This window comes from Phacochoerus africanus, chromosome 2, assembly GCF_016906955.1.
Source record: "Phacochoerus africanus isolate WHEZ1 chromosome 2, ROS_Pafr_v1, whole genome shotgun sequence".
NCBI classification, from domain to species: Eukaryota; Metazoa; Chordata; class Mammalia; order Artiodactyla; family Suidae; genus Phacochoerus; species Phacochoerus africanus.
In genome coordinates, this window is record NC_062545.1 from 15,826,418 (window position 1) to 15,970,596 (window position 144,179).

At 46.4% G+C, this 144,179-nt stretch overlaps 1 protein-coding gene across 1 annotated transcript; it reads right to left on the reverse strand.

Moving 5' to 3' along the window:
- Positions 1 to 29,304: 29,304 nt before the first annotated feature.
- Positions 29,305 to 111,499, reverse strand: PPP1R14C (protein phosphatase 1 regulatory inhibitor subunit 14C). The gene is made up of 4 exons (XM_047769943.1): positions 111,067 to 111,499; positions 52,155 to 52,238; positions 50,472 to 50,504; positions 29,305 to 30,896 (listed from the first exon to the last, which is right to left on the reverse strand). The coding sequence occupies exons 1-4, from the start codon at positions 111,370 to 111,372 to the stop codon at positions 30,822 to 30,824; spliced, it is 498 nt and encodes a 165-aa protein (XP_047625899.1). The 5' UTR covers positions 111,373 to 111,499; the 3' UTR covers positions 29,305 to 30,821.
- Positions 111,500 to 144,179: the final 32,680 nt, after the last annotated feature.

The window sequence follows — 144,179 nt, forward strand, 5'->3', positions numbered from 1 at the left end:
TCCTTCCTTGCCAGCTGCCAGCTTTGGCAGGCCTGCTGACACCCAGGCAGGCCATTTTATTCATCACGGCACAAAACCAGGGTTTGGCCCCTGTCTTCCTAAAAATCACGAGATACAAAGACTGGGAAGAAGAGGGGGTGGTTTTAGTTCCCCCTTGACAACGCTGGCCCTTTCCTGGAGGCTAAATGAAGCTTTTTGCCCCCACCTATTGTGAACCTGTCTTCCTTATGATGGAGTACTTGTGGCTTTATTCTCTGGGGAGCACCGACACAGTGTCTAAAGAACAGCTGGATATATATATAAGAGGGCAGTCTCGGCCTCTGGGGGATCTGGCCATCAGGATTCAAGGTTTCTTTGTGGAAGGAATGTATGTATGATAGAAACCCTTCCATTTCATAGAAAACTTAGGATGTAACACAAGTGTCTGCTTGGCATGGCGGTTCCCGAGTCTTTCTTCTGGGAAGTCATTCTTTCCTTAATATCCAAAAAAAGCTTTCAGTGTTGTCGCTTTCTCTCTCTCCCTGCTCCCCTCCCCTCCCCCTCTCTTTCTCGACCTCCCCCCTTCCTTTTCCAGCGAATGCTCCACTCTCACGTAGCATCACTCCACCCTACAGGGTTCCCCTTCCTGCATTTCCCAAAGCCCCACCAACCCAAGATGAGTGTGTAGAAGACGGTAGAGTGAAGCTTGGATCATAGAGGGAGAATCGCAACACAATGCAGGGGATGGAAAGTTGAGCATCTGACGCCACAGTCCAGACCTCCCCAGCCACCCCCACCAGAGAGACTATCTCAGGAATCCTTGGATGTCTACTCAGCTTCAAGGTCCTACCCGTTACCTCCTCTCTCCCAGCCTATGAGACCCTAACCCAGAAATCCTGCTGCTGACGACACAGAAAATGTTGATTCTTTATGTTGCCTCTTGCACCCAGGCAAGAAATGGATTTCCTTCTTGACTGAAAATAGTCCAATGAATTCTTTTTACCTAATCTACACATGAGAAGTATTTTTACTCCTGCTGATATGCATCATTAGAAAAGTCTCCTCAAGAAAACAATTATGGGGTTCCTGTTGTGGCTCAGTGGTTAACAAATCCGACTAGGAACCCTGGCCTCACTCAGTGGGTTAAGGATCTGACGTTGCTGTGAGCTGTGGTGTAGGCCGAAGACGTGGCTCGGATCCCTCATTGCTGTGGCCCTGGAGTAGGCCGGGGGCTACAGCTCTGATTAGACCCCTTGCCTGGGAACCTCCATAAGCCACAGGTGCGGCCCTAGAAAAGACAAGACAAGACAAGACAAGAAAGGAAACAATTATGAAATCGCTTGCAAGCTTTGCTGTCCTAAAGATAAATGTCATCTCTTCTCTAGAATGAAGATTGGTAGCAACCATTGTCCTTGTGTTTGTTTTTACTGACTTTTTATTTCCAATTAAAAAGTTGTCCTAATACTAATGAGATAACTAAAAACCCTCAAGAAAGTAAGTCGCTTCACTTCTCTCATGAAGTAGTGGTTCCCTCATCTGAAAAACGAGTGACTGTGGCCTGGATGATCCCTAAGATTTCTTCTGGCCAACGCGGTGCTGTGTCTTCTCTTCCCCGTAGACTTAGAGGCTGGGCTGGAAGGGCAGGGAGTAAACGCAGTGGGTTCTAACACACCTATTAGTGGTACGTTGGAACGACTCTAAAAGAATCAACTGGAGAATTTGTGAACTACAATATACACAGTTCCAAGGCCCACTCCCGAAGATTCTGACTTAGGACATTGGGTATGAGATTCAGTCCAGCACCTATATTTTAAAAAAGAAAGCCCACACCTCCCCAAGTGATGTTGATGAATAAGAAAGGTTCGAAGTCACGGGATTCTTGTGACAATCCGAAGTCATAACCAAAATGAACGCAATCAGCTGGAATATCAAAGAGGAAGATAATATTCAGTTATTTCAACAGATTTAGTCGATGTCTAGGGCACAAGACAACACAAAGTGGCTTTTTCCAAATATGACATCAAAAACCAAGAAGCACTTCAAAGGGCATGTTGATTAAGCATTTATTATAATGGAAGTTTCAGCAAGTCTGAAGGACAAAACCACAGTACCCCCAAATATATAGCTGAGACTAGCAACCAGGAGTTGGCAAGGTCTCTTTAATGTAGACATGATCTGGTGGCCTAAACTAAGCCATTTTAGAGTAATTAGGGACATCTTTGCAAGTAAAGTATTCCTTCTGGTTTAAAAATAATCCAACCTGGAGTTCCCGTCGTAGCGCAATGGTTAACGAATCCGACTAGGAACCATGAGGTTGCGGGTTCGATCCCTGCCCTTGCTCAGTGGGTTAAGGATCTGGCGTTGCCGTGAGCTGTGGTGTAGGTTGCAGATGCGGCTCGGATCCCGTGTTGCTGTGGCTCTGGCGTAGCCCGGCGGCTACAGCTCTGATTCGACCCCGAGCCTGGGAACCTCCATATGCTGTGGGAGTGGCCCAAGAAATGGCAAAAAGACAAAAAATAAAAAATAATAGTAATATCCAACCAATACTTTCCCATTAAAAAAGCAATCCATATTTCGTCTTTCTTTGTAGTATTAGAAGAAAAATCTCTTTAATGAAACTCTGAAGTTTGAAGCATAAAACATGTTGTATAAACTATGAAGTCAGTTAAAGTCTTTACCTTTATGTTAGAACAACTAGTCATAGTTTCTTCAGATCTCAGTTCTCCTGAAAATAATGGAAATTTTCTCATTAATGTGGAAAAGGGACCATTTAAAAAAACAAAGAATTGGAGTTCCCGTTGTGGCTCAGCAGGTTATGAACCTGACCAGTCTCTGTGAGGACACAAGTTCGTTCCCTGGCCTCTTTCAGTGGGTTAAGGATCCAGTGTTGCTGTGAGCTCTGGTGTAGGTTGCAGATGCTGCTTGGATCTGGCATTGCTGTGGCTGTGGCATAGGCGGGCAGCTGCAGCTCCAATCTGACCCCTAGCCTGGGAACTTCCATGTGCCGCAAGTATGGCCCTAAAAAGAAAAACAACAACAACAGCAAAAGCAAACTAAACACTGCTTTTGAAAAGACAGGTATATTTTAGTTTCAAAATATATTTTTCTAGCTTGTGTATTTGCCGTCATTGCTATGTTGTAAATTATACCAAAATTGGGTGACTTAAAAAGATACACATCTGTAATTTGAGAGTTTCTGTGAATCACAAATCCGGAAATAGCTTAACTGGGTGGTTCTGGCTTGAAGTTACTTATGAGGTTGCAGTCAAGACCAGGGCTGCAGTCATCTGAAGGCTTGACTGGGGCTGAAAGATCTTCTTTCGAGTTGGCTCTCTCACATGCCTGACAGGTTAGCGCTGGCTGCTGGCAAAAGGTCCTAAGCCCTTGCACTGACCTCTCGGTGGGACTGCTTGAGTATCCTCACCACATGGCAGCTGACTTCTTCCAAAACAAGTGATCTGAAAGAGAACAGACAGAAGCAGCAGAGTCTTTATGGCCCAGCATTGGAAGTCACACTCTGTCATTTCCATAATATCTTCTTGGTGGCACAAATCAGCCTTATTCTGTGGGAGAGGGGACACATGAGGACATGGATATAAGGAGCAAGGACCATGGTGGGCAGGGGAGGCGTTGTGGAGACTGGCTGCCACACTGCTTGAAATGAACCCCAGACCTCAATAAACACACATTTCATTCACTCTGAACTACCACTGACTGCAAGATACATCTTTATTTGATGTAATAATACGAAAAAAAAATTTTTAAAAGGACCAACATTGAGAAATATTGCTCATCCCATAAAGCTGGTCCATCAAAGCTACACCTTCAGTTTCAGGGTAAATGAGAGTCAATCCACTCTGAAAAAAGGAACAGCAGAAAATCTGCAAGTCTTCACTGGCACTGAGTGAAGGTGGGGGAAAAATATTCCCTGGAGAATTTGAACCCAAGCAGGTGGGACCCCCCCCCCCCAAATGAGGCAGATCTACTTATTTTTTCTTTATTTTCTTAAATTTTTTAAGGGCCACACCCATGGAATATTGGAATTCCCAGGCTAGGGTTTGAATCGGAGCTGTAGCCTCCAGCCTACGCCACAGTCACAGCAGTGCCAGGTCTGAGCCACATCTGCGACCTACACAACAGCTCACGGCAATGCCATATCCTTAACTCGCTCAGCGAGGCCAGGGATCAAACCACTCTTCATGGATACGAGTCGGGTTCATTACCACTGAGCCAGGAGGGGAACTCTGAGGTAGATTTAAATAGAACCTAGGATCCCCTCTTAAGAAACTTGATTTTAATCCAAGTTGAACGCAAGTGAAGAGACGTCTGAATTCTAGAGGATATAAAAAAATGGGGGAATGTGCATCTTAAAATCAAGAAAACACAGTACGCCGTCTCAGCGAAAATTTGGGTAAAATGTACACAAACGGTTTAGAGTTAGCATTCTTTAGGACAAAATGACAAAAATGGAGTCTTATTTTGGAAAAAAGAACAGAACCTTGGTCCATCTGCTGAGTTCTGCTGGCCAATCCTGTGTCCTTTCTCACAGCATTTTCTTAGACTCAGCTAATTACAGTAGCAGAAAATGAAGAAAGGCAGCAAGCTGATGAAGGGAATCAATGTAGAATCAGTAGAAAGAGAATGAATTTTGGATGAGACCCACTTGGGGCAGGTCTTTATGGCTGTGTGATCTTGAACAAGTTGCTGCCCCTCTCTGAGTCTCCAGTCATTTGTTCTTCAGGTAAGGCCCAATCAATGATTTACTTTACAGAGTTTTAAGAATTAAATGTCTTGGAGTTCCCATTGTGGCTCAGTGGTTAACGAATCCGACTAGGAACCATGAGGTTGTGGGTTCGATCCCTGGCCTTGCTCAGTGGGTTAAGGATATGGCGTTGCCATGAGTGGTGGTGTAGGTCGCAGACGCGGCTCGGATCTGGCATTGCTGTGGCTGTGGCAAAGGCTGGCAGCTACAGCTCCAATTCGACCCCTAGCCTGGGAAACTCCATATGCCACAGGTGCAGCCCTAAAAAAGACCAAAAAAAATTTTTTTAATTAAAAATAAAAAAAAAGAATTAAATATCTCATGCGTGAAACAGCCAGCATGCCTTGTCAGTTTCTAGGACTACACTCCTTTACTGAGATTTTTTTTCCAAACTTCAACCAAGAAGAAGCCTCTTGGTTGAGGTTTAGAAAGGGGAAGACCACCTTCCTCCTGGCTTCTTCGGTAACAACTGGGAATACTGATGGAGGCAATAACTGAGCATGGGTCCTGGATGGGAGTGTTATTCCAGCTGCACCAGCTAGGCAGCCCCGCATCCTTCCCAAGGAGCTGCAAAGAGAATGGAACTGGTCCTCGGCAAGGCCTCCTTCAAACCATCATCGAGAGGAGCCCCACGAAGTCTCCATCCTGGGGATGACGGGCCACCCTCTCGGGTAGGAGAATTGGAGGGAATGGTGCTTCCTTCTGCAAACGCTGTCAAAAACAAAGTATCGAAGAGAAAAACAGAAGGGCCTAGCCCTTCATCCAGATGTGGCTGGTGGGTCAGCCACTTGGGAACTGCAGACCCTGGGAGCCAACGCTGCTGCCCAGGACTGCAGAGGAAGCTGAATCCCTAAGACTTGAAGGATTTAATTGATTGGCTCCAACTAACCGTGGGCCCCTGGCTGTGACCCCCAATCAGGTCACTCAGGCAGCCTCCATGGAGAGTCAAGGAAACACTGCAAGAGGCCAGATATGTTTCCAGAGAGGCTCCGGAAAGCAGTTGGCACGTGGAGGCTGGGGCTTGGCTGTCTGAACTCAAAGCCTGGGTTTGCCACTTTTTACCTGTGGGACCTCAGCAGGTCGCTTAACATCTCTGAGCCTCAGTTGTGTGATCTGTAAGCTGTGGACGGCCATAGAATCTACCGCAATAGGCCCAAGAGGGTGAACTTAGGTACTGCAGCAAAGTGGTGGGAACAGTAGTCCCTGGAACGCAGTAAGTACTTGACGAGTGTAAGCTGTTATTATTACTTTCCTAGAAGCAGGACGGCAGGGAAAGAGGTGCCCTCCCAACCCAGCAGTCAGCATGGAAGAAAGAGGATGCTGGGGGCCCAGGAAGCAGTCCCTGCTCCGACAGGGAAGTGAAACAGAGTGTGGCATGTCAGGGTTGTGGCCGAAGCCCAGGGCACATGCAGGAAGTGGGTTGGGTCAGATCAGACTGGAGCAGAGAGATGGGCTCAGCCTTGATGCCAGATTGCCAGGATTCTGAACTTCTCTGGGAAGAGACAGGAAATATTAAAGCTGTGGTACACAAACAACCCCATCCAAAAATGGGCAGAAGATCTAAACAGCCAATTCTCCAAAGACATACAGATGGCCGAGAAACACATGAAAAGATGTTCAGCGTCACTCATTATTACAGAAATGCCAATCAAAACCACGATGAGGTACCACCTTACACCAGCCAGAATGGCCATCATCCAAAAGTCTACAAACAATAAGTGCTGGAGAGGGTGTGGAGAAAAAGGAACCCTGGTACAATGTTGGTGGGATTGTAATTGGTGCAACCACTGTGGAAAGCAGTATGGAGATGCCTCAGAAAACTAAAAATAGAACTACCTTTTAATCCAGCAATCCCATTCCTGGGCATCTACCCAGAGAAAACCATGACTCGAAAATGCACATGTACTCCGATATTCATTGCAGCACTATTTGCAATAGCCAAGACATGGAAACAACCTAAATGTCCATTGACAGAGGTGTGGATCAAGAAGATGTGGTACATATACACAATGGAATATTACTCAGCCATCAAAAAGAATGATATACCAGCATTTTTAGCAACATGGATGGACCTAGAAATTATCATGCTAAGTGAAGTCAGCCATACAATGAGACACCAACATCAAATGCTTTCACTGACATGTGGAACTTGAAAAAAGGACAGACTGAACTTTTTGCAGAACAGATGCTGACTCACAGACATTGAAAAACTTACGGTCTCCAGAGGAGACAGTTTGGGGGTTGGGGGGGATGTGCTTGGGTTGTGGGATGGAAATCCTGTAAAATCATATTGTTATGATCATTATACAACTACAGATGTGATAAATTCATTTGAGTAATAAAAAAAATGAAAAAAAAAAAAAGCTGTGGTACACAGGCTTTTTCTGTAAAAGAGCCAGATGGTAAACAGTTTCGGCTTCGTGGACCAAGAGGCAAAATCAAGGATAGTTTGCATCTCTGTTATGTAACTATAAACAAAGGCATACGTCCTTGACTGTGCTTGGCTTTATTAGATTTGGTTTGGTTGGTTTTGGTTTTGTTTTACAAGTTGACAGTTTGTGGCCATCCTGCCTGGAGCAAGTCTACCGGCACCATTTTTCCAACGGCATTTACTCACTTCGTGTCTCTGTCACATTTTGGTAATTGTTATGATACTTCAAACTTTTCATGATTTTATTCATTATGGTGATCTTCGATGTTACTATGGTAACTGAGCATTTTTTAAGCAAGAAAACATTTTTATTTTTTGTTTTATCTTGTTTTATTCTTTTTAAAATTCTAGTTCATTTACAATGTTGTGCCCATTTCTGCTGTACAGCAAAGTGACTCCGTTATATGTATACATCTCAGGAGACTAGATATAGTTGCCCATACTATAGAGTAGGATCTTGTTGTTTAATAAAGTATGTGTGTGTGTGTGTGTGTGTGTATTTGTCTTTTTGCCTTTTCTAGGGCTGCTTCTGTGGCATATGGAGGTTCCCAGGTTAGGGAGTTCCCTGGTGGTTCAGCTGGTTAAGGAGTTGTCCCAGCCATGACTCGGGTTTGATCCCTGGGCCAGGAATGTCTGCATGCTGCTGGCCTGGCCGTAAAAATTAAATAAATAAAGGTGGAAAAACTATTCTTAGCACTAAGGGCAGACAAAGACAGTGGGCTGAATTCAGCTTTGGGGCCATAGTTTGCCCACTCCTGTTTTAAAGGTTGGTTCTCAATAAATACTTAATCCTATCAAGTCATGAGCAAACTACAGACCTAAGGCCTCTTCTCCCCATTTTCTGGGGTTGAAGGTGACAACTTCTCTGCATCAGAGGCTCAGGGAAGCAGTCTGATTTACCCTGGTGTAGTTTGCAGCAGCTCGCCCCTCCCTTTGCTGGGACTTGCCATCTCAGCTGGCAGGAGGCAGAAACTCAGGCTATCACTCTAAACTGATGGAATTTCAGGCTCCTGCCACCATTAAGAAAGAGATTCTTTATGCTCCTGACTGTTGCTAGAACTTAATGAGCTCAGCTCAGTTGCTGTAATTCACTTCAATAGCACCTCCGGGCCTCTCGAGGTGTTAAACTAGATGGAAACAAAGCTCGAAGCTCCCGCCTCACAGAAAAGGGCTTGGGATGCGCTGGAGGAACGTGACATGTAAGCAATGGAGGATATGGTCCAGTCTAGCAGGGATACATCCCCAGTTAAAACAGCCTTTGACTCTGTAATCAAGTGATTTGCATGTTGAAACAAGAGATTTGAAAGGAGCAGCAATAACCAGAGGTGCTGCCATTCACACGCTGGTGCTGAATGAGGAACAGGAGTAACAAAGAAAAGGACAAAGGAAACCAGAGCGCAAGCTTCTTAATCCATACGGAGACCCTGAGACCGAGCAACTGGCCCATGTGCAGCTCATTTTACAGAGAAGGAAATGAGGCCACCAAAGGCCAGTGGCTTGTGCAAGGTCACCCAGCCAGGTAGCGGCAGAGTGAAGGCTGGATCTCCGTGTCCCAGGCCGGGAAGTGCACGAAAGACACAGACTTTTGTCAGCAAACTGGCTGAAACCACGGGATGTAAGTCCTTTTACCCCGACACCCTCTTCCTCCATTTAAGGAAGTGGGCATTAGGTTGGGGGCCCAGGACTGTCGTGCATATATTTTTGTCCTGAAATAAAAGAACCCTTTCCACTCTCAACAGTGTCTGGCTGAACAGTAAATTATATGGTCACCCCAGTATGTGGCTGGACAGATGGCCAGCATCTGACGGGCCTCAGAGACTCATCAGAGGGCAGGTGTTCCTTGACTCAGCTTTAGGTCAGGTCCCTTGGGATGGGGCAGGTCCCCTTGGGATGGCCAGAAGCTGGTGTTCATAGCGCACTGATCTTCTTCACCCAGCTCTTAGCTTAGGCATCAATTCGAGTTTTGTCCTGCACAGTCTGCAGCCGTTTTCTTCTTCCACACAAGCCCGACCCGTTGGGGAGTAGGCAGGGGGGACCCCACCTGTCAGCACATCCGCACCTGCCCCTCAGAACAGCCTTGCCCCCCCTCCCCCTCATGGAGTGCAGCCACTGGGAATCTTGAGAAAACCCTTCAGCCGGAAGGGATGGCTTTGAGGTCCGGCGCCCTCTGGGGAACAGAAAGATTAGAAATGTTTCCTTGGTGCCAAAAAAAACGAGTACCTAAGTCTGGACAGAAAGGAGTGAGAGGTAAACCGCAACGGAGCCGAAGAAACAGTGTGATGAGCCATCCTGACGTTGGATTGAGGAAGGAAGGGGAGGGTGGGAGGGGGACACTGTTTTGAGCAAGTTTGCAAAAGGTGACCTGAGGACCCCCTGGGGGATGATAGAAGGCAGACTCCTGACTTTCAACTGGGAGCCTGAGCATGAGGTCTGAGGCGTAGCTACAAAGAGGATTCCATGCTGGAGAGAAGCTAGTTTAGCAACTGGTTTCAGTAAATAGACTCTGACCGTCCTCTCTTCGCACCTTTTATGCTGCCTTGTGATGGCTTAATGGGCCTTTTCCCCAGATCTGAAGGTGAGATCCCCGAAGACAGATGTTGATGAGAGAAAGAATCAATCCATCAAAGAGGGATACGAATCAATCACCTGAGTGCTGGTCTCCAGAATTTCCAGCTGCTTAGGGGTGGACGCCCTCTCCCCTCTCCTCCTCGGATAATGCGGTGTGACTGGGCTCAGTAATTCAGAATATTCCCCTTGGGTTGTGCAAGTGGGTTACAGGTCTGATCCCTCAGAGGCCAGCTGGTCTGTGGGCTCCCGTAGGCCATCACATCTCTTTTTCTATGCATCTTGGGGAGTGGAAAAGATTGGGAAGTACGGTAATTATTCCACCACAAACGTATTTATTAGGCTTCTAGTGATTCTGCGCTCCAATCGAATGTGTGTGGGTACGCGGGGGTAGGTGGCGTGGATTGCCTACCACCAACAAATTTCCCCACAGCAGTAAGGTGTTAGAAGATCCAGCTCAGTCCTGACACAATCTATCTGGAGATGGCATCAGATCTCACAGGTGAAGAGCTCAGTCCTATAAGGATGCCCTCCCCCCACAACCCCCCTTGCCAATCGCAAGCTCAGATTGTCACTTGTGCTTCTGACTGACCAGCTATAGACTGAAGGTTCCCATGCTCTGCGTCTTTGGGTTGGATTCATTTGCTAAAGGGGCTCACGGTAGGGCAGCTTGTTAAGGACATGGCATTGTCACTGTAGCAGTTTGGGTGGTTGCTCTGGCTTTGGTTCCTTGGCCTGAGGAACTTCCAAATGCCATAGGTGCAGCCATAAAAAAATAAAATAAAAATAAAAATTTACTACTTCGGATTTCCTGTTGTGGCTCAGTGGGTTAAAAACCCAACATAACATCTGTGAGGTTGTGGGTTTGATCCCTGGCCTCACTTAGTGGGTTATGGATCCAGTGTTGCCACAAACTGTGGTGTAGGTCGTAGATGTGGTTCGGATCTGGCGTTGCCGTGGCTGTGGCATAGGCTGGCAGCTGCAGCTCCGATTAGACCCCTAGCCTGGGAACTTCCATATGCCGTGGGTGCAGGCCTAAAAAGGAAAAAACAGTAGTTCACAGAACTACTTAGTAGTTTACTTAGTAGGTGACTGGTTTCTTATAAAAAGATATAGCTCAAGAGCAGCCAGATGGAAAAGGCGCACAGGGCCTGGTACCGGGAAGGGATGCAGAGCTTCCCGCCCTCCCCAGAGCACCACTCTCCCCAAACCCCTACGTGCTCACCCACCCGGAAGCTCTCTGAACCTGTCCTTTAGGCCTTCTGTGGCGGCTGCATTATACAGACACGATCACTGGCCATTGTGGATTAATTCCACCTCCAGCCTCCTCCCCTCCCCCCAGATCAAGGGGTGGGACTGAAAGTTCCAAACTTCTTAAGACCCAGCTGGTTTCCCTGGCAACCAGCCCCCATCCTCACGTGACCTAGGAGCATTCCAAAAGTCATTCATTAACATAACAAAAGACACCTTGCCCTTTCTCACCACTTTTAGGAAACTCCAAGGGCTTTAGCAGCTCTGTGCCAGGAACTGGGAGGAAGACCGAATACACTTCTTAAGGTTATACATCTCGACATCTGACTTTGGATCAGAGGTGCTCTCAGCTCGCTCGCTGTTGAGCGGGATGGGGAAGCAACATCGTCAGATCTGCGTCCGACAGTCAGTAGGGGCCTGGTTTATCATCAGGCACAGATGGAAGACTGTTGCTGCGCTGGGCATCCCTTCAGAAAAGGCTGAAGCTCGCCGCGCTAATCGGATCCGAAAACCTCCCTTCCAGGCCTTCTGCTCTCCCCTGGCTGGCTTTCCTTTCCCAGTTAACTTCTCCCAGTCCTGGCTCTTGTCTTGGATGCTTCTGAAGGGTCAGCAATAAAAAGGAAAAGCTGTGGGCAGAACGCGGGTGGAGGGAAGGAGAAAGAAGGAAAGTGCTGAGGTGAGGGTTTGGCTACACCGGGTCCTTTCGCTGCAGGTCATTCTCTTGGAAAGATCGGGAAGGCCGTTCATTCCAGATGTTTCACGTCCTGGGAACCCCTACGGCTTGAGGAGAGAGGATAGATGTGGTGTTTCCCCTGGTAAGAGAAGCACCTTAAGACTGATTTTGCCGTTATTCTTTTTATTACCATTACTATTATTTGTCTTTTTAGGGCCGCATCCATGGCATATGGAGGGTCCCAGGCTAGGGGTCCAATTGAAGCTGTAGCTGCCGGCCTCCACCACAGCCACAGCCACACCAGATCCAAGCCTCGTCTTCGACCTACACCACAGCACACAGCAATACCGGACCCTTAACCCACTGAGCGAGGTCAGGGATCGAACCTACTTCCTCATGGATCCTAGTCAAGTATGTTGATCCACGACCAACTGCTGAGCCACGACGGGAACTCCTGATTTTGCCCTTTTAAGCTTACCCAAGTGCAACTCCAGAAAGTGTGAGAGGTTACATTTCACCTCAAACCCAGACCCCAACTTCAGCTGCTGCGAGGGTTGGTTGCCCCACCAAGAACCAGCCCAACTGGCCTTCTGCTCTCGGCCAACACTCATTCCCAGGCCGGGCCTGCCGGGAGCCCTCTGAGGAATACACACCGGTGGCCACGCCGCAGACACAGTGTTTTCCAGAGAGAGAGGGCTACAGTGAGGCTGGACGGACTCGCCCCGGCTGTCGTGTTTCAAGGAGGACAGAGAAGGAAAGCCATCTGCTAATGTTTTGTGTGCTTAAGCAGCAGAGTCAGAACATATGTCAAGGGAGCTGCGGAGATGCTGCCCATTTGGTGAGGCCTTTGTCTAACACTTCTTCTAGAACAAAAGCCCTGATTAATTCAAGGCGCCCCCTCACAGCCTCGCCCCCAGACATCTGGCAGCCCCCTGACCATCCTACCAAGCAGTTTCCTTGCTGTCGTCCAAGAGAGGGGATGGGCCGTCCTTCACATCGTCCACACAGTGAGGGCCAAAGCTTATCTATCACTGCGGCCCTGAGAAAATGCGCTCGGACCAAACCAGGGTTTTTTTTGTTTTGTTTTGTTTTTGTTTTTTTTTGGCTTTTTGTCTTTGTTGTTGTTGTTGTTGTTGCTATTTCTTGGGCCGCTCCCGCGGCACATGGAGGTTCCCAGGCTAGGGGTCGAATCGGAGCTGGAGCCACCGGCCTACGCCAGAGCCACAGCAACGCGGGATCCGAGCCGCGTCTGCAACCTACACCACAGCTCACGGCAACGCCGGATCGTTAACCCACTGAGCAAGGGCAGGGACCGAACCCGCAACCTCATGGTTCCTAGTCGGATTCGTTAACCACTGCGCCACGACGGGAACTCCGGTTTTTTTTTAAGTTCACTACAAAAAAAAGGATTTTCTGGCAGAGTGGTGAACATTGCACTGGGAAGTGGTGATGTCTCCACGCCTGTGTCTCCACGGGAGGTGAGGGCCCCAGGTCCCTGAGAAAGACTACGCTCAAATGGACCAGGAGGCTGTACACTCACTTGTCCTCTTGGATTGCTTTTATTTGTGTATTTAGTTATTTCTTTCATTTTATATTTGAGGGCCACACCTTCAGCTTTTGGAGGTTCCCAGCCTAGGGGTCCATCCAGAGCTGGAGCTGCCGGCCTACACTACAGCCACAGCAATGTGGGATCCGAGCTGCATCTGGGACCTACACCACAGCTCACGGCAACGCCAGATCCTTAACCCACTGAGCGAGGCCAGGAATCCATCCCACATCCTCATGGATACTAGTTGGGTTCATAGTCTGCTGAGCCACAGCGGGAACTCCCTGGATTGCTTTTAAAATCCTGTGACTTTGAGAAACAAGACAGAGAAAGTGCCAAAATGTGTGGTATAATTATAGATTAATTTTCCCTTTTTTCCTATTGGATGTATTTTCTAATGTCCCAGGACAAGCATTGATTACCTTTATAATCAGAAAAAAAGGAGAGACACTGTCTAGGCACTGGGACTACTATCGGCTCTACTATGAATTAACTTAGTGGCTGGTGCTTCCTGAGGGGTGGGGGAGGGTGGACACGGTGGCGTCCTTTCCATGAATCGTGCCGTTGGAATCCAGTGTCACGTCTTCCATGTGGGCAGAGCTACTCTCCCTCAGGACCATGCCTAATCCCCCCAGCCCTGGGGCCTTGCCCCAGCCCAGATGAGCCAATCATTTTCTCCAATCTATAGTTAGATTGAGTACAAACTGGGGGCAGGGAAGAGGGTGAGTGTTTGGACTTTTCCAGGTAACTATATTAAATCGTGTATGCTTGGAATAGGAAGCAGATGAGAATTTCCTATTCAGGTTTATTTATTTATTCTAATCTTCTTCTAAGGGCTTTCGTGTATTGCAGTCACTTTCAAAGACTCAAAGTGGAATTTTCCAAACCCTTTGCAACTAGTGTTTCCTATGTGATTGCTATTTGTCACTCAAATGCACTCACACAGTCTGGAATTAGGAACCGAGTTAAGTGGGCAGGAGGCAGAGTTCAAAGGCACAGCTGGTTTTGCAGTCAACAGGTTTGATGGTAGGTTTTGATGCCAGGATCACAGCTGGGACCGTGTGTGCCTGGGACCAGCATTACTTCCTAATCCTGGGGTATGGCTGAGCGGTGCAACTCTGGAGCTTGGCAGGCAGTAGCATAGTGTGCCAATTGCCCAGATTCCTGAAGTTCTTTTGGTGGTTCTATGCTGCAGTCCTGTTCTCCTGAGAGTCATTCCTGGGGGCCCAGCCTAAAATCCCAAGCCTTTAGCCCTTCCAACAATTTTGTAAGCAGCTAATGCTCTGTATTAAATCCCTTTCTTACAGACTCACAGATATAGAGAGTAAACTTGTGGTTACCAAAGGGGAAGGATGGGTAACTTGTGAGTTTGGGATTAACAGATACACATGACTATATATAAAGTAGATAACCAACAAGGAACTGCTTTATGGCCCTGGGAACTATATTCAATATCTTAAAATAACCTACAATGGAAAAGAATCTGAAAAAGAATATGTACACATATTGTAGCTGAACCATTGTGCTGGGCGTCTGAAATGGACACACTCTTGTAAATCAACTATACTTCAATTTTACAAAAGTTAATTGGTTAAAAAAAAATCCCTTTCTTTTTAAAGTAACTGCAGTGGACTCTGTCATCTGCAACTGAACCCCGACTTTCAGCAAAGATGTGCAGAATGCCCCTGATGCCAGGCCCTGTGCTACGTGACGAGGGTACAGACGTTAAGTCATCTGTATTGAGCACCTCCTGTGTGCCACAGATCACTCTAATATTCTTTCCCTTCAAAACCTTATTGATGATAGTTACATTTGGATAAACATAAAAATAATTACAAACGGTGCATTATCATACAACCAGTCGGCGTGATACCAGGGGATCTAAATAGAGTTTATGGAGGAGCAGAGAAGTCAGAGACCAAGAGTTGGATGAGCTTTCAAAAGTGAGAATCCATGCCCCGTAAATGTCACACAGCTATTAACCGTTCCTAGGCTACTTCTAAAGCCCACATCCTTTTCCGGCTGGCTGCCCGCCCGCTGGGGTTCCGCATCTTTCACTCCAGCCAGACTGGTCTTCTCATGATTTCCTACTTCATCATCTTCGCTCATTTTAACCTTCACGCCTTGAGGGTTCTCTTTGCCCATCCAAACCTGCCTCCTCTTTCATCTCTACTTTCTCTGAATGTCTACAGCACTTGGGGGCCACACTCACTGTTTCGTGCTCAGTCTTCCTCAAGTGGGATTTGTACAGTTTGCACTTGTCACCCATCAGTCTGTCCTGCTCCGCCAGCACTTGGAATCCAGGGACTATGCGCTAAGCCCACGGCGGTCATTGGATAAGGTGCTGAGTACATCTGATTTGTGAAGAGCCTCTGCTGTGTGATCCACCTGTTTATCCACACAGACCTTACTGTCCTGAAATGAGATGAGCACAAAGAGGAATTCAAGGAAGAGGAGGTGGCGAGATGGGGGATTTACTCAGTTTAAGAGTAAAGAGAGGACAAGAAAGGCAGGAAAAAGGGAGCATAATAAAAAACAAATCATATGAAAAAGGGAAGGGAGAAAAATACTCTGCCCTCGGGTTAGACGATAATTTTCTGTCTTCATTTGACGGTACCAGTCTGACTTCCCAAGTGCCTGTTCAGATGGTATGAATCACGTTGGATTCTTCGAACTTGCAAGAGTGTGACAACCACAGGCCAAGTTCCCAATAATGACCTCAAGTCTGTCATTCACAGTCCCCATCTGCTGAGGCGGTACAAACCACTGGCATTTCCTAAGCGTTTGTTTTATTTCCATCATCCCTGTACCAAAAACAAAGTGCTAACCATACTTTTCTGTCCACCGGACTGCTGGGAAAACCACTTTGCCTCTCTTCCTCTAGTGACTCCACAAACTAGATCACTTCTCTTGGGAGCAAAATTACATTTGGGTAAACCAAAACATGAGTACCGGAGGGAGTGGGATGGACTGGGAGCTTGGGGTTAGTAGATGCAAACTATTGAATTTGGAGTGGATAAGCCATGAGGTCCTACTATATAGCACAGGGAACAATATCCGGTCTCTTGGGATAGAACCTGATGGAAGACAGTCTGAGAAAAATAATGTATATACATGTATGGCTGAGTCACTTTGCTGTACAGCAGAAACTGGCACATTGTACATCAACTATATTTTAATTAAAAAAAAATAATTACAAGGGAGTAACCGTCGTGGCGCAGTGGTTAACAAATCCGACTAGGAACCGTGAGGTTGCGGGTTTGATCCCTGGACTTGCTCAGGGGGTTAAGGCTCCGGCGTTGCTGTGAGCTGTGGTGTAGGTTGCAGACGTGGCTCAGATCTGATGTTGCTGTGGCTCCAGCGTAGGCTGGTGGCTACAGCTCCGATTATACCCCTAGCCTGGGAACCTCCATATGCTGCAGGTGCGGCCCTAGAAAAGGCAGAAAGTCGAAATAATAAGAATAAGAATAAGAATAATTACAACCAGCTAGTGCTCTTGCAAGAGTTAACCTGGGAGCAAGCCAGGGTTTGGGAGTATTTAATTAATCTCCTTGCCCTCCACATCTCCCCATATAAAGCAGTACATCTGACCAATGAAAAAGTCTTGTCAGCTGAGTGATTATACGGTGAGCAGGAATAAACAGCTCTTGGAGGCACACGGATATACACGGCTTTTAAATGGGTCCCAGGTTTTTTGGTTTTTGGGGTTTTTTTTAATGTGGAACTTAACAGCCATTTAAATGTTAATCTCATGCAAAACATCTTTGCAGAAACACTTAGAATAATGCTTGACCTAGTCAGGGAAGCCAACAATAAAATTCACCATCACAGGGTGCCTCGGGGGTGCAGAGCTAGCGCCCCAACTCTGCTTCCATGATCCCCTCAAGACTCTATTCCGCATCCTTCCTCTCTGTTCACACAGCCCTTATTCCACCCCTCTCACAATTCCTGTGGGCTTGCTGGTCTCCCTCTAGACTGTAAACTTGATGAATCTAACAGGGCTAAGACCTGGCTCTCAGGTCAGACCAACTAGGCTAGCTTCCTGACCCCCCTATTTTACCTGTATACCTGGGCTAGTTTCCTAACCACCTTGAGCCTCAGTTTTCTTATCTGTAAAATGGGATAGTATCAGTGCCTCCCAGCCTCACCGGAACATTGTCAGGATTCAATGAAATAATCCATGGGACATGCTAAGTGCTGGCACATGGCAGATCCTCAAAAAAATGGCAGCTCTTACTATCATTCTCTGTTGAACTCCAGCCCCCAGCACATGACAGGATCCTGTTTAGACCTGAACGGGGCCCCCTGACTCCCATTCCTGTCCTGCCAGCAATTGCGTCTGGGACCACGAGCACCTCAGGGCCTTGTTCTTGCAGAGGTTGCTAGCGGCGCACAGGTGCCCCCCAGACATACAGTCTGATCCTATTGGAAGGAAGCTAATATTTATGGGCTATTTGCAGGTGCCAGGCACTGAATTGAGCCCTTCACATGCATTAACTCATTTAATTTGCACAGCAACCTTACAGAGTAGACACAATTATCACCCCCATTTTTAAAATGAGAAGAGGTTTAGTTACTTGCTTAAGGCAGCACAGCCAGGAGGTGGGAAGGCTATGATTCAATACTTGGCACTCAAGCTCCAGAGCACTCCTCTTATGGCCAGAAAGACTTCAAAGCCACCAGTTTTATAGGAGATGGTTAATGCCATGATCAGCATCTCAGCGATAATAAGAACGGTTCACATACGTCCCTTGAGCCCACATTCAATGGCCTTTCAGGGCAAGGCATCATTCTGGGCACCAAGAAGCAAAGCTGTGCCTGATGCAGACCCTGCCTGCAGAGAAGGGATGGAGCATCCACAGAAGACAGGCCAGTGTGTAAATCTTTGGTTCCAATCTCACCCCTCTGTGCTAACTCTTGGTTCTGCCCACCACAACATTGACGCTTATACTGGAAGGGTTTCTATGATATGGTTAGTTTCGTGCATCAACCCGGCTAGACTATAGTACCCAGTTATTCCATCAAACGGTAATCAAGGAGTTGCCGGGAAGGTATTCTGTAGATCTGGTTAATTTCTATAACCAGTTGACAGTAAATAAAGAAATTAAGCTCAGAAATGGGGCTGGACATCATTCAATCAATTCAAGATGTTAAGAGCAAAAACTGAAGTTTCCCAGAAAAGAGACATTCTGCCTCAAAATTGCATCATGAAACCTCACCCGATTTCCAGCCTGCCAGTCTGCCCAACAGATTCTGAACTTGCCAGCCCCTACAATCACATAAGACAATCCTTGAGATAATAGTACTAAGATAATATTGATACTTACTATTATATGTCTGCATTTTTAAAAGATAAATTTTATACAAACATATGTATATACACACATGCATTTTCATGTATATATGCATATATGTACATGTATGTGTCTGTTCTATCAGTTCTGTTTCTCTGCAGATCCCCAAGGAAATAAGAGTCACGGTAAAAATCACACGATGAAGAGTTGAGGATTTGGGAGTTCCTGCTCAGTGGGTTAAGAACCCAGAATGGTGTCCATGAGGATTGGGGTCCAATCCCTGGCCTCCCCCCAGTGGGTCAAGGACCCAGCTTTGCTGCAAGCTGTGGCCTAGGTCAAGATACAGCTCAGATCTGGCATGGCTGTGACCCCTAGCCTGGAAACTTCCATATGCTGCAGGTGAAGCCCTAAAAAGAAAACAAAAAAAATTTTTTTTGTTTTTTTTTGTCTTTTTGCCATTTCTTGGGCCGCTCCTGCGGCATGTGGAGGTTCCCAGGCTAGGGGTCGAATCAGAGCTGTAGCCGCCGGCCTACGCCAGAGCCACAGCAACGCGGGATCCGAGCCGCGTCTGCGACCTACACCACAGCTCACGGCAACGCTGGATCCCTAACCCACTGAGCAAGGGCAGGGATCGAACCTACAACCTCATGGTTCCTAGTCGGATTCGTTAACCACTGTGCCACGACGGGAACTCCCCAAAAAATTTTTTTAAAAAGAGTTGAGGATTTGGGTTTGAGTCCCAGATCTACCACATACTAGCTCTGGAACCCTCAGAAATGTCCAGAAGACCTAAAATTATCTTCAGAAATTTTCTTCAATCTTTAAATTCCTCAGTTATAAAGGGACAATAAAAATTTCTGGAATAATAATATCTGCCTCCCCTACCTTGTAGAGTTGCTGTATCAAATGACACAGATGAAATCACTTTTTAAACATGCTAAACCACTATGCCACACCAGGGAAAACAATTTTTCAACAAAATGCTGCAAATTTCAAGGGCATGTTTCTTAAAGGTGATAGGTGATTTTTCTTTTTCTTTCTGACTTTGCACAATTGCTCTCAAAGCGGGACAATAAAAAGACAGTCCTGGGACTCAGAGGGAATGAATAAAGACACAGGCGCCGGAGGTCACCATGAGTCACTTCCAGAAGGTGATCAATAGTTGCGGCTCAGGCGTCCTTGCCCCTGCCAGGGGCAGGGGTGGGGAGGGCAGAGGCAGGCCGGCAGGACCTGGGAGCGCACAGTTGGCATGGAGACAGAAAAAAAAGTATTTTCCATCAGCCCTGCAATCTCCTCAGGAGACCAGGAAAAGCAGAGGGCATTCTGGCTGCTCCCAGCCTAGCCGTGAGATGAACCTGCCCTCTGAAACTTTGTGATCTTGGCTCTGGGGTCCCTGAACTCCTGTGATCTGAGAAGTAGGAAGGAAACCTCCAGATTCACCACAGGGCCCAAAATAGGCCTTCAGAACTGTGCAGCCATTGGCTGCATTAGGGACAGTGTCCCCTGGCCTGGAAGGGGTGCCACCCGGCTGGTGCCTCCCTGTGGGTTAGGAGACGTGAGAATGGAGAGGGACGGGGGCGCGGAGCTGCAGGGAACCAGGCCGGGGTGTGTCTGCCAGGGATACGCCCTGCACACCTGCAGAAGGGTGTGGGCAAACCAGCCCGCTGCCAAATTGCCCAGCAGCACCCATGTCACTGTGTCTGAGAGGCCCTGCAGTTCCCTCCCGGTATACACCACACAGAGGCCAAGTCACTGGTTTGGGTGAGTTCCTCCGGGAGCCTCCTGGTGACTGCCTCTGCCCGGGGCGGTCCAGAGAGCTCAGCTGTCACCATCTCAGGTGTGCGGGGAGCAGCCGCCACACTCCACTTCTCTTTTCTCATCTTTGGTCCAATGACACCAAAAGCCAAATGATACCACACCTGTAGGGCCGCAGGGCCACTTTGTATTTCCCCGGTCTTCCAGGGTTTATCCAGGCCAACACATTAATTCTGAGAACAAAATGCTTTCTTCTCAAATCCAGGAGACCGCCTCCTATTCCTCTGATATTCTAGTTCTAACTTAAAAATGCCAAGTGAGACCGGGGTGAGCCTGTTCAAAGCCCTGCGGTCTGTGGTCTGGAATTTTCCCATTTTCTGAAACTCCTTACCATACATTTTTCATTATAAATATTGATTTCATACTCATCCCCTCAAGACCTGTCGTATTTTTCTTTTGTATTTTCAAGACTGCTCCATGTTAATGTTTTCTTTGTCTTCCAGAATTCCTTCCATTCCCCACATGTTTCGTTCCCCTAGATAATCATAAAAATTAAAAGCCTTCATCTGCTCGCACCATTAATACGCCAAGTCATCCAGGACACTTATGGCCATGTGGCCAATGAAGAATTGCCTGCCCTCTCTGGTCCCCAAGGGGCATCTGTTCGGGGGCTTTAGCTCTTAGAGACATTCCCACACTGTACCACCTGCTGGGGCGACACACCAAAAGTCTCCCAAAGTGGAATAAGCCTCATTCTGTAAGAGTTTGATAGAGGAAGAGTGACTCTGGCACTCTGCTTTTCAAATCTAATTGCTAAATAGCTGAGCTCAAGCAGGAAGCTTCCATAGTAATGATGAAACATGCAAGCAGCATATCGGAAGGAAGAGAGGAAGATAGGGAGGGAGGAAGTCATAGACTACCAGAAATAAAGGGGAGATGACAGATTTTGTGGTTTTCCAAAATCACCTGAGAGCATTTGACAGTCTCTGATAGATTTAGAGACACACGTAGCTCATACCAGCCATGCTCAGAGCAGAGCAGCACACTAGTCTAGTTGGCCAAACCTGTCAGTGCCTGTGTCCAGCCCTCAAATTAAGAATGGTAGAGGAGTTCCCATCACGGTGCAGTGGAAACGAATCTGACTAGGAACCAAGAGGTTGCAGGTTCAATCCCTGGTCTTGCTCAATGGGCTAAGCATCCAGCGTTGCCATGAGCTGTGGTGTAGGTCGCAGATGTGGCTTGGATCTGGCATTGCTGTGACTCTGTTGTAGGCCGGCAGTTGTAGCTCCGATTCGACCCCTAGCCTGGGAACCTCCATATCCTGTGAGTGTGGCCCTAAAAAGAAAGAGACCAAAAAGAAAAAAGAAAAGAAAAAGAATGGTTGATAAATTAACGAATTAAGAAAAAGCAACCAGGTGCTACTGTGTAGCACGGGGAACTATACTTCATATCTTGTAATAAACCATAATGGAAAAGAATATGAAAAAGAGTGTACATATATATGCATAACTGAATCACTTTGCTGTACAGCAGAAATCGATACAACATTGTAAATCAACTACACTTTAATAAAATAAATTTTTTTTAAAAACGGTGTTTATAGTCTTATAGGGTTATGAAGAAGGTGGGTTAGAGGGGGGCCTTTGGGGGAGAGAATTGACAGATCCTGTCGAAAGCGTTGTGGCCACAAAGCTGAAAGTATTTACGAGGGGGCCCTTGAAGGTTTCCCAAACTTGCCTGGTCATTTTGACTCACCTGTGGAGACTGTCACGAGCACAGATCCCCTCTTACCACGAGTCCGTCATCAACATTGCTTGTAATCAAAGTCAGGGTTGGCTTAAAACATCCACGGGGGAGAGAATGGACAAATCCTTTAGAATAAAGGAAATGGCCAGATTATTAACACAGGAAATTCTCACAAGTAAAAACCAGGTGACGGACAGGTACATAGAATATGATGCTCTTTACATGAAGGTTTTTTTTTTTTTTGTCATTTTTGTCTTTTTGGGGCCCCACCTGCGGCATATGGAGGTTCCCAGGCTAGGGGTCGAATCGGAGCTGCAGCTGCTGGCCTACACCACAGCCACCGCCAACGAGGGATCTGAGCCACGTCTACGACCCACGGCAACGTCACACTGAAGGTATTCTGAGCGGCAAGGATACATACCACATTCAGCTTCAGAGTTACCACTACGGAGAGAGAGCAATGGGTCAGCCAGGGGAATAAAGAGGGCTTCCATTTTATCTGTTTCACTTCTGAAGCTTAATGACTAGGAGAGAAATAGATGATAGATACGGATATTTATAGGGATATAAATATTTCAATATTTGTTTCTTAGATTTTTTTGTACACTAGAAATATTTCATTGTAATGATTTTCTTTTTTAAATTACTGCTCAGTGAGTTATAGCTCTTGATAGATATTTCAGGAAGCCGATGTCTCTATGGGTCAATATGCGGATCACATGAAAGCAAATCCACATTTTCTGGTCCCTCTGTAGATTAAATTATTGAGCGATGACGATTTAAAATATTACCTGGTTTTTTCTAATCATTATAGGGCATTATGTCAGTGAGGTCGATGCTAGATAAAGGAGGCGCCTCCATTTCTTTTGCGAGAAGTCCTTTTTTGGCACTTTGGCTTTTCTGGCCTAAGGAGGGCACATTGCTTCCCTAAGCTTCGTTCTGGAAGCGCAAGGAATGCTGGCCACCATCTTTATCAAATACCTGCCCGGGTGGAGCCTGGTTTGGGGAGGAGGCCAAGAGTGAGGGCCAGCAGGGTTGCGACTGGCAGGGGGGTAGTGGTTGAAGAGTTAAAGCTGGTGGTGGCTTCAGCCCAGCTCACAACAAAGACACACTGGGACAGAAAAGGGATGCAGCCTAAGGCAGCCGGGGAAGCAATCGCACAGACGATGCTTCCAGAGAGAATGAAACAGATTGGACCTGTCGGAGACCTGAAAATAAAACCTCAGGGCCAGGAGGAAGGATTCTGCTAATTGGAGTGTATAATTCAAAGTATAATTCAAGAGGTGAACACAGCACAAAGCCCTAGAGGGACTGACTGCAGGTTTAATTAAAGATGATTTTCCATAACCTTGTCCTTGATTTAAAAAACATTGGCCCTGAGAAATGCTGGGAAAAAAAAAAACATGTGCCTTGTTACATGGATTTCTCCTTCTTTGAACCTTAGCTATGGAGGGTCATTTGCCCACCTAGAATTTTGGCCCGGCGGGATGGCTATTAGATTGAGGATACTTGCTCAATGCCCACCTCCCCCTCCAGCCAAATATAACATACCAGCGGCCTCATAGCTTGGCCTCAGGGCCACAATTTACAACCAAAGAGGGAGACCCGAGGCAGCAGCAACGTTATTTTAAAAACCTGAAATACAGTGCGGTGCAAGATCCATCCACCTTGCTAAGGGGCCGGTCTCTTCTGACAAAGGCGTGTAATTTAAAAGCTCCTGGAGGAGTTCCCGTCGTGGCTCAGTGGTTAACGAATCCAACTAGGAACCATGAGGTTGCGGGTTCGATCCCTGCCCTTGCTCAGTGAGTTAAGGATCCGGTGGTGTAAGTTGCAGATGAGGCTCGGATCCCAAGTGGCCATGGCTCTGGTGTAGGCTGGTGGCTACAGTTCCAATTAGACCCCTAGCCAGGGAGCCTCCATATGCCACAGGTGTGGCCCTAGAAATGGCAAAAAGACAAAAAAAACCCCAAAAAAACCTCCTGTGCAGCCTTGAATGGAAAACCAGAGCAACGTCCAGACTCAGCCAATCCCATATAAAACATTCTTCCCCAAGTCGCCACAGACACGTTCCCAATGACCAGTAAATAACCCCCAAGCTCTTTTCACTACAACTCTGCCCACACAAAAATAATGACCTCCTTAGTGATGACATTAGTATCCAAGGGAATTGACTGGACTGATGATCACTTATGCTTTGAAAACCCCTTTACTTCTGCTTGATTTTCCCTGGACAATCGTCATGGAATGAACATTACGTTTGATGTGTTTGTTGTTGGCAATAAATGGGGAACCGCAGCGCTTACCCAGTTTCTGCCTTCAGGCTCCTAAGCGCCTTAGAAATATTGCTTTGCCTGGTTCCTCCTGAGGAGGGGGAGTCATTCTGCATCTCAGGTGGGGGAGGGGGAGGGCACTAAACCAGGACAACGTCTGTCCCGAACATTAAATGGGCCCCCCTGCGTGCAGAGTGGCTGTAAAAAGAATCTTCTGTGTTTCCTCCACATAAAGATCATACATTACGAGGCAGTACTTTGGATTAAGTGAGATTCATGATAACACATGAGCAAAAAGTGCCGTTAAGGACTTTCTTCTTCCTCCTAGAAGTTATAAAACATTGTATTTAAATTTCAGTTCCCAGGGAGCATCCGTTGTGGCACAGTGGAAACAAATCCGACGAGGAACCATGAGGTTGCGGGTTTGATCCCTGGCCTCTCTCAGTGGGTTAAGGATCTGGCGTTGCCGTGAGCCGTGGTGTAGGTCGCAGACGCGGCTCGGATCCTGAGTTGCTGTGGCTGTGGTGTAGGCCGGTGGCTATATCTCCGATTAGACCCCTAGCCTGAAGAACCTCCATATGCTGCAGGTGTGGCCCTAAAAAGATAAAAGACAAATAAATAAATAATAAATAAATTTAAATTCCCAGCCCTAATATAACACAATAGCCTTCCTTCTTTGCACACCTATGAAACAACAGAAGAATGTACAAAAAAGTGGTTTGTCAGGGACAAAGCATCCTTTCCACCTTTCCTAACTGCTTTTCTCCCCAGGGACAGGATGACAGAGTGTGCATTTGTCTTCCACCCCTTGCTCTGCATCGTACACCAGTGTTCACTTTTTTGTCTTTTTAGGGCCGTGCCTGCAGCATACGGAGGTTCCCAGGCTAGGGGGCGAATCCGAGCCACAGCTGCCGGCCTACCCGCAGCCACAGCAACGCCAGCTCCGAGCTGCATCTGTGACCTTTACCGCAGCTTGCAGAATGCCAGATCCTTAGCCCCCTGAGCTAGGCCAGGGATCGAACCTGTGTCCTCATGGAGGCTAGTCAGATTCGTTAACCTCTGAGCCACAACAGGAACACCCCTGAACTCACGTTTGTTTTCATGTGTTTGCTTGTTGATGACCTCAATGAGATGCTAGAAGGAATGGGAGGAGGAGGGGGAGGAAAGGAATTTCCCCAGATGTTCCGTCAGCCCTGGGTGAGCACAGATTAGGCAAAGGGCACTGGCATTTGAAGCAGACCTGTGAAGAGGAGCCAGCTGGAGGTGAATCGGAACCAAAGGCTTGTGATCATCAGAACCTGTGGGTGGAACTCATCACGAAAGGCAGAAGAGGAAAGGGACGTGGACCCCACCTCCTGAAGTGTAAGCGTGGGGGTGGGGAGTGCAGGTTGCTGCTGGCTCCGGAGCAGCATCTTGGGGAGAAGCTATTATTCATGGAAGGAATTCAGCAGAGCAGAACCTCTGAGTATGAGGTAGGAAGGCAGGGAGGTCTGAGGCCCAGGAGAGGAGGCTGGGCTCACTCTCAGCTCTTCTGGGACCCCCAGCACCCCTGGCTTCCTGCAGGGCCCTGGTCCTTCTGCTGTGCCAGGCATGGATGTTTCTCAAGCCTGAGGATAGCATGGACTCCTCCCCAAATGTTCCAGCCTCCTACTCTCCTCTCTCCGCTCTGCCTCTTCTTTCTAGCACCCTCTCGAGCTCTCTCTCTGGCACATCTCTCTCTGCTGCTCTGCCTGTGGCTCTGTAACAATCTGATCTCTCTCTCCTACAAAGTTTCACAGATTTTGAGGCCCCTTTAAGGCCCCATGAGCTGTAGCCCTAAGACCTCTTAGCTTAAAGATATAGGCAGAGAGTTTTCAGCTCTAAAATGTGCCTGGATTTGAAACAGAAAATAAAATTCAGGGAAATAAAACTAATTTTTTTTTTTTAGGTATATGGAAGTTCCTAAGCTAGGGGCTGAATCAGTGCTGCAGCTGGAGCCTACACCACAGCCACAGCAACGCTGGATCTGAGGTGCATCTGCAACCTAAACCGCAGCTCATGGCAACACTGTATCCTTAAACCATTGAGTGAGGCCAGGAATGGAATCTGCATCCTCATGGATACTAGTTGGGTTCATTTCCGCTGAGCCATGACGGGAACTCCAACTATGCTCTTTTATACATATATAGACGGGTGGTTGGCTTTGTGGTCTGGGAGCACCAGGTAGTCATCCCCTGAGCTCGCTTTTCTATTTTTTGGTTCAGTGACCACTGACTGCACAGTGACACTGCACATAAATTATGGTCACGAAACCGCTTTTGGAGTTTAATTTGGAAATGCCAAGATGACAGATGATAATATGCTACTCATATTATTTAGGCACATATTTTATTTTTTAATTTTTTAAATTTTTTTTTTGTCTTGTCTAGGGCTGCACCTGCGGCACATGGAGGTTCCCAGGCTAGGGATCTAATCAGGGCTGTAGGCACCGGCCTACACCACAGCCACAGCAACACCAGATCTGAGCCACATCTGCGACCTATACCACAGCTCATGGCAATGCTGGATCCCCAACCCACTGAGCAAGGCCAGCGATCGAACCCGAAACCCCATGGTTCCTAGTTGGATTTGTTAACCAGTGAGCCACAACGGGAACTCCTAGGCACATATTTTAAAGAGAAAAGAGGCAAGGCGAGAACTGTCATTTGCTTGTCTTCTCTACCTCAATCTAGAGTGTTGTTTTCTGTAAATTAGGTATGTCTCTCTTCAATGGCCTATTTCCCCCGGTTTTCTCCAGGCAGCATCTCCCTGTTGCTGTTAACAAGAAGGAAGAGAGAAAGTGCCTTTGGTGAAGGTAAATTCTGTCCACAGAACAACCATTTCCAGGCATGAAATCTCTTTAACAAAAATTTCTGACCCTGTATAGTTGAAAATGATGAATCACGGTTCCCTCTACAGCACCAGGATGCAGGTTCAATCTCCAGCCCGGCACAGTGGGTTAAAATATCCAGTGTTGTAGCAGCTACAGTATAGGTATAGTATGTGGCTTAGATCTTATCCTTGGCCTGGGAACTCCACATGCCATGGGGTGGCCAAAAAAGAAGAAAATAATAATAAAATAAAATAGAATAGAAAATGAAGAATCAGGTTAGGATCTAAACATTAAAAAGTATCTACTAGTTACAAGAATGCTGCATGTCCTACTTAGACTAGGAAGACTGACCATTGCCAAGACCTGGGCAGTGAATGAGATTTGACCCTACTCCCACGCTGATAAGTTAGCCTGCCACAGTGCCATGGATGCAACAAAGACTGGACCCTCTGGGGTCTGAGAGAGAGGACACCTTATCACTCACAGCAAGAACAGTAGCCAGAGTAGCAGCATTTTTTTTGGTGGTGACTTTGCAAGTCCCAATTCCCACAGGGGGTTGCAAAGAAGGCTGGGTGACAACTGCACATGCAGAGGGCTGCACCACAGGAGAGAGAACCCTGAACTTAGGGAACCTGCATCTTTTATAATGGTCAGTAAACACGCCTGCTTTCAGCTCTAGAGGGAGAAACAATCTATCCTCCAATGCTTTTTGCTGTGCAGACAATGTACTTAAAAACAATTGTCCAGAACTAAGGCAGTATCTGCCCACAGACAGGAGATCTATGTAAAATTGTCTCCCGCCAATGGTAACACTTAATTTAGACTTATATAACCATGATCAAGTTGACATAACACTAACACTAAAAGGGCATTTTTTTTTAACTCCTGTATGATTGACAGGCATTCCTACCTCTAGAATCCAGCAGAACAAGGTGAACCAAAATGAGCAAGGTCATTTCATATGCCCTATTCGAAGAGCCGGAAGCTGAAGGAAATACGTACCAGAGACAAATCTGGCCTTATTTATCCAATGGGTCCAATAAAATCTCTAGAAAAAAACAGATTTCCAGGACTAGTTTGTACTTGTTCTCATATTGGTGATCTATTGAGATGCCTGTCTAGTGTGCTGTGGTGGGAACACCCACGTAGCTGAGAGAAGCAGAGAACAATCCCTTCTTATACAAACAATCCATCCCAGGCAAGTGACACCACAGTGGCATCAGAACACTGAAGAAGTGAAGCTTTGCCAGCTCTCGTGTCTGAATGGGGCTGGAAGGGAACTGCATGAAATCTGAATTGTTCTGACTCTCAGAAGTCTGTGGGAAGCCACCGGATTTTTCACAGGCAAATTGTATCACACATACATTACCTCCCAAATCCCAAAGGGAATGGCACTGGCTCTTAGTAATCACTCTCTAGGATCATGTGGGTTGAAATAAAGGAAGGAAGAAGACAGCATTGCGGAAAGTCACTGGTATTCCCGTCTGTGACCATTTAGGAATTGGCTCTCCCAGAGTTCCAATCTGCAAATACATGGAGTTCTTTTTTGGGGGGGTGGGGGGTACTGCACCCCATGGCATACAGAAGTTCCCAGGCTAGAGTTTGAATCAGAGCTGCAGCTACCGGCCTGTGCCACTGCCACAGCAACGCAGGATCCGAGCCACGTCTGTGACCTACACTACACACAGCTCACGGCAACACCAGATCCTTAACCCACTGAGTGAGTCCAGGGATCGAACCTGCGTCCTCATGACTGGGGCTGGTCAAGCCCAACAGAAGTCTTGTAGAGTCTGCATTTTTCTTTACTTCTAGGGTATGTGACGTTCTAACAATAATTGGAATATCTGACTAATCTGAAATCTTGAGGATTTAGAGCAGATGGGCAAAAGGGAGTCTTAGTGAAATGAAAGGGGCATAGCCTGGGAGCGTGTTGGAATGAAGGCGGGCAGGGCCAAGGGCAGGGTCACTTTCTGTTTCCTTCTCAGCCAGAAATGTGTCCCAGCTCCTCCGCTTTCTCCACCTAATCTGAAGCCACATCGCGTAAGGGCCAGGATCAAATGACAAAAAAACCCTTAAATTTAAAGAGTTCTAGATAGGTGCTTGGGACTTTTGTCTGCAGAGCAGCTGACAAAGTAAAATCATCCCGTTGACACTGTTTCGCAAGGCAACCGTGTTAGCAGATGTTGTAAGCAGCTCCATTTATTTGAGTAAATAGCTTGTAAATAAATCATTGGTAAACATTACAAAATTAAATACATTTTCAAAAGCTTGCCAGTATACATAAAATTCACAAACATAGTTCTTTTTAAAAATAAAATTATGTTCAGAGCACCCTTGATATAAAATGCCTGGGCCCCATCCTCTGACAGGGCCGCCTAGGGACACCTTACAGTATGTGGGGCTTTCTGTAGGGAGGCGGTGGGGGCCTCCTGGAGGGTAGCAAGAGGTTCTATCTGACCTTTGACCCCACCCACATCCATCTGAATTTTGATCCTTCTCCAAGGAGCTGGCGGAGAACTGAGAGGGGGCAGGGCAGGCGCCCCAAGCTCAGCTCTGAGCGAGGGGCTCCGGGTGCAGGAATAGGGCCAGGAGCCAGAGTCCTCCCCCAAGGCCACTGAGAGAAGCCGGAAAGGAAATCTCCATCGTGCTTCCAAACCAGCAAATGCTCCTGTATCATCTTTCTTAAGAGGAGGCGAGGCTTTCTCACTTCTCCACCCGCTCATCACTCAGCTCATACCCTCTCTGGTCTGATGCGGCCCAGGCCCCCAAGCGACCAGATCTCCTTCTAAGGAGGAAGACGCATGATCTGCTCCCTTCCTTAGGACTGGCTTTCAGAGAGAGAGAACAATACACAGTATTTGGTTGAAAGCAGAATGAAGTGCTGTACGGGGCTTCCTTGTTCCACTGCAAACCACCACTCAGACGGCACGGATGTTTCTCTAGAAATCCAAAGAGTCATTCCAATACAGGGTTCCGAAAACTTGAAAATACCACAAAGGAGGCAAAAAGCACAGGACCTGGCGAAGCATCCCCATTAACGAAAGAATACAAAGTCCATAAATTAAGCCCTATGACCAACTCCACAGCTCTGTAGTGTAGCTCATTCAAATAACGGATGCAGTGAAGCCTTTTCGCTTTGGCGCATAAGGTGAACGCTGAAGGTCACGGCAGTCACGTGCACACCCAGCGGCCTCTTGAACACGCACGTGCTGTGACCTCCAGGGAAGGACGACCACGAGTTTATTCCATCAATGTGAAATAAAATTCACCTCTACATTTTAATTTAGTTGCGTGTAGATATATACAATATGAGAAATTCGACATCGAGTCAAATGTACAACTTAGGAGAAAACGTGTTACCAAACTAGCTGTAAGAAAACCATCATCCCTGTAGAGTTAGGTGCTAAACATCTGATTTCTCCAAGAAGATGCTGCCTGGTCCAGCCCATCCTTGCGTGTCAGGCTGGTTTGATCATCCCTGGTTGGGCTGAAACCAGAGTCTTGATGTCTTTGCTATTAAAATATTATACTAACAAAACCCTTAGAAACAACAAAGGAACACTCCTGAATAAATGTCTAATAGATACCACCCCCCTTCCCCCCCAAAAGTTGCTCGTAAGGACAACTATTCTTTAATAAATGTCTTCATGAAGTCCAAATCCCTTTCTGGGTCTCGGAGAAAGTCCACCGTGCTGGAATTACACAGTCTTCTTCTGCGGGGGGCTCAGCTTCCTCATGCCTCTTATTCGAGACAGCAGCTCCTTGATAAATTCCTAAATGAGATCAGAAGAAGTTATTATGAGATGAGGGTCACACTGTGAAAAGGTGGGTTTAACATCTTGAAGTCACTGAGGTCCACTGCAGATAACTCCAGTTGAGGAGCTTGGCTGGATGTCTTAACGCCAACTGGTAAAATACAAGATATTTTAGACAAAGGAAGATGCTTAAACTTCATACGGCTCTGCCTTCTCATCACTATACTCTCTTTAGAGAGAAAACCAAGCCGCCTTCACTCATGAACATTATCTACTTGGTCCCTGAAGGCCCGTGCAGTTGAGATCAGTTTTTCTCAGCCTTTACTAAACCTTTAATACGGCATACAGACCACTTGGGGAGCAAGTAGATTTTGAATGAACAGGTCTGGTTGGGGCTGGAGATGGTGCATTTCCGACTGGCTAGACCAGTGGTTCTCAGATTTGAGTTAGCATCAGAATCATGGGGATGGGGGGCTTATTAAATAAACCATAGGAGTTCCCATTGTGGTTCAGTGGGTTAAGAACCTGACATAGAGTCTGTGAGAATGTGGGTTCAATCCCTGACCTCGCTCAGTGGGTTAAGACTCCGGGATTCCTGCAAGCTGTGGATCCCGCATTGCTGTGGCTGTGGTGTAGGCTGGTAGCCATAGCTCTTATTTGACCCCTAGCCTGGGAACCTCCATCTGCCGCAGGTGCGGCCCTGAAAATAAAATAAAATAAATAATAAATAGATCACAGAGCACTAGGCCCACTCTCACGTTTCTAACTCAGTGGGTCTGGGGTGCAGCCTGAGAATGTGCATTTCTAACAAGCTCCCAGGTGATACCTAGGCTCTGGTCCCAGAATCCTACTGAAACCCACAGGTCTAGATCACAGTGGAGTCTCCGGACTTTTCTGACTACAAATGGTAGTTTGAAAGGAAAAACAAAACACATTTTACACTTATAATACAGTACATGCAAAAACACGTCCGATGCTGTACAGCAGAAATTGGCACAACATTGTAAATCAACTATATTTTCATTTAAAAAAAAAAAAAAAACCTGAAATGAAAACTTAACCTCAAGTTAGGAGCTCCCACCGTGGTGCAGCAGAAATGAATCTGACTAGGAGACATGAGGTTGCGGTTCGAACCCTGGCCTCACTCAGTGGGTTAAGGATCTGGAGTTGCCATGAACTGTTGTGTAGGTCGCAGACGTGGCTCAGATCTGGTGTTGCTGTGGCTGTGGTGTAGGCCGGCAGCTACAGCTCCAGTTAGACTCCTAGCCTGGGAGCCTCCATATGCTATGGGTGTGACTCTAAAAAGAAAAAGAAAAAGAAAAAAAAAAAAAAAGAATCTCAAGTTATGTTTGCTATCCCCCTTTTTAAAATCTCATAAAACTTTATGGGACAAATCAGAGATCCTGTTTTGTTTTCCAGGTGGGGAAACTCATTTTTTCATAATAAATTATAAGTATAAAGGTTAATATTTGAGGGAATAACTGAATTGTCCTTAAAAAAAAAAAGGAATACTTACTCTATGCCATGCACCCTATGTTTTCTACTCTTTATTTATTTATTTTGTTATTTTATGGCTGCACCTGTAGCATTCAGAAGTTCTCAGGCCAGGGGGTGAATCAGAGCTGCAGGTCTACACCACAGCCTCAGCAACATCGGATCCGAGCCATATCCACGACCTACACCACTGCTTGTGGCAATGCTGGATCCTTAATTCACTGAGTGAGGCCAGAGATCAAACCCACATCCTCACAGAGACAATGCTGGATCCTTAACCCACTGAGCCACAACAGGAACTCCATCTATTCTCTTAATTTCACTTAAAAGGTCATGCTGGGGGGTGACCCACTAAAATGATTTCATGACTATTCCTGGGTGAGAATCCAAAGCTTTGAAGCACAGTTTAGAACAGTTCCCACTTGGGGGGATGCCCTGAGGGTTTGGGATGAACCTTTGGTTGCGATGACTGTTGTATGCCTATAAATGTAATAAAAGTCATTAATACAAAAAATAAAAATACAAGCAGAATAGTTCCCACTTTAAACCCCCTTAGCAATCCTCCATTGTTACCTCACATATGAAAGCTCCTGGCTACCAAATAAGGCACATTTATTAGATCACAGTTTCTCCTCCTTTTTTATATTTGGTAAAGCAAAGCTGACAGCGAGTCAGACGTTTGGACCAGCTAGGGACAGCCAGAGAATGGCAGAACTGAACACAGCACGGACACCCCAGAGCAAAAACACTAAGGCCCCTTCTTCTCCATTGCAACTTTCTGAAAAACAGCTCTTAGGCCATGTCCCCTACCAGTCACCACCCTGGTCATAGCTCCCAGACTAAATGATCCCTGTGGCACTCTCCAGCTCCAAAGCACAGCAAGCTTAAATCGTGACTATTTCATTAGCTGCCACCATTTCTTTTTTAATGACCTTTTTGCTATTATAAAAATAAGGTGCCTTTTCTAGAAAACCTAGAAAATACACAACGGCAACAATTACTCCTCAGAATGAACCGCTATTAACATATTTTCTTCTTTGGAAATTATTTTCCCTAATTAAGATCATGCTGTATAAATATATCCCTTTTTTCCCTCTTGGTATTAGGTCAAAACTTCTTCCCGCAACATTAAATAGTCTTAAAAATTAATCATGGAGTTCCCATCATGGTGCAGTGGTTAATGAATCCAACTAGGAACCATGAGGTTGTGGGTTCGATCCCTGGCCTTGCTCAGTGGGTTAAGGATCCGGCGTTGCCATGAGCTGTGGTGCAGGTCACATACGTGGCTCGAATCCCGTGTTGCTGTGGCTCTGGCACAGGCCAGCGGCTACAGCTCCGATTCGACCCCTAGCCTGGGAACCTCCATACGTCGAGGGAAGCAGCCCTAGAAAAGGCAAAAAGACCAAAAAAAAAAAAAAAAGAATCGTAATGGTTATACAAGCCTTCAGTGTAAGGATGTTCTACAATCTGCTTACATTTCCCCATCACTGGATATTGGGTTGATTTCTGGCTTTTCAAAGTTATAAACAAAGCCAAAATTAACATCCTGGCACATAAATCTTTATCTGCAACTTGGATTATTCCCTTTGGAGAGCTATCCAGTAGTAGGTCAAAGGATGTATAAACATTTGAATCATCATCATTTTCTGAACTTGAACAGAATACATGTGACGTAAAACGATGCCCTATTTTAGTTTTCTGAACACTATTTTATCTAACTTAAGAATCTTCTAGGAAGTTCCCATTGTGGCTCAGCGGATTAAGTACCTGACATAGTGTCTGTGAGAATGCAGGTTCGATCCCTGGCCTCACTCAGTGGGTTAAGGACATAGCATTGCCACAAGCTGCAGTATAGGTTGAAGATGCAGCTTGGATCCAGTGTTGCCGTGGTTGTGGTGTGGGCTCCAGCTGCAGCTCTGATTCCACCCCTGGCCTGGGAACTTCCAGCTGCTGCAGGTGCAGCCCTAGAAAAATAATCATAAAATAAAATAAAATAGCAAGACCCATAGTTCCCACAGTGACACAATGGGATTGGCTATGTCTCTGGAGCACTAGGACTCAGGTTCAACACCCCGGCACAGTGGGTTAAGGATATGGCATTGCCACAGCTGCGGAGTAGTTCACAACTGCAGTGTAGATCTGATCCCTGGCCAGGGGAACTCCATATGCTGTGGGATGGTCAAAAAAAGGAAAAAAAAAGGCTACATTTTTCAGCTTCCTTAATATTAGTTGTGGGACACATGGCACTGTTCTAAACAATGGAATGTATACAACGTCTGCATCACTTACGTAAAAAGAAATTGTGTGTCTGTCCCTATCCTCTTTTCTTTTTCCTGTGGCTCAAAAAAAAAAAAAAAAAAAAAAAAACCAGAAAGACCAATATTTATTCTCCAGAGAGAAATTTAACAACACCACTTCCACAGAAAGGACTGTGTTGATTACAGATGATTCAAGGATCTCTAACCAAAGGTACTGACTGATGGCCCTTGACCTATATTACTCAAAAATACTTTGTGTAAGTAATAACATCTTTTCTTTACTTCCCAAATAGATCACTCAGACTTGGGTTGAGGACACGGATTTCATCAGAGAAGGGCTGTCTCTTTGAGGAAATGACATCTAATTCAAGACCCGAATGAAGAAAGAGAGGTTAGCCCAAAGAAGATCTGGTCGTCTGAGTCATGGCACATGTGCAGAGTCATTGCAGAGAAAAAAGCAAGGGAATGAGTATTCTTGATGCAGAAAGGCCAAGGTGAACGTGATGGGTGCCATGCTGGACGTGCGAGGACCAGTTCACTGGGGCCTTGGAGGCCACGGTAAGGCCATGAGGGAGTATACTCAGTGCAATGGAAAATCATGGAGCCTTTAAGTAGGGAAACAACCTCATCTGATTTAGGTTTTAAAAGATCCCTTTGGCTACTGTGTGGAGAATGAGTTATATGCAGACAACGGTGAAAGAAAGATCAGTCTGGAGCTGTTATTGTGCTCCAGGGGCTGGTGGCTTAAAGTCGATGGAAACTGAAATAGGAATAAATGGGTAGATTTGAGAGCTATTTCAGAGGCAGAGCCAACAGACCCTGCTGTTGGACTGAAAGTGGGAGCAGGGTGCAGTGGGGAGCAGGAACAGGAAAAAAAAAATGAAGGTGACCAATCCTTGGCAGAACCCTAGAAGAAAAGTGGTGCTGTTTACTGAGGAGGGGGTAACTGGAGGAGAAAAACGACACAAGTTTACAGACCTGAGTTGCCTACTAGATATCTGGGGATAAATGTCAAGAAGTCAGATAAATATAACCTCAGGTCTCAGCTCACAGCTGAAGACGTAAATATGGGCCTCACCAGCATCCGGATCAGTGGTTTTCAATTAAAAACAAAAACAAACCAAAACCCCCATGAAATTCCCGCTAAGGCACACAGGGTTAGGAATCCAACTGTAGGGCTCGGGTGACTTAGGAAGCATGAATTCCATCCCTGTGCGTTCAGGAATCACATGGGGTTGGGTTAAAGGATCCTGCACTGCCACGGCTGTGGCATAGGTCGAAGCTGCAGCTTGGATTCAATCCCTGGCCCAGGGACTTCCATATGCCACAAATGTGGCCATAAAATGAAATGAAATAAAGAAAAGAAAAGAAAAGGAAATTACAAAGCAACAACAAAAAAACCCTAAAAATTTCCATGTGATCTCTACATGGTTATAACAACCTCGTACCCAGAGATGCAAGACCAACACAAAACTTTCACGAGAAAACATAACTCACTCCATGTAAGCTATTTTCTATTCTATTTTGAAAAAAAATACGTAAGTCAAGACCACCTAATAGTTACCACCCATAATGTGCAAAAATAATGATCCAGATCCAGGTTATTGAACACAGTAATCCCTAACAACATGTGGCTCTTTAGATAAAAATTAATTAAATTAAATAAAATTTAACATTTATTTCCTTGGTTACACTCGTCACATTTCAGATACGCCACAGCCATCACTAGCTAGCAGCTACCACATTGGACAATGCAGATAGAGGATACTTCCATCATCTCAGAGAATTCTATTGAGCAGAACAAGGTGGTGATACTTTGAACCACAAAACTAGATGAGAAAACCTTGAAGAAACATGGAAATGGAGAGGAAGAAAAGGCCAAAGAGCAAGGCCAGAAGCCTCTAACACGTGAGATCTGGCAGAAGGGCTGGAGCCAGCAAAGGAGACTGAGAAAGAGGAACCACTGAGGTAGAGGAAAACTCAAGAAAGGATGCCGTGTTTTGTTTCGCTGTTGTCGGAGTTTTCATTTTTCATTTCTTTTTGTTGAGGTATAGTTGATTTACAACGTTGTGAAGAAAATGTGCTGTTAAGAAGCCAAAAGAGGGGGTTCCCATTGTGGTGCAGCGGGTTATGAAACTGACTGGCATCCATGAGGATGCGGGTTCCATCCCTGGCCTTGTTCGGTGGGGTAAGGATCCAGGGTTGCTGTGAGCTGTGGTGTAGGTCACAGATGGGGCTCGGATCCTGCATGGCTGTGGCCGTGGTGTAGGCCGGCAGCTGCTCTGATGTGACCCCTGGCCAGGGAACTTCCATATACAGCAGAAGAAGGCATTGCTGATGAGAGGAGAGGTTAGGCAAGTCAAAAGCTGCTGTACTGGACAAGAAAAGGGCCACCGCTTCCTGGGGGAGAGAGATTTTAGTAGAATGACTGGGATGGAAGTGCCCAACACTAAATGAGTCCCAGGGACTTTTTTGTAAACGGAGTTATTAAAATATAATCGATATGCCACAAATTATACATATTTAAAGTACATAGCTACCATGAGCAGACCAGCTGATGATGAACTTCCAACACCTCCAGAAGTTTCTTCACTCCCCTTGGCCATCCTTTCCTCCTCTCCCTATTCCTCTTGTCCCAGGAAAACACTGATCTGTTTTTTGTCATTACAGATTAGTTCTCATGTTTCTAGAGTCTTATATAAATAGAATTATAACACTATATACTTTTTAGTCTGGTTTCTTTAGCTCAGCATAATTATTTTGAGATTCAGTGATACTGTTGCATGTATTAATAGTTCGCTCCTTTTTCACTGCTGAGTAGCAGGCCACTTTATAGACATAGCACAATTTGTTTTCCCATTTACCTGTTCGTGGAAATTTAGGTTATTTCCAGTTTGGGGCTATCATGGGCAAAATTGCCAAAAACATTATATCCCAGTCTTTGCATGGAATGTGCTTCCCTTTATCTGTGGTAAATACCTAGGAGTTGGAATGGCTGAGTCATTGATCTATTTCTTTGTCTGTCTTTATACCAACACCACGGTCTTGATAAATATTGATTTTTATAAGAAGACCTAAAATCAAGTAATGTTAGCTCAATTGATTGTTTTCAAAACTCTTCCAGGTCCTTTAAATTCCCTTAATAATTTTAGAATTATTTAGCTTGTAAATGTCTATCAGTAAAAGCCTGCTGGGTTTCCACGGAGATTGAATTAAATCTGTAGATCAGTTTCTAGAGAACTGACATTTAACGACAATGAATCTTCTCACCACAACGGTAAAAATGGTATGTCTCCACACCCATTTAAGTCTTGTTTAAGCAACATTTTGTGGTTTTCAGGGTACAAATATGACACATCTTTTGTCAAATGTATTCCTAAGTATTTAATATTGTTGATGTTATTGGAAGTGGTTAGCATTTATTTCAATTTCTGATTGTTGCTCCTGTATAGAAATGCAAGAGTTTTAAATATTAATCTGGTATCCTGCAAGCTCACTGAACTCTCTTATCAGTTCTAGTCACTTTTTTGTACACTCTATTGGGCTTTGCACATAGAAGATCATGTTGTCTGTGAATAAAGACAGCACTGAGTGTGCCTCCACAGAAGAGTGGGTTACAGTCTATTGATACACAAGAGCGTGACTGCTCAGGGATGCAAAACAAATGAATCACCTGGAGCCTCCTGCGTCAGCATGGACAAATCTCAGAAATCGCAGGTTGGGCCCAAAAGCAGGCTAACGAAGAAAACATGCAAAGTATTATTTATATGGTTATAAAGCCTGCAGGATAATCCATACACACTTGTCACTCCTATGTGGTTGCAAGAGTCCATTTCCTCTCTGTTTTCCCAGCTCGGTGCTTAATATACAGGAGGTGCTCAGCAAAGGTTTGCCAAGTAATGAAATATGTGCATAAAGCAATTAATTCATAAAACTGTGGCATTAAAGTGAAGGAGCAAAGAGAGGGGAGACTAGATCTTTGTATATCAATGGCGGGGGCGCGGGGGGGGGGGGTTGTAACAAGTAGCCTCAGCTACTGTGGAGGATGGTTCTAGAGGTTCTCTCAGCACTGGAACATTACCTGCCCCAGGGTAGTTAGGGAAGCATTTGGGGAAGAGTGGGGTCTAGGATGCTTGGCAGGGGGTGGGGAGTTGGGCAGGTGGGATTAATTGAGTTTTTTTGTCTTTTGTCTTTTTAGGGCCACACCTGCAGCATATGGAGGTTCCCAGGCTAGGAGTCCAATTAGAGCTGCAGCTGCCGGCCTACACCACAGCTCACAGCAATGCCAGATCCTTAAGCCACTGAGTGAGGCCAGGGATCAAACCCGAGTCCTCACAGACCCCAGTTGAGTTCATTACTGCTGAGCCACAGTTGGAACTCCTGAGGCATCTTCAATTGAGATGTAATTGACATACAAGACACAAACACAGAAGAGCGAGATCAAGGAAGCAATAGAAAGATTTCCGGTGACCCTGGAAATGTGACTTCATATGACATGCAGCCACCCGATTTACGAGAGACTCCTAAGAAGAAAGAAGCCGAAGCAGGTTTCTGAGGAGACCTGGCAGCAGCATGGAGACAGAAGGTCTCTCCTTGCTCTGGAGTTTTGGCCATGTGTGCTGTCACAGAGCATGGCCTTGCAGTGGCCATGCTTTCTCTGAACCCTGGTCCCCGATCCCTCCTGGTCCCCGTAGCTTTCAGCTGCCACCCTCCTCCTGCCTGCTCGGGCCTGTGCCAGGGACGGCAGATGGAGGCACATTGTAATTATCACCCTAACCAGGCGTCTGGGACCCTTCCCGAGTCGCCCAAAGTGATTCATCTGTTACACTCAGTGATGAGAACGTGCTGCTTCAGTGAAGGTGGGTCCATTGGAAAGGGAGAGGAGCAGGCAGCACGGTGTCACTGCAAACGGCTGCTTTGTACGTGATCCAGCTGCACTCGCACTCGTGCCGTCCTTTCAAGCATTTCGAGTCATCAGAGAAGAAAAACAAGATAAATGGATATTTTGCGGTGGCGCTTTGATTAAAAGTATTTCCTGACCAAAGAGCTTACCCAAGAAATGCTTAAAACCGTGGCTCAGTGAATGGTGTCGCCAACCACCGTGATTGTGTGGATCACGCTAGTTCCCGTAAAGGGCACCCAGCAGAACTCTGGATGCTCTATGCTTGTCCAAAAATACTACCCACCCCTACACAGAGTCCAGGCGGGGGTGAGGAGAAACAGCAGGGCCCAGGTCTGGAGACTGGGATGGGGGTTGGGGTGCCAGCCACTTTCCCGCGTGCTGCCTCCTCTTCATCACCGCAATCAATGCACCAGTCATTTCCTACAAATGCACTTTCACAGGGGTCATCTGCTCCTGGGCCTGGGCCTTACTGCCAAATGTTGGCGAATCAAGTCACCTCTCACGCATCTCATGCTGCTACCTGACACTTCCAAAGAGCCTGACGTTCAACCAATAACATGGGAATCAGGCGAGTCGTGATCAGGTGAGAAAGAACGAAGAATTTCTTATTTAAAAAACTGAGCTATAATGGACACACTCTTCGTTTCTGGTGTACAACATAACACTCGAGCCATGTATACACTGTAAAATAATCCTGGCAGTTACGTCTAGTTAACATCTATCGCCACACATCATTTTTTTTCTCGTGATGAAAACTTTCAAGTTCTACCTTCTTAGCAATGTTCAAACCTCCAACCTTCAAATGCAATATTGTGAACCACAGTCACCAGGCTCCAGGAGAAGAATTTCTAGATCCCGCGAAGTTTAGATACACGAGAACAATGGAAGGGGAAGCAGTTCGTACGTTTTTTTCAAACGTGCTGGTAACCCCTCGAAACTAATCCCGATGGCAAAATGCCCTCAGCCCAAGAACCAGCTAAGCATTTAGAAACCACCCAGTAAGGCAGGTCACACAGGAGGCGACAGGGACAGACAGTGAGTCAACCCTGACAAACACAGCTTCGGGGGCGACCCCGTCCCTGTGTGATGCCAGGATTTGCTCCCCGCAGTTGCTGTCATTCAGCACCACATGCGCCCTCATCACTCATCACTGAAATACCTCCCTTCTCCCTCCTCTGGAGTCGGGGAGTGTTTAGAGAGGTTGGTTTGCTGACAGAGCGCACACACACCAGAACTGATCCTACTTTTCATTGTCTGAAAAGAGGCTTATGACTCTGGTTTGGGCAAAGGTTTGTGCCCGCTGTGCTTATAATGACTTCTGCCAACATAAATTCCTGAAGGTCTCAACGGCATCCTGCTTCCCTTTCCCTTAAGTGAAAACCACTGACACGATGTATCCATTTATTTTCTTGACTATCTGCCATTAAAGATTCATTTGTTCGGCTGGTGAGAGCAGTCCCATTTATCTGTTTTAGAGATCCAGACCACTGCTCTTAGATTAATTTATTTTGTACCCAAACTCTAGCATTCGTTTATATGCAGCAGAACAGTTCACTTGCCCCAGACAGATTCAACCTTACCGGCATTTAATTCTTCCTTCCCTTACTGATGGGTCTCTCACAATATATACACGGGCAATTCAGACAACATAAAGTCCACACAAGTAATCCAACCACAGTAAATAATCAGTGGAGTAAATTCGGCAAATTGTAATCTCTCACTTTCTCATCAGTAAGGGATCGCAAGTAATTTCCTCAGTGGTCCCATTATCTCTGAAGGACCGTATTATTTGCTACAAGTACCTGAATCTTGTCCAAATGAAAGAACTTCATCTCGAAATTGAGACTTGTTTTGTTGTTGTGGCAATTCCCTTTGGTAAAGACATAGAAAACCAAAAGCCATGTGTCAAATTGCCTCTAACTCATATTGTTTCTTCTGTCTAGATACGTCTAAACCTAAGAAGACAATATAGAGTTGTTTTTAGTACAGGGTTGATCAGCTTTTAAAAACAACATCATTCTTTCTGAGTTTAATGGAAAAACAAAAGGCCATACAATCACAGTCAATCATTGGCAAATGCCAATCATTTAAAGGTCTACTGCCCTCTAAGGCCGGTACCTCCTCCACTGAGTCTTTGATAAAAATAACCATCATCAATTAGTGGGAGGAACAGCATCCAAAGGGAAGATCCTGTGGCTCTTCCTATAATGCCACCTCCTTCTTTCCTAATGTTTTATCATGATTATTTTTATCATCATCATTATCATCCTTCTCATGGGGATCCTGCTTCTAAGAGTGTAGTAAAGAATTTAAACTTGCCCAAAAGGAGCTCTGGTCTTTGCCTTTGAATCCTGAGAGGCAAGCTCTAAGCCCTTGGACGGCCTCCCTGATAAAAGTGTCCCTGTTTACCCGGGGGCCTTAGACCATGCAAGAGAATCTAACACTGTGATTTATGGGGGGGGGGGGGTGCTTTGAGTCAGGTGCTATCAGCTCCATACTCTGAGGGGCTGGAGACCGAGGTTAGCCACTGAGCAGTCAACTATGCCTATGCGACCAAGTCCCAGTAAAAACTCTGGACATGCAGCCTCAGGTAAGCTTCCCTGATTGGCTACTCTGTACATACGGTCACATATCACCGCTGAGAGAATCAATGTTGTCCATGCCTCCACTGGGAGAGGAGAGCCTGAGGCTCTGCATTTGGAACTTTCTCTGCCCCATGTATCTGTCCCCTGGGCTGATTTTAATCTGCAGCCTTAACAGTGAGTATGACAATTTTCAGTGAGTTCTGTGGGTCCTTCCAGCAAATTCTCAAACGCGACTATGGTTTGGGGGACCCCAGAACCTGCACTTGATGTCCGAAGTGCAAATGGTATTGTGGACTATTCCCTGCCTATGCAAAGAGTCCTGAATAAGCCAGGAAATAAATGCAGAGCTTTGCTCCATGACGGAATGTCTTTGGCAAGCTCACCTAACACTTCTGGGTTGATTTTTCTCAATGAAGACAAACTTAATCAGATTTATAAATACTCCAAGGTAGAGCTTATGCTCACCTGGTACGAATTCAGAGAAAGGCAGTGAGACGTAGACAGAGCACAGGAGGTCAGCTCTAACCTAATTCCAAATGCCAGGTCCAGCACATTCTGGCTCTTTTTCCCAGGCAGAGGCGACCTGGAGCATCCAGAGCCCCTAACAAAAGAGCATGAGCAACTAACACACTGGGACCAAAATCCTTTTGGCTCCTAGGTAAAGTTTCCCGTGTTTCTGGTTAATAAATCCCAACTCTTTAATACTTACCCCGCCTAACTGCACCAAAACAAGGCTCTCATAGCCAATGTCCAACCACTAGAATGTGGTTCTCATTTTTCTGGTCTTTTTTTTGGGGGGGAAGTTCCCAATTCTCTTACTTTTCAGAAGCGGCATTTTGAAAAGTGACAGCTTTCAAAGAGAGGATTTCAGCTCATTAATCTGGCAGAAATTCAAGTACTATGGCTCGTCTCAACCCCACACTGCAGTCTTTTTTGAGGAAACCCCAGGAGAAGCCAGATGAAAAGATTTCCCTGCATGCAGGCTTTCAGACCCATTAAACAAGTGAAATGGCTGCCTCCCTGGCTTTCTCTAGCAAATACAGATCCCTGAAAATCACTCTCCGTTAGCAATTTGGTTCCTACCTTAGAGAACCATGGGCTAGGCTGACACCCTGGCATTTCCGAGGTTTTATTCCCATTTTAATATTCTTTGAGCACTGAAATTCTCACCATAGTTGGCTGTGGCCTAAGAGATTGTTTTTAAAATGAACACACTTTCATTTTACTGCCCTCTCTGAGACCCTAGATTAGTTACAGGCATATAGATGTTCAATAGACATCATTTGTTGAGCAAATGAATAAAGAGAACATAGCGAAATGCCAAGTCGTGCCTCTGCTAGTCACGCACTAAGCTTCTTTCAGTTTATATTTTCTCTCTGCTGCAATCAGCTGAGCAATCAGGGGCTGGGAGTACTTCCATGTACACATAAACTGAACAACAATTTAAGTGGCAGGTTAAGATGCTAACTAGGTAGAGAGCTGAGGTGTGTAGGATGAATTGACAATGGCTACCACCAAAGCCTATCAGACAAGTAAGACGCAATCACTGTAACACCAAAGCCAAGGAGAATCTGCCTTCCTATCTCAAACACAGGACAAACAACTGAGCAGCCCTGCCTCTCTGAAAACACTGGTCAATTCCTCCTGGCAAACAATAATTAGATGTCTCTCTTCTGCATCAACACCTGTCATTCCACGACCCAGCTGACTACGGGGACCCAGAAATGCCATTCACCACCTACTCACAGACTTAGTCATTCTGCATGAACCTCTGATGTGTATCAATTTACAGGCTTCGCGTGCTAAGATGATAGGTAATACCTCAACCTTTATTTCACAAAAACAAAATCAATCCCAGGAAGAAAAATCTGACATTTATCAGAGAGCAACAGCACAGCCACCTTAACTATAAAAAGAGGTTTCTGAAAGTCCATAGATTGGTCTGGCAATCCCCGTAACAAATGGTAAGAGAGATGCCCTCAAGCCTATACTGAATGCCTTTTCTGTTTATTATCGTGGTACAATGGAAAGGCTCCTATGTGATCTTAAGATTTGAAAGCCATGCGAAGGGAGAGTGAGAAGCACAAGAAGAACCTCCCTAGCCTGGCTCACTGGCCTCGACATCCCCCTCCCTGGTTTCTATGATGTCCACTAAGATCCTTTGACTCCAGAACAAAATCCCTCCTTTTCTTACATCGTAAACATCCTTTCTCTACCTTTAAATCAGCTGTATTTCAACATCAACTACATTAAAATTGGCATTTACTCAAGAGGAAAAAATTCAAACAGTATTCTTACTAGTCAACCACTAATGCATGATTGTGTGGTGACTACAATCATACTGTTGTGTTTTCTTTCTTTCTTCTTCTTTTTTTTTTGTTTTGTCTTTTTAGGGCTGCACCTGCAGCATATGGATGTTCCCAGGCTAGGGGTCCAATCGGAGCTGCAGCTGCCAGCCTACACCACAGTCGCAGCAAGACCAGATCTGAGCTGTGAAATGAGCAGATTCTTTACAGTCTCCTCTTCAAACTGAGTTACACAAGAATATCATTATCACTATTAGAGAAATGCAAAGCAAATCTACAAGAGGCATCACCTCACATCAGTTAGAATGGCCATCATCAAAATGTTTACTAACGATAAATGCTGGAGCGGGTGTGGAGAAAAGAGAACCCCCCTACACTGTTAGTGGAAACGTAAATTGGTGCAGCCACTATTGAGGACGATGTGGACATTCCTTAAAAAAACTAAATGTAGAACTACCGTATGATCCAGCAATCCCACTCCTGGGCATATATCCGGAGAAAAACATAATTCAAAGAGATACAGGCATCCCAATGTTCACTGCAGCACTATTTACAATAGCCAAGACATGGAAGTAACCTAACTGTCCGCCAGCAGAGAATTAGAGAAAGAAGGTGTGGTACACATATACAATGGAATATTACTCGGTCGTAAAAAAAGCATGAAATAATGCCATTTGCAGCCACGTGGATGGACCTAGATAGTATCATACTAAGTGAAGTCAGAAAGAGAAAGACAAATATCATATGATATTACTTATATGTGGAATCTAATAAAAATGATACAAATGAACTTATTTATAAAATAAAAACAAACTCACAGATTTCAAATCAAACTTAGGGTTGCCAAAGAGGAAACAGTGGAGGGAGGGATAAATTCAGAGGTTTGAATTAACATATGCATACTAGCATATATAAAACAGATAACAAGGACCTACTGCATAGCATAGTGAAATCTATTCAATATTCTGTTAGAGCCTGTATGGGTAGAGAATCTGAAAAAGAATGGACACATGTATATGTATAACTGACTCACTTTTGCTATACAGCTGAAACTAACGTGACATCATAAGTCAACTATACTCCAGTACAATTTTTTAAAATTTAAATTTTTTTTTCAAAACCAAGAATACTACTATCAGTTAATTTGGGCATTTTGCATATTTAACATGTATTTAATATGGAGAAGTACTGCCTTATATAGGATGGGATTCAACTAGCATGTATCAAGCTTTATGTTTTATGCTTTCCTACTACTCTCACTTATTAACTACGTCACCTCAGGCAACTTACAGAGCCTTTTCTTTTTTCTCTCTCTCTTTTTTTTTTTTTTTTTTTGCTTTTTAGGGCTGTACCTGTGGCATATGGAGGTTCCCAGGCTAGGGGTCGAATCAGAGCTACAGCTGCCAGCCTACACCACAGCCGCAGCAATGTGGGATCCAAGCCACGTCTGCGACCTACACCACAGCTCACAGCAACGTCAGATCCTTAACCCTCTGAGCGAGGCCAGGGATCGAACCCGCAACCGCATGGCTCCTAGTCGGATTCGTTTCTGCTGCACCACGACGGGAACTCCCAGAGCCTTTTCAATGTCTCAAACTCTTTAACTGATGATCCTAGGGCCAACCTCATGGCTCATGGCTCTGTCTGGAAGATGAAATGAGTTAACACATGTCGTTAGATCAGTGCCTGGCATGTGCTTAGTAACAATATAGCTCTTGTTGTCGTAACTATGACTAAAATTATCATCGTGGCAGACAGCCCTACTAAAACCCAGCCAGGTGGTTGTTATCACCTCCATTTTATAAAGTAGGAAACGGACGCTCAGAGAGGTTGAGAAAATTGCTTCAAGTCAACACACGTTTCATGCTGGCGCTGGTAAAAGACTCTGGATTCTAAGTCCAGCCTTCTTTCCACCCAAAACCCCCGCCTCTGCAAAGAGACTATAAATAGATGTGTCTGATTCAGCAAAGACGGCTTCCTCATATTTCTAACTTCAAAGTGGCGTAATAATTGTATGTCAAATTCTTTTGATCAAAAAATAGCACCTCCAGAGATGGCTACTTGAAAAGGAACATCATTAATTGTCAGGCATTTAGCTGAGATAAGACAAAGTCTTTTAATGCCCTAAATGTCCTGCCGAGTCAAGCAGCTTTAGGAAGAGTGGCAGGATGGAAAGAAAGAGCAGGAGATCCGACGTCAGAAACTCAGGGATGAGTCCCGGGCTCTCTGCTCACTGCTGCGGGGTCTTAGGCAAGTTACCCAAATTCTCTTCCTCAAGTGATGCTTGTGAGGATTAAATAAGAGAACGCTTGTTACCACAATGTGAACTCCAGAGCTCTGGGGAAACATAAGCTATTATTTTTATCATCACAATCCAGGTGCCAGTAAAATCTGTTTCTTCTGCACATAAGCTCAAAGGCAAAACTACCCAAAATTTCTGAAACGATCCTTTAACTGATCGATGAGCTTGACTGAAGTTCCTCAGCCATGTACACTATTTCCATTCCTAGAAATCATAAGCTCAACAAGGAACCCAAGAATCTCACTTGTCAATTCCAGCACCTTTTCTTTCTTTCTTCCTTTGGAACTCTGAGTGACATTCAAATAGCACATCCTTTCACCTCATAAGCATCCTTAGAGAGACCAGAGGGGAAACACTATTGTTCCGGAGAACCAGACCCTCTGTTTCATCTAACCGTTGTTCATGGTGCAAATACTTTGCTCCCTAGACACTGCAAAACCTGGCGACAGGGAGAAGGGCACTTCTGCATATCCACCCTTTCCCACCTAAATACCAACACGTAGAACTTCTCCACCCAGAAGGACTGAAGAAAAAGGGAATGATAAGGGGAGCACATGGCACATCTCCACTCACCAATCTGGATCCACTCTCAGCAAAAATTCCCCACCCCCACATCCCATGTCAATTCATTGGCAAAACCCATCACTTTTCTTGACTACAATCCTACTGTGCTTGTCTAACCCTTCAAAACAATTTGATACTCTTCAAATATCTAATTGTTTTAACTCATATTAATTTCTCAACTAATTCTAAATAAAGGAGTTCTGGTCCCCAAAGAGCTAAATGGTGAGGTTTCTTGCCTGCTTCTCATCCTCATTTCCAAAAAGCCTGAAGTCGAATTATTAACCCTCAGATAGGAGTTTACAGGGTTAAACTCAAAAGAAAAAAAAAAAAAAACCCTCTCCAGAAAAGACATGTCCAAATGGTGACAGTTTAAGACGTACCTCTGCTCTATACACACACACAACCAACAACACAAAAACTCTGAATTGCAACCTGGTCCCTTCATGGTGAGACCCACCAATGGACAAGCTGTGCTCACACATACAGATTCCAATCAGTTTACTGGGTCCTGACATTCAAAAATGGGTACACTGACCTGAATCAGTTAAGACAGAGAAAAACAGACAGAAGAAAAGGCAATTCAGAGAAAACAGAGATAAATGTAGAAAGCAGAATAATCTTGAAAACAAACACAAAGAAAATAAAACACGTGATTGATATTTTCAAAGAGAAAAAGGGAATAAATGCATTCATAACATAAAAACATACTAAACAAAACAGTGAACAGTCATCAAGAAAGGGCTCTTGAATATTAAAAATATGGTAACTGAAATTTTAAAATATCAGTAAAAAAGGCTAAAAGATAAAGTCAAGGAAATCTTTCAGAAACTAGAACAAAAGATCAAGGAGATGGAAAAACAAAAGAGAAAAGATAAGACATCAGAGGCTCCATCCAGAAGATGTAACATCTAAATAACAGAGCCAAAAATATAGAATACTGAGGGGGTAAATTAATAAAGATAATAAATAATAAAAGACAAGTCTTGAAGAACTGAAAGGCATAAATCTTCAGACTAAAAGAGCTTACAAAGTACCTGGCATATGAATAGAAAGATACACATTCTAGAGCATATCATTTAAAATTTCAAAATATGGAGATAATCCTAAAAGTTAACTGAAGGGAAAAGAATATGTTACTTAAAAAGTCTGAGACTGGAAATGGCATCAGACTTCTTAACAATGGAAGTAATATAACAATAGAACAATGCCTTTAAAATTGAGGTTTAATAATGAATTTTACCTAGAATTCTACGTCATTCAAACTATTGATCAAGATACATTTTCATGGAGTTCTCACCAAGGCACAATGGAAATGAATCCGACTAGGAACCATGAGGTTGCAGGTTCAATCCATGGCCTCGCTCAGTGGGTTAAGGATCCGGCATGGTCATGAGCAGTGATGTAGGCCAGCAGCTACAGCTCCAATTTGACCCCTAGCCTGGGAACCTCCATATGCTTCAGGTGCAGCCCTAAAAAGACACACACACAAAAAGATACATCTTCATATATTCAAGGTTCATACATTTCAGAAAATTGCACCTTTTATGCATCCTTTCACAAAAAGCCACTGGATGATGTACTCCAACTAAAATGGGAAAGACTGGGATTTAAGAAACAAAGCATCTAACATAGCACAGCACTGAACTGAATTTTCAGGACAACAGCTACTCAAAGAGTAAGTTCTATAGATTGTTGCTAAGGGGGTCCAGGAAGAAAGACTGACAAAAAAAGAAAAAAAAAAAAGAAGAAGAAAGCCTGACAATGGGGGGATAGCAATGATTATTTAAGCACACAGAAAATATATTTCAAGTTTGGTAAAGATATTAGAGAGTTCAACAAAAAATATCAACAGGCACTAGACAAAATAAATGGCAAGGTAGTTATCAACTCCAGGAAAAGCAAATGGCTATACAAGAAAGAAGCCATGGTCATACTTCACTGTTGGACTTAGCAGTGAAAAGGTTTTCTATTCATCTTGACTACGGATTTAACAAAAAAAATTGTTATATAACTTTATTGAGGGGATGAAGGGCAATGAATTGTGTGGAGCATGAGAGATCCACCACATTCCCTCCTAAGTCAGTAAGTGAAAAAAAGTAGTAAATGCACATTTAAGAAACAAGAGTAAATAGCAGAAAAACGGCTAAAGTTGTGGTATAAAAATATATAAATATAGCCTATAGATATAAAATATATACCTACAGGGAGGGGACTAGGAGTGGGAAAAACACTGTTACGTTTTCTTCACAAACCTAATGGTATTTTTGGCTTTGAAAATTATGAATATGTTGATTCAAAGTATATATTTTAATAACTAAAATTATAATTAAAAATCTCTATGGATATAGCATGTAATCAATATCAAGGAAAACTGGAAATTATAAAAATAAAGCTCAAATAAGTAACTGGCATCAAACCAAATGACCCTAAAATTCCCCACTTATTAAAATTTTACACTCGTAAAAACATGCTTTCCTCTCACTCTGTAATAACACTACTTCTAAGAAGTCCTACCACCATTGCTTTGATGTTGGAAATAGACTACAAAACATCTGATGCATCTTTTAATTTCTCTGATTTATTGCAGGAACAAATTGAAAGTATTTGACCAATATTTTCATAACTAGTCAAATCCTTAATTTCTAAACTGTTATTCCTTTGGTCAATAGAGTAGACATTAGATGCGTTGACCTACTGACCTACTCGAACTGACATCCATTGCTTTTTACATCAACACTTAGACACTCGACAAATATCCAAAAAAGCATAAACTTTATCTTTCCAATAAAGGCCACTGCTCAATAATGACAGAATCAGCTTTAAGCTTTTAAAAAATATATACCTATACACTAATAGAATGTATTCTCCAGTTATAAATCTGAAACTTTTGCTGAAATACTTCCAAACCCTCCCACAATTTCCTTTGAAGTTTGGCTTTCACATAAAAGCAGGAAATATACCCAACTCCATTAGTTTTAAGTCTTCCAGAACCAGACACATTTAGGTTTACAAATAAGAAAGTAAGTGCTATTCAAACACATGCACTTCACTTATGGATAATAATGTCTACTGAGTACACACACAATCAAACCCACTTACTGTGGTTTAGATTTAACAACAGACAAATTGATTTAATAAAAACCTATTCAAACTTGGCATTTAGAAAAAGCGATTTGTTTACCTCTGTTGGCTTGTAGCAGTCTACGAGAGCTTCCTAGAATGAAATACACAGAAGTCTTATTTTAAAATTCCACATCATTTTAAAAGCGAATCAAAAATGATTTCATCTTTCTAGTATTATTCTTGGTATGGTAAATCAAGATTTCATTTTGACTCTTTAGAATCACGCTTTATTTTGGCATTCATTGGCCTCTGAAAATACAGAAAGTTGTACTATTCATTTGTAGGCATGCCTTGCACTCTTCAGAAGACACACAACACAACACACACACACACACTCACACACATCTGTCCTCTGGGCTGCTGACATGGTTAATAACAACTGGATACACCTAAGCTGAGGCAGCCTGTGAGATGGTGACAATCACAGAGTGTGCAGAACCAGGGCCTGGCTGTGATTCAACCACAAAGCAGCTGGCCACACCTCCGCAGGCTTCAGTTGTTCACCTGCGAACCAAAGGAGGTGACCTGATGGCAGTTAAAGCCCCCTTCAATCTCACTTTTAAAAGAAAAAAAATGTATGGCTTTACATTTTCTGTAGAACTGGTGCCTTTTCTTGTAGCTTTCATAACCAGGATGCTATCATCTCCCAACTAAATTTACCAGCAAGAAAAAAATCCTTAAACTGAGACTCACCACTCAAGGGACACTAATAATTATTAACACATTAGACACATGAACACATTAAACTGTGCCCTTTACTTACCTTCAGTGATCATGTGCGTCGGTGATAACCCACAGCCATTAACAGTAATTACCAGTGAACATTAAGAACAAGGGCCAGCCGAAGGTTAACTGGCTTTAGAAACCCCTAAATGTAGATTTTAAAATGATAGACTTGACCTCCTTGGGGAAAGGAAATAAATATTGTATTGCTCTGAACAAAGGAAACTCAGGACATCTCAACATCCATTTCTACCAGGTGAGCATACGCCAATAAAAGATACTTTACTAACGAGAATTATATAGTAGAGAAGCTTATCCAGAAGTTAAGTTCATGAATGATGTAATCTACATCATAATCTACAACTGCAAGGCCAGAATCCTGGGTTTAGATACTCCAGTTCTGGCTCAGTAGCCCCCACTTCTCATACAACTGTGGGACATCACTTCCTTCTCTGGCAAATGAGCATAAATTTCATTTTGCCTTCATTCTTTGGAGGCAGAACCATCTCTCTTTCCCAGGAAGAGGAGGCTGGAGAAATTTGTATCTGTAAGGTGCTTTATGAACTGACTATAGAGAAGGTCCCGTGGTGGCTCAGTGGCAACAAACCTGACTGGTAGCCACGAGGATGTGGGTTCGATCCCTGGCCCCAACCAGTAGATTAGGGATCCTTCATTGCCGTGAGCTGCAGTGTAGATCACACATGTGACTGGGATCTGGCACTGCTGTGGCTGTGGCAAAGCCCGGGAGCTGTAGCTCTGATTCAACCCCAAGCCTGGGAACTTCCATATGCCATGGGTGCGGCCCTAAAAAAAAAAAAAGAATTGACTACAGCCAATTTGTTGCCAGGAATGTAGTTTATGAGGGTGAATACTCATCATTTCAGCGCTTTTTCTCTGCAGCGCCATTAGTGCTGGCGTAAATATCACCCAGGGCAGAATCAGGGCAAGCCAGGCTCTGGAGACCCAAGCGGATTCCAGCATCCGTGATCAAAGGTTCTAGATTTTGAATGCGGCTTACCCGTAATTTTAAAGCTCTCTCTTCCTCACTGTCTGCATCAAGCAGATCATCAATGTCAATTTCCACATCCGGCATTTCTTCTTCCTAGGGAAGCAAACGGGAAGACATGCTATTTAGTGAGAGACTACACTGCACAAAACCAATTTAGTTGAGTTCGAGAGATAACTAGATCATTCATTAAGGGGTGCTGACAAATTAAGGGGGAAGAAGAGATGAGGAGGGAGGGGAGGGAGGAGAGAGAAAGGGGGAAACAGAAGAAAAAGGAAGAAGAGGCAGGCAGGGGAAGGAGAAAAAGGAAGAGACGGAGGAGTGGGGAGTAAAAGAGACGTAAAAATGAGTCATAAAGTGGTAGAAAGTCAATGCTATTTTGCAAATGAAGTAAGTACTTGCGGGGGCGGGGCGGGGGGGGTAGGTTCCAGGAAGAGAGGTAAGGGGTGCAGTTTCCTATTCCACATCTTCCCTTCCCTTGGCGATGACCTGACCTTTTCTCAGGAGTCCGCATCTCCCTGCCCCACTCTGGGTCTGGGAAAACCTGATTCCGCCACGTGTTTGCTGAGGCGGGGGGTCTTGGGTCAGCACCGTCCCAGCCCCAGCCGCGGACTCAGCTGAGCCCAGTGGGGGCTGTGGGAAAAGAAGCTCTGAACAGAAGCATCCCTCCTCAAGAGCGGGCTGAGGAGGCTCGGAACCGAGAAGGTGCTGGCCGCTGTCATGTAACCACCAAGGGAGGGTCTGACTCACCGTGGGCAGTGGGGAGAAATAAGAAAAGGAGGTTCTGGATAGCATCGCCCAGGTCACCCAGTCAAACCTCCTCTGAAGGCCACCTACCCTCCAGTGAAACCCTATTGTTGTGAGTCAAGTTTAACGTCCCGCAGCCAGAGATGTCCAGTCCATCACAGAGAGCAGGAGCGTCCAGCTACCATGTGGTGGTGACAGACCACACCGACTTGGAATCTGTACCTCCAACCCTTAGTGGACCTTCGCTGCCTCTCTCTCCCGATTCCACCTATCACCTCTGAGAAAGTGGAGATTCCATCATGCTGAGGAGAGTGCTGTCATTTTGCCTGTCCCCTTCCCATGAGGTGTCACCTGCATGGCTGCTCATCCCAGCCACAGGGATGGCGGAGGAGTGCCTGAAGAAGCCAGAGAGTGACCTGTCGGGGTACACCTGTGCGTCCACCTGGGCTTAGCCGCTCTGTGCCAGCTGCCTCACGTTGGTCTGATTTCTTGAGTATTTCTTTTCTAGTAAAACACATTTCCTAAATCATAGGGCTCAACCATCATTTCTCCTGCTCCAATAATGAGGATCCACATGTTTGAGGAAACGGAGGAATATGATCTACTACTGGGAAATAATAAGAGATATGTGTATGTATGTTTAGGAGCTCCTGACATGGGGCTCCTGAAACCCTTATAAACAGGGATGCTGATGATTGTTTCCGTTCCTGTAAGACCTGCAATCCAAACGGAAAAGCTCAGATAAGGCAGAAGGAAAGCTGAACCTAGAGTAGAGGGGCAAGTCTAGCATCTTCGTCTTATTAAGGTTAACATCTTTTTTAAGCATGTTAATGATACTAACAAAAGATGAAAAAAAGCATATCTCAGAAAATTCTCATGACCTCAGAACTGGGAAAGAAGGCTTCTTGCTGTAGAGCAGCGATAGGAGTAAAACTAAAACATAATTGAGTTCCCATTATGGCTCAGGTTAGGGACCTGATGTAGTCTCCGTGAGGATGGAGGTTCGATCCCTGGCCTTGCTCAGGGGGTTAAAAATCCAGCATTGCCACAAGCTGCAGTGTGGGTCAAAGATGCAGCTTGGATCCGGTGTTGCTGTGGCTGTAGCTATGGCATAGGCTGCAGCCACAGCTCGTTTGACCACTGACCGGGGAACTGCCATATGCCAAAAGTGCAGCTATTTAAAAAAAGAAAGAAAAAAAACATAATCACCTGACTTCTCAAGATGTCAGAAAAGCAGTTCGGCGGGGGAGGAGGTGCTTATCTGCCTTCGGGACTATTTGACCGTAGTCTCTGCCAAGCCCTAGAGACTCAGTGCACAGGAGGCAATGAACACAGCATCACTGCCCGCCGCTTACAGCTGGCTGAGCTGCTGTGGCTTTTCCCTCCCTCTCCAGAAGCCATTCATCCCACACCTTCATCCAGCCAGTCTGTCTCTCAGACTGGACCAGAGCTACAGTTTCACATGAGGGGCTGTTTTTAAGCCCTCCCTGGAGCTGAGCAGGGAGAAGAGTACAGATGTGGCCTCCATCGGGAGGAGGAGGCTGGGGGATGGCAAGGCTGTAATCTGCTCATTCAGGACACTGGGAAAGACTGCCCTGGATGGGCACACTGCTTCCCTGTGTGGGCACCAGTCTCCCAGGCCATCGCGTCCCCTTCACGCTGGCATCCTCTTACCCCGATGCTGCCTCTGCCTGACTTCCTATTTGATGGTATATTTGAAATTGTGGCTGAAAGGAAGACTGGGGGGGGAAGAGGGAAGTCATTTGGGAACCACAAATTGACAGCGGAACAGCCCTCAAGGATCTATCAGGCTTTTCACAGTGAAAGGAACTGAAACGCCAACAAAGAAACACATTAGATTACAGAGCAACGGGCAGCCCAGGAGCACAGATGGCAGCGGGGAAGCCGCAGTGTGGACGAATCACAGAGGGACCTCACGGACCCTCCTGGGCCAGTGATGCCTCTGGACCAGAGCCGGGCACACGTCATACACACACTCTAGCACATGAAGCTCAAGGCTACATCCACAGCCCAGAGTGGCTTTAATAACCCCTGTGGAGGCCAACACACCCAGAGCCAGGTTCAGCTGACTCTATTCAAGAAGAGCCAAGGCAGCACGACAAAGTGAAACCCACAAGTTTCTATCTGTGTAACCATCCAGGGCCTTCCCCTAAATTTCCACACCCCTTCCCCAAGACAGTCATTTGGGGATTCAGCATGTATATACGATTTGGCCACAAAGTATGTATTTATGTCACCAAAGTACGTATTTATGTCACCATTTCATGAAATCAAGCAGAGGAAGCAGAATATAGAAACTGCTCGAGGAATCACAGCTACAGGGAGCTCTGTGTCTGCTATTCTTCAAGGAGATAAAAGAATAAGTGAATAACGCCCTGATCAGAACAGCCATGGGTTTCCCTGCAAATGCCATCTGGCTTTGAGGCCCTGCCAAATTCGGGCCGACAGGCTTTTACTTGCACAGCCACGTAGCGTCGCACCCACAGGAGCCTCTGTAATTAGCTGTCTTCTCTTTACGAGCACACCGGGCTCTCCCGCAGGCGCTGGCTGCAACCGACCCCTGTTCCCCAAGCCCTGGGATCTGGGCTGTCCACTTGGCAAGCACATGTTGTATTTAATATCACATGTGGTATTCGCTAAGATGAAACACAATAAAAAATTCGGTTCCTCAGTCACCTTAGCCACATTTCAGGGCTCAGGTGCCACCTGCGGCAAGTGGCTGCTGTACTGGACAGCAGAGACACAGGGCCTTTCACTCCACTGGATGGGACAGCCCGGGAGTTCACTCACCCTCTGGTCCAGACAAAGCAAAGCCCCGTCCCCTCTCAAAGGAGCCTGACTGGAGTAAAGAAAACACCCAGCATGGCAAGGTCGTTGCCATGTCCCGAGAGCATGTGGCTGGGAAACCCTGAGCTTGGCTTTCTAAGTGGGAAAGCTGCTGCAAACTAAGTATTCTCTCGCCAGCTAATTATAACAAATCACTAGACATCAGGATTTTCTATCAAACCATGAGCTTCTCATTACCCCCACCCACTTCCATCAGAGGCCAGGAGGAGGTCAGGTTCAGCCTATGTGCCTGGAGCCCATGTGAAGCCAGGGACGTTCCAAAGGCTGGTGATGCCAAAACCGAAGCCTGGATGAGGACGCAGAGACTCGCCATGGAAGTACAAGTGGGAAGAAAAGACTGATCTAGTATCAAGCATAGAATCCTGTGTTTATTTGCTATTTAATACTGGGGGTAGGAGTGGCCAAGCCTGTGGCCTGTGGAAGTTCCTGGGTCAGGGACTGAACCCATGCCATAGCAGGTGGGGTACTATAAGGAGTAGTGGAGAGTGTGGCAAACAAGAGAAAATAGGCCTAAGGAAAGGCAGCAAGAAAACTTCCTTTTCCAACTCATGTCATCTTTTAGGAACACAGGCTCAGTGTTGCCAGATATTCCAAGTTTTCAGAAAAGTTAAAAATACAGATTTTTATCTCCCCATTATATATAATATAATATATAAATATCCTAATTTTTGAAGTTGGTCTACAAGTCCTTATAATACGGTAAAAGACGAATAAAATCCATCAGCTGTCAGGCTGTTAGCTTTGCCTCAGCCTGCAGAGACTGCAGCCACTGGGGGCTCCAGGGCAAGGGTAGGACTTGCTGGCAGAGCTGGTGGCACAGCAGGAGGGTCCGGACAGAGCACAGAGGGAGGAGGGGGGATCCCGGTGGGAGGTACCAGCACTGGGATGCGAGCTGTGGCAAGAACGAACAGATTTTAAACAGTGATAAACAGGAAGGGAAAAAGAGATGGAATCTGGAGATGAACTGGCTGTGGCAAGAGGGAGAAGCGAAAGGTAAAGAGAAGATGCGGGTTTCGAGCCCCCGAGGTTTTGGAGAAACACAAGTGACAGACGGCAGGCCTGGGACCTCAAAGACCCTTCACAAAGCAATGGGAAGGTCAGAGCGAAGCCATCTCCGGCACCCCAGCCCTAAGCAAGAAGGGGACCCACAGCAGCGCGCTGAGAACCTCAGCCGGGCCTGCCACCACCCCAGGCTCAGGCCCCAGGGCCCAGTGATGCAACCGGGTACTGTGAACCCGCAATGCCGCCAGCCTGCACTGAAAACACACACGCATGCACACTTTTAACCAGTCTGAAAATTTATACCATGACGCCCATCAAGAGTGGTGTCAGCTGTTAGAAAACACCAACGCGGGCCTCTCTCCGCAGCAGTGAACGGGGCAGGAACACTGAGCTTGAAAATGGATCATGGTTTTCAAGCCCCACGACATCCAACTTGAGGGCTCCCTGCAAGTGACAGTGGTTCATGGTTCTCCACAGTCCCCACCCCAAAAGAGGAACATGAAAGACCGTGGAATTAGGGTGCTGGGGACAGAGCTGTCAGGGGAATGGGGAGGCCTATTCTGAGAGCCCACACTCCCTAGAACGCCTCTCTCCCACGGCCCACGCGGAAACTCAGGTGGAAAACCTGAAAAGAACGGAGGCGCACAGACTGCCAGGGGCCACGCGGGTAGTGTCATTTGCTCTGTGAAAATATTTACATTCCTGTTTTTGTTTTGATGATAACCCAGCATCATTTCTGTAAGCAGGCACAGTCATTCTAAGATGAGTCCACACAACCATCCAATAACCAAGCCAGCCGTGTGTTTATCACCAAGCAGAATTGTGTTCCCATCGCAGGCTCATGAGAAGAAGGCCCAGATGATTTCTTCACACCAAGTGAAGCCAGAAGCCATCGTTCCAAAGACCCCGTGCTGCCCCAAACTGTCCCTAATTCCCCTCACAGAAAGAGCGACATCAACCATCGCAGCCAATGCACATTGTCTGTGAGTTTTGTTGGTTGGGGACTTCACATTTCATCTGCAATTTTGATTTTAAAATTGGAGGAACCATAAGCATAAGGAGTTCGTGCTTGGTTTTTAAGTGGTAAATGTTTACATATGACCATATTAAACCTTTAAATCAGCCCTGGAATCTGCAAGAAATTTTTTCTGCTTAAAAAGGAGTCCCGTCTACCCTACGCACATCCCCGTGGAAAATCAGAACACTGAGGATGCAGGGGAGATCCAGGAAGCTTCCAGAAGGAAAAGAGTCTCACACAGCAGGACAGAGCATCAATGCTGGATTCCCAACAGCAAGGCTGGGAGGCGGAGCCAGAGGGGCACAGATTCCAAAATCCCGAGAGGAGGCAATTTCCAACCTGGACACCTACATCCTCCCAGACCGCCAACTAAGAGAGAAAGAACAGAGACATTTCAAGACACATCAGGGAGTTCCTGTCGTGGCTCAGCGGTTAGCAAACCCAACTAGCAATCCATGAGGATGCAGGTTTGATCCCTGGCCTTGTTCAGTGGGTTAAGAGTTCCAATTCGACTCCCGGCCTGGGAACCTCCATATGCAGAGGGTACGGCCCTAAGAAGACAAATAGACCAAAAAAAAAAAAAAAAGACACACCAGGCCTTACATCTTAATATGTTTACCTCCCTTTTCAGGAAGAAGTACCCCAGCAAAACAAAGAAAGAAACCAGGAAAGTCATTCTAGCAGTGGATCGTGAAGGTCAGAGGTCATACACTAAAATCAAGACTGAGGAGGGTTATAAGGAGGCCAGGAAGTGAAAGCAAATTAAGGGATTCCCGTTGTGGCTCACAGAACCCAACACAGTGAGGCTGCAGTTCCCAACCCTGGCCTTGCTCCGTGGGTTAAGGACCCTGCATTGCCACAAGCTGTGGCATAGGTCCCAGATGACTCTCTGATCTGGTGTTGCTGTGGCTATGGCTGTGGTGTAGGCCTGCAGCTGCAGCTCCAATTCGACCCTTAGCCTGGAACCTCCATATGCTGCAGGTGCAGCCATTAACAAAAAAAAAGCAAACAGAGGCTTAAAAAGATGGGAAGCTGAAGTTCCCGTCATGGCACAGCAGAAACGAATCCAACAAGACAAAAAGACCAAAAAAAAAAAAAAAAAAAAGAGAGAGAGAAAGAGAGATGGAAGCTGAGTGAAAAGAAAAGAGAAGATGAACCTTTTTTTTTTTTTTTTGGTCTTTTATTTTTTTAGTGCCGAACCCACGGCATATAGGAAGTTCCCAGGCTAGGGGTCTAATTGGAGCTACAGCTGCTGGCCTACACCACAGCCACACCATGCCAGATCCGAGCCTTGTCTGTGACCTACACCACAGTGCACAGCAACACCAGACCCTTAACCCACTGATCGAGGCCAGGGATCGAACCCGCAACCTCATGGTTCCTAGTCGGATTTGTCAACAACTGAGCCACGACGGGAACTCCAAGATGAACCTATTTTTAATACAGGCATGGGGCTGGGTGTCTGACAGGTTCACATCTGTTGGGCCATTTAGAGGGGCAGGGGCAGGATGGGCCTTAAATGGAAATAAAATGGGGTAAACAAGGGTAGGTCCTTCCAACTTCAACCCTGACACATGGTACAGCCTGACAGTTCCTGTCGTGGCTCAGCAGAAACGAACCCTACTAGCATCCATGAGGATGTGGGTTCGATCCCTGGCCTCACTCAGTGGGTTAAGGATCCGGCGTTGCAGTGAACTGTGGTGTAGGCCAACAGCTACAGCTCCTATTGAACCCCTAGCCTGGGCACGTCCATATGTTGCAGGTGCAGCCCTAAATAAACAAACAAACAAAAGACAAATGGTACAACCTATGTTACCAATGTCCCCGACACACAGTTGTTTTAAAAATTATACAACCTACAAAGGCTGAAGCTTGCCCAGAGCCAAACAGCATCACTACCCACCCCCCACCCCTCAATCCTCCTTTAAAAAGATTAAAATAGCCTCACCAAATTTCATCCTATGATAAAGTGAAGGGATGTTTTATATAATATCTAGAGAGGCAGCTGTCCTCACTGTCTCTTTATTTTGCATTCCCCAATGAGCTAGGGTTCATTTCTGGAGCACTCAGCACACACAGATGAGGGCTGCAGCAGCGAGCAGAAAAGCCACAGGGCATGCCCTGTCCCCAGCATCCTCTACAGAGCGATCCCCTTTCCTCCTCAAGAAAACACATGGTGACACCAGTGAGCAAGACGTACATTATTTCACAAACATCTGGAAAATGTTTTAATTTTTTGATAGCTCACTTTTAACTTTTAAATTTTATTTGGTACTTCCACTGTTACCATTTAACAAATTACTTGAAACACATCCTCACGTCACAGCAGCCCAGTTGAGGACGGCTGCCCTACCAATCAACAATGTAAACACATGCCAGCTCAGATCCACACGGCTGGTCACAGGAGAGTATTCTAGAATGAGGCACATCTACGTTGGAATCTAAGCACGCCAGGCAAACCCATGCGACACCTACTTACTGAGGACCCACTACCTTCCAGAAACTTTCTAGCCATCAGGGACAAAGCGTGAACAACACATCAACACTACTGTATACAAAACAGATGGTCAACAAAGACCTGCTATAGAGCACAAGGCAATCTACTCAATAGTTGGTAATAACCTATATGGGAAAAAAGAATGGATATAGGTGTATGTGCAACTGAGTCACTGACGCAACGTTGTAAGTCAACTAGACTCCAAAAAATTTTTTTTAAAAAAGAGAGGAGTTCCCATTGTGGCTCAGCAGAAATGGATCTGTCTAGGAACCATGAGGTTGTGGGTTCGTTCCCTGGCCTCGCTCAGTGGGTTAAGGATCCGGCATTGCTGTGAGCTGTGGTGTAGGCCGCAGACAAGGCTTGAATCTGGCATTGATGTGGCTGTAGTGTAGGCCGGAAGCTACAGCTCTGATTCGATCCCTAGCCTGGGAACTTCCATATGCCATGGGTGCAGCCCTAAGAAGACAAAAAGACACACACACCCCCCCAAAAAAAAGAGAGAGAGAGAAAAGGGGGAAAAAATAACTGACAAAAATACTTGCTCTTATAGAAATTAAACCCTGGTGGAGAAGACAGACAATAAACACCTAAGTGCAGTATTCTGTATAGCAAAGGGTGTTGAATATTTTCAAGAAAACATAGGCAGAGCTGAGGGACAGGGAATGATGGGCTGGCTGGAATTATAATGGGGTGGTGAGAGTAGTGAAAGAAATATCTGAATAAAAGACCTGAGGAAGGTGAGGGAAGCCGTGGCGATGCACCTGGGGGAAGAGCTCAGGGGAGCACAGCAGGTGCCCAGGTGAGTCAGAAACAAGGTTCTGGGGTCACAGCAGGGGACTTCGGACGGGGCCTCTGTAAAGACTCAGACTTGGACCCCGACTGAGAGAGAAGCCCCTGGGGGTGTGAGCAGAGGGTGGCGTGCTCTGGTTTCCCTCCTACAAAGACCCCCGTGCTCTGTGAAGGAAGGGCTGTGGGAAGCCAGGGCATAAACAGGACCACCTGGGAAGTCGCAGAGTAACCGGGGAAGAGATGACACTGGCTAAGACCAGGGCAGCAGCACAAAATGTGTTCTGTTCTTATTTGGGTGACCGTTGATCCAAACCTCAAAGGGCAGACTGCTGTCTATCCAGCCGCAGTGGTCAACCAGGTGGCAGATCAGGGGCCTCCTCTGAACAGGATCGTGGGAGAGGGGTGCCATGGTGGGTGTGAACCTTGGCAGTGAGGGAGGGCACTCGGCCCAGGTGCAGGCAGGACAGCGTGGAGCCAGCTGAGGGGCTTTCCCCAGGTGGTACCCTGTTCCCCTTCCCGCCCTCCACACGCATGCACGTGGCGCACCCAGGGCAGGGCACCTCTGGGAGGCCTCCTCTGCCCTCGGATCTCTGCCCTTCCTGCAACCAGACATTTAGCAATTCGTTTCAACAATTTAACATTTAGCAACTTGTTTTAACAAATGATGATCTCTGGATTGTCTCTGGAGAGACAATTATAGCTCTCCAAACGCAGTTTTATTTTTTAAAAAAAGGACTCAGAGTCAGGGCAGAAATGGTGTTATATGCCCAATCCTTAGTCTCTGTGGCTCCCGAGGCCTCATCCTTCTGTGATAAAAGGACCCAGGTAGAAGTGGAGAGGTGGGGAGGGTCCCGGGTGAAGAAGGTTCAAAACCTGTATCTTCCCACACTGGCCCCAGGAGCTGTGCTTCTCAGCATGAATGACACCCCTCTGGCAGGGGGCACATAGTGACGGGCCCAGTCCAGGCAGTTCGGAGAGAGACAAGCCAAGGTTTAAACTCCATCTCTGCCCCTTATAGCCTGTATGAGCTAACCTTCACCTCCTGTGCCTATAAATGAAGACGACTACCTAATTCTCAGAGCTGGATAAAAAGCTGGCCTGGGAGTTCCCACTATGGCACAGTGGGTTAAGAATCCTACTGCAGTGGCTGGGGTTGCTGCAGAGGTGAGTGTTCAACCCCTGGCCCAATGCAGTGGATTAAAGGATCTGGGCTTGCCACAGCTGCTGTGCAGGTCACAGCTGCAGCTCAGACTCAATCCCTGGCCCAAGAACTTCCAGATGCCATGGGTATGACCATTAAAAAAAAAAAAATAGCTTGAAGGTACCTGGCCAGGTAGTACAAATGACCTCAGAAGGTGCTCAGTTGACTGGGCACTTTTGATCATTTAATTCCTCTTAAAAAACAAAGTTCAGTGTAAATGTCTCTTCCAAGGAATCTTTTACCCCTGATGCCTGAAAATGGCAAGTAAGGACCTAACACATTACCAACTTGTTCAAAAGCACAAGGATTAAAGGGGCGGGGGTGGGGAGAGAAAGAAAAGAAAATGTAACCAAAAATCCCAGATGCAGAGCTTTCTGGAAACAATAACACTTGATTCCACATCTGCATCTGAACATTAAAGATGCACAGCTGTTGTTAACAGTGCCAAAGTAATAGGAAAGTCAGGAGCTTGTTCCTTAAGGTATGTGGAAAGACGTGATGGCTGAGGCACAGCATAAAGATGGCAGTGACAAGGTTCTTAGCCAGAGAATACCTGAGGACAGAACTCCTAAAATCTCTAGCTACATCGATGGACAGCTACCATTCTCGTGACCCCATGCTGATTGTCAGTAGTACTTGTCTCTGACCCTCAGCTCTCCATGGCAGCACCTACATCATGAGAAACACCACACATAAGCTCCCAAGTGAGTACTGAGGGAGATGGGGGACACAGACATTAAGACACTATAAAAAAAACAGGAGGGAGAAATCAGCTCAGAAATATGGACAAGCAACTCAGCAATGATCTCAGATTGGTCGTGGACTGCAGGTGATGAATTAGGACACTGGAGAATAAAGGAGGGTTCTAAAGAAAAAGGCTTTGGAAAGGGCTCTCCAAGGAGTGCAAGAGGCAATGGGCATGCAGCCTGTCTCTAAGAAGTCACATTAAACTGTGTCCCCCTTCCCATCTACTTAGTGATCTGGCCAGGGCAGTCTTCTGATGGAAGGAAGATAGTGCACACCCACAATAAAGCTGCTTAGGGACCAAGCAGAACTCTTTAGGATGGAAACCATCAATTTTCCCCCAAGGTGTAACAAATGCAACAAATAACTCAAAGTCTGGTACAGCCCAGTTCTTAGAGAGAAGGAAGTTCTCACACACTACCAAAACTTTCACTGAATCATTTTGATGGGAATATGGAGTCAGATTTCCTGAACAGGGAACACTGAATCCAGTCATTTTCCAGCTCCTATCTTGGAAGACTCCAAAATCAGCTATGGCCAAATGTGTTCAGAATTGGCAGGTACGCAAAAGAGCAACACCAAGAAGACGATGTGGAAATGCCACTTGGAGGGACACCAGACACTGAAAAGAAACTGTGATTCCCATATGGAAACCTCCAGGAGCAGACCAGCAGGCACAGTGTAGTTGGAATTTGAAAGGCTTGGTGAAATGAGCTATCAAGTCACAAAAAGACATGGAGGAACCCTCATGCAAATCACTAAGTGAAAGAAGCCCATCTGAAAAGACTACACACTGTCCGATTCCAACTACACGACATTCTGGAAAAGGCACAACTCTGGAGAAAGTGAAAAGATCTGTGGTTGTCAAAGGTTCACAGGAAAGGAGGGATGAGTGTGTGGAGCACAGGACATTAGAGCAGAGAAATTATTCTGAACGAAACTGTGGTTGTGGATCCAATTCATTATTGTCAAATCCCACAGAATGCACAACACACAGAGCGAATCTAAAGTAAACTATAGACTTTAGTTAGTAATAATGTATCAACATTGGCTCATCAAGTGTAATAAACACACCAGACTAATACCAGATGTTACTCATAACAGAAACGGGGGCGGCGGTGGGGGGAGGGTTGGTGAGCTCTGTACTTCCCCTCATTTTTTTTACTAATACGAAGCTGTTCTAAAAAAAGTAAAGCCTATTGCTTTATTTTTTAAGACTACCATTTTGGTGGTGATGACACATAGCACAGTGAGAGGCTGATCCTCCTGTTAATGGCCATAAGAATCTTCATAAAATAAACAGATGTGTAAAAGGTCCCAAAGTGAGTCAAACTATGGCATTTAGCCAACTGAGGGATGTCTGGGGAACTAAGCTCCACCTCGGAATCCAGGGTACAAGTGTGGGAGGAGGACCCCGCAGGCTGTCCCAGAGGAAAAGGAGCCTGCTCTTCCTGCATGGAGGGTCCGACTCCAGGCTGAAAGGGCCACCTCAGGGTCAGAAGGCACAACTGCCACTGGTCTAATCCCAGTCTCAGGGAGACAAGCCTGTGCCTCCTGCCCCTCAAAAGTCCTTTGACCCGAACTTCCCTGAGAACTGCCCAGACCAAAGGGAGCGCTGCTTTGCAAATCATTACCATAATCATTTACATTCTATGAGGGCTCACTCCGTGCAGGCCCCCTGACCCCTCCTCTCCTTCTGTCCCCACCATCAAGTCATCTCTAAGTCTATGAGGAGGTTCTGGGCATCTTTTAAGACAGTGACAGCAAAAAAAAAGAAGGAAGGAAGGAAAGAAAGAGGGCAAGAGAGGAAGAGAGAGAGAGAAAGAAAGGGAGGAAGGAAGAAATGAAGGAAGGAAGGAAGAAAGGAAGAAATGAAGGAAGGAAGGAAGACAGACAGACAGGAAGAAAAGGAACTAGTTGTGCAGGGTGGCTAAGCCCACAGCCCTCTCAGAACCTTCCTGCAATGCTGGCTGCCTACCAAAGTCGGAGGATTCAACAAGGCAGGAGACCCACACCTGCAGGTTGGGGCTCAGATAAACTGCAGAGACGATGCTGATGGAGGCAGTCGGCCACTGCCCAAAGGCACACGGCTGCCTGGCCATCGGAGCAAGGGGCTCAGCTGAGTGAGTGACAGCTGGCTGCCCTGTCCCCACTAGGTCAGGGGCCCGAGGTTCTCCCCAGGCCCAAGGCCACTGCTGCCCTGCCGTTGCTAGTGTTCGCTTCTCCGGAGACCCTGCGAGAATAGATGGCACTACAGAGGTCACCTGAGGGCATCTGAGTGTTTCTTAAGCTGGGGCCTCTATTTTGAATATGAGTCCAAAAAAAAAAAAACAAAACAAACAAACAAAAAAACGCTCAAAACCACTTTTTTGCAATTGTGCAGGTCTTAAAGGAAGTTGTGGCAGGGGACCCAAGTCATCCACACATCCCCTCACCAAGGAGCAGCCCTCCCCTGGACCCCGAGGTCATCTGACAGCCGTGCAGCGGCAGCAGGGGCCTAACCCGGGTCCTCCTGCGACCCTGACTATGAGGGGCCGATGACGTCAGAGGCGGATCGCCCCCCCATGGAACGCAATGCCCACCCCCGGACGTCCCAGAACAGCCTGGGTATCAGCAGTTTGCCAACCTACAAACTACGAAGCAGCCCTATATCTTTGGGGCTACTCCTGCCTTTTCCCCAAATTTCACAGATCCCAGGGGAGCGGTGAACATCAAACACAATTCAAACACTTGGTGCCTTTTACAAGCAGGCCAAGTGCCCTCTGGAGCCCGAGGTCTGCTGGAGCACCTTCTGGAAGTGGCTGCTGGTGTCAAGAGCCCCACAGTGGAACTTCCTAGACAAACACCAGGAAATGGGAAGCAGGCTTCACCTGAATTGAACCTGCAGCGGGTCCAGTTTACACCCTCGGGTGGAGCCAAGGTCTCGCCCTGGGCCCCCTCCTGGCTTTCTCTCTCCCACAAAAATACTGCCGCCAACATACTCCCCCACCTGCCCTTGTGCTCCGCCTGAGGAAGGCGAGAAGGGCTGAGAATCCTTGGAACTCTATGCAATCCTTCAAGGACTGCGATCAGAGTGTTGGCCCAGTTACATCTGGGAGCCAAAGGGTGAGGGGAGCAGCAGCCGCTCAGGCTTCGTCTGGCTGAGTGGACAGTTATCAGGTTTACATGGGGGGGGGCCTTGCCAAAACCTGGGGACGCTCATCTGTCTTCACAAACCTGTCACCCCTGATGATGACAAGAGTTCCGCCTTTGTAATAACAGCTTTGTCACTCAGGCCCTGGGCCAGTCCCAGACAATTCCAGTAACTCCAACACCTTGGATGTTGTTATTCTGACTCCATCACAAAGTAAAGGTCAACCAGTGAGGCAGCAGCTTGTTACCTCATCTGCATCTGTTACTTTTCGCTACCGGAACAGACATTCATTTGAGATCAAAGTAGTGGCAGATGGAATGGGCGCAGGGGTGCCATACTTGATCCATTTTAGCACACGAATTGATGGAACTACAGATCCATGTTTGGAAGGAACAAAAATGGTGGCAAATCACAAGGGGGGATGTTTCTTACACCTAGTACATTTTTCTCTCCAGAAACTTGGTGCATGGCCAACTCTTGCACCGAAGCTTTATTCTTTTTGTCCCAAGCAGGGAACAATGTGGACTGAAGATGACCTGCTCAAAACCACCTTACACAATTTTATTTTATTTTATTTTATTAGGGCCGTACCCAAGGCATATGGAGGCTCCCAGGCTAGGGGTCGAATCAGAGCTACAGCTGCCAGCCTACACCACAGCCACAGCAACATGGGATCCGAGCCATGTCTGTGACCAACACCACAGCTCACAGGAACACCGGATCCTTAACCCACTGAGCAAGGCCAGGGATTGAACGTGCATCCTCATGGATGCTAGTCGAGGTTTGGGAACCGCTGAGCCATGACGGGAACTCCCGTGATTTTTTTTTAAAGTCTACTCAGAACAGAAATTAGATTCAAGGATCCAACGCCTGGCTCTTCCGCTGCTAAATACTGATATAAATGAAGGCGGGAACAGAAGTCCTTGCACCTAGTTCACACGCCATAATGATCTGCTGAGTGACGGGCTGATTTATCTGGAGTCCCAGGGGGTCTCTGCACTAGCAAGCTAACTCAGTTGTTCTAAAGGCAAGCAGGTTTGAAGATTTATGATGACCCAGGTGCCTCCAAGGACCATAAATCTTTGCCATAAATCTAGGCTGTTCGAAGCAGCCCAGCTAGTACTCAGCAGCCATAACAAGTCTATTGTGATGACTCCCCCTGAAAACCCTATTTAGAAAGGGGGGGTCTACTCAGACTAGAGTTCTCCGTGTCTATGACAAGGGACAGGAGAATCCCATTTCTCCACCCACCGGGACAGGTCTTCTGCTCAGACCCTTCTGCAACCAGGCCGAAGGGTCTCGGAGCTTCTCCCCTCTGTGTCCAAGGCGCATCAGGAGATGGGCCGAAAGCCATTCCAGGCACCCCTGCCCATGACCTGACACTGCATGAGCCCCTCCAGGGCATTACCCCTGCCATCCTCTGGCCGCCACCTGCACTCTGCGGTCACTGGCAGATTAAATCTCATCACGGTCACGAGCATGTGAAAGCCCATCAAGAATGAACTCCCCCAGCAAACCAGAGGGCAGGGTGTGTGCTTCGTTTATTTTCGTCACCCCCATCTGGAGCGTGGTATCCACCCCGCATACGCACACAGTGAAATTTTTATGGAGTGAATAAATTGAGGCCCTCTCCCAAATAAAATGCTTAGGCCTAAAACTCCCATTAAACACACTTTCCAGGATATTCAGGTTAAGAATGAGGAACCCATGTAATTGCATGGGTACTTAATTCTCTCTTGAAATTGACCCAGAAGTGGAGATAAGACCATCATGCAGGTTATAGAAGAGATACTATAAATAGTCACTGCTCTAGGTATGTAAGGAGAGATAGTTCAAAGGCAAAGTCGGCATATATTCTTTTTATAACCCTGGCCTTCGCAGATCGATGTGACCCAGACAGAGAGCCTCTTGGATAAATTGTTACATTGATGAACTGACTCAATCTCACCTTTAAATTCTAGGTCAATAGTTAAATTCAATGAGCATCAGTACTTGAGCAACAGAGTTTCCCCTCGACTCATCAAGATGTTAAAGAACAGAAAACATCTACTGCCAAGGAGTTTCAATCAATGGAACAGGGTCTTAAATTACGGAAAAAAAAAATAGGAGCATCTTTTACATTTTGCAGGCATTTTATCAGGTTAGCAAATGCCAGGATGGTTTGTGCTAAAGGTGAAATGACACAAGAACAGCCAGCCTCCTGCTAAGTAACAGGATTCGTAATTTCAGAGTGAGGAGAGGCCAGTGCAACTCAATACAAAGTAAAACATCTTAAATGAAATGTTATTTCATCATTTTAAAGTAAAATCCCCAAACCATCCTAGGATAATAAACTGTTACTGGGCAGACAACTGGAGAGCTCTTCCTTTAATTAATGAGAACGGAATGACTTGTAACTGATACACAAATTGTGGTGGAATATTATTTGGCTCTTGTCACTAAGTTACACACACCACTTAAAAATCCCGTTGCCCATATCCTTTTGTACACATTCTTTAAAAAAAAACCACCAACAACGGGGTGTTCAATACAAAGATAAATCTTGGCTCAAGCGGCTTTCAAATCCTCAGAAGGATTAAGAATTGGTCGAGCAAACATTTCTTGAGATAAGAGAGGGATAATCAAAGTGGAAGGGGATTGGTGGGAGGGGGGGAAGAGATAGGAAAACCACGCCCCCCAAGAAGCAGTCTGTGAATGGCTACTGGAGAATTGGATGAGAGGCGGGGAGGGGAGACGTAGGACAGTGGAGTCAGGAGCCCCATCCTAGGAATGACAGTTGGAGGAAAGAGGGAATGAGCTATTAACAAGAACAGCCCTTCAGACTTCCTGCTGTGGCTCAGCGTGTTAAGAACCCAGCATAGTAACTGCGATGACGCAGGTTTGATCCCTGGGTTCGCTCAGTGGGTTAAGGATCAGTGTTGCTATGCCTATGTGAGGGCCCAAAGGTGCAGTTCTGATTCAACCCTTAGCCCAGGAACTTCCATATGTCACAAGCGCAGTGCAAAACAAACAAACAAACAAACAAACAAAAAACCACCTCTTGGGAATCAGAATGGGCTATGTCGGAAGGCATTCCAGATCTGAGTGAGCCAGCAGAGGCTGGTGGAGGTGCCATCCCTCCTCCAAATCATAGGCTCCTTTTGTTTTTCAGTGTTGATTCCTGGCCCTTTCTCTGGAGAGGATGGAGAAGAAGGCCTGGCCTGGCTTTAGAAACCCCCCTGATGACTCTGATGAGCAGCAAGCTTGGGAAATGCAGAACTCAACACCCTCTAAGCTTTTCTCCCCAGGAATCAAAGCCTGGCCCTACCTGTGGTCCAGTGCTAGCCCACACAAAGGATTTTTACTCTGCAGTTAAGAGAGGAAGAAAAAAGACACACAGAAAAGAGAATGGAGCACTCAGAATAGTCCAGGGTCTATCTCCTTCCCACTGAAAGGCTGACCAGGTGTGTAGCTGTGCCCACAGCATCCTGCAGCACACTCAAGTACAATACAAACATCCAGGCCAGGTTTTGGAGACAAATGGATAATGGCACAGAGTGGCCAGCATCCAAATCACATCCACGGCATGGATGGGAAAAGTCAAAATGGACCAGCCCAAATCGGCAGTCAATCCAGCCTCAAGCACTGAATTTCTATGCTTTAGGAGGACCCAAGGGAAAGCATTTAGTAGCCTTCTAGGGAGGCACTGAAATTCACGAAGAGAACATGTGCAGAAAATGGAATTGCAAACCGAGTGACTCAATCTGCACATGGAGTCTGAAAGCTCCCGCCTCCGTGCACGTGGGTATCCACACCTAGAATGCTCTTCTGTCTCATCTACACTTCACTTCATGCTGATGCCTGAAACCACTTCCTTCTAGAACAGTTGGCAGGGTAAAGTCTCTCTCTTTTAAAGCCTAATATCACTATGGCACCTGAACGGTGATTGTAGAAGTAGGTGTGACGCACGTAGTCTTTTCCGGCGTCATGCTAACAAGATCACTGGAGGATTATCCCCAACCCATTTATGTTTGTGTCCCTCCCAATTCGAAGCACTCTTCTTTGTCCACAGGGACAGTAAATAAACATTTGGCAGATTAATTCATCCCACAGATATTTACTGAGTGCCAATATATGCAAAGCATTGTTCCGGTACTGGGAAAAGAGTAGGAAACAAAATAGACAAAAGCTTGTCCTCCTGGAGATCAGATATGCAAAATAACATTAAGTGGCGACAAGGGCTATAAGGAAAACTGGAGCAGGAAAGAGAGTGAAGAAAGGCTGAGGTATTGCAATTCCAAAAGTTTTGATTGTGAAGGGTTCATTGTGAATAAAACTCTGAAGGAGGTGAGGGAGTGAGCCACGCAGATGTCCAGGGGAAGAATATTCCAGGCAGAGGAACAGCAACTTGCAAAGCCCTGAAGAGGAAACACACGAGGCTTGTTCAAGAAACAAGGATGCCAGTGTGTGGGAGCAGAGTCAGGGAAAGGAAAGAAGAGGAAGCTCAGAGAGGTCATGGGGTGGGGAGTCGGATCTCAAAGACCATAGGTCAGTGTGAAGACACAGCTGCAATCTGACTTTGGGTAACAGGATCATTCTAGCTTCTGTGTTGAGAAGAAAAGGGTCGGAGGCAAAGGAGGAAGAAGGGAGAGCAGGGAGAGCTAAAATAATCTAGGCTAGAGAAGCAGGTGATACAGATCACAGCAGGGGAGGTCAGACTCTGGTCGTTGACTTGGATGGTAGCGCCAAGGCGATTTGCTGACTGAATATCAGATACAAGGATAGGATGGCTCCAGGGTTTCTGATTCAAGGAACCCTGAGGATGGGGTTGCCTTTAGTCAGATGAGCAAGATGGGAGGGAAGAGGAGTTGGAAGAGGGATGGAGCTGAAAGACAGAGCTTGGTTTTGGACACACTTGGGTTGAGCCACCTTCTCAGCAACCAAGCAGAGCAGCTGGATATGGAAGAATGAAGTCTGACGCAGGGGTCCAGGCTAGAGATGTACATTTAGGATTCACACGTATATAGATGACACTTTAGGCAACAAGACTAAAAAAGAACCCCCGAGAGATGGAAGGGAGAAAGAGAAGCGGTCTGAGGATGAATTCCTAAGGCCTCCAAGGGGTAGAAATTAGAAGGATGGAAAACCAGCCAAGGGAGTGGGAAGAATATGGTGCTGGAAGCCGGAGGTAGGAGAGCACGTTTTAAGGAGGAAGGGGCTGATCAACCGTGTCAGATCTTGCAAGGGAGAGGGGCCGCTGGACGGAGCGCCGTGAACGTCACTGCTCCCTGACAAGAGCGGCCTTGGCGTAGCGCTGGGGCAGAAGAAACCCGGGGTGGACACTGTTACAGCAGGTTCCCTCTTAGTGGGTTGCACACATCACTTTGCACACTGTTGACACTCCATCAAGTATTTGTTTCCAAAGGAATATTCTCAAACCCAACATCACCAGCCCCATCAAGCTGTAACAAGATTTCAGAATAGACAGCAGAGCAAATAGACCAGGGTTCGGGGGTCCCAGCTCTGCCATTTACAGGCTGTGCAACCTAACCTCTACACACCTCAATTTCCTCATCCATAAAATGGGAATAAAGAAGAAGAATGCCTACCTCCCTGGGCTATTGCAAGGATTAAATAGCATGTCCTTCGTCTGACACAGTGTCTGCCTTATGGCAAGCGCTTCACCAATGAGAGCTACTATTAAGTCTGAGGAGGTCAAGAGTGGACCCAGGCCAGAGAAAACATTAGCCTTAATTCAAATACTTCATCACATCTGGGTGATGCCTGTGTTTACAGAGCTCAAAAAGATTTTATTATGCCATTATTTAGGGTGTCTGGCTTCTGCCCAGAAGACTGCTCAGCAACCACCTGATCTACAGCCTGTGAGAATCAGTGTTGCCCCAGAGTAGAGACTATTATGTCCATTGATTAATAATAAAAAGGAAAAGTCCCGAACCACATGTCAGCTATGAATCAGCGACTTAGAGCCAAAGTGTTTATTTTCTTTAAGAAATCTGTATAGGAGTTCCCACTGTGGTGTAGTGGGTTAAGGACTAGTGTTGTCTCTGGGGCAGCTCAGGCTTGACCCCTGACCTAGCCCAGTAGGTTAAGGATCTGGTATTGCCACAGGCATGGTGTAAGTCACAGCCACGGCTCCGATTCGATCCCTGGCCCAGGAACTTCCATATGCCCTGGGTGTAGCTGAAAAGAGAGAAAAAAAGAAAGAAACATGTGTGAGACCCAAACTACCACAAAGCCCAGATCTAGGTCTGGTCAAGTACTGCCAAGCTGAATAAGACAGTCTTCTTTTATTCAAACTGATAGTCACCAACATTCATCAGCACCTCTGCGCCAGGCACCGTGCCTATCACTTTCATAATCAAGAGTTTAATTACTTCTCATCTCGACCCTAATTACGGTGCTAGTATTACAAGTGAGGAAATGAGGACTTCCACAGGGTCCGAGATTTGTCCTGGGTCAGGCAGCTTGACCCAAACGTGATTTCACTGAAAACATCTTATTCTTCTTTAACCTGCAACTGAGATGGGGATTCAAAGCCAGGTTAAGAGCCAGGAAGGCCTTGTTGAGCAGTGAGCTATTTGGCTCTCACCTCCCTGGAGGTCTCTGTTCTGGGGGCAGTGGGGGATTACAACCCAGAACAGATCCATGTGACTCGATTCAGAAGACCGGGAGAGGAGTTCCCATCATGGCTCAGCAGGAGCAAACCCGACTAGGAACCATGAGGAGGAGGGTTCCCTCCCTGGCCTCGCTCAGTGGGTTAAGGATCCAGCGTTGCTGTGAGCTGTGGTGTAGGTTGCAGACACAGCTTGGATCTGGCGTTGCTGTGGCTGTGTTGCAGGCCGGCAGCTCACAGCTCTGAGTCGACCCCTAGTTTGGGGACTTCCATATGCCTCGGGTGAAGCCTTAAAAGAAAAAAAAGAGGAAGAAGACCAAGAGGAAGGGGATGGAAGCTGTTGGATTCTGTAGAGAATTAAGATTCTCAACCCTGGTTGTTAGTATTGAGATATCTACGGTTTTCAAATGCTACCCAGAGGTATGCTGGATAATAAAACAGTCCTTATCAGTCTGAGGTTTTAAAGCTTCCATATGGGAGCAGCTCTAGAGCAGGAGGTCAGAAAATGCTCCCACTGAAAGACAAGCTAAAACAATCAACATCCGCGTGATGAGCTTGGCTGTGTCCAGAATCCCTCCAAGGTAAAAGATGGCTGGATAATGGCTCGGAGATGAGACTCAGGCATCTCCTCCATCCTCCACAAGGCGACCGGAATGTCTGCCAAATTCAATCAGGGACACGCAGGTGTCTTCCTTATCCAATCAAGAGACCAGAGTCTCCCTCAAACCCAATAACCGTGACCGTGAAAAATGGGACGAGGATGTCAATTAAGTCATCAAAGAACACTGCAAGCTGCTCCACTGTACGGTGACCGCCTGAGCTGGCGCCGTGTCAACAGAAGGAAAAACATTAAGAAGCACAGAGGGTGGGGAGGGGGAGCGGATGCAAACATTTTAAATGGGTCCCTCCTCAGCTGGCACCCGGGTGGGGTGGCGTGGGAGGATCTGCCCTGACCCTCAAGGGTTGGTTTCAGTTATACCAACTGAAAAAAGCACTCAAAGGAGGGGGGACCTCAGGGAGTGAACAAGGGGTAATTATAACACCTCCTAAGAAAGTAGCTCCCTCTGTTCTGTTCACCACCAACCTGCTAATCCCTCGTGGTTCCCAAATACCCCCGCCCTCCAGGACAGCTGCCCTGGACACACAACCACTGCCGCCTTCCCGCTAGACACCACGCCCACCCAGCACGACGTCCTGTCCATCTGACTTCCAAGAGCACCTGCACCCACTTGCCTCTCCCCACTCCCACCCCCCACCCCAGTTCAGGCCACAGGCCCTCTCCGGCCTCCTGACTCTTCCAACCTTCTGCCTTTGACCTTCGACCTTCACCACTGTCTACTGGGCCTGTTTCACACATGAAACCACCAGGGGTTGTCTCCAAACTCTAATCTGCCTTCGCACATTTAGAAGCAAAACTTAGAGTTCTAGAATAGGTTGGATTAACATTTGTCTGACCACCTAATTAAGCCCTTACCCAAAGAGGAAAGACTCGAGTAAACAGATCATCTTACCATAAAACCAGCAAAACCAGAAGTAAACTAATCTGTTTTAAATTAGAAACTCTTAATGTTTTAAGCACACCCATGGCAAGTTAAATTTTGACAAGACAGCAAATTGTAGCAATTGCCTAATGAGATAAATAAATCCTGATAATAAACAGATCTCCTGCCACAGCCACTGAATCTATGTTACAGTATGATATGCTCCTTTGGTTTTTTCGCATTGTTGAATTTTCCATGTGTGTGAAAAACACTGGCAAAGATGAGATTTAAATGTGGTTATCCAGTGCAAAATATAACTTTAGGTTTAAGACAGAAATATTCTGGAGAATCATTAGTTGTGGAAATATAAATCATACCAAGAAGTAAAGCATGTGAAACTGAAAAAAATAATGACCAAATCAAAAATAACCTTAGGGAGTTCACATTGTGGTGCAGCAGAAAAGAACCCAACTAGAATCCACGAGGGCATGAGTTTGATCCCCGACATCTCTCAGTGGGTTGTGATGTAGGCCAGCAGCTATACCTCTGATGTGACACCTAGCCTGGGAACTTCCATATGCCGCAAGTGGGGCCCTAAAAAGCAAAAAAAGAAAAAAAGAAAAAAAAAGGAATAGCTTTAGGAGCCCCTGCTGTGGTACAGCAGGTTAAGGATTAGGTTAAGGATCTGGTGTTGTCTCTGCTGCAGTTGGGGTTCAATCCCCAGGCCAGCAGTGGGTTAAGGAACCAGCAATGCTGCAGCTGTGGCCTAGGTCACAGCTTCAGCTCAGATTCAATCCCTGACCCAGGAACTTCCCTCTGCTGTGAGTGCAGCCAAAAAAGAAAAAAAAAAAAAAGAATAACTTAAAAAAAATCAAATCGAACCACCTCACTCCTCTGCTCCCGTGGCTTCTAATGAAACTCAAAATTCCGATCCCTTGATTTGGCCCCCGAGGGTCTCACGAGGGCAGCCACGCTGGCCCGGAAGCAGTTCCCGAAGTGCCCCCCCTCGCACCTTGGGCTCGCAGACCTCCAGCCTCCAGGCAGCACTGGAGTGCCCTACCCACCTGCTCTCTCATGGGCCTAACCTCCCCTTATTCCTCAGCCCCACACTTCCCTGTTGCACCTCCTCTCAAGCTGCCATCATTGTGTTTATTAACCACAGAAGCTCAGAATCCCAGCTCCCAGCTCAGGGCTGGGCACAGGGCAGTTACTCCCCAAAGGGTACCTTCGAGATGATGGAAGCAGGTGCACTAGACGTGGAGTTGTCCATATGATGACAGGCCCCCTAGTAGTCAGGATAAAAGGCCATATAAACCCCAGACCACAAAGGGCTTGGCAAACACCCCATAAAATAATTAAGTAAAGGGCTTTTCTTGTAAAACGCTCCCTTTCGAGGCTCGCCTTTAAAATAGGACATGTGATCTTCAGACAGAAAGCAGAGTTATTTCCTTCAACATGGCTGGGAAGATTGTTCCTGGCTATTTGTTAAGCTTCCTGGAAGCTGTTTAATTTGAGGGTGGTGAAGTGGCAGAAAACAATCCTTTGGGAGAGTGACAGTAACACCCCGTTTATCAGCCGAATCTCCCTTTCTGGTTCAAATATTCCAGCAGCTCCTTCCTGCTCCAGGTGAGTCTGTGCTTTGCTGCGCCCTCTGAAGTTAGGTGTGGCAAGAGACTTGCTTTGGCCATTAACCTGGGAGGTGAAGAGCTGTGTGCCCTTCCTGGTAGAAGGTTTCGATGTCGTTATTGCTCTTTTAGGGTCACACATGCAGCATATGGAAGTTCCAGGCTAAGGATTGAACTACAGCTGCCAGCCTACACCAGAGCCACAGCCACACCAGATCGGAGCTCCATCTGTGACCTACACCACAGCTCAAGGCGACGCGGGATTCTTAACCCACTGAGTGGGGCCAGGGATCGAACCCATGTCCTCATGGATATTACTCGGGTTCGTTACCACTGCACCACAACAGGAATATGTGGTAGAAGCTTTCAGAGTCAAGAGATGCTTCACATGCCACTCGATCCTCTTGCTAATCGTGGAAACACATGTCCAGAGGGAGCCTCATCAGCTCGGGCCTCCGAGTGACAATGCAGAGTGGAACCCCAAGCAGCCAACCCTGGATACACGGCATGCGTAAGAATTATAATTTTGTAATTTCGGACCACAGAAATGTGAGGTCAGACTTGGTTGCCACATAACCTAATCTCTTTCTTTTTTTTTTTTTAAGCAGGGCCCACAGCATACAGAAGTTCCCCGGCCAGGGATCAAACCTGAGCCACAGCGCTAACACCAGCCACAGCAATGACAATGCAGGATCCTGAACCCACTGAGCCACCAGGGAACTCAAACCTAACCTATCTTGACTAATACGTTGAGCTAATTCATCACAGATTGTTGGAATTATAACTCATCATCAGTTTCCTTTACAGACAGGAGTTTGCAGAACTATTATGAAAGAGGAGCCTTCAGACTGTGGAGGCCTGAGCGCCACACCCAGCAAGGGGGCAGGCAGGGGACCTCAGCAATCAATAGTTTGTCAGACCCTGGGCCAAGTGCTATGGATACCGTGGGCTATTGCTAGAAATTCTCTACGGTGTCTGTTGGGAGGGTCCCCAAAGCTGGAAAATCATGGAGGCAGTTGGCAGGGCCCAGATCAAAGGCGAGATGGCCCGGGGCCTCCATGGGAGCTGCTCTGCTTGTGCATACAACATTGGGAGTGACGGCCAGTGATCAGAGCTGACCATTGCCAGGCACTTTCTAAGTAATTCATACAACTAACTCCTCTCACCCTCCCCACCAGTCTCCCAGATAAGCAGAACCACTGCTGTTATTTTATGGGCAAGGCAAGTGATGGAAAGACGTTTAACAACTCACCCAAAGCAACCCAGCTAGGCCGAGAGGTAGGGAAGCGAGAATGCACGCATGAGCAATTAGGCCTATTAATAATAATCTGAAATTTAAAGGGGGAAAATCTGCAACAGAACATACTAGCCAAGCTCCAACATCCATGTAAGGCTATTAAGAGAGAAGATCCTGCCTGCCCAGCCAGGAATCAAGAATAAATGGGGGTGAGTTCCCATTGTGGCTCAGCAGGTTAAGCACCTGGCCCAATGTTGTCTCTGTGAGGGTGTGGGTTCGATCCCTGGCCTCACTCAGTGGGTTAAGGATCTGGTGTTGCTGTGGCTGTGGGGAGGCCAGCAGTGGCAGCTCTGATTTGATCCCTGGCCCAGGAACTTCCATATGCTGCAGGTATGGCCCTAAAAAAAGAAGAGGAAGAAAAAGGAATTAGTCATTCGGGCCCCAACTCGTGGATAAGTCAAGAGCCGGGCTGTGTGTGTCAGCTTTGGTTTGTTCAAAGACAAATTCACTACTCATTGACTCATTCCCAAATCTTCTGGGGCACCTGCCTTGTGCAAGAAAATATATATTCAAAGATACAACCCTCAGGGAACCCATGCGGCAGCTGCCCTCTGGGAGCCTTTCATTCCAGTGGGGAAAACAAACTGGGAGTGCAGACCCCCTGGGCAAAACAGGGGTCACTTACACATCCCTGGCAGAGAGAAGCTCTAACCATGCCTAAAAAGTGATGTCCCCCAAACTGCAAGTAGTGGCGAATCACACAGCCTATGGCTGTAAAGGCAGAGCAGTAGAGAGACAGAAGGATGGGCAGCCATATTTGCCAAGAGGTGGCTGGATGCACCCACCCAAGAGAATGCACCTCATCTACCAGCCAGAGGAGGTGTCAGTGAGTGAGACGGCCCCTCCAAACTCCACATAAGAGCCGCCACAGCTCAGAGATGTGACAGACCCAGGGCTGAGCACCTCCTATGAGAGCACCCCACCATCTGGGATACCTGCTCAGCAGGTGCAGAGTTTACTGTACTCAGATACATGATTACACTGCAAATTAGTTAACAGAGAGCTCAGACCTTAACTTCCAAGTCTATCTATGTCAAAGAAGAAAAGGATATTTAACTTGCCCGGTTTAGCTGTTCACCAAGTTTTGAGAACAAATCCTTCTTCAAAAGCCAGATGAATCATCGACCTAACATGCAAAGTGACTACTCAAAACTGGAGAAAGATGCCAACAGTCAAAAGGAGAGCATTACTCCATCACACATCTCTTCTTTTCTCAGATTGTTTCAAATAAACGGGCTTGTTAGTGTTTGCATCAATGTGGAGGTTTTACAGGCCACTGAAACTTTTATCTCAAGAAAGTGCTCGTTTAGTAACTCAGGTAGAAACCAACACTCACGTTTGGCAGTAGGTTTGTAGTAACTCTCCATCCTACATACTATGACATTGAGAAGGATTTTTCTGAGCACTGAACTTCCCTGAGGTCCTAAGACAAAACAGATTTTATTTTTCCTGCTATTTCCACTCTATAGACATGAAGTTGAATTTATAAATCCATTTACACCAAATTGTTTTCATTTTTATAATTTTAGGGCTAACCGTACTGTAAAAAAATGCAAGTGAAATTTGTGACTAAAATTAGCCAGAAATGCTTAATAATATTCCAAGACAACTTGACTTTAAAAATCACTCCCTTTCATGAGTTCCCATTGTGGCTCAGCAGAAACGAATCTGACTAGCATCCATGAGGATGCAGGTTCGCTCTCTGGCCTCGCTCAGCGGGTTAAGGATCCAGCATTGCCATGAGCTGTGGTATAGGTTGTAGTTGCAGCTCGGATCCTGTGTTGCTGTGGCTGTGGTGTAGGCCATCAGCTGTAGCTCCACTTCAACCCCTAGCCTGGGAACCTCCATGTGCCTTGGGTGTGGCCCTAAAAAGGAAAAAAAAAAATCATTCCCCTTCAAATGTAAAAAACCTAAGTTAACATAGAGATTATGAAAAAGATACTCCACAAACCAGCAGAATATGTGTATTCTTTTTTTTTTTTTTTTGGCCATGACCTTGGTATGCAGAAGTTTCCAGGCCAGGGATTGAACCCAAGCCACAGCAGTGACAATGCTGGATGCTTAAGCGCTAGGCCACCAGGGAGTTCCAGAATCCGTGTGCTTTCGATGGGCATTTACGAATTCTCCAGTTATAGGAAGCTTACGTGGCGACAGATGCTACACGTGCACCACAAGGGTATCGTCTCATTTAATCCCCATACTGACCTTCTAACATAGGGTCACTTCTATTATGCTCTTTTTATAACTGAACAAACAGAGAAGCTGAATAACTTGCCCCAAGACACACAGCTAGGAAGCAAAGGAGCCAGATGCAAACCCAGCAGGTCTGGATGTCAAGTATGTGCCCTCAGCCCTGCAGAACCAAAGGTGCCCTGTTACTGACCCTAACCAGCTGGGTCAAGAGGGCTCAATTTAGTCAAATGACAAGATTCAGTTTTATTTCTCTTTCATACTGTTTATACCCAAACTAATTAGCTAATCAGTCCATGTCAAGCTCAACATTTCAAAAAAAAAAAAAAATGGATTCTTATTCTCCCCGCTGCATCCAATTTCCCACTTCATCCAGCAGCTGCCATGGAAGGAAAGGAAGAAAGGGGCAAACATTCTGTAAGCCACTGACCACCCGAGGTCATTTTATTTCCAATCTCAAGGGAGAGGAGTGATGAAAAAGAAAACCTCTCAGAGCCCCACATCAAAAATAAATCATCACGCTAATGAAAGATCGCAACCAAGATACCCACAAAATAGAAAGGAAGATGGCGGGCCCAGACTCCGAGCAACCTCCACGTCCAGCAGGCTGCGAAGAAGGCCAAGGACAAAGCATCTGATTAGGTTTAGAAACAAGAAGGCTGGCCTCCTATGTGGCATCTTTCCTAATTAAGTTACATATAAGCAAGAAACCATCATGTGCCCGCGACGACTTTTTAATTGGAGACGTGTGACACCTGGGGACACAGGACATAATAAAAGCAAAGAACGGGGGCAACAGAAAAGAACGTGAATAACTACGAGTTAACTATACGAGACAGGATTTTTTTGTTTAAAGGTTCTTCCCAACTATGAACATGTCTCCCCTAAGGACAACCTGGATCCTAAAGTGGAAAGGAAGGGTAAACGCCCACCGGGGTCTCCCTTCCCTGAAAAATACCCTCAAAAGAAGCTGGATTCTGGTCTGGGAATTCTTTTTTTTTTTAATTTTTTTAAAATTAGAATATAGTTGATTTACAATGTTCTGTCAATTTCTGCTGTACAGCAAAGCGACCCAGTCGTACATATTTCTCATATTATCTTCCTTCCTGTTCTGTCACAAGTGATTGGATACAGTTAGTTCCTTGTGCTGTACGCAGGACCTCATTGCTTATCCATTCTACATGGAAGAGTTTGCATCTACCACCCCCTACCCTTGGTTGGGCAATTCCTATTAAGACTATCTCACCTGCCAGCCTCACCGGAAGCAGTCAACCACTTACAGATAAAAAGATGGAAGCAGAGGGAAGAAAAATTGCACTTCTGAAGACAGATCTAGTGGATTTCACTTTTAAAAAGATATCACTTACTACTAAGTTTATAGCTGACCATTAGTTCCTAAAGGAGAAGCTATAGTTTCTCCCTCTCCCCACATAAACCTAAATTCTGACGTTCTGTCCTTATTTCAGACACACTGAGAGAAGCGTGTGGACACTAATTTTTTGAGGGACAGCACAGATCCGCCCTGGGTCCCCTCTTCTTCCAAGCAGAGCCCCTCTGAGACCTGATGACCATATGGCTCAGGGTCAGAGGTCAGCAGTCAAAACGCATCTTACCAAACAGCTCCACAATCAGGCTTCCTTCACGTTTAAGCCTGCGGTTTGCACACTCACCCACCCCATCCCCCAGCCACACTGTTTGGCGACAGTCCCAGATCTCTTCGAAATCACCCGGTGTGACTCTCATCTCCACGTCACATGTTCTCCAGCAGCTCAGCCAGGCAGCGTCCCTTGTGTGTCCTGCTGGAGTGGCCCCGGGGAGGTCCTCCAGACAGCACTTAAGACAGTGCTTCCCACTGTGGCTCTAGGGCTGGGACAACACTGACACCAGAGAAGACAACCCACGGCCAACTGAGGGGCCCTTGAGATTTCTCTCCATGTGTAGAGTTTGTGCAATGCTGGAGGAAAGAGGAAGCTACCAAAGGCCAAAGTACTTTGATGTCATAGAGAAGTACTTTCCGCAAACACTATGCTGTGTTGCTCCTGGGACAGCCCTTTCATGTAGATGGAACTAATCTTCCCATTTCACAGACGAAGCAACTGAGGCTCGAGAGAAAGAGGTTCAGCTCTTTGCCCACAGTTATCCAGCCAGAGGGGAAGCCAAGCCTTGTATCTGTCTACACTATTCGGCCTCAGACAGCGTCACAGCTAGCACTTACTGAGAGCTTAGTATCTGCCCCACACTGTGCGAAAGGCTTCATCACCTGCATCACCTCGGGTCATGCACACAACAGCCCTTCCCCGAAATTTGACAGATGAGGAAACCAGGGAAGAGAGAAGCTAAGGAACTTTCCGAAAAGGCGCACAGTCACCAGGTGGCCCAGCTGGGACTCCCATTTTCGCCCTCTTCGCTCATTCTCTGCATCATGTGATCCTTTGGTGTCATCACAACCACACTGCAGAGGAATCATAAGGCTGCTTCCTCTCACACACATGGACTCACCCTCATGGATAGTGGCCCTTATTTTAATAGCTCATGAACCAACCACAGATATTTAACGTGAGATGCGTGTTGGGGGATTCAGAGTCTACTAAAGGGCAAATCTGCCAAGTTAGTTTCCACTTAAAAAGACAGGCCCGGGGAGGCGGGGGGGTGTTCTCGTTGTGGCTCATCGGGTTAAGAACCCCACTAGAATCCATGAGGATGTGGGTTTGGTCCCTGGCCTCGCTCAGTGGGTTCAGGATCAGGCATTGCCACAAACTGAGGCGTGGGTCTGGGACTCGGCTCGGATCTGGCATTGCTCGGGTGTGGTATGTGGTCTGGCAACTGCAGCTCCAATTTGTTCCCTAATCTGGGAACTTCCAATGCCATGGATGTGGCCCTAAAAAGCAAACATAAAAATAAAAATATAGGCCCCCAAGTCCAGATACTTGCTGGGACTCTGGGCCTGCGTCTGTTCTCCCTGTGAGGCTGAAGGCCTGCGAGGCCCAGGTCCCTCTCCTCCCAGGCCCCCTCCCTGCTCCCCACACTGGCTCCGCCCTCAGGACAGCAGACACCACGGGCCTCCCTTCCTCCCAGAGGAAGTGGGTTGGGAGGGTAATTTAGGAAGTAGACCTGAGCTTTGAAAAGGCCTTCTGTACTCAGAGTGACAGAAAGCGGTGTCTAGGAAGCTCCCGAGCACGGCTGGCTGACTTTGCCTGGAGAGCCCGCTGTGCCTGCCACTTCCAAGAGGTACAAGGATCTTATCTCCTCTCCTTCTCCGGGGCTGAAGCAATGGGTCGGCTGTGAGATTTGAAAACCCGTCTGACGGAGCGTGGTCCCAGATGCCCCCAACCCCCTCGTGCCCCATCAGCGTGTTTGAAACAAAGCATCAGCCAGCTCTTTTTCTCAGATGATCACTTGGCCCCATAAAAACACAATAACCAACAGCATAAAGACCCTCCAGTATTCCTGATGTTTGTATCATGACAATTTTGAAAGCCAGGTGTGACTTCAATGATTCCAAAAACTGACAGTGGAAACCAGGCCATCAAGGTAATGCATCTATGGCATTCCCGTTGTGGCTCAGCAAACTAAGAACCCGATTAGCATCCATGAGGATGTTGGTTCGATCCCTGGCCTCTCTCAGTGAGTTAAGGATCTGGCATTGCCATGAACTGCGGTGTAGGTTGCATATGCGGCTCAGATCTGGCCTTACTGTAGCTGTGGTGGAGGCCAGCCGCTGCAGCTCTAATTCGACCCCTAGCCTGGGAATTTCCATATGATGCAGGTGCGGCCCCAAGAAGGAAAAAAAAAAAGGTAATGCATCTATGACTATGCTCTGCTTAGACAGACAGTCATCTCCTGGGTTGAGATACTTTTCCAGCAGGTCTATAAGTCTTTTGCGCTGACTTTACTAAAACTGAAGAATTGAACTTGAAGGGCTGGTCATCCACAAAAGGAAAAGAATCCATCGCCACCTGCTGTAACCCCCTTCCCCTCCAACTAGAGCCTGGAGTTTCCTGCGATTCTCCAGCTGCACCTGCCCCTCTCTGTCAGCCCAGGTAGCATGTCCATTGTCCTCATGCCCCCACAACTCCTCTGCCCACCTGGGGTTTCCTCCAGCCTCCCCCAGGGGCTGCGTCACCACACAGGCCAGACCCTGAGGCCAGACCTCCCGCCACCACTCCAGGTGGCCATAAACCTTGCCAGGGCGGGGCCAGCCTGTGACCACAAGATGCAGACAGACTGGGAGAGTGCAGAGCCTCTGCACACAGGCCTCGGTACCTGCGGATGGTGGTGAGGGGCCCAGGTTGCCAGGACACACACACACACACACACACACACACACACACACACACACATGAAGCCCACTGGGAGGTGATGTCACAGTCTGCGGCCATGTGGGGAAAGCATGTTCACAAGCTGGATAAACTTGAAACCAGTGAGCAACTGGATAACGTTCATTCCCCAACCAGAGTTAAGTGCAAAGAAGGATGCAGACAGCGCAGAGAAGCCCTCCTTCCTCGCCTGAGACAGGGCCTCGGCCATGAGGTCTGTGCTGCCTCCTGGCTGGGAGAGGTGGTGGGCGGCCTTGGCCCCTGGGTTCAGATGCAGGTCCAACTGACCCAGTCAAAGCAACGTCACGCGCGCCCCCCAACACCCCCCACCTCCCTGCCCCGTCTGCCTCTGCCCATGGGAGAGAAAAATAGGAAGCAGGATGGAAAGGAGAGGGGATGGAAGGCAGGGCGGGCGACCCCAGCCCTGCGGAGAGATCACTGCATCTCCACAGCCCCGGGGACAAGCCCCATGTGACCCTGTCTCCCTTCTTGGCTGTCACCAGTCAGGGGCCAGTCCTCGGTCACACTGGCAATGATTTTCCCTTCTTATCTACCGAGATAGTTCCTTCCCAATATAGACTTGGCCTGAAAGTGCTACTAAGTGAGACCCATATATGGGCCCAAAGTATGACTTCATTTTCTGTCTCCTCTCCCCAGACCCCCTTGCAGAAACGACAGGCATAGAGTGTGTGTCTTTGTTTCTCTGAAACTGGAGCAGACGCTCCCTCCCTCTGGGCCTGACAACCTCCCAACACACACCCCTCCCAACATCCCCCCCACAACCCCCCCAACACACACCCCTCCCAACATCCCCCCCACAACCCCCCAACACACACCCCTCCCAACATCCCCCCCACAACCCCCCCAACACACACCCCTCCCAACATCCCCCCACAACCCCCCCAACACACACCCCGCCCAAGCCCACACCCCCCAACACACACCTCTCCCAACATCCCCCCACACCCCCCCAACACACACCTCGCCCTACATCCCCCCCACAACCCCCCCAACACACATCTCCCAACACACACCCCTCCCAACATCCCCCCCACAACCCCCCCAACACACACCCCTCCCAACATCCCCCCCACAACCCCCCAACACACACCCCTCTCAACATCCCCCCCACACCCCCCCAACACCACACCTCTCCCAACATCCCCCCCACAACCCCCCCAACACACACCTCCCAACACACACCCCTCTTAACATCCCCAACACAACCCCCCCAACACACACCCCTCCCAACACCCCCCCACAACCCCCCCAACACACACCCCTCCCAACATCCCCCCCCATGCAGGGGGAAGGCCCACTTCTCTCCGCTGACTCAAGACTGGACTTGACTGTGTGCAGAGGGCAAAGCCGGGCCCATAGGATCAACAAGAAAACCGCGCAGCAAGACGTCTGTTGGGAACTAGGGTCAGGTTTGCAGGCTGGGAACATGGATATTAGAATTTCTGGTAAAAGGAAGGCAGCAAACAGGACATCGAGTCAGGATCTCGGGAAACCAGAGAGTAGAGGGACAGGCCAGCTGATGTGGGGGGTGAGGCCAGGTCACTTGCCGGGTACCCTCCTTAAATCACTGGCTGTTCTGAAACAAACTCGCAGAGGAGGAGAGCAGACTAGGGGCTGCCACGGGGGAGGGGGAGGGGAGGGGGAGGGACGGACTGGGAGCTTGGGGGTTGCATTTGGAGCAACGAGTTCCTGCTGTGCAGCACAGGGCACTATATCCAGTCTCCTGGGACAGACCGTGATGGAAAATAATATATAAAAGAATGTATGCATATGTGTGACTGAGTCGCTTTGCTGTACAGCAGAAACGGGCACAGTATTGAGAATCTACGCTGCTTTAATAACATTTTTAAAAATCATTGGCTCTTCCTGCAGATCTTCTTCCCACTTCCCTGAGGGGCCTCGCTCATCAGCATAAAACTCGCTGCTTCACCCACAGGGTCCCCTCCCCCAGAGCAGACACTCCCGATTCAGACGCTCCTCCAAGTCCCTTGCCTAACCCGCCACCTACGCGGGGGCAGGGACCTCACCCCCAATAACAGCTTTAAAGAGAAGTCTCACTTCTGTGACCCAAAAGGGATCTGTTTGAATGTGGACTAGTTGAATGTGGACTAGTTGAAGGTCATCATAAAAGTTCTCCTGGCTCCCAAGACCCCAACCCACTGAGCCATCAAAACAGCCCCAGAAAGATGCAGAGCGTGAATGAGACACAGAACAAATCCTTCAAATGAACTAAGGAAGTCCTCACGCTGACTGCGCCTGAACTTACTTGGTATTTTAAACGTCAGCATAGACGGATCAAGGAGGTTGCTCTTCTGCCATCCCTTTGCCCCTAAGACTTACAACCAAGGGGAAAGTTCAGGTTAAACCGAAAGATCACGCCTCGAAACAGGAAACGAGACAAGAGGTAGTTGCCCCCAGGGAGTGAGACACAAGTGGTAGCCTAAGCATCCTGCTTTAAGCTTGAGTTTTAGGAGCAACTCCTGGCTTGGTGACTCAAGGAGGCTGGGGGCTCCCCTTTGAGATGGAGACAGCCCCCAGGGGGTGGGCTAATCCAGACCGGCCAGCAGGGCCATGCAAGCCTCACAAGGGCTCTGCCCCCCACCCCACACCCCCTCACGTGGCAGTGCGAACAGGGACCCTTTTGTTCCCCCAAATCATGAAGACCCCTCCCCCTGCAAAACCAGGTAACCATAAGAAAGGGGAAAAAAAACCCACAGGCTATGTCAGGCCTGATCTTTAGGTCTTTGTGTTCCAAATACCCGTTTGGAGTTCTGAATTCTTTATTCAAATAACTTGTGATTTAAGTGCTGCTGCTTTAGAAATCGTGTTACTAAAGGGCTAACTTTAGAAAAAGTTCAGGACCCACTGCAGCAATTCAGACCAACAAACCAAGCGGTGCTTTAAAAACTTCCGGTATTTTTTGAATCCGTGGTACAAACCACACTTCCCAAAATACACATTCATAGTATGACATTCAGGTTTTACTTTAACCAGTTCCGATGAAATAAACACCAGCCTGAAACCTGGTAGAGTGAAAAGATAGGTGGTGTGGTTACGGAAAAACAGAGTCGGATGCTGTAAAATGATTTAGCATTGGAACAGACAAACCACACAAAGTCACAGTTCTGGTAATTACCTACCTTCCTCCCGGGGCAACCAAACCACCAGCCAGGAAACGTCAGAGCAACTTCCTTGCAGTAAGAAATACCCTCACAAACGCCAAGCCTTGGGCCCTCGCCTTTATTTGCGCTTTTTATTGTTGAAATCATACTTTACAAAGGGAGTTATGGAGCAGTCATAAAGAGTGAGGAGTTAAATATTTATAAAGTCTCATAGTCTGGACAGATTCACCTTCTCCCAAATGTACTCAATGTATCACAGTTCTGCATCCTTAGTAAATGACCACTCTGATTTCCCAAAAAGAAGAGGCGGGTTCTGTATCCATCTCTGACCTCTGCTGGCAAAGACCTCACTGAAGGGGGCTCAGGAGACCCACCAGCAACAATCCTTCCTGCCCCGCCAGCTTCTCTGTGGCTTTGGTGAGTTCCTGAACCTTTCAGCGTCTGGTTCCCCCCCTTTTAAAATGGGATTAGTAATTAATAGTTTGTCGAAAAAATAAAGCATTCATATGCGGAAGGTTAGTTGTTGTTTGGGTTTTATTACCTGCTCAATAGGAATTAAAAGCCATAGCAGCACCATAAAAAATCTTCAAGCCATACACAGTATGTTTCCAGTAGAATGAGTCCAAAAAAGAAGCGCTTTTCACTATTTATTATCACATGGGGTTCCAGGAAATCATACTTACTTATTAAGGATGATCCCTTGAACAGGGAACATCTGCTGGACTTTTCAGAGGACCCGATACACTACACACCAAAGTTCTTACCCTCCGGGAGCTTACAGACAGATTAGGAAGAGAAGACACAAACACATAAGAAACCACAGTACAGGCAGCATATGGGCAATGCCAGCTGGGCGATGCTATCGCATTTATTTTTAATTGATTTATAAATACTAAGAAGTGCTGGGTCAGCGGATTGATTTTAGCCTAAAATGAAAACCATCACAGAATGGGATCCGAGTTGGGCTTTGGAGGAGGGATAGGATCCCAATGGCGAGAGGGGGAAGGTTCGGGAAGAGAATACAGGCCATCTTGAATTTGAGATGAGAGACTGGTGTTTGTGAGCCTAGGGCCCTCAGTCAGCCGGCCTCAGTCCAAAGCCATGTTCAGCCACATACTAGCTGAGTGAGTAGGGGCAGTTACTTAACCTTCTCTGTGCCTGTTTCCTAACTGGTCCCCCTCCATAGGTACCGTCCTGAAGACTAAGATAAAGCATGTCCGGAGCTGAACATGGTTCCTGGCACACAGTAGGGCTCAAGGTCAGCCATGGTGAGATATTAAGCAGTGGTAAGCAGGCTGCCGAGAGGTCCCCTGTCTGCAGAAGAGGCTGAATCAAAGCTGGAAGGTGGGTCAAGAAGAGGTTGGAAGGTGAAAAAGGAAGGCTGTGGGGAGCTCAGCTGTCACTGGGGGAGAGAGCTGAGCCACCTAGGAAGAACCACTTGTATGACGCCTCACTTGGCAGTGCTGCACATCTCACAAGAAGGGGGACAGGACTCCTGAAATAATGTGCCAGGGTCCACATGGAGTGGTAAGGGGCTGGGGCTGGGTGCAGGCACTTGTCCCAGGGATGGAAAAGAAGGGCAGGTGTAAGGGACTGGATCAGCTGGCTCTAAGACTGGGCAGGATATTAGAGAAGGGGTCAAAAACAAACTCCACTACGAGCAAGGAGATATTCTGGGTTAGGTCCTGAAGAGAAAAAGAACATTAGTGAAAATGAACAAACAAATCTGAATACAAGACTGTCGTTTAGTGAATAGTATTGTACTGCTGTTAACTTCTTAGTTTGGACATAGGTACCAGATTATCAGATGTGAGCATTAGAAGAAGCTGGGTAAGCGGGGATATGGGAAAACTTAATACTATCTTTGCAATTCTTCTGTAAATCTAAAATTATTTGAAATGCAAAAAAAAAAAAAAAAACCCGAAACAGGTCTTTTTGGGTGATTCATCACGTCATCAATAAAAAGAAGGAAGTCATGGTAAGTAAGCACCGGTTTGGAGTTTAGGTGATGAGCTGATTGACAGCAAGATGGCTGATGAGAGACCCGGGAGGTACTCCCCCGAAACACGGGTGAATATGACATCGTGCCCGCATCCGGCCACGTGACAGATCTGGACAAACCTGGCCTCTCGGGGATGTGGAGTGACCAGACTATCCTCTAAAGTTACCATACTCATATTTTTGTCATGAGCCCATCTCCTCACTCTGGTTACACACACAGCACACACCCCTTAAAAGCTGCTTCCTATTGTGGAAAATTTGCCCACCAGGAGAGGTGGCGGAGAGCATCTGTAGAACCTTATCTTCAGACAAAGAAGTTTCTATTTTGAGGCCCCAAATAAACCATGGTTTCTTAAGGAAAAAAAAAATATTCCTAACATCAGTTCTTAATAACTCAAGTCTGCCTTGCTCTGAAGGCTGTTTCTCCCAGCACTCCATGCGATCTCAGCAGAAGGCCATTCGTGGTTTGCTGGATGACCAAACACACAGAAATGCACTTTCACCAAAGAGCTTCACCATCTCATAAAAGCACCAACGCCCCAGGGATAGAGAAATCTTCTAGAAAGCTGTCTAGTCTCACTGGCCTGAGAGAATCAAGTATTTCCTACCTCTAGCCACTTGAACCATCAGCTCTGAATGCTGAAAATACCATAGAATCCATGCTGTACAGTGGGAAAAAAGAAATGTGTTGGGGAAATAACAATAAAAAATAAATTTAAAAGAAAGAAACACAATGATAAAAAAAAGAAAATACCACAGAATGAATATATGTATATATAAGATACAGATATCATATATATATATATATATATATATATACACCTCTAAATGAATATACCATATAATGAACATATATAGTTAAGTAAAACCTATACAATGAATATCCTTTAAAATATGAGGGATGAATTAATAAAAGAAATTCTTTAGCAAAAATAAAAGAGATTCTGACCACCTACCACATAATAAATGCTAATAAAGTTTTGTTGATTTTACTTAATGACATGGTTTGGTGGTCTTGAAATTAATCCTTACCCATAAAATACGTCTTATGCTAAATTATGAAATCAGGAATCAAGCTGTTATCATAAAAATGAAGTCAGAGAGCAACAGGAGAAAGAGATTAAATTCCTGCCCTTGTTTGGAGCCTAAAGAAAGTCCATGAACTTTCAAGTGTGTACGTCAATCACAGGTTCTGTGCCGGAACATAAAACACCTGAGCAGCAGAAGCTCTGGAATATCCTTTTCCTGGGCTATAGATGGAACTGATGTGTCAGGCAGAAAGGTCAGAAGAGATGATCTCTAGGGTCTCTTTCAACCCTAAGCTTCTGGGATTCTTTCCTGGAATGAATGAATGAATGAATGAATGAATGAATGAATGAACAAATTTATTTATTTTTAGGGCCACTCCTGCAGGATACGGAAATTCCCAGGGTAGGGGTCCAGCTGGAGTTGCAGCTGCCAGCCTACGCCACAGCCGCGGCCACAGCAATGCCAGATCCGAGTCAAGTTTGCAACCTACATCACAGCTCACGGCAACACTGGCTCCTTAACTCACTGAGCAAGGCCAGGGATCGAGCCTGCATCCTCATGGATGCTAGTCAGGTTCGTTACCACGAGCCATGATAGGAGCTCCCCTCTCATAGAATTTAGATTGCTGTTATGGTCAAATACGATTATACAGTATCCCTCAGGTCTAAGGTGTTAGGTGTGTTCCGGAGGTGTGCTGGAGCTGGCTCACAAGAGACAACTATTAAATGTTGAGGAATTTTACAAACCAGCTATTAAACAGTCATTACTAAAAATTAAATGTAGATATACAAGTAAATTAACTATACTTAAAACAGTTAATAAATACTCAAAACTCATCACTCTGTAATGATTTAATTACATTTCACTATCATCTACACTCTTGAGGTTAATTCCCTGCTTTGAGCTTGTGACATCACAATGGCAGCCTGAAATCAACCACAGAGGGAGTATTTACACCAAGGACATGGGCAGATGCTATAAATCAAGGGAGTTTTCCTCTGAGAGCTCATTGTTATACATTTACCAGCAACCTATCAGACACATCTGTGTGCTTCAAAGCCAGTGCAAATAGGAAACTGTATTGTGTTGAGAGGGAGAAGGTGATAAGAGAAAGGGCAGGAAAGAAATAAGAAGGGGGCACAGGAAGAGGGGAGGGAGGAAGAGGAGAGATGGGAAGACAGAGAAAGGGAGACTAGTTTTATCTATTTAGTATCCTGAGGAAAACAGAGCTCTATACATGCAAGCAAATTATTTCAGAACCAATCTCTACACTCTTTTTCTGAAATTTGCTCTAAATATGCCTACCTCCTGAAGCAGAAGCTAGCAACAGAATCGAATATTTTCTTAAGGACTCAGATCAGACGTCCTCCTGTGCTGCACTGCAACCCTCCAGGCCACTGAGAGCTCTTTGTCTTCTATGAAGATGGCACCAGTCTTCGGAGCTGCTTATAGATTCCCTGCCAACCCCCTTACTGCCAGGCTGTCACTTGGAGATGCTCTCCCAGTACTTACATCTAGCAGCCCACTTTGCTGCTTCTAAATCCCAGTGAACTAAAAAGTCAGGAAACCAAAGGTGTTAGAACCGTGGCTGCAGTAAGAGGAGACAAATTCTCTCAAAGCCTCAGGCTCTCTTCCAAGAAAGAACAGGCACTCCAGACAGCTCCTTTGGTTCCCAAAGTCACCTATTCTGCTTTCTTTTGGGTTCTTTACTGTGTTCCAAATGAATGACCTCCAGATAGGTGAGGTTTCACTAAATATATAAATCATTTAACTGAGACAAACAAACAAAATACATACATACATTAATTAATTAATTAATTAAAAGAGCTAACATTCACTAAGAAAGCACATCAAAGTCCTGCATGTAAGTGATAGTCCATAGCATGCACACCCTGTTCACTTGCCAGCCTCTGTCCCTTTCCCAAGATAGAGGGCAGAGCTGGGCATGGCCCAGCTCCAGGGCTCCTCTCCTAGTGTCCACAAAGGCCACTGAGCAGCTGGAACTGGAAGCCATTGGAAACAGGCAGCAGTGGGCAAGGAAGGGCTAGGAGAGGCAGCCCCACCTTCCAGCAGCTAATGCGGGGGGCGGGGGGCTGCCCCCCAGCTTAGGTCATCTGCTCAACCTGCCCCTCCTCATGCATGTCTCTGGAGAGGGGAGAGGAGCAGAGGGGCCCAGTGACATGAACTGGGGCTGAGCAACACAGTGGTCACCGAGAAGCCGTCAGTTGACAGATCCCCCAGTGGATGGGTACCAGAAGCAGCATCAAGCATGAGACCCCCCTGCAGTGCAATCTGATGTGACAACACTGACTCCCCTCCTAGGCACTATGCCAACCTCCTGAAAACACATGTCTCTATTTCTCTGAATGTGGTCTTTGGGCTGGCACTAAATTTTGAAAATAAGAAAAGTATTTCACTGCCTATTAAATTCACAGGATGCAGTAATGTGCCTTTTAAAATATTTTGTTTAATCTCTTTTCTTGTGTGGGGTTTTGTTTTAAAATATTCTGATAGCAACATAAAAGCTCTAATTCTTAGGCTGTTGCCTATTTACCCAGACTGTCACACACAAAAAAAGTTTAAATAACTATAATAGAACAACAACGCTATCACAGAAATAGAAGAAAATTCCAAAAATTACCCTTCTTGTACTGAGCACTCAACTTGTAAAGAAAGAAACAACAAATGTTCTTAAGTCAAAAATAGAAACTCTGGAAAGAATCCCATTATTTCATAGTTCTACTTTACACCTGGCACATATTAGGCCCATAACAAATACTTATGGGATGACTGGCTGGGTGGATGAATACATTTGGCCCTACTGACTGGATTGCAAGTCAGTGGATGTAAGATTTGGCCCTAAGACTTTGGCCAGCAGGACTTGTCCAAAACCATATTTAGGCCTGTTGAAGAATACAATTAACTAGCTAAGCAAAGTCTTCTCTAAAATGAAATCCGAGTATCTTTTCTTTGAGCTGAATCCAGGGAGTTTACATCGTCCTGCTGAACGGCAAGTTCAGACCTGACCATCAACTGGCTGATACCTACTGACCATTTACTGCGCATGGACCATTGCGCCAGGAATTGGAGATGAGTCTGATGAGCAAGATGGAAAGGTCCCACCCAGCATGGAAACACATACAATAGACACATACAAGTCCTTTGTTTTGTGACTACAATGCAAGGGAGGAAGAAGATAATTTTCTCAATGAATGATGTTGTCAACTGATGTCCCCATGAAAAAATGAATCTTGACCCCTACAGTATACCATAGACAAACATCAATTTCAGATGCATTACAGATCTAATTATGAAAGGAAAAACAATGAAGGACCCAAAACCTTCGTAACGAAGGAAAACATCTCCGTGACCTTGGGGTAGACAAAGGTTTTTTTAAACAAGATGCAAAATGCATTAACTATGAAGGGAAAAACTGGTAAAAAAAAAAAAAAAGACAATATTAACATTAAGAATTTCTATTTATCGAAACATGCTTAAATGTTGAAAAAGTGGAAAAGGCAATTCACAAAGTGGGAGAAAGTAGATACTCAACACATAGTCCTGACCAAAGACTGATGTGTAGGATGTATAAAAATTAGTATCCAGGATGTATAAAGATTAGTATCTGGAATGTATAAAAATCAGTAAGATAGACAACTCAACCCAAAGCTTTATTTTTTAATGGGCCAAAGAGTTGAACAGGCACCTCACAAAGAAGATACTCAGAGGGCCAATAAACATGAAAAAGGACTGAACTTCACGATAAGTGCAGAGTAAAACCACAGTGTGATAACACTATGTACCTAACAGATGGTCAAAATGAAAAAGAGAAAATACCAAGTGCTGGCAAGGGTGTGAAACAACTGGAATTTTCAGATACTGTAGTGAGAATGTAAGTCGGTATAATTACTTGGGAAAATCATCTGGGAATATCTAGCAAGGCTGAACATATGTACACCCTATAAACCAGCAATTTCACCACTATGTATATAACCCAACAAAAATGCAGGCATATGTTCACCAAAAGGCGCATGCAGTAATGTTCACAGCAGCTCACTTCAGAATAATTCCAAACTGGAAACCTCCTCAATGCCCATCAAAAGCAGAACAAGTTTAGAAACAATTGTGATATATTCAAGCATGGAACACTGAGTGGGAACAAAATGGACAAACCTCAATGGCGCACAACGGCCTGGATGTATCTCACACAATGGTGAACAAAAGAAACAGACATAAAAATTATTTTAAAAGGCCATCAAATTACCTTGGAGGTGATGGGGGGGGTGGCAACCATGGAAAGAGGGCATGGTGGGGACTCCTGTGGCACAAGCAACATTCAGTTCCTTGATCTGGATGGAGGTTCCAATTTGAGACAATTCAGCCACCTGTACACTTAGGATCTATGTACTTTGTATGTTACACTATATGAAAAAAAAATTTTTTTAAATCATTCATGATTTCATCTCACATTTTTTCTGTCCCTAGTCCCATGACTATGTCAAGGTCTACCCTGCATTAACTGAACCCACTGGGGGGAAGCTCATTCTCTTGGATCTTTGCACAGCTGCTGTCATCTCTCATCATGCAGATCGTGGTTCAAGTGCAACGAACTTCCTCAGAGAGGCCATCCCTGGTCCTGCTAACCTAGCCACACTCATGGATTCTTTATTTCATTAGTCTGTTTTATTTCTTTCACAGCACATCTCACAAGCTGGAACCATTTTGTTCTACTCATGTGTATTTGCTTTTGGGGCCTCTCTGGTTCACTGCTATATCCCTAGCATCCGGATGCCTATTATTTAAAACTACATTTGGCATATTTACCCAAATGATTTGAAACTTAAAACCGCACAAGAGCTTTCTGCAAATGGTTATGCCAGGCTTGTTCATAATTGTCAAAAACTGGAAGCAACAAAGATGTCCTTCAATAGCTGAAGGGACCAATTGTGGCACATTCCAATGCACAATGGGATATTATTTAGCTATGGAAAGAAATGAGCTATTAAGTCACAGAAAGACATAGGTGGATCTGAAATGAATATTGCTAAGTGAAAGAACCTGGTCTGAAAAGGCTACATACAACATGGTTCCAATTCTATGACATTCTAGGAAAGGCAAAACTATGGCAATGATAAAAAAAAGATCAGTGGTCATCAGGGGCTCAGGGACAAGTGGGGAAGGTTGAACAGGTAAAGCACAGGAAATTTTTTGGATGATGAAACTATTCTATATGACACTGTGAGGATGGATAGGTGACACCATGAATTTGTCAAAACACATAGATCTTGAGGGCACAAAGAATACATTTGGGGTATGCAAATTTTTAAAAAATCATTTAAGAGATTGGAGGATCCCAAAATGGAATGCGGAATGTGACAAAACAATCAAACTATATTACAAATGTATGTCACAACCTCACTAAAGGAGATAAATAAAAAGGTGCTGACCTAAGTAACTGGAAATGAGTAGAGTCTGTGCAACTGAATGCAAAGGAAACAGGGCAGAAGCACTGCACTCTAGTTGATAAAGCCGTTTCCACAGGGGAATGGGTTAACAGTTCTGATACTGCTGTACATGTAAGTTGCAGTCAAACAACTCAGTGAGTGGATAGCAGGTGGTGGACCTCAGGTTTCTCACTGATGAAGTGCAGATTTACAGATAAGCAAGAGATAGATGCTAGAAAACCCATGTGGTAATGGATTTGGGTCAGAGACATCATCTTGGACTCATGTTTAGCTTAATATAGATACTGATGGTTATTTATAGAAATACTTACAGAAATATATACAGATATGTATACACAGGTTAGAATACACACATACATTTCCTTACTCTGACAGCTGGCAGGCCCTAGAAACAATGACACCCCAGTAGCAGCAAGCACACCAAGCATCCATGCCTTGGTCTCTAAAACCATTCTCCCAAAAAAGGAACTAGATCTCCTTGGAAAAATGGCTGATTTTATGCCTGGGGCAAGAAATTTACAAGAAGAACTTGGAACACCTTCTAGTGCCAGAAAGTAAGGAAGTGTTACACACACACACACACACACACACACACACACACACACAAAATGATGGGTATTATGTCAAATATACAAAAGAGCCAATTGAAACGATTCCCAGAGTTGGAACAATTTGAGCAACAAAATCAATACAGGAGCACTGAATTTTAACCCAAAGTGCATAATAAATACCCATAAGTCCATATGGATTTAAATAAATTGACTAAGTGAACAAATAGAGGAGAGAAGACAAATGTCCCATGCAGTGGAATTCCATATAAATTATGCAGAAATATAAGGACTGGGGAGTTATGCGGCATATAGTGGTTTCCTATAGGTGTAAACTGCATATAGTGATTTCCTTCCAAAGAACACAGCACGGAAAGCAGGAGAGGGAGTAACTACAGTGAAGAAACCTGACAGACACCAGGGCAGCCAGGGAGTCAAGGTCAACATCAACAGCAATAAGTCCTGTAGATAGGATGCTCCTTGACAGGATGAGATGAGAACGGCCCTTTACCTCTGTGGTCTCCCTCCCCCAAACCCAGAGTCCTAGTCTAATGATGAGAAAAACACCAAACAAATCCCATTTGAGGGGCATTCTACAAAATACCTAACCAGGACTGCACACAACTGTCAAGGTTATGAAAAACAAGGAGAGACTGAGAAACCGCCTTAGCCAAGAGGAGTCAAAGGAGACATGACAGCTAAACGTTATGTGGTATCTTGGATGGAATCCTGGAACAGAAAAAGGACACTGAGTTTTAGTGATAATGATGTATCAATATTGGCTCATTAATTGTAACAAATGCACCATACCAATTTAAGACGTTGCTAATAGGTAAAACTGGTTGCAGAGTCATGGAGTATTAGCTTCATAGTTTTTCTGTAAATCTAAAGGCTTCTAAAAAATTAAAGTTTGTTTATTTTTTAAAAAGTGGGCTAGGCAGAAGGTGGTTGCAAGGACAGATGGATGGATATTGGAGGGAGGGAGAGTCAGAGGACAGCACGGCTGATGGGGGGATCACGGATAGAGTGGCTCGAGAGAGCAGGGCAGTCCAACGCTGCTGAGCGCACAGACGACAAGAACTGACATGAGCACGAAGGACTCAGCCACCTGCAGGGCATGGCTCCTGGAGGAGAGGGAACACAGTGACGCAGCAGTGGGCTGAGGGAGAGCAGAAGCGAACAAAATGTGGACAAAAGGTATAGACAAGATCCCTGTTAGATCTGGGCCAAGGGAGGCGGAAGCACAGAGAGTCCTGTGTGTATGTGGGGCTGGTACTAAATTGCGGCGTCATTTACACACCACGAAACGCACTGATCCATGGTTGTTGAAAAGAAGGAAAGGCTGAAGATGAAGAAAGTCCATCTTCCTTATAATCTTCCTTCTGTCCTATGACTGTTGCCACCACCCTCACCAGAAATGGTCTTTCCACCCCAAAAGATAAAGACACCTGAACATTCAAAAGTATTAGCACTACTTTTATTCTGAACATGTAAAGAAATTTTTTTCCTTTTTTTTTTTTTTTTGAGGGGGGAGCAGTTCACACCTGCAGCATATGTAAGTTTCCAGGGTAGGGGTTGAATCCAAGCTTCAGCTGCCAGCCTATGCCACAGCCACAGCAACACTGGATCTGAGCCCCTTCTGTGGCCTATGCCACAGCTTGTTTGCAACTTGTGATGCCAGATCCTTAACCCACTGACTGAGGCCGGGGATTGAACCTGTGTCCTCATGGCTATTAGTCAGGTTCTTAACCCGATGAGCCACAATGGCAAGTCCCAAAAATACAAAGAATTTAATACAACAAACTTGTTGGCTCATTTTTTCCTTAATTATTTGCAGTTAAAAATAAAAACTGCCTGGGGCCCTCAAAAAGAAGGAAAGGCAGACTCCCCAAAGCTGCTCTTAATGTTGTCACGCCCTGTGACAGGAGGAAGCTCTGTCCAGAAAGCACATGGAGCCCTTTTCCCACAGTGACAACAAAACAGGGCGAGAGCTCACATCCACCTCTTCTCAAAAATAACTTGAGGAGTTCCCACTATGGTGGAGTGGGTTAAGAACCCAACTGCAGCGACTCAGGTCACTGCAGAAAACTTTAGATTTCTTTAGTAAAAGGAATGCTCGTCTGCTGTACCAAACATAAACTAAAAGTGACCCATGACTACACTTAAAAAGCACTATTTGTATTTCTTATGTCTTCGTAGTCTTTTTCTAGGCCCATTGAAAAGATGTCCTATGAAAAAGTTTTGCATCCAGTGTGCATATCATCTATGATCACTTCATTCAAATGTGATAATTCTCTTGAATTAAAAAGGGAATGCCCTTGACGCAGCCCAACAAGATTTGTCATTCTGTGACAAGAACTGGGTGATTGCATATTCACAGAACCCGGTGTGTGACCAAAATTTTCAATGAAGGCACAAACTTCACCAACAATTATTCAAAACAACAACAAAAAAGTAGACAACTCCAAAACCCTCTTCTCCCTTTTTGACCAAAGGACATACCTCTCATTTGACTATATGTATGAGTCCAGGCAGGACTCATTATGGAAAAAATAGCACAGATATTGCTAGCAGCGCTTTCATAAATATCCTGGGCTTTTCCTGGGATGATTTTTAACGTTACGAATCCTCAAAACATCCCCAAGAGGGCTATATCCTTTAAAGGGGGAAATTAAAGGAAGCCAAGGATGATGGCTCATAAGCAGTCCCTGAGTAAAGGCAGGTGGGGGGAACCTGCCTCATCCTTCTGCTCAGGCCACGCCCACTCCTGCCCGAGGAAGATGGGAGGGGCTCTCTTAGGCCCCCAGGCCCTCTCCCCAGGCAAAAAGGATGAAGAAAGAACCCCAAACAATAAGGGCCTCTGAGAAGAGCCGGCCTGTTTCCTACCACCAGTAAGAACCCATAGGGAAAAACTTTTCAGTTTGTTTTGATTCTGGGAAGTGGAATAGACAAGCCTAAATTCCTTGGGAGGAAGGCGAGGTCCAAGCCCAGGGCTACCAGGACCTTGCCCCCTCGGAGGCACCCCAGTGGGTCAGCGCCTTAGTCATACTTTGAATTTCATTTTACTGTTTTATTTGTTCTCTGTGTCTCATTCTTTGCCTGCCTTCCCTGTTTTAAACTGCCTTCCCTGTTTTAAACTGCCTTCCCTGTTTTAAACTGCCTTATGCAAGCCCATATACAGTAAAGGGTCAAGGATAAATAAACTAGTTCGTTGTCTTCTTCTTTAGAATAATGAGTTGACTCAACCTAAGGATCTTTCTCTTACTAAATGTAGCCCACTAGCCCTCTGTGAAATTTAACATGGGAATATGCCAGAAGTTTGAGACTTGACTGGCAACTTTGCAAGTCTCAGCTAGTTTTTTTATCAGACACACACACAACCCCCCCAACTTTCTTTATTTAAACATGCATCCACATAAACTGCTTTTGGCAAAAGATTATTAAATGCTGAACCATCTGGGGTTTGATGAAGAAATGGAATATTTTAACTTAACAAAAGGCACTTGTCTACCACAGAGTACATGCTACTTTGTTTTAGTTGTAATATGTGTAGAGTGTTTTCATTAAAGCAGGCCTAATCATGTTTTAGCACCAAATCAATGACTCATTTTCTTTTGACTTGTCAGAGGGCTGCCAGCCACACCCCATCACAAACAGGAGGAAAAACCAGTTAACTAATTAGAATTGTTCTGTGGAGTACTAACAAGAGCCAAGCAGAAAAGCCATCTCTACCAATCTTAAAACTCAACACCTTACCTGTTTGGCTTGAAACAGATTTGATTCAATTAATATTTGCAGAAATGAATGAATCTGCTGTGTCAATTGTACTACTGACATATAAAATATAAGATACTAACAGGTGGCTCAGGGCAAAAACATCCTGTAGCAGAAGCAAAAGAAGTTGTTAGAGGGGTCTTCACATTTTATTTAGAAGCAGCATTATGTCTTGTCTTCAGTCATGTCAAAGGTAATACTGGTATTTTCAAACATGTAGAATTAAATGCCCACGCTGTAGCCTATGGCTTATTTAAAGTGAGTTTCTGACTTTTCACCTCAAAATGCCATCTAAATGGATAAATGCAGAGCATGAGGGCTCCCATATGAACTGCTTGTGCAAACCAGGCAATCGGAAATAAGTCGCATACTCAACTGTGAAGTGACCGGAGAACTAATGGATTTGAACTTTTCCAAAGAAAGAGCTGAATTCTGTAAATGGTTCATCTAAAAAAAAAAAAATCCTGTAAACTGTTCGACTAAGATGAATATTTAAACATATATCAGGAGTTCCCGTGGTGGCGCAGTGGTTAACGAATCCGACTAGGAACCATGAGGTTGCGGGTTCCATCCCTGGCCTTGCTCACTGGGTTAATGATCCGGCGTTGCCGTGAGCCGTGGTTGAAGACATGGCTCGGGTCCTGCGTTGCTGTGGCTCTGGCGTAGGCTGGCAGATACAGCTCTGATTCGACCCCTAGCCTGGGAACCTCCATATGCTGCAGGAGCCGCCCAAGAAATGGCAAAAAAAAAGACAAAAATAAATAAATAAAATAAAATTTGTTAAAAAAATAAAATAAATAAACATATATCAAATAAATTAAGCAGAAAAGCCTTGCTCAGTGTCTTGGTCAAGCGTGCTAGCATACACGGAAATGATCAGGCTGTGAAGGTGGAACTGCTGTTCCTGGTTTCCGAGAGCTGTTTCTAAGCTTGAAACTTTCTCTTCTTCCTGGCAATTTAAAGGTGGGCATATTACCAAGCCCTTCTGAGCCTCGATTTTCTTCTTTTAAAAATAGGATGACTATTTACATCACAGAGCTTTGGTGTGGATTGAATGGGATTATCTGAAGGTGCTTTATGGAGTCTTATCACGAAACAAAATAACACATATTATAAGGAGCAATCAATTCTGCTTTCCACTTCCTACCAGAACTGCCTGTGAAACCTCTTAATGCCTTTTTTTCTATCCCATCATTGTTAGTTCTGAAACCAACTATATAGGGACATTCCAGGAATAAATTCCCCTGTGAAAATTAATGTGCTTAGTACAGATTTATTCAGCCTCTTACTTAGGCTAATTTGTACTCTTCGCCTTTTAAAAAATTTATTTCCTCAGGCTGCTGCGCGTTTCTCTCTCAGATGCTCATTTTCTATCTCAACACACATCTCCCTTCAGTTAAAATAAACACCACCATTAGTTAATTATGAACTGCCAAGATAAAGGAAAATAATAGGAACAGGAAAGCCCCCAACAGCCAATATTATAAATTATATGCCTAAAAGCTTTAAATCAAATATGCCAACTCTTCTTAAAGGTTAACCCAATCAAATGCAAAACAAACAAACAAACAAACAATAAACCAGAGAGGGAAGCTCTGAGGATCTGTACAGTTAGATTTCAAATTTAACTTGGAAGTCAACACTGGGGAGGCAGTGCTAGAGAGGAGAGAAGATCTAGGGGGAAAAATCTTCTCAATCAAATCCTTTCCATCCAACTGATGTCACACAAGAGGTGGTGGAAAGGAAGCTTGGAGACGCTTGAGCTGCTGAAATGAGCTTTGTAAGTCAGACGATCCTTTGGGGAACTAGTCTGTTGTCTCAAGTTTGCCCTGAGAAGGAGAAACCCTCTATCACTGCTTTAAATATCACTCTCATTTAATAAGACTCATTTTCTCCAACACACGGCCAGCTTTAGTATAGAATCTCTAAAGAATAGAGCTTGAAGCCCTAGACTTCCCTCCATTTTTTTGTTTGTTTGTTTGTTTGTTTTAAGATGAGGAAAGGAGACCTGAAAACAAAAGCCTATGGTGAATATGACTTGCTCAGGTCACCTGGCACGTAAGCAGCAGCCCGGCTAGAGCAGCGTTCCGCAGGCCACGCCTCCCGCAGCATCTTACTGAGAACAACTGACATGGGTTTTTTTTCTTTTTTATGGCCTCACCTGCAGCATATGGAAGTTCCCAGGATAGGGGTCAAATCGGAGCTGTAGCTACTGGTCTACACCACAGCCACAGCAATACCAGATCCGACCCGCATCTGTGACCAACACCGCAGCTCAGAGCAACTCGGGATCCTTAACCCACTGAGCGGGGCCAGGGATCAAATCCACATCCTCACAGAGACAGCACCCAGTCCTTAACTCGCTGAGCCACAACAGGAACTCCTCAACGTTTTGATTTGTAGATTTCGTAGACGCCAATGTGGTCCCACAGCCCATCCGTGATACAGTCTGCCCTGGCTTATTAATTGCTGAAGTTCAGCTATGAAGTGATGACCTTCTCTCCCATTAAAATGAAGATAAAGTGTTTTGGGTCATTTACCTTGTAATTGTCAATGAATTTATGATACTCTTTCCTGCAAACAGGCTTTGAGTAAAGGAAGAAACACACAACCACTGTGCAGTAAATAAACGTATTGAAAACACTAATACAACCGTGAAGACGAGAGAGTTGCCACCTCAAAGCACCTCCATTCTTCTCCCATAAGGGGAAGGGTTCCTTTACTTTTTTTTTCTTTCTCTTACACAGTTTAAATAGATGAAGGCCTCTTCCTCTTCTTTTCCCATCTATGTAAATATCTGTTGGAATGAATGAAGGAATGAATATTCCTGCCAGACCCAGCTCTTCCCACAGTTTGCCCTAAGGAGTCTTTCAAAACGGAAGCGCCCGTCTTTGATCATTTTTTCCACAACCAGAAAGTGATGCTTTAGAGACTTATTCACACCGCGGTCTCTTCTTTTTTCTAAGCTTTAACGCAGTGCAACAGATTTCTATAATGCCACTGCTGACTAAGAAAGACCCGGTGAGAAGGTTTTGGCCCAAACTTTCAAGCAGAGGCAGGAATCATGGCTTTCATTCCTTGTCTACCAACATGTGTGTAAGCCTTGTCGTTCCAAATCCCACCTGCTAAGGGAAAAGCCCTCACCCCTTCCTCAGCACAGCAAGAAATGAACAAATTACTCCCAAAGAAATGAACAAGTACTGTGCAACAAATCGTATTCTTGGACACACCAAAAAGTTAAAATTACAGAGAAGAATGGCAGCAGGTGTGATTACGTCCTTTGAAGACTTTCATTACCCGGGCATCTGTGCTTTACTCCAGCATAACTTCCTTTTAGGTCACGGTTTCAAAAAATGGCATGGATATAATTCCTCACCATGAAAAAGAACCAAAACTTCAAGTCAACAAGAGAAGAGCCACTTTCTAATACAGGTGGAGGCAAATTACATTATTGCACTTCATTCAGGATATGTGCTTCAGAAACACACGGCACTGGTTGCCAGTTTTGGCATCATTTACTTGACAGCCAAGTACTGGACACCTGAGTGCAGCCAACTGTGCAAAAGAGGCACTGGGGCTGCAGGAACCACAAGACTCTGCCCTCGGCGAGGCCAGGAGGCAGGATTACAGAAAGATGCTGAGGCAGGGGTAAGCATGAGTGTGGAAAGGCCGGTCACCTCCCTAGCAGAGAGGCTTCCTGGGGAACAGGTAAGTGGCAGACAGGTGAGGAGGAGGAGAGAGGAAGAGGTGGGAGGAGGCAGAGGGAGAAGAAGGTGGGAATGGGTCCTGCCAGACCTGCATGAGGATCTGGGTTGAAGTAGGGGTGGTGGCGGGACCAGAGATGAGACCAGAGAGGTGGGCGGCACAGACCCCTGAACCTTATCGCAGGCTATATCCTGAAGGCTGCGGGAGTGACTAGATCTGGTCTGGATTTTAGGAACATTCTGAAGCCCCCGTGAGGAGGGAGAGCTGGAGGTGAGGGCTCAGAGGAGGAGTCCCCAGTCCAGGAGCCAGAGCCACAGGTTCACTCCCCTCAGTCACTCGAGAGCCGGGCAGCCTCTGCCCGGGCCTGTCCCACCCTCCAGCTCTGGCCCTCAGTTCCCCTACATCCCTGGCAGGGTTACTGCAAGCACTGAGTGAGAGCTCACGAAGGACAGGTGTACAGTAAGACCTTAATAAATGCACTGCAGGCAGCAATGGGAGCGTCGAGGCTATGTGCCTTTGGCGTCAGTGTGACCTTGGACAAGGACAAGGAACAACTTCTCTGACCTCAGTTTCTTCCTCTGTAAGAAATGAAAATAATACCACTCACCCCATAAAGTTATTGGCAGAATCGATTGTAGGAGATAAAATGTACAAATCATCTGGCCCTTGACTGAGAGCCATTTGAGTAGCAGAAATAGTAAGGACAGTGGCAATAGTAGAGGGATGGTAGAAGTCCTAGTACCACTAATATTAGTTCCAACATTCGTCATGATAATATTACTAATATTACTATAATTAATAGTATAATTAATAGTATAGTAATATCAGTAATAATAATATTAGTACTACTAATATTAGTACTAATAGTAGAGGGATGTAGGAGTGCTAGTACCACAATATTAGTACTAACACTAACTGGTACTAATATTAGTCCCAATAATATTACTAGTATTAACATTAATGGTACTATTAATCATATTATTTATATTGGCATTAGTAGTATTGTTAGTAATAGTGATATCAGTACTACCAATATTAGCACTACTAGTAGAGGGGCGGGGGAGTACTAGTACTCCTAGTACCAGCAGCACCAAGTTGAGGGACACAGGTGAGGAATTAAAAGGCACAGAACTAAGGTGGTGGCAGTTGGAAGTCAAGGGGTCAGAGCCCAGAGCTCTGAGGAGCAGGCATCAACCAGACCTCCTGACTGCTGGGCGTGATGGGCAGGGAGAGGTCAGAGGAGGATGCCAGCATAATCCTGGCTGCACCACCTGTGGACAGCATGCCCACCATTCACTGAGGGACCTGAGGAAGAGGGGCAGGTTTGCAGAGCCAGTTGAGAAACTCATTTTCAGATCAGTTGAAGACAAGGTTCCCATGGGGCATCTGAATATGCCCGGTACTCAGAAAACAGATCTGGGCTAAAAATAGAGACTGAAGAGTTGTCAGCATATGGACAGCAACTGAAGCCACAAGACTATTCCTACCGCCCAGAAGGAGGAGGCAAGAGTGACAAAAAACAGAGAGGATAGAGCAGGGGCCCGAAGCAAACCCAGTGTGACATCACCGAAGGGGCGAGCAGAGGAGGAAACCCCAGAAAGGAGGCCGGACGAGATGCTAGAAATTAGGATGAGACCCAAGAGAGGTCTGTTCAGAGGCCAAAGGCTTCCCAGGGAAAGGGCAAACGGCCTTATTAATGGGCAAATAAAATAAAGACCCAAACAAACCCACTGGATTGAGAAACAAGAAGGTCCTCAGAGAAGCTGTGCCAGGAGCTGACATCAGATTGCAATGGATAAAGTGGGTCCCCAGGGGAGAAAGATCTGGAAAAATAGCAAGGAAGGAGAAAGAGAGGGTGACAACCAGAGGGAGTACAGGATGGAGAAAGGGAAGCGTTTTCGTGTTGGGGGTTGTTCATAGCAGAAAGAAACGCTGCAGCTTGTGTCTATGTTGGGGTCAAAGGGGGAAGTTGGAAAAGCAGCCCAGGAAGGAGGGAAATTGAGAGAAGGAAGCACCCAGGAGGCGACTGGACTGGCTGGAACAGGAGGAGCCTGCGAGAGGCAGCCAGGTAACAGAAATGGTGCCTCCAAAAGACAGGTGAAGGTTTGCAATGGCCAAGGCCAGGAAACGAGAGACAGGTGAGTAAGCCACAAAATGCAGCTACGCACATGGAGCACACCCCACGTGGAAAAGAGAGTGTGTTCTTCTCTCCATCCAGAAAGAGAGGACAGCTTTGCAGAGATAGTGAGCCATGCCAAGGTGCCCTGTGGAGCCAGGATGTTTCAAAGGTAGGAGGAAAATAGAAGATACTAGAAGTTAACAGGTGTCAGAGATGAGAAGGGCAGGTAGATATATGGCAGCGGGCACAGCAGAAGCAAAAGATAAGCGTGGACGGGTGTCTTTTCAAAAGAATTCTGTCCATCAAAGCTTAAAAACATCAATTAGGTGCAACTATTGTCTTTAAATTCCTGTTTAGAGCAAATACGTCAAAAAGGTAGGTGTGTTTTTCAACAATGCTGAAATAAAACAGCAATGGTGCAAGAGCCAGATACGAATTATTGTACCGAAACCCTGGATCAGGTTTTTTTCCCTCCCTAGATATGAGTGTGATAAAGGAGCACCACCAATCAATCAGGTACTAAAGCATCAATGACCTTTAAAAGGTTTTCTGAAGGTTGACCCTTTTTCATTCATTCAAACAAATGCCTAATGGTTGAAGAGCTGTGCTCTTCTAGGGCCATATACAAAGAAAATTAAGACTAGTCCTAAAAAAAAAAAAAAAAAAAAGGAGTTCCCGTCATGGCGCAGTGGTTAACGAATCCAACTAGGAACCATGAGGTTGCGGGTCCGGTCCCTGCCCTTGCTCAGTGGGTTAAGGATCCGGCGTTGCCGTGAGCTGTGGTGTAGGTTGCAGACGCGGCTCGGATCCCGCGTTGCTGTGGCTCTGGCGTAGGCCAGTGGCTACAGCTCCGATTCGACCCCTAGCCTGGGAACCTCCATATGCCGCGGGAGCGGCCCAAAGAAATAGCAAAAAGACTAGTCCTGCCTTCAATTTGTTGATGCCTGACGTCTCTTCACATATATGAAAATTCACAGGAACGTCCAGAATGAGGAAGACTCTAGGGGGAAAAAAGGGCGGGAGATGATAGAGCAAATATTAGCCCATGTTGAAGTTCAAAGACATACCAACACCTCTGACCCCAACACACAAACATCCGTCTCCAAATCCTACCACCAAACAGAGGTGAATGTTTCCTTTTCTACATGCTTCCCCCTCCTCCCCCAGCCTCCCCCACACCCTAGAGAACAACCAACAGTTAGTTAGTGGCTGGTTATGGTTCAAACTACAATAGCCCCTGGGTTCCAGCTCCACAGTCTGACCCATTTGGTCCTCGTAACAAAGCTGCAAAGGGGCCAGTATGATTCCCTGAAACGCAGGGGGAACGTGGGGCTCCGAGAGGTTAAGGGAATTGCCCTGATCTCCAAGTACTCCTATGTGAACTTCAAGTTCACCTCCTTTCAGAGTATTTCCTCTTTTAAAAAGCAGACAGCTGCATTTGAACAAGGGCCCCACGGTTTCATGTGCACAAAGCACCCTCCCCGACCTGGCAGAGCTTCACCAAAACAGGATCCTCGCCTCACAAAGATGAGGTGCTTCAAAAGGAGGGCCCCCCAAGGACAGTCAGGATAACCCAGGGGACACCTCAGTGCACAAATCTCTTTATGGCTACGCTGCCGTGGGCACTTCAGTAATCCAAGATTAACAACAGGCTTTTATTTCCTAAGCAGGTCAAATTGCAAAACTGGAACTATAGATGTTATCTTGACGCTGGGCAAGATGGGAAAAAATTGATATGACATATCCAGTAAGTCAACTTGCAATACTTGTCAAAGTAGATGCTATGCCAGATTTGAAACGCTCTTAAAAACCATCAGGGTTTGGAAGAGATATGAAAATGGTTTAAAAAAGAAATCTTAAATGTGGATGTAGATTTAACCTGGCAGTTCCATTAGAATCAAGTTCCTAGGTGAAAGATGTAATTTCCTGTACAAGAAGATGAACATAAACATAACTGATCATTTCAGAATCTATAAAATCATGCATTTATCTATCCAGAAGGCTGTACAAGGTGGGGTTAATGATGCCACCCCTTAGACTGGGGAAGAGAGACCACAGCTCTGGGTGCCACTCTGCAGAGTTCCCAGCTCCCAGGACCAAGCGGCCTTACCCATCTGGAACCAATCAATGTCCCTCCAACTGGTTTGCGACCATACTCCTGGGCCCCAGAATTCCTTGACCAAATATCAAGACACTTCCAGGGCAGGACCAGGCCCTGGCCTCCCAAAGGGGGACATTGCCACTGGTGGAGCCAGAGGCGTGGTTAAGGATGGGCAGAGGGTGTAGGCAGAGATCGGCCGTGCACGTGGACCCGACGCCCTTCCCCGGGTAGGACTGTATCCCAGGTGAAAAGCCCAGGGAAGCAGGCCCTGGGCCCAGGGACGACCCTCCCAACCAGCCCTGGGCTCTGGGAAGCTGGAGAGTTCAAAATTCAAACCTGGCCTTCCAGGCCATTGCAAAGATAGCTGGTCAAGGTAGGAAGATGGAATGCATTTTATACAACTGCTCATTAACTCGATACATAACTTCAACTTTTTTTTTGACCTTTTTTTTTTTTTAGGGCCGCACCGGCGGCATATGGAAGTTCCCAGGCTAGGGGTTGAATCTGAGCTGCAGCCACTGGCCTATACCACAGCCACAGCAACACCAGATCTGAGCCGCATTTGCGACCTACACCACAACACTGGACAGTTAACCCACTGAGCGAGACCAGGGATCAAACCCAAGTCCTCATGGATGTTAGTTGGATTTGTTACTGCTGAGCCATGATGGGAACTCCGGTAACTTTTAAATATTTAGATACATGCTATGAGGGCCTCCACTGCTCTCTTGCTGGGGACCCTGCAGAGTTATAAGTAGGCTTGGTGGTTCTCAGCCCCACCCCATCAGCGCCAATCACCAGCTATGCACACTTGGGAAAGCTTCTTAATCCCTCTGTGACACAGTTTCCTCATCCATAAAAGCAACGATAACAGCACACTCCTCATATGAGTTATTGTAAAGGCCAAATGGATGCGCATACAAAGGGCCTAGAACTGCACGCAGTACATAACAAATACTGCACAAATGCTGTCTCTGTACTATTCTCCATACAAAACCCCTTGGCCACTGCAAACTTCTAGATGAAACCACAGCCAAGAAGTTATTCTGTGGATTTCTTCTCTCCCACTCCTTTCTAATTTTAAATATCTTGCTCAATGCCACTCTGAAAGACCACTCTTTTCTCCTCTGAAAAGAACAGGTCATCTAGCTGCTGACCCGCCTGATGCAAGGTCTCCTGAAATTCAATACTCACTCATCTTCTCCCCCAACCTGGCAGACAGCTCCGGCCTCCGGCCAGGTTGAGGTCTGGCAAGTTGACGTTCCGTGTCAATTGCACTCGCTAAGCATTTGGACACATTACCGGTTTTCAGTGTAAAAAGGACATTTCCTAAACTTCATATTCATGAGATTCAGAGCTACAAACCAGGTAGGTTCGTCTTGATTCACAAACCAGAGGCTGAAATACTTGAAACTATCAACAAGGAAACGTTATCAGACCACACAACTGAACCTAAAAATAGAGCCCTATCAGTGGGAGAAATAGATGAAGGAAGACAATCCTTTATATGGATGCTTATTAGTACACATGCTTTTTATTATTCAGTTATTCAATGAAGGTGTACCCTCACGCATAGTATTTACAAATTGCCAACAACCTCCTCAATGACTTATATTTCTTCAGCCAAAAATGACAGAACACACAACTCGAAGAGGAATAACCTGGCACATTCTAATGACACGCAGGCAGCCTATGGCATCTTGTGTCATTTTCCCACAAAAACCTCTCAAATCTCTAGCTGTCTGCCATACACCGAGGTCTGAAACCAGGGAAGCGAAGTACAAGGGAAAGGTTCAAGGTCATGTTCATCCTTTAAAACAGCTACCTACCCTACATGTGTAATATAGTGAGCACTCAGTCTTTCATTTTTTTCCCCAATTATTCAGAAGACTTTTTTAAATATATGATTTGTGAAACTACTGAAGGGCTGGAACTCTTTCCCAAGCTGTATCTCATTAGTCTCTCATGAAAGGAGCATTGCTAAAGCATTGTTAATTTCAACAATAGTTTCTCTATTAATCCAAGTCTTCTCCAAACCCAAAATGGAGTATAAAGACCAGTTTGAAATAAATGAAAAGTAACTGGACTCAGCGGAGGCAAGGCTGAGCACAGCCATCCATCCCGCAGCAATGCCATCTAAATTCAATATATTGACTCTTTAAAGAGTTTGGCCAACTTTCTATTTTTAAAAAGTCCCATAAACGCCTCCTATTTGGGCCAGTTTTTATTTATGCAATTAGAACAGCTTTTTATAAGAGCTGGGCTGGAGAAACAATATATATATTTTTACAAGCCCATTAGTCATACAGTCAGGCTTCATTATATCATAATCATTCATCAGGAGTCTGTAATGAGAATGCCGTTTCCTTGCGCATGAGAATGTTCAGGAAAACATGTCTTCATAATAGGCCATAAAATGTGTGAAATCCAAACCAGTGGAGAAGCCAGTGGGTTCATCTGGCTTTCATGTTTGCTGAAGAGGCCAACAGCCCTATGGACACAACCCTAGCGTTAACTCAGAAGCCATATCCTTAATTATTATTCCTCTTCATCTTGCTACCCTTTCCAAACTCCACTCCCTTAAGAGAAGCAGAATACTTCATTTACACTTACTGTCATTAAAGACTCTCATGGGAGATCCTTTCAACTTTGGTCATTTTTCTACCACATATGTCCATTACAGTACATTCTAAATATTTCTCCTGATATCAAATGTATACACGACAGTCAGACTTGCAGTAAGCTTAGCCCCTGATTGTGGGAAGTAAATGTGGCATTGGAGGGGGAGTTGGGGGATGTCAGGGCCCCGGCACACCACCCGAAGGCTCCCTTCCTTCCACCCAGGCACTCTTCCAGGTTGCCCAAGGCTCTCATTCTGCGCCAGTCGACAGGAGTCACTGAAATTGGAGAGGGAAAAAAAAAGAAAGAAAAGAAAGCTGCTTCAACAAAGCCCAACGTGTGCAGCTTGGGTAATGCAAGGACGAATTATGGGGACACGCGTCGGGGCTGGCTGGAAAAGGGAAAGTGTTCAGCTCATGATCTTAATGTATTATTTCAGGAATCCAGGGGGGGCCCCTAAGATCTCCACAACCTCTCCTTTCCGTTAAGCAGCTTTCAGCATTTTCTCTGCTCCCTCCCCACGAAATTCAGGGCTGCCAGGATCCCAAAGGTGAGTGATGTTTTCGTGGGCTTGCGCACAGCTGGGGTGAATCCCTTCGAGCCCCCACTTCAGGTATCTGCCGCTGCAGCCGAGAAGCGCCCAGGGCCCGGAGAAATGCAAAGCGCTGAGCAAGAACGACCCTCCCCACGGCCATCAAGGGGGTCCACAGCTCTCCAGGCACCCCGCAGCTGAACCCAGGTGGGGGCGTCCCAATCGCTGCGCCCTGGCACCAGAGGGCACCCTGAAGAGAGAACGAGTTTCCAGCCCTGGGTCCCCAGGAGCCAGCGCGGCAAGGAGTCGGCCGGGGAGAATTCCTGTGTTAGCAGCCCGGGTCCCTCCAGGCCCCGCTCCCAGGTACCTCGCAGCCGTACAGCTGTCCCAGTTGCTCCACGATCCACTCCTCCAGCACCAGCCGCTTCCGAAGCTCCTTGCGATCGTATTTCACTGTCACTTTTCCTTGCTGGTGGCGCCGCTGCTGCTGCTGCTGAACCTGCCCGGTAGCAACCGCCGTGGCCACCGGCGCCGAGTCCTCCCGAGAGGAGCCCGAGCCGCTGCTCGAGCCCGGGCTACCGCCCGCGCCACCGCGGGGGCTCTGGAAGAAAACCCGCGCGCCGCCGCCACCGGCCCCGCCGGCCGCCTCTTTGCTGCCCGTCGCCACCGACATGTCCCCGCGCGCGCCGGAGCCCGAGTGCGGCCCGAAGGAGAGGCGGGCGTAGCGCGCCGGGCGCCGCTACCACCTCGGGCCGGGCAGCGGCATGCGCGGGGCTCGCCAGCACCTGCTCCGCGACGCCGTCTGCGCTTGGGGAGGTCGGGAGGAGCCGCGGCGACAGGGAGGAGCGCGGGCGGGGGAGGGCTGGAAGGAGGGAGGGGCGGGGTCCGCAGCCTTAAAGACGCCGCTGAGGACCCTCTCGATCCAGCCCGGGAGGCGGATCTGGCGCCTGGCAGGCAGCGGGCCCGGGGCGTGGGAGTTGCGCGCGCGGGAGCCGGGATGTGTGCGCGCAGACACCCGCGGGCGCTTGGGTGTAGACACGGAAAGGACGGGCTTGGGTCCGGTGCCAGGGGCGGTCCTTCGCGCAGGTGACCGTGTCCCGTCCTCCGAGACACGAGGATTGCGCTCCTCCCGCCGTCCCCAAGCGCAGGCAACCCGCCACCTCCCGCGGCCTCGGCCAGCGCTGCCGAGGATAGGCGACCGCCGGGGCGGGGGACGCGGGAAGGGACCGCGCGGGAGGTTCCGCGCATAGGTTTTCCTCCCCTACCGCCTCCAAGGATGGCGGGGAAGTGTTTCCTCCCCTCCCGGCCCCACCCCGCCTCTCTAAACACCCGTTCCTATGCATGCCACTTCCGCTCTTGGATTGTGAGAAAAATTGACAAGGCAGTGTTTGAGCAATCCAGCAATCACTGCGCCTGAGAAATTCTCTTCAGGCCAGTTTTTCTCCCCCTACATGGTGTCTTGTTTCCTCATAGGGAGAGCATTCCTTATAGCTAAAGGGCTTATAGCTAAAGGGCTGAAGGCTTGATCGATCGTCTCTTGGGCTAAGGTACTGACAGCAAACATTTCTCTAAGAGTCAGCGGCGGTTACTGGTCTTATTTCTAGTATTGTATTCCTTGCAGAGCTAGTCTTTCTCTCTCCTTACCGTTTCCAAACAAACACCTTTTAGCTGGGAAAGCAGCAGCACTGCGTTTAAAACATCATACAGCCAAGGAGAGTTACAAATGAATGAGCTTATTTTAAGGTTTAGGGCAAGGAGATGGAGAAGTTATAAAACAGAAAACGACAGGTGTATGGGCGCAAAATTATATGCAGATGCTAATATATTTCTGTTCTATGTACCAATATTTTTATGTTCAGGCAACTGAAGGAAACCACCAAAATGTTCAAACACAAGTAAGTAGCTTTTATGAAGGTTTTTAATCTGGTAAAGATTCCTGGCAGTTACTTAAATAAGTTTCTCAGAGATAAAAAAGAATCACAATTTCCTCTGAACACTTTCTCCTGATGGAGAGGATTTTATGTGGGCTCCTAGACTCACAGCTACAAAGACACCGAAAATAAAAGTAGCCAGGAGCTTTGTCCTGCCTCCTTTGTCTCTGCAACTGCTGCCCTGGACTTTTTCACTCAGATCCTTGTCTGTGTCTGCTTTATTCCTTCAGCTGGGGTGGCTTTCCAGCCAGAACCTGACTGAGAAGGGATTTTCCCAAGTGTTCCATGCCTGAAGCTCAATAGCAGGACAGGACTGGCCTTGACGACTGAAAGGAAAATTCTAGTGAGAATTGTGTGAAATAAGGTGGCTCCCTCTCAAACTTAGAAAGGCTCAAGGCTGAAGCATAAAGAAGTTCCCAGGCTAGGGGCTGCATTGGAGCTGCAGCCACAGCAACGCCAGATCCAAGCCATATCTTTGACGTACACCACAGCTCATGGCAACACTAGATCCTTAACCCACTGAGCGAGGCCTGGGATTGAACCCGCATCCTCATGGATACCAAGCAGGTTCTTTTCGCTGAGGCTCAGTAGGCACTCCCCACCAGACCTTTCCTTTCACAAAGAAGGGAAATGGAACGACCCTGATTGGCTCCTAGAGATTGATGGCAACTCTCCACATTACCTCCACCCCCACCTGCCTTAGGGGTAGATCATTTTAAACCTTGTTCGCATAGCCAAGAGGACAAGCACCTCAACAAAATGGGACTTTGTCAGCCAGGAGGAGGAGGAGGAGGAGGAAGGCGGAGGAGGGAGGGCAGCCATCACATAGAGTCTCCAGGGACAGAATGAGCCCGTCTCCCTCTGGAGAGCTGGCACTCATCCAAGTTGCTAGCACCAGCTTTACCCAACTGGACCAACCCGGAGAATTTCGGTCAAAACAAGGGCAGCTAAAATATTAATGAAGGAGCAACTATATAAAATCTCGGCCTCATTCGGGCGCTGGGGCTTGGCTCTACCAATTACTTTGAAAATCGTGCCTATGACCCAGGAGCGTGGCAAAGTGTGGGAAATTCCAACTCCTTCCTTGGGACAATGAATTCAGTCATTCAAGAATAACTTCAAAGGATTTATAAAAATTCACTAAGTTCTTTCTGAGCATGTCTCTTGTCCGTTTTTTTTTTTTTTTTTTTTTGCTCGCTGAATAAGATGCTTTTGCCTTGATGCTTAAAATTCACTTTTCACTGATGACTTAGAAAATAACAAGTACCAAGAGACATTTAAGAAGAAATTTAGAGTTTGGGGCATCCTAACTTGTAGACAAGCAAGCCAGGGAGGAGTCAGTCTCTCTCCTAGGGTACACTGACCTTCAAATGTGCAAAATTAGTCACCCTGACTCCAAATTAGGAGTTGAAATCCAATAGCTCCACCCAAGACATAATTTACATGTGAATTGAACTCCACAGCTCCCCACTCCCACCACAAATATGCACGCACACACACGCGAGCACACACACACACACACACACACACTTAACTCCATGTATGAATAATCAAAACTCAAAAGTTCAAATCCTGATGGAGACGAGAATTCCTGTTTTTGCAGATTTCAAGTACTGAAGACAAAATATTTGGGAACAAGGGAATTATCCCCAGGCCAGAAACCCTTTACATAGATGCCTATTTAAATTCAACAAAAAGCCAATGATATTTCTCGACTTTAAGACTAATGTAGGCATTTGTTCAGAGCAAACGCTTTCATTTCTAAGTTTTTTTTTTTTTAAATAGTAGTCAAAAACAATGAATAGTTTTTAGTGAATTGAGTGGTCTGAGAATTTTCTAGAACACAAGATGAGCTTCTACTTGAAGTCAATTACTCTGCTGTGAGAGCAGCCTAAGGAAGGTTCTTTCGTCAATATCCTTTCCCCACATCTTTGTGTTTTCTTAATTTGGACATTTTTTTTATGATTTTTATTTTTTTCCTTTATAGCTGGTTTACGGCGTTCTGTCAATGTTCTACTGTACAGCAAAGTGACCCAGTCACTCATACATGTATGCATTTTTTTTTCTCCCATTATCTGGCTCCATCATAAGTGACTAGACATAGTTCCCAGTGCTACACAGCAGGGTCTCATTGCTTATCCATTCCAAAGGCAACAGTCTGCATCTATTAACCCCAAACTCCCAGTCCATCCCATTCCCTCCCCCTCCCCCTTGGCAACCTCAAGTCTGTTCTTCATCTCTATGATTTTCTTGTCTATGGAAAAGTTCATTTGTGCCATATATTAGATTCCAGATATAAGTGATATCATATGGTATTTGTCTTTTTCCGACTTACTTCATTTAGTATGAGAGTCTCTAGTTACATCCATGTTGCTGCAAATGGCATTATGTTGTTCTTCTTTGTGGCTGAGTAAGTATTCATTATATAGATGTACCACATCTTAATCCATTCATCTGTCAGTGGACATTTAGGTTGTTTCCATGTCTTGGCTATTGTGAATAGTGCTGCAATGAACACAAGGGTGCGTGTGTCTTTTTCAAGGAAAGCTTGGGACTGCTGGATCATAAGGTAGTTCTATATACAGTTTTCTAAGGTGCCTCCATACTGTTTTCCATAGTGGTTGTACCAATTTACATTCCCACCAACAGTGCAGGAGGGTTCCCTTTTCTCCATATCCTCTCCAGCATTTGTTATGTGTGGACTTATTAATGATGGCCATTCTGACTGGTGTGAGGAGGTACCTCATAGTAGTTTTGATTTGCATTTCTCTAATAATCAGTGGTGTTAAGCATTTCTTCATGTGCTTGTTAGCCATCTGTCTATCTTCTTTGGAGAAATGTCTATTCAGGTCTTTTGCCCAGTTTTCCATTGGGTTGTTGGCTTTTTTGCTGTTGAGTTCTGTAAGTTGTTTGTATATTTTAGAGATTAAGCACTTGTCAGCTGCATACTTAGAAACTATTTTCTCCCATTCTGTAAGCTGTCTTTTTGGGGTTTTTTTATGATTGCCTTTGCTGTGCAAAAGCTTGTCAGTTTGATTAGGTCCCATTAGTTTATTTTTGCTTTTATTTCAACTTGAACATTCTTTACTTGCTTTCTGATTTGGGGACAGTTTCTTTTAGGATTTATATGTGTTCTGTATCTCTGACAATGTCGATTATATCTAAAGATTGTTAGAAAAGGTGACAACCTTTGAGCCCAGGGCTTTCTTCATTCCCCAGGGAAACAAGGACTAAAATACAAATGTTTAGGAGTTCCCGTGTGGCAGAATAAGTTAAGAATCAGGTCATCATAGAGGTTCGTGCTCCATTCCTGGACCAGGAACTTCCATATGCCTCAGGTGCCACCATTATATATATATATACACACACACAAATGTTTATCCTCAGGTGCCACCATTATATATATATATACACACACACAAATGTTTATACTCAGATGCAAATGTCCTTACTCCTTAAAGACTAGTTATCACAATAACTATGCAACACTTGGTAATCTTATCTCAAGACTGTGGTCATTACAGCCCCCAAGGCCCACCAACCATCACAGAGAACCCTTATCTTGAATCATCCAGGTCAGTGATGGGATGTTTGCATCCACGTTCTCTCAACGATCTGATAAAGCAGAAGACAAACAGAAAGGAATTTTAAGTCTGGTTTGTATTATAAAAGCAGAAAAAGTGTCATCTGTTCTCTAGGACTGTATCAGTTACAGTATTTTCAGTGTTCAGAATACAGTCTGGTATTTCCTTATTCTTTATGGCGTGTGATGCTATTAACAGCATATCAGTGCAGTTTTCCTCCGACTACTGTTTCATCCACCCTCCACCCCCCGCCTTGAGTTTTCCTTCCTAATTCTGGGTCTTTGATTGTATCATGCACTACAATTTGGATCATAACTCCAAAATAAACTTACCCATCCCTTGCATAAATAACCGGAGCCAAGAGCAGTCATTGTCACAATTCTAAAATTGTGTCTAAGCAATTAACAGAAATTCTTACCTGACTGTTCCTAGATGATGAAAAGCAGGGGAGGAATCCAGAACTTCATCTCATCCCTTCTAACAAAGATTAAGCATCTCTGCACCTTCCTGGAAGCCTAGCCTGTGGAACAGTTTGTCTTTTCTGTAAAACTATGGTCACATTTACTTCTAGAGGAGCCAGTTACCGCCACCTAGCCAATGGCCTCTTGCCCTCCATCCCCTTTCCCTGTCCTTGTTCTGAAAGAGATGTCTATGTGTCTGTCTTCCCCTCTCATGCTCAGTAGGGCGGCTGCCACCACGGCCAACCAAGATCTCCAACCAACTCCATTCGTTCAGTTCAGTGTGTGCTTTTCAGCTCTTCTCTGCCTTGACCTCCTGCCACACTTGACGATCTTAAACCTCTCCTCGTACACACACCCCCTGGTTTTGCTCCCATCTCTGTCTCTTCCATGGCTGTGATTCTAGAAAAATCCTTTTCCTACAATCCTGTCTTAAAGATGAGTGGTTTCCCAGGGTTCTAGCCTCAGCTTTCTTGGCTCATTCACATGTGCACTCCAGGTGACTCTGTCTCCTGCTGCAGCTTCGGCTTCGACAACCTACCATCTACCTGCCACAGACGCCCCAAACCACGACCTAACGCAGTGTTCTGGTCTGAGCTTCAGATCTACAGGCCCCACCGCAGTCAGGACCCATGGGCTATGCAAATAAGATTGTAGTTAAAGCATACAAATATACACCTATCTCAATTCATTACCGAGCAAAATAGTGGAGTGAATATTATTCTCACCCTGTAACTGCTGCTCTAGCCCAGTTTTTGCCAACATCTTTTTACCACAAACTGCAATAAGAAATACATTTTGGAGTGACCTAAATAGATACCCACACACACAACTTCTCCGTATTACACGTAATACACTCTGACATGCCCTAGTCTATTCTGCTTGGTTTCATCATTTTTAAAGAACACCGCTCACAACCTACTAAACGGCTTTCCCAGACCATTAATAGGGTGGAGCCCAGAATTTGAAAAGTGCTGCCAGTAGCCAGAACTACGCCTCGAGTGTCAGGCCTGGTTCTCCGCAGTCCTGATGGCTCACTCCAGAGGGGTTATTTATTTCCTGGCACTCTCTTTCTGTCATTGTTAAGTGTTCTGGGTCAATAGCTTTGACTCCAAATGGAGTGTGCCTGTGATCCTCCTGGAAGCGCCCCAGAAGAACTAAAGAAGGCTATTCTATACATGAAGATGGGCCTTTGCTGGACCCCCACGCTCCCTCAAGAAATGGGGGAGCACCTGCAGGGAAAGATGAAAGGCCACTGGGGATCCGCAGAGCCACCAGCCTCAGGACCAGTGTATGCTCCTGCCTTCTTCCACCCATCTCTGTATTGCTCCCACCAAGGGATTTCTAAAAGCAAATGTGATCCATATTATATGCTTAAAATTCCCCCCATATATATTTTTCTTTTCTTTTCTTCTCTTTTCTTTTATACATTTCTTTTCTTGATTCTCCAATATAAATACACAGAAATGCAGGTCTCTCATCTGTCCTCAGAATGGGCTCAATCTGTGGTGGCGGTTCTTTTAAATCATAGGAAGTGGCCCTTCTCCCCTCTACAGAGACACTCCTGGGTTTTTGCTGTTTCCATTGTAAACAGAGGAAATAACTGCCCTCCATCCTCCCAGGACCCACACACCAGCTGGAGCTCTAACCACCTTTCCCTCCAGTGTGTGGCTTCAGCTTCTCAACACCTCGTCAGTTTGAGGCTATTAGGAGACAGTGGCCGGGGAATCGGGTGTGAAATCGGATCGTGATTCCAGTTCTCCTCTTAGCTGACTCTGCCATCGGCTAAGCAGTTGTTTTCTTTCTGTGAAAGTAGGAATGATTCTAAAGGCCACCACCCCAGGCCATCTGTATTGAAGGACCAGGTTACTGTGGACCAAGGTGTGGCCCCACAAGGCACAACTCATCCACCTGCAGCTGCGTCACCTTCTGCTCACCAAGCTAGTCTGACAGCACCCTGGCTGCTCCGAACCCTGCCCTCTGACACCAGCCTGCACCGCTGCTCCCGTGACAATGCCAAATGTCTCTAAAACTTTCTAAACATCTACTCACACGTTCTGCATTTGTCTTGTCATGGCCCAGAAACAGAACAGTTCACCAACAGGCACCAGTTCCGGACCCAACCTCGGAAAAGCTCTGTGCTAGGGGCCCCGAGTGTTCATTAGGAATGGCTTAGCGACTGGAAGAGCTGTCATAATAGCAATACTACCTGGGCACTGCCCTCCAGCTTGAGAGAATGAGGTGCTGATTTTAATCACCGCCTCTGAAAATCTTTGACAAAAATAAGCTGATCCTAGTGGGAGTTGCCGTCGTGGCGCAGCGGTTGACAAGTCCGACTAGGAACCATGAGGTTGTGGGTTCGGTCCCTGACCTTGCTCAGTGGGTTAACGATCCGGCGTTGCCGTGAGCTGTGGTGTAGTTTGCAGACGCAGCTCGGATCCCGCATTGCTGTAGCTCTGGCATAGGCCGGTGGCTACAGCTCCGATTCAACCCCTAGCCTGGGAACCTCCATATGCCGCAGGAGCGGCCCAAGAAATAGCAAAGAGACAAAAATAAATAAATAAATAAATAAATAAATAAGCTGATCCTAGTGGCCCAGAGATACCATCACCTTCTGCGGAGGTTGCGTGGCCACTGCGCTTTGCCCACCCCGTGCTGTGAGAATCCTTCCTTTAGAAATCAACACCCCTGTTCCTATGTGCCTCTCAGGACTGTTGGGATCACTGCCTTGTGTTGTGTTGTACTGTGTGTTGTACGGTGTTACATCAGGCTTCATCCCAGTAGAAAGGGAGCTGGGTGTCCCCAAAGGGCTTGACATTCCTGGTGCCAATTATCCAGAAAACTGGAAGGTCCTTCTAGAAGCCAAACTCCTTAGGCGCTGCACAGGGAGGTGGGAGAAGTGACTTTTCATGGGCTTTGTGATTAGACCTTGAGGAGATATCTAGACCAAACTATGCCCGTAGGTGTCCTCCACGGGGAGGTGGGCCCACGACCAGGTCGGCAGGTCCTGAGCTAGTCTTCTCTGGAGCAGCTGACCCAGGTTTATCAGAGTTTGGGTCTTATAATAGCAAAAGCGCCCCATCCCTGGCACCTATTATGTGTCTGACACTTTATTATACATGCTACCTCATTAAGTTTTCCTGCCATTCTGCACAGCAATCTACCTTCAAGGTTGATGATTATGCTCATCTGAAAACTAGAGAAACCAAGCTGTGAGAGGCAAGAGGGAAGGGCCCTCTCCCTCCACCTGAGCCTTTGTGGTTAGTGGAGCTGCGATCTTATTCTTTATCTGCCAGCCTGGTTGTTAGTGAGATCTTACCGGAAAGTTCCAGCCTCCTCTCAGATCTGCACAGGGTTTGTTTGTTTGTTTTTGCCTTTTTAGGGCTACACGTGAAGCATATGGAAGTCCTCAGGCTAGGGGTCTATGCCACAGCCACGGCAATGCCAGATCCGAGCATCAACTGTGATTTACGCTGCAGCTCATGGCAATGCCGGATCCTTAACCCACTGAGCAAGGCCAGGGACTGAACCCGCATCTTCAGGGATACTAGCTGGATTTTCAACCGAGCCACACCAGGAACTCCCCTGTGCAGGGTCTTGAGGGCAGGGCTGTGAGCCTAAGGCAAAGTGTCCTCTTTCCTTCCATTCTAGCTTGGCCTGGTGGAGCCTGGGGTCGCTGAGAGGGAGCCTCAAGAGACAGGCAGCCTCGGAGGGCCACGAGCCCACTCCTCACAGAGAGCTCTAATCTGGTTCCAAATTCGGAAGAGCCCAGTTTTGTTTTTAAATAAGGAGGGCAGTTTTTCCTTCCCCCTTCTCTACCCTGGGAACTGAGATATTCTGAAATCATTGGCAATTATATACGGTGTCTGCTAGATGAGCAGCTCCCTGTACCCTGACACAGGGGATGCAAATCTGAGGCTGGTCCCACCTCACACCAATTAAGTCAAAGTGTCCAGGGGTCAGGCTGGGGCATTGGTGCTGTTCCCAGGTAAGTCCACCTTACAGCTGGGGTTGAGAACCATCACCCAAGACCACTTGGAGACAAACATATTATGACAACTGGATTCCCCAAACACTGGCCTCTGTGCTCAGCCTTCTTCCATGCTTTCCCCCTCTATGCTATGCTCTCTAGCTTTGCTCCACAAAAATCTCAGAATCATCATTACCAATCCTCTATAAGTCCATTTCTGTAAGAATGTCCATCTGTAAAAATGACTATTCAGTCACAGGGTGAATTTCATGACACGATTTGACACTGGTGAAGCAATTTGGCAACTGTTTTGAGATCTAAAAAGAGTGGATTTTTAAGGACAGACAAAAAATTTTGATTAGGGAGTTCCTATCGTGGCGCAGTGGTTAACGAATCCGACTAGGAACCATGAGGTTGCGGGTCCGGTCCCTGCCCTTGCTCAGTGGGTTAAGGATCCGGCGTTGCCGTGAGCTGGGGTGTAGGTTGCAGACGCGGCTCGGATCCCGTGTTGCTGTGGCTCTGGCGTAGGCTGGTGGCTATGGCTCCGATTCAACCCCTAGCCTGGGAACCTCCATATGCCGCGGGGGCGGCCCAAGAAATAGCAACAACAACAACAAAAAAGACAAAAGACAAAAAAAATTTTTTTTTGATTATAGAACAATAATAGGATCAGAAATAGTTGTATAATTGTGTAAATAAGTAAATCCATCATATGACCAAGAAAGTTAATTACCTAATTAAAAAGTAATGAGAGGAGTTCCCGTCATGGCTCAGCGGTTAGCGAACCTGACTAGCATCCACGCAGGTTCGATCCCTGGCCTCGCTCAGTGGGTTAAGGATCCAGTGTGGCCGTGAGCTGTGGTGTAGGTCTAAGACGCGCCTGGGATCCCGCATTGCTGTGGCCGTGGTATAGGCCAGCAGCTACAGCTCCAGTTGCACCCCTAGCTTGGGAACCTCCATATGCTGTGGGTGCAGCCCTAAAAAAAAAAAAAAAAAAAAAAAAAAAAAGACGAAAGAAAAGTAATAAGAGAAACTTTAAGAATATGGTCTGTCGGAACCTTGTGTAGAGAATTGTGTGGATCCTACGAAACATAATATGTTGAACAAGTAGAGAATGGCATTTCTCCCCAGCTTTTACATTTAACATCACAGAAAAATCTACTGCACTAGGTGTCATGCATTATGCTCTCAAAAAAAAAAAAAAAAAGACTGAATTATAACATTGTATGTCATGGTCCAGCAATAATGCTACAGCCCAGAAAACCAAGCAAGCAGCAGGTGCACGTGATGCCTCAGGATGGACTGTGACACAATAAGCTGCAGAATATGCACTAAGGGGCATGAACTTCCTCTGCCCAACTGCCCAACTCACACAGAGAGGAAAGTATTAAAAATTCCTCGGATGTCCTCTGGAAAGCGGTTCTATACAAGAAAAGGCTTGACGATAATGAATGATGATAAGCCTCAAGGAACTTCCAAATCTGTCACTGTAGATATTGCAGGACTGCGACTATGATTGCAGCCATCATTTTAGAAAAGAAAACTTCTAGTAAATTCATGATTCCAGTGACCCAAGAATGTAGAGACGTTCTGGGAAGCAGGGTGAGAATCTAATTTATCAACTGCACTGTATCCCCTCTTTTGTCCTGTAAGATCAATCAGGCTGGACAAGGAACAAGCCAGACCCCACACTTCAGGAGTGAACTGGGCCACGTGCAGTTGCTAATCCTGGAATGCAGTCGAGGGTTGGTTTCAGGCTGTGAGCTGAGCTGTGAATGGGTGAAATATGTCTCTGTTCCTGATGCCAGGCCTCCACCCCCCCCCCCCCAGGTGCTTATTGCAAGTGATTTGTGTGCCATCACTACCCTTGGCTGATGGACAGAGCTGCTCAGAGCCTCTCCCTTGTCCCGGAGACCCACCCCTCTCCCCACTGCCAGCCTTCTTTCTTACCCTCCAGGATCGAGGCAGCAGTTACTAATGGGGATAAACCAGCTGTGTGATAATGACAGAAACAAAGAGCCTGGACTAGGCTGAAGAGTGTCCCCATACCCCAAATTCACGGCCTTCTTGGAAGCTTGACTGTGACTTTATTGGAAATAAGATCACTGTGATTAGTGAGGAGGAGGTCATACTGGACTAGGGTGGGCCCCTAACCCATCCCAACTGGTGTCCTTCTAAGAGGAAAAGAGACACAGCGGCACAGACGTACACAGTGCAAAGGGACACAGGGGACAGCGTGTGAGTGTCAGGACACAGGCAAAGATGGTAGAATTGAGCCCACAAGCCCAGGAAGGCCAAGGAGTGCCAGAACCCTCCAGAAGCTAGAAGAGGCAAAGGATGCTCACCCAAGCTTTCAGAGAGAGCTCAGCCCACTCGCACCTTGACTGCTGAACTCCCGTCTCCAGCCCTGGGAGAGAATGTATTTTTCTTGTTGAAGCCACACCAGTTTGTTGTACTGTTACTCCAGCCCTGGGAATGAATTTAGAGCCTTCAAAGGTACCTAGCTGTTAACCACCACCTCCTGCAGACTCTGGGTGAAAAGAAGTGTCATCAATGGCGCTCATGTTGCTCCCAGGGCCACTGAGCACTCTGCTTGGAGCTGGGCTGGAAGGCAGTGCCCAGGCTCTACGAGGAAGGCTGCCATCGGGCACTAGTGCTGTCCACCATGAACCCAGAAGAGGGACTGGCAGCTCACGTTACCTATTGCCAACCCCGCTGAAGGCACCTGCCAGGGCTCAGAGCCTCCCACTCACATTCTTGCCAGTGGCTCCCACAATCACCTGCTGTTTTTCTATACTGAAAATTTTCAGTGTTTCACTTTATGGGGGAAAAAAGGAAAGGGATACAAATAATGCAGAACTTTTTTCAAAAGTCTGTTTTGAATAAATCTAATCTTTTTTAGAAGTGGAATTATGAATTCATATACAAGTTCACTGAACATCAATTGATTTCTTCATTAATGGACCCTTTGTTAGTAAGCCAAAGAACGCAGCAGAAAGGGCCCTGCCAGACAGGACCAGCTCATGAAAGTTTAAATATTTAAGCTACAGAGTTCCTTCATGGCTCAGTGGTTAATGAATCCAACTAGGAACCATGAAGTTGCGGGTTCGATCCCTGGCCTTGCTCAGTAGGTTAAGGATCTGGTGTTGCCTCAAGCTGTGGTGGAGGTAGCAGCTGTGCCCTGGATTCCATGTTGCTGTGGCCGTGGTGCAGGCCGGCAGCTACAGCTCAGATTTGACCCCTAGCCTGGGAACCTCCATATGCTGCGGGGGCGGCCCTGGAAAAAGACAAAAAAAAAAAAAAGACAAATAAATAAATAAATATTTAAGCCATAAAGTCAAAGTGCTTTCAGAAAATTTGTGAGGCTGGAAGAAATGGTTTTTAACCACCAGGATTTAGATTAGAAAACAAAGGAAGGAAAACAAAGAATGGTTTGGCTTAGCGTACTAGCTTGGTTTCCCTAGTACCTCACAAGGGATTTGGCAAGCACTAAATGTAATGAATAAGTACATGATGACATATGTTAATTTAAAAAAATATATACTTAAATACAAAATGCCATTTGGACATAAAAATATCATCTTAATAAGCTATAACTCTTCTATACTCTTCTACTCAACATATTAAGAAAGAAACGCTGAGACCCACATCAGCATTCTGAAGTCAACATTCAAGGAGAATATTAATACTGCTACACTAATAACAATAACGACCCTTTTATAACGCTACTAAATGCTGGCGACTGTCATAATCACCTCTTTTATGTCTACTAACTGTTTAATTCTCACAACGACTCATCAGTTTGCACAAGAGACAACAGAAACACAGAGAGGTTACATAACTTGTCCAAATCACACAGCAAGTAAGGGGCAGAGCCAGCCCCCTATACTATGCAGCGTCTCATCAGGAGTCCCTCCTCCAGCAAGTGTGTCTGAAATACCCACTGCATGTGAGTACCATGTCTGGCCATCACACTGAGACAAAGAAGCACCTTTGAGTCTCCGTGGGGAAAGCACTTCCGGGTCACAGCCCACTCACCTTCCTCCAAATCCAAGATCCCGACAATGCACAGCCTCCTCCAGAAAGCCGATGTGCAGACCCAGCAAGCTCTCACTGACTCCACTCTCTGTTCCCCAAGCCAAGCAGGTATGGAGATGGCTTTCAGATGTAACGTCTCTGACCAAGGTGGGAGTCACGGTTATTCATTGGAAAGGACGAGAATCCTGGCTTGTCTCCCTCAGGCGAAGATGAGTCTTTGCAAATAAACTCCTTTAGCCTATCTTGAAAGCCAAACTGTTTGCTTACATAGCTCTCTTTCCAAATGTCACAATTCCCCTGGCCTTGGCTAAAATGGCCAGAATCAAAATTAAATTTTCAAGAGGACAGCAGTGATGATTGCATTTGCAGGATCAAACCCGCTGACTTGGAGTTCCCACTGTGGCTCAGTGGATTAAGAACCCAACTAATATCTATGAGAATGTCGGTTCGATACCTGGCCTCGCTCAGTGTGTTAAAGGGTCAGGTGTCGCTGTGAGCTCTGGTGTAGGTCACAGATGCGGCTTGAGTCTGGCATGGCTGTGGCTGTGGCTGCAGCTCCAATTTGACTCCTAGCCTGGGAACTTCCATGTGCCTCGGATGCAGCCTTAAAAAGACCAAACAAACAGACAAAAATAACCTGCTGACGCCATTTCGGCAAACCTCCCAAAGATTTTGGTAAGTTTTCTCAGTGCACATGAGAAATTAAAATGGGAATGAGGCAGTTCTGCTAATGGGGATCATTTACCTGATGTGGCCAAGATCATATGCAGGTCATGTTTATTTCTAGACTCCTTAGACCACCCCCAGGACACTTCCCAGGCTGTAGCTAGTTAGCAGACTCTTTATTGGCATTAAACAATTTCCTAAAGCGATCCAGAAAAACTTTAATCAATACATTATGTTCCTGGGAAATAAATACCATGCACGGATTTCATGCAACATTTATTTCCATCTGGCCCGTGAGCTACACGCTCTGCTAATGCACCTGCTTATGTTTCAGTAACACAGTATGTGTTCATTAGAATAGCTAACTGCTGTGGCAAAGACCCAAAATGGGTCCTGCTCTCACAACTGGAGAAGTTCATCCTGTGATCACACATTCATCCCAGATAGTTGAACAGGAAGGAAGCTTCAGAGACACTTTATAATGACCTGAGTAATTATGAGATTGGGCCTGGTTAACTGAAAGTGACCAGAAAAACTGCAAATAACCACAAAAGCTTCTAGTTCTTCCTCCTTGAACAGGAACAGGCCCGAAGAAAAACTTAAGAACAAGAGACAGGAGTTGCTGTCATGGCGCAGCAGAAACAAATCTGACTAGGAACCATGAGGTTGCGGGTTTGATCCCTGCCCTTGCTCAGTGGGTTAAGGATCTGGCGTTGCCATGAGCTGTGGTGTAGGTCGAAGACGTGGCTTGGATCTAGCATTGCTGTGGCTCTGGTGTACGCTGGAAGCTACAGCTCCAGATGGACCCCTAGCCCGGGAAGCTCAATATGCCACAAGTGTGGCCCTAAAAAGCAAACAAACAAACAAACAAAAAAAAAAAAAACAAGAGACAAAAATGCTGCTGTCCATGATTCTATTCCAGGGTTCCTGCATACTCAGTATAATAAGTACACATTCATTCATAACAGCTATCCTTTTAATGTAGTACTCATAGACTAGAATCACCTCTTAGTAACACAGTATTAAGTACTTTACTGTGTGCTAGAGCATACATTAAAAATACCGAAGTGTACTTAGGAGGCCAAAATTTGGGGAGCTTAAAATGAGATCCAATATGAAAAAGAAGTGTGGGTGGGTGTGTGTATATATATAACTGAATCACTTTTTTATACAGCAGAAATTAATACAACATTGTAAATGTACTATACTTTAATAAAACAAATTTTTAAATTTTTAAAAATGAGATCCAGATAGTAAAAAATGAAGAATGCCTCTTTTTTTTTTTTTAATCTAAATCTGGACATCCAGGAGAAATAGATGTCTTTTTTTACCCCAAAAGAAAACACATATATTTGAGGAATACCTATATATTCTGGGTTAGCTTCCTAGGGCTGCTGTAACAAATCCCCCACAACTGGGTGTCTTGAACCAAAGAAATGTGCTCTGTCTTGGTGCTGGAGGAGAAGTCCAAGAGCAAGAGCCACGCAGCCACATGCCCCGAGATCCGCAGGGAAGCAGCCCCCTGCCACCCCTCGAGCCTGCCCCCACCTGCTGGGCAGCCACCGTGCCTTGACATCCAGTCCCCCAGCAGCTATAGCATTTCACCTGTGCCACGGTCATCACCACGTGTGTCTGTGTCCTCTCCTTGTCTCATAAGGACACCAGTCACATTGGATTAACGGTCCAGCCCATTCCAGCATGAGCTCATCTTAACTAATTACATCCATGATGACTCTATTTCTTACTTTCTTTTTTTTTGTCCTTTCTGGGCCCGCTCCCACAGCATATGGAGGTTCCCAGGCTAGGGGTCTAATCAGGGCTGTAGCTGCCGGCCTACACCAGAGCCACAGCAACACAGGATCCTTAACCCACTGAGCAAGACCAGGGATCAAACCCACAACCTCATGGTTCCAAGCGGATTCATTAACCACTGAGCCACAGCAGGAACCCAACCAACTCTATTTCTAAATAAGGTCACATTCTGACGTACTGGGGGTCAGGACTTCAACATATGTTTTGGAAAGAACACAATTCAACCCATACCAATCCAGTCTTGAATTACTATAAGGACCACTGTGAACTAGAATATTTAGCAAACCACACTAACATAATACACTTGCAGAAATATTCCATTTGGAGGGTTTAAATTCTGAAAGCATTTGCTTCAGTTAATGCTGCAAGAGCCTGATATTTCTTTTATGTTTTATTTTTATTCTTTTACTTTTTGGGGCCACACCTGTGGCAAATGGAGGTTCCCAGGCCAGGGGTCGAATCAGAATTACAGCTGCCAGCCTACACCACAGCCACAGCAATACAGGATCCGAGCCGCCTCAACTGCAACCTACACCTCAGCTCGCAGCAACATCGGATCCTTAACCCACTAAGCAGGGCCAGGGATCAAACCCAAGTCCTCATGGATCCTAGTCAGGTTCGTTAACCACTGAGCCACAAAGGGAACTCCCAAGTAGCCTGATATTTCTGTTCCGCTCCTTTGGAAGGAAAGTAGCAATGCCAAGTAGATCACTCTCCAGAGGTTTCCAAAGCTCCTACTTGCCCACAAGGGCCCTGAGGCACTGCAGCTTCAACCAGCAGGCCACGTGCGGTCCTGGCTGGCTCTGGTCCACCATCCAACAGTCTACAAAATTTCTTACAGCAGAAAAGACATTAACTCCATCCTCCTTGAGACTGCAGTCGCCTTGTGATCACTTAACAGTGTGTTAAGTTGTCCCCACTTTCTCCTGGCAGCTCTACCAACCTACTGACTGGAGTCTCTGATTTCACTGGTTAGCAGAGCGCTACCTGAATTATCCTCTGCTCGGTCCACCAGCATCTCTAGTCCCTTTTAAGCACCTCATTGCTGGGAGTTCCCATCGTGGTTCAGCAGGTTAAAAACCTGACTAGTATCCATGAGGATGCAGGTTCAATCCCTGGCCTCGCTCAGTGGGTTAAGGATCCGGGCATTGCCGTGAGCTGTGGTGTAGGTCACAGACACAGCTTGGATCTGACATTGCTGTAGCTGTGGTGTAGGCTGGCAGCTGTAGTTCTGATTCGACCCCTAGCCTGGGAACCTCCATATGCCTCGAGTACAACTCTAAAAAAAAAAAAAAAAAAAAAAAAAGAAAGAAAGAAAAGAAAGAAAAAGAAAAAAGAAGGCACCTTATCGCCAACATATCTCCTTGGTGAGGTGAGGAGCCTGTTTTGGTGAAGCTCTGCCAGGTTGGGCTCCATAACCTGGGGAGTACACGTGAAACTGTAGGCCCTTATTCAAAAATTATCATTGATTTCAAGGCAACATCAGCAGAGCATTAAACCCAGCGTGAGGCCCTCCCGAGCACGGACCTTGCAACTGCCCAGGTCACAAGAGCCTCCGCCAGCCCTGACCCGCCGCCCTCGCCCCTCCTCCCACCAGGACTGGTTTTCCTTGCCCTCCGAGGGACTTCCTGGGCAATGCCGCCTCTGAGTTGGTTAGAAGTGTTGACATGAGCTTCATTGTGAAACCCTGTTTATCCAGGTGCAAGTTTATCACCCACATGTGTCCCCTTCTTTTGATCCCAGGCACGCAGGTTCTGAGCAGACAGTCCTGACTCTGACGCCACCAAATTCTCACCGGGCACCAGTTACCCCCCAGCAAAGCCTCCCCAGCCCACAGCCATCGGAGCCCCCAGAAGGGGTACAGCAGCCCTGTTCACAATTTACTTTCAGGTCCCCCAAGGCTCTCCAGTCCCCCAAGACCTCGTCAGGCCCAACTGTGGCTATGTTTTCAGGTTTTCAAGAGAATCCAGAAATATTGACTTTTTTAAGGTGACAACTCCTATTTTTAAAATGTTGACAATGAAAATTTAAGAAAACTGGGCAAGAAAACAAGATGTCTTGAGCCCGTTTCTTTGTGAGCTGCAGCTTGCCAGCTCTGCCTCATGGGACAGTTACCGCACGGCCCCTAGAGGGGTCTCCACGGCCTGCTGCGACCATGTCCCCTCCTTGAGGCTGCGCTCTCTCCCCAGACAGTGGCTACTGGGTGACAGAAAGGTGTGAGTGCTACACACCTGCACAGAGCATCGTGTGGGAGGCACATGTGCTCCCCCCACAGCAGAGAAGGCTTGGAACTGTGCTGGTCTCTGACGGGGGCATGGGTCGGGGGGAGGCTTATCAGGTTGCCAGCCTGGAGGAGGTGAGGAGGGCAAGCCTGAGGTGTCTGAACAGACCGGGGAGGCTGGCCTTGGGTGAAGCCAGCTGGCCTGGAGGTTGGGGGCCGATGGTGAGAAGGGTGTGGCTGAGGGGACAGGGGTGGTGAGAGGGAAAGGTCAGCAGAGGGGAGAGGCCCCCAAAAGAGTGGCCACAAAACAAGCCCACACCACCGCAGAGCGGGCCAGCTGGCCCTTGGTGTCTAGCCTCCTAGGGCACAGGTCACAAGGATGGTCTTTGGGCCTGGTTGATGGATCATCCTCCTGGAGAACAGTGCTCCCTTCCAGGCATTTTCAAACGTGACTCATGACTGCGACTTTGAGGCGGCTGGCTGGGTGGCCCCCAGTGCTTCTTCCCCGAGGTCAAGAAGCACAAAGTACTTTCATACCCTGGCAGCCCCGAGGCGAGCAAACACTTGTAGAATTTGTTTCTACTTCTTACTGTGGTTTCTGTTTGATGAATTTCACGTTCTCAGGAAGTTCCAGTAACACAACAGCCCTTGTTGGGTATGGGGGCGGGGGGGTGGAGGGACAACTCTGTACGGCACCCGATTGACACCGTGATTGGGAAAAGGCGGTCAGACACTATTGCAGCCTGGAATGCGCTGTTACCTGGAGCTGGTAGGGCCAGGCCAGCCCAGGGCAAGCGGGGAAGAGAAGGCAGGGCTGGAGAGGCGGCCGGCTGACCCTTCCCCAGAGTCAGGCATGGATTTAGCTGAGCCTCAGGAAAGGCCTGTGCTTCCAAGGAGGCCTGAAAGGACCGTCACCAGGATGGCCTCACACCACCAAGGCCATGGTCAAGGGGTGCCCAGCCAAGTTCCACCTGTTCCTAGCATGAGCATCAGTCAATTAACACCCTAAGTGATGTGAGGTGGGCAGGGGCAGGTGTTGTGTCTTTATCCAGGAATTAAAGATATAAATAACTTCCAAAATATCTATCCATGTGATACGGAGCCAGTTGAGGCTTTGGCAGCCAGCGTGTCTTGCAGACATAATCAAAGTAGACAGAATGTATTTTCTTGTTCAAATTACCCAGCATGGTTGTGAATACTGTACACATTAACCATGTAGATTTTAACTTTGATTTCTCTCTAAATTGTATGGATCCGTGGCCTCTATTTAAGTGAAAGATGACTTGGGTTCTTAAGCATTGTACAGGAAACATGTATACACTTCATACATATTTGCTTCAGTTTTGATGTTTGTCAAGTCATAGAATTCATCCTCACAGCATTTTCCATACTCCATAAAGCAAAGCAGAATTTCCACTGGATAACTAAGTGCCTTAAATGCACTATTTAGAATAGTAAAGATGGGCTTTATAATTGTGTCGTGTGTAAGAGTGCGGGGCGGGGGGGGGGGGTGGAGACGGGAGGAGGGGCAGGTGAGGAGCGATGCCCGGGGTGGCCAGGGGCCCCTTCTGAAGCAGACAGGAGCTGGCAAGGCCAGCTTTTTCAAGCCAGAGGGAAGCAGCTCATGACCGGACCCTAGCTCTTTCTCTCAGTTGCCAAAGGAAGATTCAGCCTCTTCTGTGAGTTCACACTCGCATCTGTGTCTCCACATGCCGTCTCGCCTTCTGGGGTTGACGAAGGAAATAGTTCACAAAGTTCAAAGTCACGGCATCCCCATCAGAGCAGTCGGGACCCTGGCAGCGGCGAGGAGCGTGGAGGTCCAGGTGGACCTGGTGGGTGCCTCTGAGTCCTGAAGACAGTGGTAGTGCCCCTGTGAGAGGGTGAAGGGGGCTGGGGGCAGGGGGCAGAAGAGCGGGGGGTGGAAAAGGTGAGGGGACCACCTCTTGGGGCCGGTCCAGGGGTCCAGGCACAACTGAAGCAGGAAACTGAGGCAACCTCTCTAGGCTGAGCCTTTGACCAAACCATGGTGACTTTTTCTTTATACGGTTGGCTCTTACTTCTACCACAATCATACTCTAGGTATTGCCAAAAATACCGGAACGGAAAACACAAGACTGAGGATTCTCAAAGAACCAGTAAAATGAAACTTCATGTGCCATGTACATTGCTTATTGCTGCACAAAAAACTACCTCCAAACTTGGCAGCTTAAATATAAGCAATTATCATCTCATAGACATTCTGTGGGTCAAGATCCGGGGAGCAGCTCAGCTGGGCTGATCCACCTCCCATCTCTCATGAATTAAGGTTGGGGCTGCAGTTATCGGAAGGCTTGGCAGGGGACAGAGTACCCCCTTCCAGATGGTTCGCTCAGAGGGCTGTTGTGGGTGCTGGCTGTGGGCAGGAAGCCCCTCACCACCACATGGACCTCTCCAAAGCACGGCTCCTAGTCCCCACTGGTCCATGCTCAGACTGGGGGAAAAAAAGATATATTTATTGAGATAAGAGATGCTGCGAGGGCAGCGGGACGACTTCCTGGCGATCAGGGAGAGCTGACCCCGAGCGCGAGGTCGTGTCTGTTTTGATCGCCCAGGGAGAGGAGAGGTCTCAGGATACACCTGCTGACCTGCTTACCTTCAACAGATTGGAAGTGGATCTCATGATACACTTGCTGTTGGGAGGGCGTGTATAAGGCCCCTACAGAGGCAGGGTGAGGAGTGAGCCACATACCCTTCCTAGGAGGAGGCAGGAAGGGGTAGGCCAGGTTGCACAAGGCAGGGGGCGGGGGCCGGGGGGTGGGGGTACATACAATGAGACGGGTGGGGCCATGAGGGTCTGCTGATTCGTATTTCTGCCAGAGGCTTTGAGTTTTATCTCCTTGGAGAAGCTTTGAAGTCCCACACTCAGGACCTGGACACTGGCTTTCCCCAGAGCAAGCCACCCAATAGAACCGCATGGAAGCCACAATGTCTTTTATAATGTAGCGTTAGAAGGCACAATATCCTACCATTGACACAGGACTGCTCCCTGCTTTAGTGCGGGAGGGAGGGGATGAGGCAAAAGCATAAACAGTAGGAGGCAGGATCCCTGCAGGTCCTCTGGAGACCTCTTGGAACCACCACATCAGGGAAAATGCACGTCTATGTACAATGAACGCAAATACGTTCTCGGGGAAAATGAGGACCAAGACCCTCAGAAAATCCAATTGTGTTCACGTTTCAAATCCATCCTGCCTCCGAACCAGAAGTGCTTGTGGCAGAAGTGACTGAACTCCGCTTCCCTTTCAGCTTTCTGCCCAGCCCACCCCACCCCGCAAGAAGAAGACTAAAGGCTTCAGGAAATGCTCAAAGGTGAGACCTGCAGGAAAGGAGAGAGGCGGGAACACCATTCTTCTCTATCCTTGTCACTCACCGGAACACACATCGCCCCACGCTTGAAAAGTGCCTCCAGGATAAAAGGCTGCTCTTAATCAATAAATCAAAACTGAGAAATAATTGAAACTCAGTGAAATTCAGTTCTAATATAAAGACCAAAGAGGCAATTTACCAACACAACACAGATGAGAAGTGATAGCATCAAACTCAGAGAATTGAGCACAGACAGAGGAATGAAGGAAAATGCTTTGATGGTAACAAAGTCACTTTCACACCCTATCACTGGGAATCCTAAGCCATGGTGGCCAAAGTGAAAAGGGGTAACATCATTATCTTTTGTTAAATTGCAAGGCATTCAAGGGAACTTTCCTTTCATTGAATTACAATTAAAATTTACAACCCAAGGACTGTGTATGTGTGGTGTGCTCATTGCCTGGTCCCAGTGTTCAGGGAGTTTAAACTTTAGAGACAGAAATGGACACATATAATTCCGTGAACCCTGAGAGCATGCAGGGAAGTATAGGCAAAGGATATGGGAGTCCTAAGTGAAGGCAACTTAAGGAAGGCTTCCCAGAGGAGGTGGTAAATGAATGGGGCATTGCAGGATGCACATGATGTTGCCAGGCAGAGAGCCAAGGGGGAAAGAGAATGGGCAATAGAGCAATTTTGATAGAAGTGCTTGAGCAATGAAATAGGATTTGTTTGGAGAACAGAAACAATCTGGTCTGTAACTAGAGTGAAGGGTTGGAAGTGGTTGTGTAGAGGATTGTCCTTGAAGGGAGAAGAAATGGAGAGGGTTTACTGGGACTAGAACTGGAAGGGTCGTTAAAGCTATGAATTTATTAGAAAGCAATGGAAATCATATTGCTAAGGTTCAAATCCTAGCTGCGCCACTTAACCACTACTGGAGCAGTGGCCTCCTTGACCAATGAGACAGGGAATAAGACCATGGACACCCACAGACCAGAGCTAGTGCACAGCCCCACCGGACCGCAGGTGAGCAGGTCTTTTAGGGGGAATTATATGGGTAGTCAGTGAGCAGTAAATGCCTCTGCCAGAGAATGCATGGCCTTGAACAGGCAAATAAGAAATTTGGTTTTGGAGGTTGTATCAGTTTGCTGGGGCTGCCGTAAGAAACTACCGAAGATTAGAAGGCTTGAATAATAGAAATTGGTTCTCTCACAGTTATGAAAGCCGGAAGCCCAAGACCAAGGTGTCAGTAGGTTTAGCTTTTCCTGAGGTCCCTCTCCTTGGCTTACAGGTGCTGTCTGCTCATTGGTCGTCACGTGGTCTTTCCTCTGTGCTCATCCCTGATGGCTCTCCATGGACCCAAGTTTCCTCTTACAGGGACACCAGTCAGGCTGGATAAAAGCTGAGCCTAATGGCCTCATTTCAAGTGAATCACACCTTTAAAGTCTCTACCTCCAAACAGTCACACTCTGCAATGCTGAGGATTAGGGCTTCAACAACTAAATTTGAGAGGACACAATTCAGCCCATAACAGATGTGTTCGATTCAACTCAACCGAAGGAATCATCTAAGGTTTGTCTTAAGAATAAATTACTTTTGTTAGATGTTGGAAAGTTTTGCCCTGAGTTAAATGAGTCCATTCAGCCTAAGAAGCAGGGATCAAAACTGTTAGTTCTGTTCTGGTTTTGACAGAACCAACCAATTAAATATCTTAAACATGAAACAAAGGGAAAAATTCCTCTTCCACAAAGAAAGAAAAAAATCTGACCTCTGGAATATGTAACAAAGAATGGAACCCATTCTCAGCTGCTAAATAAGCAATGGATTTAACCTGGCATTCATTAAAGAACTGGAGGCCACGCTGATGATCCTAATTAAAATAAATTAATCTCTGTATCACACGGTAAACACTGGCAGAAGGCAACACATCCATGATTATTTCCTTACAGTTTTCATTAACCATGATTAGAATCACTGTCATTTGCCATGTCCCAGTCTCCATGCTGCCAACATTTAAGAGAACTGTTTAAAATTCAGTTCTGCAAAGCAAAAAATACACACAGGTGATTGAATTTTTCTCTTTGTTCCCATGTTTCAACACCACAAAAAAATAACCAGTAAGTAGAATGACAAGAAAAAGTGCTTTATGAATTTTCACTAAAACTCCAATCAGATCAAAAATGTTCTCACCATATGACCTTATGAAAACCAAACAAATACACTGGATATGTTGTGAGCTACGGTTCTAAAATACAATAGAAGGTCAGGGTGGTTCCTTCATAGATTTTTTTTTCCATGATTGGCTCTTCAGGATGTTGTAGCATCATCTCTGACAGCCTCCATCCCTGCCCCATACAATTCTATACTTGGTTCTCTGACCTTGTATTGGTGGTCCATGCACATAAGCTGCCTCCTGCCTCTCAGAAGGGACACATCTTAAACGTTCTGTCTGTCCCAACACCTCTCACAAGACTGAACACAGCTGGGCTGAGGGAAATCTTTGTTCCTACAACATTAGGGAATAGTTTATATGTTACAAAGTACAGAGCTATTCTAGGTCAGTCGTTTTCAAAGCAGAAAGTGAGACAGTCAATCAAGGCTGGGCTACAAGTTAGGAAGGCCCTGCTGGACAGGGACTGTCTTTTTGGCACACACCTTCCCATGGTACTTGTGGAGAGTGTTCTGTGTTGTAGGTCGAACGTCACCCCAGACCTTCAAACACCAAATATATAAATGCAGTCACAGCTGCAGCATGTCATAAACAGTTGCTTGTGGGAGATTAAGAACAGTACCGAGGGTCCATGAGCCCACCTTCCAGAAGATTACAGGTGGATAAACAACAGCAGGAAAGAGGAGCAGGAATCCCATCACAATTACTGGTGGACTTGGAGCACAAACTACAGCAACTTTGGTAGTTGACAGAAAAACCTTGGGCCCCACCTGGAGAACTTCTTTGTCTTGGTGGTGGAGAATCACCAGACCATGTGACTTCTCATGTCATCCCCTAGTCTCTGGGAAGTAGGTGAAGTCTTCCTGGAGGATGGGTGGAAGAGAAACCCAAAGGCAGGGAGACAAGTCAGGAAGGCTTTTGTGGCTGCAACCCAGCAAGAGGAGATGAGAGCCTGAATGAAGCCACCCCAGTGAATAGGAACGAGGGACAGACTAGAAAATGAGGAGGAGGAAGAGCTGACAGGAGGTTACAGTTGGTTGACTGTGGGGAGGAAAGGGAAGAGTAGGAGATGAATCACTCCCCAGTTTTCAGACCCTGTGGTTCCATTTGTAAGACTGAGAAGGCAAGAGGGGAAGATTTGGGGGTTGGTTTCTGTCTTGGGTAGGTTATATTGGAAGTTCCTACTGGAAGATTCTTAAAGGTAATAAAATAAACGGGCCCTAAGCTCTGAAGAGAGGCTGAGATGGGAACTTAGAGTTGAGAGTCATACAGATATACGGGTTCTGGATAGGATTTCTTGGGGAGAATACATACCTTGCAAAGCACCATTATTGGACGGTATACAATAGTGAATAAATCTTTTTTTTAATTTTTACTTTTTTTTTTGTCTTTTTAAGGCCCCACCCAAGGCATATGGAGGTTCCCAAGCTAGGGATTGAATTGGAGCTCCAGCCACCAGCCTATACCACAGCCACAGCAATGAGGGATCCGAGCAACGTCTGCAAACTACACCACAGCTCACGGCAATGCCAGATCCCCAACCCACTGAGCGAGGCCAGGAATCGAACTTTTGTCCTCATGGACACCAGTCAGATTCATTTTCGCTGAGCCATGACAGGAACACCAAAAGTGAATAAATCTTCATATCAATGGTACTCTGTATTCTTTTCCCCCCAAAAATCTGGGAGATTTATTTATCAGGGAGCCGACTCAATACTATTGCATATTTTCTTTTTTAATAGAATGTTAAGGTTCCTCCAGTGATTAATAGGAATTTGCTGATCTGATACTTCAATCACTGTTCACTGATACAATAAATACACTCTTCTTTTCCTTCATTTTCTGTCTGGTTCACAATAATCATCTAAGCTTTATTTTTCTTTCTCTGTCAATTTCCTCTTTCCTCTTACTGGTCATGCTAAGAGCCAGCGGCTGCCATAACACCCCTGGAAAGAGGATCCAGGAAATCACATATTGTGGGGACCTTGTTCAAAAGCCCGCCTGGAGGCTCCAGCCACTCACCCTTTGGGAAAGAAGCAGGTCAGGTAGGAACCCAGGAACAGGAAGATCAACCACCAGCCAACTCCAGGCTGGGCCCTGACCTGTCTGAGGAGGCACAGAGAGGACTTCTGGGCAGAAGGGCACATGCCAGGACCCTTGGCAACAGAAAGCTCACGGTCATTCATTCGACGGATGTTTCTTGAGTAGCCACTGCGTGCAGGGGGGAGGGGGTGGTCCCATCACTGAGCAAGAATGGCAACTTCCTGCCTTCGTGGATCTTACCATGGGGTGAGGCCCCAGGATGCTGCTCACCAAGACCGGGACCTCCAGGAAGACACAAGGCCCACAGATGGTTAGCCCCATGGCTGCTGTCAAACCCAGCTCCTTGCCCTCTGCCCTTCAGACCCTGCCCTCTCCACCCACTGGTCACACTGCTCAGCCAACCATGCAGAGATGCAACTCGGCCCACAGGTGACATCCTGGCGTGGATCCTGTTGCTCCGTCTGTGTGCATGGCCAGAGCTCCCGGGTGAGCCACCTCACCTGGTCTCCTCTCTTGAGTTATCGTCTGGGAATGAGAAAGGCCAGTAGCCCTGCTTCTGATCCCTGAAGCGATCAGTGTCCAAATCTAGGAAACTGCTGAGCCCCCACGTGTTCTGTCCCATCAGAGAGCCATGAACACAGATAAAAACGAGACCGCTGCTTGAACAAAATGAGCAGCATCTCCCTGCCCTGGCTATTATGAGTAGTGACTATTTCTTTACCAGTCACACTCTAGTCTCCTCTGCTCTTTCTGTCTTCCAGATAAGACTCATCAAGATACCCAACCGGAGTTCCCGTCCTGGCTCAGTGGTTAATGAATCCGACTAGGAACCATGAGGTTTCGGGTTCGATCCCTGGCCTTGCTCAGTGGGTTAAGGATCCGGCATTGCCATGAGCTGTGGTATAGGCAACACGTGTCGCAGACACGGCTCAGATCCTGCATTGCTGTGGCTCTGGCGTAGGCCGGCGGCTACAGCTCTGATTAGACCCCCAGCCTGGGAACCTCCGCAAGCCAGGGGAGCGGCCCTAGAAAAGCAAAAAAAAGACAAAAAAAAAAAATTCCCAACCATAGAATTTCCCCACTTCCTGACAGCATCCAAAGCAGAGTGAAACTCTCCTTCCTCAAACCCTCCCCAATAGCAATGGACACAAGCCCAAATCCTGTCATTTGTTTCTCACACCCTCTTAATGACAGGCCCCAATTCCCCATAGGGTGTGTCCTTCCTGCACTGCAGTGGGCGAAAAACCCAATCTGTTCAACTATAGGTGACTTCCTGATGGTCTTTGGCTACAGAGTGATGTCCCTGGCTACCTGCCTTCCCATGTCATTGAGAAACAGCATAAACTTAGAAAACAAGATGAAACATATTTCATAATTCATAAATCAATTAATCCTTTTTTAAAGACCGAAGACTTCTATGTAACCATGTTATAAACCAATGTCAAAGGGTGTGAGTGAAAAGCTAAGTGCTTTTCCCTATGAACACAAGTTTTAATGAGCACCTATTTAAGCAGTTTCTACTTCCAGCTTCTATGTGATTTAATGCTTAACATAAGATGAAAGGCAAGGGGGCTGGTGAAGAGTGTTCACTTCTGGGGGCCAGACCCAAGGAGGTGCACACGGAGGGCCTGCCCCAACCATGGAAGGAAGGAAAATGTAGGTTCCCGGATGTTCCAGGCATGAAGAAGAAGCAGATGGACCAACGGAGGCGTACACTCTCATGAGGACAGACAGATAATCAAGAAGCAAACAAATAAACAGGATAATTTCAGATAATGAAAGGGGAATGAGATTAGGAAATAATGAGAGAGGGGCTCCCTTTCATGGGGTGGGCTCATAAAAGGCCAGTTCTAAATACCTAAAGGATTATCAAAAGATGATAAGTTGTATTTTTTTCCCTACATGCAAAGATACCAGCCAGATGCCATCAATCATCTGGGAATTTCTCTGAAGAAGCAGCAGCACTTTTTAAAGCCTTATCACATGGCCAGCTGGTTGACCAGGGACCCAGGCTGATTGGCCACATTTTAAATACATGTGTTGCCCACCCCTCCTCCAAATGAGTATGAGGTGATGGCATGCTGACCCACCATAAGGTACAGAAATACTCACCTGCTGGATCAAATGTACTGTGGCCACAGGTTTGCTCACCTGGGGGTGGTGGAGGGGTAACAACTCTTTGGAACCAGGATGATTTGATCCTGATGATCTGGGATTATATTTTTCCACATATGTACTCAAAATCTCTTCACTTAGTGCTTCAGAATTCCTCGGTGTAGTTCAGTGTGACTGGGGAAGCAGAGCCACCATCCCAACACCAGTAACTATTTGTGTGTATTTCAAGTGTACGCACTGCCTGGCAATTCCCTAAAGCCTCCTGTGCAAACTCTCCAGAAATCAGGGTTGCTCAGCTTCCAAATGATAAGAGAATGAAGCCCGAGCTGGGCCTGGCCGGATTCGGAGCAAATCACAACTGCGAGGCTGTGGATGGGATCAGAGGGATTCACCATCACACGGCTGCCTCGCAACACCCGCGACTATCAGAACCTCTTCCTCGCTCGTGGCTCTTTTCCCACAGCAGCAGCCACTGCAGCCTGAAGCGGGTTAATGGTGCCTGGCTCCACAGATAAATTGCCCAGCCAAAGTCATCATCTTCAGTAAGCATGAGATGGGGCTTGGCAGTCACCCTAGACCAGATCATCACCCACAGTCTGCACACCACGTCTTCTAGCCACCCCCTGCCAAGCCCAGGGCTGCCCACGACTCCCCCACAACTCCCACACGGAACTCAGGAACCTCTGCAGCTTGGCTCTGAACCTCCCTCCAACACAGTCTTCTTCCCTGCTTGAGCCCAGGCTTCCTCCTCCTCTTACTGAGCCCTCCACCGCCTCGTTTCAGGCCTTGGTCCTTGCCATCCTCCCCACCCCCAACAAGACCAAATCCCAGCCGCCCTTCCTCAAGTCCAAGTTCTCAGCTCCTTCTCCCCGAGCCTGTCCTGGGCCGTCCCAGCTGAGCCGGATCTCGCCTTCTCTGAGCGCCACGGCCCTGGCTCCAGAGTCCCAGCTCCCACTCCTCACCATCTGCCTGCCTATAGTACACAATTCAGCCTCCCCAACAGACCCCGGGTTCTCAAGTCTAGCTCATGTACGCTTCATCCAGAGCAAACGATGCAGCTCCTTGTCATGGGGGGGGGGGTATTTACTAAATGTCTATTGAATAAATGGAGGCCTGTAAAGTCCCTGCAGGTGATAAGACGTGAGACGGGAGTAATGCAGCTGTGTTCTCCTGTTACTGCTTCTCTTAGTTTGTTTTGCTTATTTATTTGTTGTCTGCCTTCTAAATCGAAAGCCTCTGTCCCCAATGTTCCACCTTCAAAATCCACTTGTTCCAAGAAACATGGTTCCCCGTCTTCCTCCACTTTTTTTCTCTCCACGTAAAGGAACAATCCTTGACTGGAACAGACAAAACCCCAAGGAATGAAAAAGCCACCACTCAGGAGGAGGTGTGGTTTTCCCAGGGCTAGGGCAGCCTGCCATGAACTTGAGTAACAGTTTACAACATGTTAAAGACTCTGGGAAGATTCATATCAACGGTGGGGTCTTTCCACTGCTTAATGTTAGGATCCTTTCTGAGACCCCAAATCACTCCCTAGGATTTTTTCTCTTTTTCAGTTCCGGTGGCCAAGACTCGGGTTGCATTCTCTCCGGACACAGCAGCACCCCACCCCAAGTCAACTCAACCATCCCCCTGCGACCTCCCCTCCTCGTCTTTCTGTTGCCCAGGAAGCCACGACATAGAGCCTGTCTTTAGAAGTGTTCTCACGATGGGAACATGGAGACTAGCTAAACAAACACAGCACGGTTACAGAGATTCCAGAAGTTCTATGGTCATGGTTCTAGAGCTCTAAGACTTAAGGTGCACTTCTGAGCTTGAGTGTAAGGCTTACTTCTCCCTCCTTCCTCTACCCTCCACCCTCCACCCTCCACCCTCTGCAAAACCAGCGAGTCCTTTCCTCTGCTGCAGCCACTGTTCCGAAGACAATACAGCAGCACAGATGTGACCCCCTCTATCAAGTGGGCCATCCCTTGTCCATTTCTACCCAAGGAACATAATTAGAAGTCAATTCCAGTGGAACCTAAAATAGGGCCTAGACGAACCTATCTACAGAACAGAAACAGACTCACAGACATGGAGAGCAGACGTGTAGTTACCAAGGGCAAGGGGGAGGGAGCCGGGTGGACTGGGAGGTGGGGGTTAATAGATGCAAACTGTTGTTTTAAGAATGGACAGACGATGAGGTCCTGCTGCATAGCACAGGGAACTGTGTCCAATCACCTGTGATGGAGCGTGATGGAAGATAAGAGAGTCCGCACAGAAATGCCTGGGTCACTGTGCTTTATAGCAGACACTGACACTACAACGGAAATCAACTAAAATAAAAAATGAAGAAAGAAAGAAACCAATCCAGATCGCCAGGTGGGGAAATACAATTGTCTATTAGAAATAATTACTCAACTGTTAAGCCCAGTTACAGAGAACAGTGGGAGCTCCTTCTCCAGGAAGCTTTTTAAACTGGTAGGATTCCATCTGTCAGGAACCATGAGATACGTCTTTCCAAAACAGGGGAAATAAAGGAGCCAGGTGCTCAAAGTCCTCCCTCTCTATACAACCACTGGCTACGTGACAGTTTTCTCTTATTTATTTGAATAGTCACCCCTTCTGGCCCAAGGTCGTGTCTTCTTCAATCACTAATTTGTCAGAACGTGTGTCAAAGCAGTTGGGACTCTCCCAACAGAAACACCTTTAAGAAACCAAGATGCACAAAGCCATCAATTTACCCTGGCGGGGAGCCAGCACGTGGGCTGCCAGGTAGCGGGGAGCCGGTTTTTTACCTGGAAGCTTTCCCAGGGAAACCAGGAAAGGAGGCAGAACAGCACAAAACTGGGGCAGCCTCCACCCCCTGAGAATGGGGGGCGGCTCTACTTCATCGCTGAAACGTGGATTAGAGGCTACACCTCCTGCCGGGTTGACAGGAGAGAGGCGTTCTACATGGCGAGAGTCAGTCTTCTCCCCCGTGAGCAAACGTTTGGACGTAGCTTTAGAAAAATGAGTTGCAGGAACAATACATTTTAAAAGGAGAGAAAGCATTTCCAGCAGCATCGTAGCTGAGAGCCAATGGGCTCTGGGCTCGGAGAGCGTTGCCCTGAATTCTGGCTGCAGCTCCACTGCACACCTTGTCCCAATGATTTAAGTTTCATTTTCCTAGTTGCTAAATGAGAATAAAACAGCGCCTGCCTCACAGCATTGATACGAGCCTTAAGGGAGAAATCCGCCCAAAGGGTTTAGCCCACTGGCCTGCACGTGGTCAGGGGTAAATAAATGTTGGGGTTTTTTTATTACCATGATTGGTACAATGGTGATTTTATTGTGTAAATGAGGCGCAAGTCAACGTGGACTGGCAGCACGATCGATCGTTATCATGTCACACATAAGATGCTCCCAGGAAGTTCCACTTTGTCGAGGGTGGTGAGGAAAGCAGGATGTATCCCTTGACTACACTGGGGAGTGGCAGTGAACGAAGAAGAATGACGGTGGCCACACGTGCTGGTGTACAGGTCACCGGTGTCCCAGTCCATACGTTCCATGGACTTCTCAGGATGCGCTCGGGGACGCGCGCGGTGTCACCATGTGGTCAGAGGGAGTGCTGGGCAATAGCCCCAAACCTTGCAGGGCTTTCTAAGCCTTTCCTCTCAAGGCACTAATTCTCGGGTTTTAAAACAATTAACACAGTCCTAATTGAGTACAGCACTGAAAGATTTGCATTAAACTGGACTTCAAAGGCTGAATAAACAACCCAGCTTTACCCTGTCCCCCTGAGAGGCTAGCAGGCCTGGGTGGAAGTAGTTGTTTCCCTCTCCAGGGAAAGCACCAAACCCAGCTTTGTCTTATTAGAAAAATAAGAACATTCTCTAACACCATATAAAAAAAAAGGAACTGAAAATAGATTAAAGACCTAATGTGAGACTGGATACTATAAAACTCCTAGAGGGAAACACAGGCACAACAGTCTTTGACATAAATTGCAGCAATATTTTTTGGATCTGTCTCCTAGAATAATAGAAATAAAAGCAAAAATAAACAAACGGGACCTAATTAAACTTAAAAGCTTTGTGCAGCAGAGGAAACCATAAACCCAACAAAATGACAACCTGTGGAGCAGGAGAAAATATTTACAAACAATGTGACCAACAAGGGATTCATTTCCAAAATATACAAAGAGCTCATGGAGCTTAATATCAAAAACCAAACAACCTCATCAAAAAAATGAGTAGAAGACCTAAATAGACATTTCTCTAGAGAAGACATACAGATGGCTACCAAGCACATGACACTGCTCATTATAAGAGAAATGCAAATCAAAACTACAGTGAGGCGTTTCCGTTGTGGCGCAGTGGTTGGCGAATCCGACTGGGAACCATGAGGTTGTGGGTTCGGTCCCTGCCCTTGCTCTGTGGGTTAACGATCCGTCGTTGCTGTGAGCTGTGGTGTGGGTTGCAGACGCGGCTCAGATCCCTTGTTGCTGTGGCTCTGGCGTAGGCTGGTGGCCACAGCTCCGATTGGACCCCTAGCCTGGGAATCTCCATGTGCCGCGGGAGCGGCCCAAGAAATAGCAAAAAGACAAAAAAAAAAAAAAAACTGCAGTGAGGTATCACCTCATACCAGTCAGAATGGCCATCATCAAAAAGTCTACAGATAAGAAATGCTGGAGAGGGTGTGAAGAAAAAGGAATAGAAATTGATGGGAATGAAAACTGATGCAAACACTATGGGGAGCAGTTTGGAGATTCCCTAATAAAGCTAAAAAGAGGAGTTCCCATTGTGGTTCAGCAGTTAACGGACCCAACTAGCATCCATGAGGGATCCATCCCTGGCCTCGCTCAGTGGCTTAAGGATCCGGCGTTGCTGTGAGCTGTGGGGTAGATCTTAGACATGGCTCAGATCCAGGGTTGCTGTGGCTCTGGCATAGGCAAGCGGCTACAGCTCCAGTTGGACCCCCATATGCCATGGGTGCAGCCATAAAAAGATAAAAAAAAAAACCTAAAAAGAGAGTTGCCATATGATCCAGGAATCCCACTCCTGCCTACATATCTGGAAAGGACAAAAACTCTAATTCGAAAAGATATGTGCACCCCAGTGTTCACTGCAGCACTATTTACAGTAGCCAAGACATGGAACCTGCCTAAAT

Coding starts and splice junctions, on each gene's coding strand:
- PPP1R14C (XM_047769943.1), bottom strand. CDS start 111,372: ATGTCGGTGGCGACGGGCAGCAAAGAGGCGGCCGGCGGGGCCGGTGGC. Junction 52,239..111,066: donor GACAGCTGTACGGCTGCGAG/GTACCTGGGAGC, acceptor TTGCTTCCCTAG/GAAGAAGAAATGCCGGATGT. Junction 50,505..52,154: donor AGAGAGCTTTAAAATTACGG/GTAAGCCGCATT, acceptor ATTTCATTCTAG/GAAGCTCTCGTAGACTGCTA.